Source organism: Acinonyx jubatus, chromosome E3 (genome assembly GCF_027475565.1).
Source record: "Acinonyx jubatus isolate Ajub_Pintada_27869175 chromosome E3, VMU_Ajub_asm_v1.0, whole genome shotgun sequence".
NCBI lineage: Eukaryota > Metazoa > Chordata > Mammalia > Carnivora > Felidae > Acinonyx > Acinonyx jubatus.
In genome coordinates this window covers 30,532,696-30,644,572 of record NC_069398.1, presented here as the reverse complement: position 1 = coordinate 30,644,572, position 111,877 = coordinate 30,532,696, and the positions used below count along the sequence as shown (strand labels likewise).

At 47.8% G+C, this 111,877-nt stretch overlaps 1 protein-coding gene and 2 long non-coding RNA genes across 3 annotated transcripts in view; 1 reads left to right on the top strand and 2 right to left on the bottom strand.

The window, feature by feature from the left end:
* Nucleotides 1-3,578, bottom strand: part of LOC128313678 (uncharacterized) — a 4,601-nt gene extending 1,023 nt beyond the window's left edge. The window contains exons 1-4 of the long non-coding RNA XR_008294692.1: nt 3,409-3,578; nt 2,515-2,617; nt 262-1,771; nt 1-14 (exon numbers count right to left, since the gene is read on the bottom strand). The exon at nt 1-14 is cut by the window's left edge and continues 1,023 nt beyond it. This is a non-coding gene — a long non-coding RNA (uncharacterized LOC128313678). The remainder of the gene's footprint in view (nt 15-261; nt 1,772-2,514; nt 2,618-3,408) is intronic.
* A 58,856-nt stretch (nt 3,579-62,434) lies between these two features.
* Nucleotides 62,435-95,231, bottom strand: LOC113594539 (uncharacterized). The gene is made up of 3 exons (XR_003414929.2): nt 94,624-95,231; nt 75,057-75,177; nt 62,435-63,664 (listed from the first exon to the last, which is right to left on the bottom strand). It is a non-coding gene; the product is annotated as an uncharacterized LOC113594539 (long non-coding RNA).
* An 895-nt stretch (nt 95,232-96,126) lies between these two features.
* On the top strand, nt 96,127-106,949 carry NPTX2 (neuronal pentraxin 2). The gene is made up of 5 exons (XM_027042230.2): nt 96,127-96,728; nt 98,303-98,519; nt 102,472-102,716; nt 104,387-104,566; nt 105,501-106,949. Exons 1-5 carry the CDS (start codon nt 96,303-96,305, stop codon nt 105,726-105,728), a joined length of 1,296 nt encoding a protein of 431 aa, XP_026898031.1. The 5' UTR covers nt 96,127-96,302; the 3' UTR covers nt 105,729-106,949.
* The last annotated feature ends 4,928 nt before the right edge of the window (nt 106,950-111,877 follow it).

Below are 111,877 nucleotides of genomic sequence, written 5' to 3'. Positions count from 1 at the left end.
GCTTTGTTTGGTTCCTGCATGATGTACCACACGGTTTTATTATTTTTTAAACACTGGAATGAACTGTCAACATTAAACACATAACAAATCTGCGAAAACATTAGCAGGCTGGCATTCCCCGCTGTGGCCACGTGAGCACGAGCCGGGGACTGCCCCTTTAAGCCAGGGCAGGTGGCCTGCCACACACCACCACCCCCCCCCCCACCCGGCACCCCACCCCACCCCACCCCTGCTTTCTTGCACCTGTTCATCTCCACTCACCTTTGCTAAATTCACATTTGTTCCTCCTTGAGATTTCATCTGAAAGGGGGGATCTCTGCATCTCCCACCCTTGGCACCCTAGCACAGGGACCTCACCCAAGCAGGGTGGGTCTTCCTACTATGAGTGAGCCACGGGGCCATGCCCTCTGTCCTTTGGCACTTGTCCTTGTGAAACTGTTCTGCCAGGGCTCCAGATCCAGCCATGAGAACACAAAGCCATTTCAGTTTCCTGGGAGACAGGGGTAGAGGATTCACAAAAAGGAGGAAAGCTAATATCAGTTTTGATGCACAAAATAGGATTTTTAAGTATGCAGCCAGATTAGGAAGCCAGGTTTGGTCAAGAGAGGTAAAGGTTCTTGAAATTACTTTAGTTCCCCCTTTAGTAGCTCAAGAAGCACTGAATCGGAGGGGATCTGTCTCTTTGAGCCCAGCGGCTCGTGCAGTAAGAGGGACATGGAGACAGGGACACTGAGCCTGTATCATAAACACCTCTCCCCAGGCAGGGGGTGCCCATGGGTGAGGCATTACATAGGGGCCTCTGTTACACCTCCTTTTTAGGAGTCTGGGTCGGGGCGGGGGCAGGTGGCCTCCCAGCCTGCCTTCCCCACCTGGTAGGAAAAGGGAAGCCCTGAATCTACTTCCTCCAAGTGCCCTTGTTTCCATGTGAGGTGGGCAGGACCGGAAGTATCCACATTCCTGGGAGAGCGAGGAGGTGAGTGGGCTTCTGGCTTGATTTGGGGTTGGGACCTTTGGGCAGGGACTTGTGGACTCCATATCAAAGGGCTATAGGGCTAACCTCCTGGGCCCTGGTGGGGGATGGGGCATAGCACCCCTCCCAGAGGCAAGAAAGGTCAGAGCCATCTTTGGATCTGACCAAGTCCCAGGAGCGCAGACTCCAATAGCCTTCACTCGGCCATAGACCTTAACAAGAGGGAGGTCTGCACATGAACACTGGGGGCCGGACCAACTTTGTGGGTATGTGGCTTGTGCAGTTCATGGGACTGTACCCAGAAGGGCCCACACTTGGCTTAATGTGCCCTGTCACCATCTTGAAATTCTTTTTTTTTTTTTTTTAAGTTTATTCATTTTTGAGAGAGAGACAGAGAGACAAAGAGACAGAGAGCAGGGGAAGGGCAGAGAGAGGGAGACACAGAATCCGAAGCAGGCTCCAGGCTCTGAGCTGTCAGCACAGAGCCTGACGCGGGGCTGGAACACACAAACTGCGAGATCATGACCTGAGCCGAAGTCGCTTAACTGACTGAGCCACCCAGGCGCCCCGAAATTCTTAACAATTTTTGCACAAAGCACCGCACGTTTTCCTTGGGCACAGAGGCCTGCAGGTTGTATATAGCCAGTTCTTCTCAGGAGGCACCAGCCACATGTTCATCCAAGCACAAGGGCCCCTTTGCCCTAGTGTCATGAGGTCACAAAACCAACCACATCCACATGGGCTGGAACACCATCTCAAGGGGGCTGGGGGTCCTCTTGGGGACCTGAGGGCAGAGAAACCCTGAAGGGAACAAAAAGACCACTAGATAATGAAAGGGCACGCTGTATTTACTGGATGGCACTAAATTTTGTTTTCTTCTCTCCCCTCCCCTTCCTCCAGCTACAAATGGGGTGTAGGCCTGGGGGGAAGATCGAATTATTTTATAGATATCATCTGTAGAGGAATAAAGAGACCACATTACGCACATCTGCACGCAGTGTGAATCTGTGTGATCCTGCCACAAATGGATGAGGTGTCTTTCTCATCCAGTTAGCAAGACTGAGAAGAAAGCAATGATAGCCTGATCTTAGAGGAATAAAAGTAGCAGTGCTTAAAAGAAAGGAAGAAAGGAAGGAAGGAAGGAAGGAAGGAAGGAAGGAAGGAAGGAGGGAGGGAGGGAGGGAGGGAGGGAGGGAAGGAAGGAAGGAAGGAAGGAAGGAAGGAAGGAAGGAAGGAAGAAAGAAAGAAAGAAAGAAAGAAAGAAATTGAAAAGAAGATGTAACGTTGCCTCTGGACTTGCGTGCCTCTGACCTGGGTGCTCTCTGGGGTTAGAAAAGTGCTCTGAACAGCTGGTTGCCTAGTAACGACTGATATCCCCCCCACAGTGAGTTGGAAGAGGGGATGACGGTGAGGGAGGTTTTGTTCTGTTTTAGGGACAGAGCATCTGATCAGGAAAGGAAGCCCCACACAACTTCCTGTGGGTAGGGGAGTCCCGGACCCAAGAACAGAGAATGTTCCAGCCAGGGCAGGAAGGAAGGACGCACCATTAGTCGCAACGGCTCCATTTGCCGGAACGCCTTCTTATCCTAAGTCTCAGAGAGTGTGCAGAAGACAAAGCTATTCATGAGAGGGAGGAACAGACTTTCCCTGAGAAGAGGAGCAGAAACCAAGGGTTAGCAAAGAAGAGATGAATCCTAGGAGAATCAGTCTAGGAGAGAGGGCACTCCATTAGTCCCAGAGTTATTTCTTTACATCTTGCTCCGTATTCCCTTTCCTCAAGCAATGGACAGAGGGATTTTAATGACAAAGAGCAGTTTTCATAGAAAAAGTTAGAGGCTCCAAGGGGCCACTGCAGGGGTCCTCTGGTCCTCCCCTTGCCTCTGCATGGAACCCTCTCATAACGATCCCAGACAGAAAGCCGTGCTGGTTTAAGGTTCTTCAGAGATACTGCTGCTGTCATCTCCCTTGAAGCTCATTCTAGTGCCTGCAAAGTACCCTTCATGTCGTACCTAAACGGCTGCTGTTGTAACATTTCCTCTTGTTTGAGGCTCACAAGAGAGAGGGTAAAACCAGACCCCGGCTGGGGTGGACCACCCTATGCTGGGGTGGGGGAGGGGGCGGCGGTGTGAAGCTTGCGTGAACCAGAGAAGGGACAGTAATATTCCTAGCCACCCGGAGACGGTGGGAGGGACCCTGCTCCTGCTGAGAGTGCAGGCATCGGACGGCCCTGCGTCATCTTGCTCCAGAGACCCAGAGAGAAGAGACATCCTACAGAGCCCAGCCTATCACACAGACCCCTGTGGCGTGGAGGAAGCCTGCCCGCTTTCTCCTAGACTCTAGTCTGGACTGCCAAGGTCTGAAGCTCTTTTTAGCAATGTGCCTTACCTTCCCCGAGCCTCAGTCTTACCGTCTGTAGAGTGGGGTATGAGGATACTTACCTCACATGGTCGTCATCAACACGAAATGGGATTGTGGACAGCACACTTAACATCATGCCTGGCACCTGTCAAGAACTTGGACAGAGTTAACTACGATTATTTTCTGGGAGAGATGACATATGCCACGTGAACAGACAAGCCCCCCACCCCCACCCCACCGTGGACCTGTTTCTCCAGTTGGTCACCACTACATACATGGGGATATTTAATTAAAAAAATTTTTTTAACATTTATTTATTATATAAATATATAATATTCTCTGTCTGAGAGACAGACACAGAGCATGAGTCGGGGAGGGACAGAGAGAGAGGGAGACACAGAATCTGAAGTGGGCTCCAGGCTCTGAGCTGTCAGCACAGAGCCTGATGCGGGGCTCGAACTCACAAACCTCAAGATCACGACTTGAGCCGAAGTTGGACACCCAACTGACTGAGCCACCCAGGCGCCCCAAGAGCTATTTAATTTTAACTTAAAGTTAAATAAGATTAAAAATGCATATATCAACTGCATGGGCCACATTTCAAGCGCTCAGCGGCCACCCATGGCCGGTGGCTACCTATTGGACAGTGCAGACAGAGACTATCTCTCTCACTGCAGAATGTGTTACCAGACGGCATGGCCTTAGACCAGTGAGTGCAGGCAGGTCCCTAAAAGGAACAGAAGGAGGGCAGGCAACTTTTGAGGGAGGGAAGGTTGGGGTCCACAGCAGGGGTCCCCCTGGGCAGTGAGTAGGAGGCAATGCGTGGGCAGGAACTGGGTGCATGAGCCAGTGGGGCCACAGCAGCAGTGACCGCAGGGGCGCCTGGGTGGCTCAGTCTGTTGAGCTTATGACTTCGGCTCAGATCATGATCTCAAGGTTCGTGAGTTCGAGCCATGCATCGGGCTCGCTGCCGTCAGCGCAGAGCCCGCTTCAGATCTTCTGTTCCCCCATCTCTCTGTCCCTCCCCCTGCTCCCAATCATGCTCTCTCTCAAAAAAAAAAAAGAAAAAAAAATGGAGTGACCGCAGAGGGTCTGAGGACTCACCGCCTCTCCCCTCGAGCTGAGCTGGCAGCCTGAGGGAATCCATGATATTGGCTCCAGTCTCCACCCTACTCAGGCATTCCATGGATGTGGCAGTCAGGGGGTCTCTGATGAGCCAGGGGACATCTCCGATGCCTCCCCGGAGGGACCGCAGTGGTGGCACCTTGAACTTCCTCTGTGGCGCAGTGAGAGCAGGCAGTTTCATCTTGTCCTTATGTGTGTCCTTCCTAAGTGTTAAGTGATCGGTGATACATCGAAGCCCTGATTGTTTCTGAAGGGCTCTTTTATGAGATCTCCAATAAAGTTCTAAATGATCATGCCTGTTTGGGGAAAGATAATGCCAGAGTGGGGCCAGGAGTTTGTCAGAAGAAATTCCAGCCGGTGAGCGTTTAGGGAGTGAGATGAAGTCAGCGCTTGGAGACCATGAATTAGATGGCTGAATATGTCACCGTAATAATGAAGAATAATAAATGACTGAGAAGCTGCTGTAACTCACAGGGCAGGAGTGGAGACTGGCAAGGGAAATTTATGCCCTTGTAGCGCTGGGGTAAGAGAACATGTCAGACGTGCCTCGGTCTTTGGAATAGAAACCTTCTAGAAGAGATGCTCCTCTGAAAAAAAGCCTCTTGTCAAAAAAATGCCTGCCTCTGTTTCTGTGAGAGGAGGGGCTCTGGCTGTAACAGACCATCTGTCCATCCAGCCCACTCCATCCCCACCCGACTCCCTGCACCCCACAAGCTCCCGCCAGCCAGAGTGAGGGCAGCTGTGGGGACAGGCCACTGCCCCACCCTCATAGGGTGTCTTTCCAACCCCCTTCTCTGTAAACGGGTAGCAGGACCCATGATCAGGGGTGCCGAGGCCGTGGCCAGGGTGGGACAAGCTACCAGCAGGAAGAGCATGCTGGGAACGCATTTTGCAGGTGCGGGGAGTCTGCTATTTTTATTAGGGAACAGGGGTTACTTTCTCAACATCCATTCAGAGCAATCACTAGAGAAGACAGGAGTCAGAAATAAAATGGGCCTCAGGTCTGTGGATCAATGTCAATCTGTAATCATTTATTCATGGTCTTCAGGGAAGCCACCGGCACAGCCCGTGTGGGAAGGCGCCCAACGGGACATGTGCAACCTGGCCCGCCCTCCCGGACCCTTCCCACCAGCCTGCAAATGTGCATGAGTCTTACATAACCTGCCTTGACCCCCCCCTCTCCTCCCAGCGCAGCTCTGTTCCTGGGTCCTGGGTCAGTGCCCAGAGGCTCAGTCCGCTCTGTGCACCTGTTGAATGCGTCCCCTCCATGCACGCCACCCACTGGCCTGCTGGCCCGCTGGCAGAGTCAGCTCGGGGCTCTGGGCAGGTCTGATGGGTGCGCCAGTCTGCTCCCTGGGCTCTGGCCAGCGTCCAGGATGCACGGACAGCCTTACCTCCTTTCTGAACAGTCTTTCTCTTCCTTCTTGTCTTCCGTGACCTCGCCTTCCCCTGGGTATGTGATCTGTAACCAAGTCTTAAATTATAAAGGTGACTGAGTGACAATGTGCGGAGGATAATGTCATTGAAAGAAAAGTTTAATGTTACAGTTCTCCCGGAAATGAGAGGCACACATCCAGGCAGGCCAGGTGGGCAGGCGCCAGAGTCAGGAGGCAGAGGCCAGAGGGAGTGGGCAACAGAAGCCAGAGGGAGGGGAGAGCAGAGGCCGAATCCTCTCTTGGGTTTCCCTGGAGAAAGTCAGGGCAGGCAAACAGCCAGGACTCGTTGGTTTGAATAGTCCGGGGTGGGGGGGGGGGGGGGGGCTCTGGGCTACAGGGTGGTCTCTGTCTGGTACTGGGCCCTGGGGTATTTAGGGAAGAGGAAAGATTGGCTTGGTGACTTATTAGCCACCTTCCCTCCTGTATTAGTTTGTTAGGGCTGCTGTGACAAAAAATGACAGACTGGGTGGCTTAAGCAACAAATATGTATCTTGTTACTGTTCTGGAGGCTGAAAGTCCAAGATGAAGGCATGTGCAGTGTTGATTCTTGGTGAGAGCTCTCCTTCTGGCTCCTTGTCACATCCACACCTGGCCTCTTCTCTGCTCACAGAGAGCCACAGAGGTAGAGACAGAGTGACAGACAGAATGAGTGCTCTGGTGTCTCTTCCTTTTCTTAGAAGGACATCAGTCCTATTCGAGCAGGGTCCACCCTTAGGAACCCCCTAAAGGCCCAGTCTCCAAATATAGCCACTCTGTGCGTTAGGACTGCAACATAAGAATTATGTGGGCAGGGGCCCCCTGGGTGGCTCAGTCAGTTAAGTGTCCGACTCTTGGTTTCAGCTCAGGTCATGATCTCGCAGTTTGTGAGTTCCAGCCCCCAGTCGGGGTCTCTGCTGACAATGAGGAACCTGCTTGGGATTCTCTCTCTGCCTCTCTCTTTCTCTGCCCCTCCCCTGCTCACTCTTACTCTAAATAAATAAATAGAATTTTGTGGGGACACAGTTCAATCTAAAACACCTGCCCTGCCTCTCGCAGTGCTTCCGGGGTCTGGGGGTCACCTCCCAGAGAAACTACTTGCCTCGAATCCTTATCTCGGGTCTGCTCTAGACTGGCGCATTCCGGTGCCTCTCGGGCTGTCCTCTCCAGACCACAGGCTCTGTGACCAAAATGGCAAGACTGTCCTTTTATCTCTCCTGCCAAGGTCTCGTTCCTGGTTTCCCTCGGGGGCTGGATTCCGCTGCTGTATTCCTGGCTTCTTTGTTGCTACCATAGAGGATTCAGACAATTCCAGCTGGCCGTTGTGCCCAGTGGGTGGGAAGACACCTTTGGGGCCAGTCGATGGACTCCCATCTCAGGCCAGATGAGGCCAGTGGGGACCCAGGGGAGTCGAGGCCACTCTGCTGCCCATGCCTGGAGGGCAGAGGTCTGTGCCGTGGCTGGGGTGAAGCCTGTCCTGGCGGTCCTTCTGTGCCCTGGCCTGGTCCGGCCCAGCCTGCGAGAGAAGGGAGGCATCCTTCTCCCCTGGGGCTCCGGGAACCTGGAGTGGGTGAGGCTTCTCAGGGCTGTGGCTGCTCCTTCATTACTGATGCAGCACTAGGCTGCCCTCTCTTGAGCGGCTCTCCTCCAGAGGTAAATTCCAAACTGGTTTCAGAGCTGCAGGGACCCAGTGCTGTGGCTGCCTAGACAGTAGTGGTTGGGGAGGAGGCAGATTTCAGTTAAGTGCCTGCAAGTCCCACCCCCGCCCCGACCACTCAAATCCCCCCGGCCTGCCTGGTCCTCCACATCCCCACTTTGAGGGTGGGTGTTAAGGCTGATGTAAAATGCCAGCCTGGTGTTTGTGCACAGCGCGGGATGGGAAGGAGGCGCAAGGGGCTAGTGCTGGTGACTATCCGCCAGCCACTGGCCACATGCAGCTATTTAGGTGAAAATTAAATAAAAGTCAAAATTCAGGTCCTCAGTTGCATGAGCCACATTCAAGTCCTCAATAGCCATGGCAACCAGTGGTTACAGCATTGGGCGAAGCAGATGTGGCACATTTCCATCATCAGTAGTAAGTTTTATTGGCCAGTGCATTCAGCCCTGATGGGCCCTTACGGGTGAGCACTTGGGGTTCCCAGCTTTTGTGGAACGCAAGCGTCCTCTGTTAAAAATGTAGCTTCCTGGGGCGTTCGGGTGGCTCAGTTGGTTAAGCTGCCGACTTCGGCTTGGGTCATGAGCTCATGGTCTGTGGGTTCAAGCCCCACGTCGGGCTCTGTGCTGACAACTCGGAGCCTGGAGCCTGTTTCAGACTCTGTGTCTCCCTCTCTCTCTGCCCCTCCCCCACTCACACTCTGTCTCTGTCTCTCAAAAATAAATAAATGTCAAAAAAAAATTAAAAAATGGAGCTCTCTGGAGCAAGCGGCATGTAGCCCCACACTCTGAGTGCCTATGGCCTCTCCATCCAGCCTCTCCCCACTTGGGCTCTGCCCCTGGCCCAGTGCTGTCCTTCCTGGGCTCCCAACGTAAGATTTACCAGCCACCCTCAGTCCTACCAGGGGAGATGGCAGGAGAGTGAGGGTGGGTGCTTTATGCGGCCTGGGGATGGTGCCACCCTGGGGCTGTGCCTGGAGCAGGACATGTATGTCCTGGAAGGACAGGCAGAGGCCAGAGGGAATCAGTATATTCAACCCTTAGGAGCTAAACTGTGTCCCCCGCCAAAGTCATCTGTCGGCAGTCCTAACCGCTAATACATCAGACTGCGAAGGCATTTGTAGATAGGGTCTGGAGAATACATAGCTGCCTGGGTCCCACCCACAGCGGCTCTGATTCCACAGAGTTGCATTGGGCCCAGGAATATATATTTTTAAGAAGTCACCAAATTAATTTTTAAAAACATTTCATTTTGAATTCATTTGAAACTCATAGGAACGCTGCAGAAATAGTACAGAGAGTTCCAATATACCCTCACCTGCCCGGCCCCCGCCCACCCCCCGCTGTAGTTAGCATCTTACATAATCGTTGTACAGTGGTGAAAACTCGGGACTAGCCTGGCTTCGAAGTCACCAGCTGTGTGTGCACGTGCATGTGCGTGTGTCTGTGTGCACGCTCGTAGGCATCTCTGTGTGTCCGTGTTTGTGTGCGTGTGTCTGTGGGCGTAAGCGTCCGTGTCGGGGTGCGGGTGTGCGTCCAGTCAGGGAGGTGATGGGCAGTCGGACCAGCGGGGCCTCAGGCTTTAGGGCTGCTGTTAATGCAGGGGAGCCCCCAGAGAAAATCCACAAATCTTTGCTTCCAAGTGAATATTGGCTGTAATAACAAAAGGCTAACGTTAAAGACGCTTAAAAACAAGATGCTAGTAAAATACCACACATCATGGAAAGTAGGGGAGGCACAAAAGGATGTGTAAGGTGCACTGAAGCCCGGTGATTCAGGGCGGCCTTTCATGATACAGGAGATCCCTGCTAAAAAATGTAAGAGCAACTGCTAAAATCCTAGAAATGGAGTATCTCTAGCTCCCAAAACAGTAGAGGGGGAAAAAGTGTAAGGACTGTAGCCCACGTTTACAGAGAGCTCTCGGTGAGCAGGCCCTGCTCTGAGGTCCCCCTCGGATCTTCCGCGTCGGAATTCTTTGTCATCTCCATTTCACAGATGGGAAAGCAGAGGCACGGAGAAACGGATCCTTGCCTGGGACCAGAGGGAGGCCCAGGCAGAGGCTAAGAAACAGTATGAAAACCACAAACATACAGGGCCAGGTCCGATCTCCAGGTTCCATCTGCCTGCTGCACAGAAGGGAGCCGGGGCTCTGAGCGGCATGGCTGAGGACATGTCCCCCATGTCAAGGGGGAGGGTGGGTGGGGCTGGGGGCCTGGTGTAGCCCCCAGCCCACTGCCCCGGAGAGGCAGTGGCGAAGGAGTAAAAATATAGGACTGTTGGTGTCCTTAATAATAGAAGAGACAAGTCCCTGCTCACGACAAACATCAGCTCACAAATCACAGAAAGTGAAACAGCACACACGCCAGGTGCTGCCACCAGAGCCGAGCACTGGGCTGCACCTGGGACACCTGCCTCTCCCCAGCTCACCCGGACAGCCACTCTGGGCACATTGGTTTCGAGATTCGTGTCAGCGATATTTCCTTCTCCACCACAAGAAACAAATCTAAAGCTTTTTTTGAGGGTAGGTCTGAGAGGGACATGTGTGCAGAAACAATATTTATTTGTTTCACAAACAAGCATGTTTCCTGTGTCACAGTGGAACAGCTCAGGTGTCTGTGGGCAAGTAGTTCATCATTTCCGATTGCAAGCGTAACATATATTTATTGTAAAAGCTTGGAGAATACAGAAAAGAACGAGAAGAAAATGAAAAGTTGCCCATAATTTGGAGACTACAATGGTCAGCACTTCTGTTTTTTTATTTATTTATTTAAAAAAATTTTTTTTTCAACGTTTATTTATTTTTGGGACAGAAAGAGACAGAGCATGAACGGGGGAGGGGCAGAAAGAGAGGGAGACACAGAATCGGAAACAGGCTCCAGGCTCTGAGCCATCCGCCCAGAGCCTGACGCGGGGCTCGAACCCATGGACCGCGAGATCGTGACCTGGCTGAAGTCGGATGCTTAACCGACTGTGCCACCCAGGCGCCCCAGCACTTCTGTTTTAAAACTTGTGAATGGGCAATATTTATCATATATATTATGTGGATGTAGAATATATGTGTTATATGTATTCAGGGATACATACAACTGGGGAAATAGCAGAGGAATGATTCACGCAAATGAAGGATAGAGATTAACTTGGAGGGTTGGGAGGGGGCTGTGATGGGGGACACACAGGAGCTCAAATGAACAGCCATATATATTTTTTCAAAATGTTTATTTTTAAGAGAGAGACAAAAAGAGAGAGGGAGAGCGTGAACCTGTGAGGGGCAGAGAGGAAGAAAGAGAGAATCCCAAGCAGGTTCTGTGCTGTCAGCACAGGGCTCGAACTCACAATTCGTGAGATCATCACCTGAGCTGAGATCAAGAATCTGCTGCTTCACCAACTGAGCCATCCAGGCGCTCCGAGCCATCTTTTTATTTTAAGCTGGGTGCTGGGTACTTGGGTGTGTATTGTTCTTTAAACTATATGTAAAGGTTATATACACCTTTTGGCATATGATACAGTTTACAGTTGAAGTGTTCTGTTTTTCTGGCTTCCTTTTCTCACTTCACTTCATTTATTCAACAAACACTGGCTGAGTGTCTCCTCTATTCTAGGCATTGGGATCTGTGGGCATGGACACAAAGATCCCCACTCTGGGAGTGTATGTTTGAGTGCAGGACAGTGGGGATCGGGAGGCCCAGGGGGCAGTTTGTAATCTTCACAGGATGGCCAGGGGGTCCTCACTGAGAATGCAGTGTTGGAGCAGAGACTTGGAGGGGGTGGGGGAGGGAGCCAATTGGGTATCTAGGGAAAGACCATTCCAGAAAGAGAGAACAGCCAGTGTAAAGGCCCAGTGTGGGGTGTGGGGAGTATGCTGGGGGCCGTTGAGAACTAGAAGGAGCCTATGTGGGGGCACCTGGGTGGCCCAGTTGGCTGAGCGTCCGACTTCGGCTCAGGTCATGATCTCACAGTTCGTGCGTTCGAGCCCCGCATCAGGCTCTGTGCTGACTGCTTGCTCAGAGCCTGGAGCCTGCTTCAGATTCGGTGTCTCCTTCTCTCTCTGCCCTTCCCCCCTCACGCTTTGTCTCACTCTGTTTCTCAAAAATAAATAAATGTAAAAAAAATTTTGTTTTAAAAAAAGAAGGAGGCTATATGGGGGTGGGGGTGGGGGTAGGGTAAAGCTCAGAAAAATAATCAGAGGCCCAATCCGGGAGGGATTGGTAGGTCTTACAAGGACTTGGCTCTCTCTAAGTGAAATGGGCACCATGGGAGCGTTTGAGTGGACAGCTGGCTTGAGTTGACATGTTTTCACAGGGTGACGCTGGCTGCTGTTGAGAATGGATTTGAGTGGGACAGAAAGAGGGACACCCCTCTGGAGGCTCATGCGGTGTCTGGGAGAGATGAAGGTCCCTGAGATCAGGGGGGTGGTGAGACTCGGTTGGATTTGGGGTCTTTTCTGAAGATGGTGCACACGGGACTTGCTGTGGGATCAGATGTGTAAGAGGGAGAGTGGCCGATGCCACCGCCATGATTTCTGACCTCAAGGACGAGGAGGATGGGGTGGCGACCCCCCCTGGATGAGGAAGCCCGTGGAGGAGGTGGGGGGAGGCAGGAGGAGAGCCATGGGGAGAGTGGGGTTCCGGGGGACCTGGGGACACCAGGAAAGATGAGATGTGGATGGACAGGCAACAGAAGTGACTTTGGATTCAGCAACTTCCCTGGTAACCTTGACGCCCCCAGTCTTTGTGGATGCGGTGGGCTGTATAATGACCTCCCCAGATAGACGTCCGAGTCCTAGCTCGCCGTGCCTGTGAGCACGACCTCACTCGGAAACACGGTCTTTGCAGACAGATAGATTTTATAACATTTTGGAATTTTAAATACAAACCGATGGATTATTGAAGACCATTTCATTATTCATCTGCTGAGACATTCTTACCTATTGGTAGCGAGCATAATTTTCCACCATTCCCTTGAAATTCCCTGGCTTCCTGGCACCCCCGCACACCCTTCTCTCCGGGAGCCAGGGGAGGAGCTCCTGGCCTTGCAGGCTCCGTGTTTGCAGTGTGGATGGGTGCCCAGGGCCTGGGGCCTGGAACAGCAAATCGATTCCTGGGGCGAATGAAGCTTACAGCTGTCCGGATTTCAAACGGCCAGCTCAGCCTTGCAATGGCCTCACGTAGTTGTTTAACATTCCAGAATTTAATCATCACGCTTGGCATAACTGTAAGAGGGGTGGGTGGTAGGACAGGAAAACACTGATGTAAACGCACAGGACCGTGGGCTCCAGCTTGAGGTGGGAAGTGCGTTTGTTCCCCAGGCTGGGCAGAGTGGATTCTGGCACACGAGCTGATTGCTTTGTGCAGCCAGGCACGGAACACCAGCCGGCCCACTGCTCCATCCACATGGGTGCAGCCAGGGACACGGGATTGTCCTGTGGGAAAGCTGGCCCTTCTGGGAAATGATGCAAATGCTCCCAATAGAGCCTGTTAACGTGGCCATGAATCCCTGCCAGGGTGTCACTCGTCCTGGCTGTCCCTGGCTCAGGTAAGGGTTTCTCCAAGGCAGTTTGACTATAAACACATTTTGTTGGGAGTGCTAACCCATCACCCCCGAGAAAACCGTGGCATCCCTGTATCTGTTAATTCACTCATTCTGCCATTCATTAAAAGCATTACCAAATGCCTGTCGCGCATCAGGCACCCTGCTTGTGCCAAATGAAACAACCGATTCCCAAATAATGTGTCTACCCAAGGCCAGGTTATCTGGGTAATTGACCGGAGGGCTTGGCGTCCCTGTGGATTAGAGAATTTTGTGCAGTGTAACATTTGGAGGAGTTCAGCCTCGAGTTGAAATAAGACTTCAATGTGGCTTCTTGTGAACACAGCAAAACATCCATCAATTTTGCACACTCCCAGGGCCACTCCCTGGGGGTGCTCCAGGACCCCCGTTTTGATCAGGGCTGCAAGCATTTTATTCTTCAAAGCCAGACAGTGTCCAACCTTTTCACCCCACCATTGCTCTGCGTGTTTGTATTGCTGGCCAGCCTTGCCAACAAATAAATTCATCAAGTTCCATATCCTAATCTTCACCGCTCTAGTCTCGTACTCCTTCCCTGGCTTGTACAGGAGGCATTCCTGATAAGGGGTTTGTCTGCCTGGAAGGCAAGGAGGCCAGCCCCAGCTCCATATCACCGGTGTGGGATTTTCACTTTTATTTATAGGGCAGGTTGTCAGGGACAAGCCGAGTGTGGATCTTCCAGAATATTACAGAGAAAACATCCCCACACGTTTCAAAAATCTTCTCTCTGAACAAGAGGTTGCCAAGGGAAAATTTACCAACCAGCTGCTTTTTTTATGATGATGAGAGGGAGTAGTGGCCAGGCTTATAGCTGGGCTGGAGCGCTGTCACGCGGCCCCAAGAACAGAGTTTGCAAGAGGCTCGTACGTGTTCAGAGTTCTGGCTCAGTACAGAAGCACTCTCCTTTCCCACCACCCCTTAAGCGCTACTGGGATTGACTCTGCTGCTAAAGCCACTTGTTTGGTGCCTCTCAATTCCTTTCAAAATTATAGTTGGTTCTGGTGAAAGGGTGGATGATGCAAAAACGGCAGAAGGAGTGTGTTGTCCATTTTAGGGGCACCTCATCTTTTGGACCTTGGCTAATGATAATGGGATTTCTACTCTCCCCCATTTACCCTCACTTAGGGACACGAGGCAAGATAGGGGGATCAGGACTGAATGAAGCAGCTTGCCCCAGATTCTGTGGGCAGGGGTGGGGCCCCTTAGAGAACAGTGCAGAGGGAGGCGCTGCCATTTCTGAACGTGCGAACGCCATATGGTTTCTAGCCACTTTCAACCAAACATCTGTTTTATTAATATTAAATGAAAGTGCTTTTGGCTGTTAAGAAAACATTACTATAAAATGTGTAAGTATAATGATCACATCCTCAATATAGAGTACAAGATCGCCTCTGTGGAAAACAGGCACTTGTACATTTGCTTTTTATCATATGTGAGTATGATAGGTAATGAGAACATCAATCTATGTGGAATGATAAAAATAAAATTTACTGCATCTTCCTGACATCAATAGTGTCTCAGAGTGCATCAGGCCCCTTTTCTCAGTGAGATTAATTTGGGCTTCTTTTAAACTTTGCTGTGTTCATCTGATATATCAGTTCAGCAGAGTCTAATTACCAGGGGCTGATGGAGTAGATTTGTATTAGTTCGTTGACTGGCAAGGGCAGAAGGACCCAGAAGCAGATTGCTGATTCTCAAGCATCATCCAGCTTCCTGGAGGAAAGGCACGTTGCTGAAGATCTTGCCTGAGTGGAGTGCGAAGATATTCGGTGTCTGCAAACGTCTGTCATACACTGAGGATGCAAGTTTTGGAGGGAATGAGGGCAAGTAAATAGAGTATTGTACATCTTCATTAAGTCAGGTGTTTGTGGGATGGAGGAAACTGTCCTCATCTGTATGTGTTACTTCTCCGGGTTGGCAAAGGGTGTAGATCATAAGAGATGGTCGATACAGCATTTTCGCCTACCAGAAATGTCTATTAACCAGCAGATCTGCACATTTACGGTACAAATAGAAACCGATACTCATAATTATGACTCTCAGGCAACAAAAAATCCTGGTGAGACTCTCTGTTTATCAGAGCCAGATTAAATTATGGTCACTGAGGTTTTAGTGCCAAATGCATTTTATTGTTTTATAATTCTTTGGGATAGGGAGATCCATGGAAGGTATAGAGGTAATGCTCCATTAACCAGGCTATCTGATTGAGACAGAAGGTCTCATCTGCCAGCTATGCTGGAGAACAGAGTTAACAGAAATGTGCTCATGAAATGTGCAAACGGCAGCCTAGCCAAGTGCGGCTTCCCTTGTCATGGCGGTGGTTGGAGATAGAGAGGTCAGGCTGTGGGTGCCCATGAGCCGGCCACAGGGTGCATTGCCTATAGCACGGGGAAGAGCTTGGGGGCAGTGGTCCTTGCTGAAGATGACATGCAGAAATGCGTCTGGGTCTCAAGGACTTTGTGTGTCCCATCCTTGTCAACCAACCAAACTGCCTGCATAGTGTGGAACTCTGGGGAGTCCTGAGGCCCGGTGACTGGGATAAATGGGTGGTGTCTACATAGGGCACTCCCTGTTTGGGCTGCATGAGGCTTGGTGGGGAAGGGGCTTGCCCGAACAGAGCACGATCTTGAACCCCAGCTTCCAGCCTTCTGGAGTCGGGCTTGTCTCCACACCTTGTAGAGTCCTCTCTGCCCTGACTGCAGCTCTGGTCCTCCCCTGTTCTCTAAGCATGCAAACTCACTCCTGCCTCAGGAGCTTTGCACAGGTTGTTTTCACTGCCTGGAATGTTTGTCTCCTTGATATTCACGTGCTTGGCTCCTTCAGACCAAGCGTGGGTGCCCTCTAAATGGTGAGCTTCTGTGACAGCCCATCTGAAGGGGACATCCGATCACTTTCCATGATGTCATCTTGTTGTAACACCTTGCACATACCTCACACCCGATATCTTCTCAGTTGCTTGTATGGAGTTTGTCGTTTGTCTCTCCATGAGGGCAGGGGACAGGCGGGGTCCTCTCAGTGTATCTCTAAGGCATAAAGCACATTGTGGGTGCTTGTTACAGTTTGGTGAAAGGAACGAAGCTATCAATTGTTTGGGGGCAATTGTGGTTTGACCACACATCCAAATCCACGCATCACATACTCCAAATCCTGGAGCAAGGCTTGGAGCTTCCTCCAGCCACAAGGATGGATGACATGGATGGGGAAATGCCCACAGTGTGGCCGGTGCTGTTTCAGGCCCGAGGGAGGCCATGCTTCCTGGTGAAGGTCACCCCCAAACCTGCCCAAGATCTCCCCAGGAAACATCTGCATTAAAAATGAAGGGGCTGTGGCAAAGATGTCCCCAGAGAGGGTTCCAGAATTCTCCCATGCAGGCATGGTGGGGTCGAAGGCAGAAGAGCCCAAGGTAAGAGCTTACAGGGATGGAACCAGACAGAGTCGGCTGGCGCCCTGGTCTGCTCAGCGCATGTGTGACCTCGGTGAAGTCCTCTCTGTGGCTTGTCTGCAAAATGACTGACAGCTGTCTTTCCAGCCCCCCTCCCGCAGATGCAGGAAAGGCTGCATGTGCCAGCAAGTGCAGGTGGATGTGTACACAGCACAAATGTCAAGCTGTCATTAGCGGACGCAAGCCAATAATCAAGACCCCCTTGCTCATAGCAACACTGGTCTAACCAGTGACTTACATTTCTGTTTCCAGGTTGGTCCTTGGGAGTCCAGAGGCTCCTGCATTTTAGACCAGCAAGTTATTGTTGTCTTGCCTGAAGAGCAGCAATTGTAATAACCGTGATGGCAAGATTGACGGTTTGCATTTCTGAAGAACAGTCCATGGGCTGGATGCTGTGCCAAACTCATTGCATGCACTGTGGTGTTCAATTGACAGCAGCCCCATGGGGCACATACCAGTGAAGAAATGGAAGGCTGGAAGAAGTTAAATTACTTGCCCACCCAAGCTCGCTCAGCTGGTAGACCGCAGAGCAGGGATGTGAAACCTGGAGTCTGTACCCAAGACTACCTCTGGGCCACCAGGACTCATGGTCCTCACTAGAGGTAACTGAGACCCAGGAGGGCCTGGTCACATGGGAGAAGTGATGGGCTGAGGTAGCTGGAGTGGGGGGAGGCATCTTGCTCCCCGAGAGGTGGTGACGTGGTTCATGGAAACACCATCACCTGTGGCCGATGGCTGGAAAGGTCCCAGCAGGGCCTTGATCTAGTGCTAATGAATCTGCAAAAAAAAATAAAAAAAAAGAGGGGGTGCCTGAAAGAGTTTAAATGCAAACTCCTCAAATTCAAGAGAAAGAATATTAAAACTCTGCTCTTCATGAAAATAACTTCGTGGGGAGGGCCCTTTTTCCCTCATGCTGATTGGACAAATTGCATGCGAAGCTTCTGGGTTCTCCTTGGCTCAAGATGAAGGTTATGTCCGTGAACTACTTATCTTAAGGTTGAACCCAGTGGTCTTGCAGTAAGCACTACAGGGTGGACCCAGAAGAACAGCTAGGTTGTGAGGCCCCCACGGGGCCCCCAGGGGTGGGGGGAGGAGCCAGGTGAAGCTGGTTCAAATCTGTCTGCATCTTCCTCAGAGCCTGTGACCTCTTCTGTTTAATGGGAGCAGTGTGTCCACCACAGAGCTTTCCCAGCAATAGGAACAGTCTATGTGACATGCCTGACAGTGAACTGGTTCTCAACACGGGGTAGCAACTCCAGTGATTAGGACTTTATGGATTTTGAACAAGGTGGCAAGTGGAAAAATATTCTCACGGATGTCTGTCCCTTCCATGGAGGGGAGCGCCGGGGACGATCTGCCCCAATAGAGGGGCCCCTGACTGCATCCTCTGATGGTGTCCATCTGCGGGGGGGACAGGGGCAGGGTCCCACCCTGCCTACTGTCTAGACCAAGGAATTCGCACCCTGTCTGAGCCCCTAATGGGCCGCTCCTCTTCTCTTGCACATCCAAGAAAGGCCTATGTGGGGGACAGTGAGGAGGTGTGAGCAGGCTCGGGGAGATGGTTTGCTGGGCTTCTGCAGTGCAGAGTGGTCCCCACCCAGGGGCAGACGGAGGCCCTGGCTGGGCTGTGAAGTTGGAGCTCCTGCTACAAACTGAGGAGCTGGGGAAGGTGGATGAATGTTGGAGATGCTGGGGGGTCCTGACAAGTGCATCCTATTGGGGATTGTACAGAGATGAAGGGCATCACCTCAAAATTCATGTCCTTCCCCCATCCTCAGAATGTGACCTTATTTGGGAATAGAGTCATTGCAGATGTAATTAGTTAAGATGAGGTCCTGCTGGAGTAGGTGGCCTTTCATCCAATGGGACTGGGGTCCTTATCAATCATAAGAGGAGAAAAGACACAGAGACGCCCAGTAGGAAGACAGCCATGAGATGATGGAGGCAGAGATTGGAGCAGTGCATCTACAAACCAAGGAATTCCAAAGACTGCCAGGAACCAGAAGCTAGTGGAGAAACATGGAGGCCCCAAGGAGAAACCAGTCCTGCAACACCTTGGTTTTGGACTCCTGGCCTCTAGAACAGTGAGACACTAAATTTATGTTGCTCTGAATCGTGGTGGCTTTCAGAGAGTGGGGACAGTATCTGAAGAGGTGGGCCCTTGGACAGAAGAGGAATGTTTGTTTCAGCAAACAGCGCCTATGTTTGGTGCATAGGCAAGCATCTGGCACTAAAGAAGCACACAGGCCATTCAGAAACAGCCCCACATGTGCATGGGAAGATGTATAACATTTCAGATCAGTGGGAAAATGTGAGATTATTCAATAAGCGGTATTGAAAGAGACTTGGAATAGTCTGGAAAAAATGAAGCTGGGGTCCCCTACATCACTGTTTATGTGAAAATGAATTCTAGATGGATCAGAGGGCTAAATGTATTATTGAGAAAGAAGGCCATGGCTTCTGAAGAGATGGAATAGGTATTTTTTTCTATTCTGCCTGCTAAGTATAGCTAATATCCCTGGACATTGTATGGAAAACAAACATAAGAAGTCTCTGAAAGGTGGGGAGAAGGCAGACGGGCCAGGGAGCTTAGGACCCAAGGAATGACATGGTAGTGAGTTCCTTGAAGTTTGATGTGTGTGTATGTGTAAGTGTGTGTGTGTACTTTATATATCTCAGACTGAGTATCAGAGAGGCTGGCAACCTAGAAATGCCAACAGGTACAGACAAAAAAAAGCCCTACGAAGAATCTGCTCTCTCTAGCCAAAGGACAAGGAAAGTGGGAGCCTAGTAAAGCAGGCAACTTTAGACAATGACCTCTGCACTTCTGCCAAGCACTACTGAAAACAGAGGCCCTACCCCTGCCAACAGAGGCTGAGTGAGGAGCCCAAACCTTCACCCCTGCCAGACTGTAATGAGGCACCCCAACCCACTCCCCCTCCCCTTTGACAAAATGGTGGCAGAGAAAGCCCTAATGGGGAGCCACAAATTTTATTCCTGCTGGTGGTAAGGAGACCCTCTTCCTCTGTGGATTTGGTGGAGGCTGTGTATGGAGCCTGGGGGTAAGCACCACCCAGTGGGAAGTAACAAGGGCCACTCCCCCTCCCTCCTGAGGTAGTGTCAGCTGAGGCCTAGAGGGGAGCCTCCACTTCTACCCCACCTATAGCAGCTAGGAGGAGGCCTTCCCCTTCTCCTGCCAGAGAGATGTCACAGGAGGCCTGGTAAAATAGGACATTTAAATAAGATCCAGATCCTCAAGATATAATACCAAAAATATCCAGGTTTCAGTAGAAAAATCACTCATCATACCCAAACTCAGGAATATCTCAACTTGAATGAGATAAGGCAATCAACAGAAACCAACACTGAGGTGGCACAGAGATCAGAATGATGTGACAGGTATGTTAAAGGAGCCATCATAGAAATGCTTCCACAGGAAATAACAAACATGCATGATACAAAAGACAGTGTAGAATATCTTAGCAAAGAAACATAAAGTTCCAGCAAAGTGATAGAAGCTATAAAGAAGAACCAAATGGAAATTTTAGAACTGAAAAATGAGAGAACCAAAATAAAAGCTCAATGGGTGGGTTTCACAGCACAATAATGGACAGAAGAAATAATCTGTAAACATGAAGCTAGAACAATAGAGAGAAAACAGACTAAAAGTCATCATCACACAAAAACAGAGAGACTCAGGGGCCTATGGGATGACAACAAAAGGTCTGACATTCATTCCATAGGAGTCCTGGAAGGAGAGGAGAAAGAGAGTGGGGCTAAAAATTATTCAGAGAAATAATGGCTGATAACTCCCCAAGTTTGGCAAAAGACATAAACCTACAGGTGCAAGAAGCTGAGTGAACCCCAAACAGGACAGACCTTAAGAAGTCCACGCTAAGACACACCATGTTCAAATTTTTGTAAGTCATGATCTCGTGGGTTGTGGGCTCGAGCCCTGTATTGGGCTCTGTGCTGACAGCTCAGAGCCTGGAGTCCATTTCAGATTCTGTGTCTCCCTCTCTCTGCCCCTCCCTACCTCTCCTCTTTCTCTCTCAAAATAAATAAACATTAAAAAAAAAAAACAACAACTGTGGAGGCCAGAAGGAAGCAGCACAATATTTTTCAAAAGCTTAAAGAAAGAAATACCAATTCTGTATCAAATTCTATATCAAATAAATTCTATATCAAATAAAAATATCCTTTGGGAATGAAGAGGAAATGAAGAACCTCTCAGAGGAAGGAAATCTAAGAGCATTTGTCACCAGCTCATCTACCCTAAAAGGATGGCTACAGAAAGTCCTCAAAACAGAAATAAAAATGATTAAAAACAGGAATCTTGAAACACCAGAAAAAGCAATAGCAAGAGTAAACATATGGGTAAACACAACAGACTTTCCTTTTATTCTTGAGTTCTCTAAATTATGTTTGATGGTTAAGCAAAAATTCTAGCATATTTGACAAGTCCTCCATATATGTAGAGGAAATATTTAAGACAATTATATTATAAATGGGAGAGTGTAATGGGGTGTAAGGGAAGTAAGGTTTCTATATTTCATTTGAACTGGTTAAACGCCAGTATCAGTAGACTATGATCTATTATGGATGTTTCATGAGATACCTAAAGTAATCATGACAAAGTATGCAAAGAGACATATTCCAAAACACTATTTATAAATCAAAATGGAATTCTAAACAATGTTCAAGTAACCCACAGGAAGGCAGAAAAAAGAAAACAAGAAATGAGAAACAGAGAGAAAGAATGGAAAACAAACCAACAAGCAAAAAAAGGTAGACTTAAGCCCTGACAGCAGTAATTACATTAAATATAAATAGTCTAAATATACCAATTAAAAGACAGAGATTGACAGGGTGAATTAGAAAAAACAGGTATGCAGGAAAATAATTTGGCGGTTTCTTAAAAAAATTAAACATATGCTTAATATACGGCCCAGCAATTACATTCCTGCATATCTATCACAGAGAAGGGAAAACTTATGTCCACAGAAAAGTCCAATTGTGCATAGAAACTTTATCTGAAATAGCCAAAAAACCCTAGAAAAAGTCAAAGTGCCCTGCACAGTTGAGTGGTTCAACAAATTATGGAATATCCATACTATGGAATACTTCTCAGCAGTAAAAAGGAATGAACTGTCAAAACAGGCAACAATTTGGATGATCTCAAGGGCATCATGACGAGTGAAAACAGTCAGTCTCAAATGGTCGTATGCTGTGTGATTCCACTTATGAAAAAATCATAGGAGCACCTGGGTGGCTCAGTCAGTTAAACGTCCAACTGTTGATTTCAGCTCAGGTCATGATTCCAGGGTTGTGCCATCAAGCTCTGGTCAGGCTCTGCACTTAATGTGGAAGACTGCTTAAGATTCTCTCTCCCACCCCCCCTTCCCCACTTGCATACTCTATTTAAAATTTAAAAAAAGAAAAAAGAAAAAAATCACAGGTATGGAAAATAGATTAGTACTTTCCAAGGGCTAGTGGTGGAGTAGGGGAAGGAGGACTGGTCTGACTAAGGGGCAGTGTGTGGGAGATCTCTGTGGAGATGAAACAGTTTTGTATCTTGGTTGTGGTGGTGGCCACACAAATCTACACAAGTGACAAAATGGCACAGAACTACACACACACATTGAACCAATGTCAGTTTCCTGGTTTTCAAGTTCAACTATAACCACAAAAGCTGTAACCACTGGAGGAAACTGGGTGAGGGTACAGGGACCCCTCTCTGTGCTATATTAGCAACTTCCTGCAAATCTATGATTGCTTCAGAATAAAAATTTAAAAACAATAAAGACATAAAAATTACAGAAGAGAGCATGAGTGAAATAAAATGCAAAGCCTAGAGCTCGGAGAGGAAATAATCAATAAATTTAGCTACATAAAAATCGGAGACTTTTGTTTGATAGAGTAGACCATAACGGAGTCAAGAGGGAGATGAAATTCTGGGAGAAACATATTTGCAATGTCTGTGGCAGACATATGTGGCAGGCTAATCTCCTTGCCTTACAGAGTTCACATAACTCAACAAGAAAAAATAACCCAATAGAAAAAATGGGCAAAGGATGTGAACGGGCGATTTATTGAAAAGTGAATACAAATGGCCAACAAATGTGGGAAAGATGCCCGGCCTCATTCTTAATGAAGGGCATGTAAAACAGACAATAGTGAAATTTGTTGTTCACTTATCAGATAACAAAAATGGAAAACCAGGATGCCCCAGGGCTGGTGAAGTAGACATTTTTCCTACACTGTTGGTGGGAGTATGAATCAGTGTCCTCGTACCAGAAGACAGTTAGGGAATAATTATGAAAATTAAAAATACTCCCTGCAACCCCACTACCATGAAGTTATCCTAAAAGCATACTCTCAAGTTTCTCAAGATACATGTGCCAAGAAATCAGTTTTTGTTTTGCACCAAGAAATCAGTCATATTTATAAAATGGTGCCTGGAACATAGCAAGTGCTATGTAAGCGTTTATTAAATGAATCAGTAGGGCTCAGCGTGGGCCCAGGAAGGCTGGGGCTTCAGGGACACTGGCACACAAGACCCTCAGCACAGACACCAGGGTCATGGTGCCCACTATTGGTGCTTACCTGTGATGGCTCATTCTATGTCTCAACTTGACCGGGACAACTGGGTGCTCAGATATTTGGTCAAAAATTATTTTGGATGCATCTGTGAAGGTGTTTTTGGATGATATTAGAATGTGACTCCGTAGGCTGAATAAAGCAGCTGGCCCTTAATATGGGTGGGCCTCATCCAATCAGTTGAAGGCCCCAATCTAATCAGTTGAATAGAACAAAAAGCCTAGGTAAAAGGGAATTCGTTTTGTCTGACCTTCTTTTAGGTGGGAGACATTAGTCTTCTCCTGCCTTTGGACTTGGGACTGAAATGTACACAACTGGCTCTTCTGTATAAAGAGAGTCTCACATTTAAAACTTGGTTCCTCTTGTTTCCCAACTTCCAGGGACGATGGTGATGATGTGTTTGGTGCAGTGTCTTTTCCTACACACACAAGTCTCTATTCATCTCAAACATGTCCCCGCACAGGGTATGAACACCCAGCAATTCAGATACCCAACCCTTGGGACCCATAACGTCTCTCTCTCCCCTGCCGCACTGACTCATCCGCGGTGTAGACACTGGCCTCGGCCTTAGGGGACACATCCCAATAGAGGTAGGCCCAGCTGGGTGTGTCTCATCTCTAGGGAACTCCAACCTCACAACGTGGGCTGGGCAGGTAAGAAAAGTGATGGTCTCACCTCTCTGGTCTCAAATTCCTGAGTCAGGAGCATTTTATGACTAGGGTCAATGTCACTAAAAGGCAAACCACAGGATGCAGGCCTGTGCAGGAAAGGCAGTTTGCAGAGATTTCTTGCCCCTCTGTTCTCACCTATCAATCTTTATCTAATTGAACAAGATTCTCCGCCTGCAGTAAAGACAGCCACACACACAGACCTGGCGGTTTGCTCAGCTGGGGTACTTTGTAGCTTTTGCTCACACATGTATTTGTGGTGAAAGTTCTTACTTTAGAAGAGAAATAGAACAGAGAACTTGGGCTTGTGAATTTGTATTTTTCCTCTTTTGCACTCTGAGCCCATGAGATGCAAAGAAAGTTCTAGAACACGGCTCAGAAGGACCTCTGGATTCCATCTGCATTCACTGAACTGTCATCTTTGGACACACACCATGTGAGCTCTTGGGTCTACTGTTATCAGCACTGCCTTTTAAATGAAAATAAATAAATAAATATATATATATATATATATATATATATATATATATATATATATATATATGAGGTGGGGCACCTGGGTGGCTCAGTTGGTTAAGTGTCCGACTCTAGGTTTTGGCTTAGGTCACGATCTTGTGGTTTACGAGTTTGAGCCCTGCATCAGACTCTGTGTTGGTAGTGCAGAGCCTGCTTGGGATTCTCTCTCTTCCTCTCTCTCTGCCCCGCCCTTGCTCTCTCAAAATAAATAAATAAACTTAAAAAAATATATTATGAAAACAAATATAAAGTGGATTGGATACTCCAAGTTCTAAACATTTTTTTCTGCTCCTCCCCTCAGTCTGCACCGTTTCTCCTTTTCTATCCAAATCGGCATATAAGCTCGTTTGCCCCAGATGCCTTGGGGACAGAGGAAGGGTAATGATTTCTGAGAAGATGTTCGCTAACAGTTCTGAAAATGGGGCAACCAGAAAGTTTCTCCATTGTGGTTGGTGCCCATGCCCTATCAGTCTTGTGAGAATGTTCTCGTGTGTCAAGAAAATTTACCAAGGCTGTTTACAATGATATAGATGCTCAGTTATAAATCAGACTGAATGGAAGAGCTTAGGGTGGCCCATCCCCGGTCCCCATCCCATTTACTCAGGACAACCTCCCCGTTTCTGCCTAGTGATGGTGGCTGGCATACGAGACAATCTGCCTCTTCCTCTGCTGCTTCACTTACCAAGTTTAGGGGGTAACTACCCATCCTGTTATGATCCATGATAATTTAGTTCATTTACACCATTCTCTTCCCTGCTTTCCTGCCTCTCCCAGTGGGTGATGGTTATATTCTTTTTTATTCTTGTGTTGGTTCCCTGAACGGGCTCTTTGAACCTCAGGTGGGTGTGCCAATGACTGGGCTCCCTTTGAGGGTAGAGGGAAGGTTGGCCCCAGAGTCCTGTTGGAGAAAGGCAGTTCTGGGCACAGAGTCCATCTCTCCTAATGGCCCCGTGGTCTGCCTTGGATTGAGTGATAGTTTTCTTGAGCTGTGAGGGGCAGGTGCTGGGAAGGGAGCTGGTGCTGGGAAGGGAGCACATAGAAGTAGGTGTTTCATAACCACCCCACTCTTGATTTCTCTCTTGCTCCCAGCCTCCATCAGGCCTGGAGTGTCCCCACACTGGATCCTGTGTCTGGGCTTCCCCCCCATTTCACCGTGCCACGTGGCCCCATTCATTTCCTTATCTTCCAGAAACCCGCTGACGTTTCTCATTCACCGATAGCCCTCCCTTGTGGGTACACTCCTATATTTCTCTCCTTTATTCAGTCTGTCTCGTCAACAGGAAAACCACATCAGCCTTTTTAACAGGTCTTGAGACACCAGATGGAGGCCTGAGCTCGGCGGCCAGAGCTGCCCTGGGCAGACAATCCACAGAGCCTGAGCATGATCGGCTGCCTGGGCTTTCTGGGTTCCCTTTATAGATGTTCCAGACAATTCCATCCATCCTCAACTTTGCCATGGTTTTAAGACAATTGCTCAACCCGGGGCAGTTTGTGGGGGTAAAATGGTGGAGATGAGCAGGCTGTTGGGTCAAATCAACCCACGCGTATCCTGTGAAGATGGTCCCTGTGCCCAGGAATGGACATATTTCTGCCGGCCTGGTCATTCCGGGGCGACCAGTTCCTGGGGAGCCGAGTGAGGGTTTTGAATGATTCCAAAAATCTCTGTAAACGCTTTCTATCTGTGAGTCCCATGAGAACCCCATGCAGTTTATTATCCCGAAGCTGACCCACGGATGTGGAGGGTGTCTGGACTCACTCAAGGGCTCCAGACTGACCTCCGGTGTTGAGGTCTGCCCTTCGAGCATATGCCTCGGCATCCCCCTCTTGTCCTTGTCCAAACTTGGGGGGTGGTCACAGACAGCAGATCATATTTGGGGTATAATTGGTTTGTCCATTTCATCTACCTTTTTTTCCCTCCCTCAGGTGTCATTATGGGTTGAATTGTGTCCCACGTGCCCCCACCCCCCAACCCCATTCCTCTGTTCTAACCTCTAAGAATTTCAGGATGTGACTATTTGGAAATAGGTTGTTTGTAGATGATTGATTTAAAATGAGATCATTAGGATGGGCCCTAATCCAATAGCACTTGTGTCCTTATGAAAAGGCGAAATTTGGACACAGAGGCACCCCCAGAAGGAAGACAATGGGAGGGGGAGGACACAGGAGAAAACTGCCCCTGTGAGCCAAGGAGAGAGGCCTCAGGAGAAGCTGGCCCTGCCGACCCCCTTGATCTGGGGCTTCTAGACTCCAGAACTCAAGGACGATAGATTTCAGCTGTGGGAGCCACCCAGCCTGTGGCTCTTGGTTACGGCAGCCCTAGGAAATGAGTGTGGATTCTAAGCAGGAAAATGGATTCTCCGCATTTGCTTGGTTTGAAAATTTTCAAGGGCCGTGCAGGAAGCTGCACTACAGTCTCTTTGTAAAAGCTGATTACCACAGAGGGTGCTTGGTGTTGCAGAGAGATATCTCTGCCTCCCAGATGGTCTCTGAGCCCCCATCAGGCTCCACACCCCCAGCCACAGACCCACCAGATAAGCTCTGAGTCCAGAGAGCAAGAAGGTGCCAGGGGCCGCCTGATGGGGGCAGAGAGGTGCCAGGAGGAACCGGCCATTTGGGACTGGCTGTAGTCTGTGGGATCTGAAAGCCAGGATTTTAAAATGAGGCTGTTTATATATTTCCTGACGACTTCCTCCCAGCTCTCCTGAATCACCTGGTAAACTCCTGTGAAAGGGTGAGCCTTCCTCTGTGGGCAGAAGGAAACCAGGTTTTCATCTGCACCTGCATTGTTCTGGGGAGCATTCACCCCCAGGAGTGCTCCCCAGGGGCCAGCAGGAGACAGCATCCCAGGGCACAGTACAGAGCTGGGAAAGGTCCAGGCCGGACTCCCCCCTCCCCAGTGCCCCCCACCCCGCAGCTCTCTAGCTCCCATAGTAACTAGAAATGGGCCCAAGGGACTCCTTGCCCAAACACCCTCGGGTCCTTCACTCGGGTCTGGCGCACGGCAGGACCCGTGTCTGTGTGTGGACTGGGTGGGGGTGTGCAGGCCGCTTCATCCATCCACATCTGAAGGCCGTTTTGCAAAACGCACAGTTTGGGCCTCTCATGGGGCAAATACTACCACCCAGGAGTGTTCACTTGGTTGCAGGTGTTCAATCAGCGCTCACTGGCATGGCCCTGTAGGTGCCTCCTTGTGCACCCAAGTGCCAGTAGGCCAACGGCAAGGAGCAGTTCTCAGCTGCATTAGGACATTTCTTCTTTCTCCCTTTTCCTTTCTCTGGATGGGATTACAGCCGCTTCTGCCAGCGTCCCCAGATCTCGTGCCAGGTGCTGCAGACTTCGAGGCTAATTGGGGCAGAGCCTTATCGGGTTGCACGCTGCCCGGACGTGGTCTTGGACAAGGGCACGCGCTCAGAGATTAAATTCTCCACGGCGACACAGCCTGTCTTTCCTGGGAGCGTACGAGATTCTGTCAACACTGGCGCCCTCTGATCGGATCACCAGGGCTCTGCTGCTGAGTCTGGGGGGACAAGGACAAGGAGGTGACACAGGGCAGACCTGACACACCCAACTCAGGTGCTGCCCTCCAAGGCCTGCCCACCTCTTGGGGAAAGACTGCAGGCTTGGGGTGAGAAAGTCTTGGGTTCGAATTCTTCTCGTCCTCCTGGCTTGGTGACCTTGGTTGGTGTGTCCTTTTACCTGCCGAGCCTCAGGGAGGGGAGGCACCGGGCTGTGGTACAGATGCGGCGTGCGGAGGCAAGGAAAACAAATGTTTTCTCATGTTGGAAAGAACACCGCATGAGACTGGTGAAGCAGCTGGGTGCCGGCTCTGTTCTATGTGCTTGGGAGACATTAGTGAACCAGACATCAGACATCCCTCACTCGTGAGTTTACATTCCAGCGGGAGAGAGACAGTAAACAAAAAGCAGAATACATATGGAGTTTCTGTATCCGGCTAGAGGAGTGAAGGGTTATGGAAAAAGGAAAAGCCCAGCCAGGTAAGGGCTGAGAGTGTGGCCAAGTCGTGTGGGCTGAGTACTAGGGAGGAGTTTCGATATGGAATAAGGCTGTTAGGGGAAGCCTCAGAGAGTGGGCAGCATTGGAGCAAAGACTTGAAGGACACCAGAGAAGTAGCCAAGTAGAGATCCAGGGGAAGAGCATCTGGGCAGAGAGATAGTCAGTGCAAAGGCCCTGTAGCAGGAGTGTGCCTGGTGTGTTTCCGGTACATGGTGGCAGCTGAGGGAAACCACTGAAGAATTTGAGTTTTTACTCTGAATGAGAGGGGGAGGCACTGCAGGGTTTTGATAAAAGGAATGGCATTATCTGCCGTAGGGGGAGGCAAGGACATAGCCGGTTGACCAGTTAGCAGAAGGCCATAGTAATCTAGGCATGAGATGATGGTGGCCTGGACCAGGGTGGTTACAGTGGAGTGGTGAGAAGTGATGCTTTCCAGATGTATTTTCAAGAGTATTTCCAGACAGATTGGATGTGGGTATGAGGGAAGGGAAGAGTCAGACGTGACTGAAGACCTTGGCTGCCACCAACAAGTGTGGGCAAGACCTTGTGAGGAGAGGTTTGGGATGGAAAGTCAGGGTTAGGGCTTTGGGAAGGTTGAGTTTAGATGTCCACTGGACAATTCCCAGCAGGCTGCTGGACAGGAGTCTGGACTTTGGGAGGAAGATCCAGACTGGGGATGTACAACTGGGAGTTGTCTGTCTATGGATGAAATTTAGAGCCAGGAGACTGAACGAGGTTAAGGGAGTAAGGACATATGAAGAGGAAAAGGGGGCTGAGCTCTGGGGCCCTTCAAAGTCAAAGAAGTCAAAGAGAAGAGAAGGAACAAGCCCATGGTGCAGAGAAGCCACCGGTGAGAGTTGGGACTGTGAGTAAAACGGGGGTCACTGTTGACCTTGACAATGGTGATGGGCTGGTGTGTCCTCCCCAAACTCATACAGGGAAGCCTTAACACCCTGGGATCTTGGACATGACTATTTGGGGGCCTTTAAAGGGGTGATTATGGTAGAATGAGAGGTGGGCCCTAATCCAGTAGCAGTGGTGTCCTTGTAGGGAGATGTGATTAGGACACAGATATGCATGGAGGGAGGAGCACGTGAGGACACAGAGAGGAGACTGCTGTCTACACCCCAAGAAAGAAAGGCCTCAGAAGGAGCCAACTCTGCTACACCTTGCTCTCAGACTTCCAGCCTCAAGAATCGCGAGAAATAAATGTCTGTTGGCCAAGCCCCCCATCTGTGGTACTTTGTCACCGTGGCACCAGCAGACAAATCCCAAGCACCTCGGGGGAGAGGCTAGCAAATTCTAGCCAGGTGGGCTTAAGAGAGCAGGGAAGAGGGAACCCTTCCAAGGGTTTTACCGCCAAAAAGAGCAAAGACAAGGACTGTAGCTTTCAGAGGAAGTGGGATCAAGGACTTTTTTTCTTTAAAGACATTTCTTTTATGATTTTAGGTGGGAGGCATAACAGCTTGTTTTTATGCTGCTGGGAGTGGTCCAGTAGACGTCACAATGTGATGACGATGCAGGACGGTCGTTGCTGGAGTGACGGCAAGGTTGGTGGAAGGGGGAGGGGAGTCTGTGCCCAGAGGGCGGTGGGACACAGAGAGGCCTCCTGGCAGTTTGTGGGGACAGCTCCTTAGGCAAGTGGGATGAGAGAGGGGCCTGTCTAGCTCCCCCTTCCTTGTCTCTGCCTTTCCTTGTTTCTGTGCTGTTTCACATCTGCAAGTTGTAGAAAGCTGATGATGATGCAGTTGATTCTTGTCCAGCGAAAAGCAAGCCAAGTGTGTCTACTGGAGGGCAGAGTATTGCTGCAGCCATTTTGCATCTGTTAGCAAATTCGTATCTGCCTTCCTTGTGTGATTCTTTCAGTTCTCTTTTAAACCACAGGTCCTATCTCACTGATTCCCTTATTAACTGATGAGTTCAGTAAGATCTTTGACACACGTTTATTTTATATTTGTATGAGAGTCAGTATTTTACCTCAACGATCCTTTCTCACAACACCGATAAGACAGTAGGTATCTTTGCATATTCTCTTCTGATGGGTTTGATTTTTCCCATGATAACCAGAGCTCTAAAGTGGGTCCCTTTCTAAAACCCTCATCTGGGAAGTGATGGGTGACAGGAGGGGGATACGGGCCACCTGGAGGGACCCTGTAGGTGTGCCAGCCAGGCAATGGCCTAGCCTTTCCAAGGGTGACAGCTCCCTGGACCTGTGTGGATTGCAGGGAGCTTCACTCCACCCCTGGCTGCAGGCCTACTTGGCAACACTGTCATTTTTCACCTGGAACCCCCCCTCCCCCCCCCCCCCACACACAGCAGTTTGCTCCCCCTTCACTCCCACCAGCCCAGAAATGGCCAAGTTGATTTATTCGTGTCTGCAGTTCTGATGGGGGAGGGGGGCTCGTGTGACCCCAAGGGAACAATGGCTCCCATTCGAAGGTCTGGCCTAAGGAGAAATGGCAGGGGAGGGGGCTGCTCCAGGACAGAGGAGCACTGAGCTCAGCTCCCAGCCCAATTCCCCTCCAGGACTCCCTCTGGGACCCACATCTGACTCAAGTCTGGGAGGGGAGTGATATGCTGAGCAGAGGGCCTGCTTGGCAAGGGCAGGGTTCTGACACCACCCCCCGGCCTCCTCCCGAAGCCTGGGGCCCCCTCACTCCCCTCTCAGTGGGCACCCCGCTCTGCCAACTATCCGGGTGTGCAAGGTCATAAATTTTGGTCTTGAGGTTCTGGGTTCTGGGTGCAAGTCCAAGCTCCTTCCTCCCCAGACGGACGGCCTTGGTGGACTGTCTTCATCTCTAAGCTTCCACTTTCTCTTCTGAAAGCCAGGAATGGAAGGAACCCGCCTGTCTGGCTGCCATGCAGATCAGGGCTCTGAAAGGGCCAAGCTCCCTCCTGCGCTGCCCCTGCCCCTCAGCCTGTTATGGGCCCCTTCTCCAGGGAACGACCCAGAGGCTCTGGTCTCGCTGTGTTCCCTGCCAGGGGAGAGGCAGCTAACTGCTCGCTGTGACGCCACACCAGTACAGGACCAGGAACTGGATTTTCCCCTTGGAGCCTAGGGCCAAATTCTGTCCCCCACCTCGACTTCCTCTGGGGATCTTGGTGTGACCCTTTTGCCACGTATAAAGATGCCTCAGTGTTCTAGAATCTGTATATATATGTACATATATATATATACACATATATATGTATGCATATATTTGTGAGATATATATATACATATATAACAGATATATGTGTATGTATGTATACATATATGTATGTATATACACACACACATATATTTGTGGCCTACTTTTCCAGTCTCCAAAACTCTATTCAATCTTGCAGGTTTAGACCAAATGCTGCCTGCCACAGGCAGCCTTACTGGGTTGCACACAGATTGAATTGATTATTCTCTCCTCTGCAGCTCAAATCCTGTTCCCCTCCTGACTGCATTCAGACGTTTAAATTGTTTCCCCTATTAGGCTTATTTATTCATTCAATCATGTTTCATTCATTCGTTCATTCATTCATTCGGCTGAGGTTTACTGAGCACCGTCCATGCACAATGCGTAGGCCCTGGCCTCAGCCTGGTGTCCAGGTGTAAACGCATCAAGTCTCTACCTTCAGGTGCCTGTATCCTCGGCAGGTTTCTGTTCCCGGCACTGAGGGCCTGCCTGCCAGGTAACAGGTGTTCGGTAAACAAAGGGACACCGTGAGCCCATTTGCCCAAACTTCCTGCACTTAGCACACCCTGTTTGTTTCGATTTTAACTGCACCTTTGCTAACGCACACTTTAATTAACATTCTTGGGCCCCCTGCACATTCTTCCTCCCTCTGTGGGACAGCTACGGCTTCGTGACAGGTTGCAAGTTATCATGTTCTTGGGAGACTCCCGCTGCTCCAGCCTGGGTCCCACACTGGCCTCAGGCTCTGGGCAAGCCCCCGCCCCTCCCTTCCCAGCCCTGCCATCCTTCTCTGTGACCTCTGAGCAGATGAGGGGAGTGGGCTTGCTGGAGCCTGTCCAAAGGGTGTGGCTGCCAAAGCCACCGCCAAAGTCCTGCCCCTCTCCCTGGTTTCACGCTCCCATCTCTGGAGCCAGCTGTGCCCTGCAGAAGCAGCGTGTGCCTGACAGGGTTAAACCAGGCAGCAGCATCCTGTGCTCTGCCCTGTGGGTGACGTTGTGTCCCCCAGGGGCCCAGACGCCCCACAGCGATCCCACACTCAGAAGAAGAGTGGCGGGGGCTGTAGACATAGGTGCCCATGGTGGCGAGCATGTCACACCTTCCTGTCCCCGCTTCTCAGGATCAAGCCAGGTGCAGGTCGGGCACCGGGTTCTGGCCCCTGGGGTCCATCACTTCACCCTCCCTGACCAGGCCTGCGGCTCCTCCTGGGGAATCCTCTCCCACCTTGCCCTACCGTACCATCTGGGTAGAAAGGCAGATCCGGGCAGTAGTTAAGGGGCGTGCAGTCCCCGCCCCCCCCCTTCTGGACTAGCCATTCACTTTCTGTGAGCTTTGCATCTGGAATGGAATGAGGAGGCACGAAGAGGTGTTGGGGGCGCTCACTAACCCACACCGGGCTCGCTCAGGGCAGATAGCTGACTAGTTTCTGCTGCTCAGAGGCCTGGCCCTTCCCGATTCCTCCTCCTCCAGACTTCCGGTGTGTTTTCTCATTCCTGCCAGCCATGCGTCCTGGTACGCTGGCTGGAGGCAATGGTCACTGGGTCAGCCGAGAGTGTCCATTCAGAGCATCTCGACGTGATCTCGGGAGAGACACGCTGCTCTGGGTCAGCCGGCGACCGTGGTTGAGCTTACTCTCATTCTTCCGGGGTCTTCCATGGGAGGGACACAGGAAGCCTTCCTAAGAAGAGACTTACTACCCCTGAACTTCCATTCCCACTATGCTGGCGAGTGTGTCGTGCCTGCTGGTCACCATTTAGCGAGAGTCCACTTTGTGGCAGGCCTTGAACATGAGCAGGCACTGAATGCCCGTTGAAGAGGGAGCAGACTGAGGTTTACGGCGGGGAGGGAGGCCACGGTTTGCCTGAGGTCACAAAGGAGAGATGGGCAGAGTGCCAGGGTGGCTCAGTCGGTTCGGCTCAGGTCATGATCTCACGGTTTGTGAGTTCGAGTTCTGAGTTGGGCTCTGTGCTGACAGCTCAGAGCCTGGAGCCTGCTTCAGATTCTGTGTCTCCCCCTCTCTCTGCCCCTCCCCCACTCATTCTCTCTCTCTCAAAAATAAATAAACATTAAACAAATTAGAAAACAAAAAAACAAAGGAGTAATCGGTCCCAGGTGACCCAGGGCACAGCAGTGGCTCTCTCTTCCTCACCACGTGAAAGGGTCCCTTTCACCAAGGGTTCCAAGGGTGTGTGAGGCCACTGATCTGAGGAAAAGTGTGGGGACAGGGACAGTTAGCGCTGTCCTATTCCTCCCTTCTCCCCGCCTCTGCCTCCTCTGAGTCCAGGGGAAGATCAGAGGCGCCAGTATGCTCTGGACCTACCGGCAAAGCAGCCTATGCTAGTGTCCTGGGGCTGCCCTAACAAAATTCCACAAACCGGTAGCTTAAAACAATAAAAATGTATTATCACATAGTTCTGGAGGCCAGAAGTCCAGAAATCCAGCTGTCTGCAGGGCCATGCTCCTCACCCCAGGCTCTAGGGGAGGGTCCTTCCTGCCTCTTCCAGCCATGGTGGCTCCTGGCAGTCCTGGGTGTCCCTTCACTGGTGGACACATCACGGCAGTCTCTGCCTCTCCTTTCATGGCCTTCTCTGCGTGTCTGTGTCTCTCTTCTTTTAAAGACACCATCCCGTTGGATTTAGGGCCCGTGCTAATCTAGTAAGACCTTAATTATACTGAAAAGACCCTGTTTTCAAACAAGGCCACATTCTGAGGTTCTGGGTGGGCATGAACTTCCAGGGTGGTGGTGGGGACATTCTTCAGCCACCACACGGCCCTTCTGAGCAGGAAGCCAGCACCATCAGGAGTGCACAGGGAGGGCCAGCCGGTTGCGTCCCTCTCATCACAGCCACCTGTCTGATCTGCCCAGGGCCCTGAAGCTCAGTGGCATGTGACACACCGGAGGCCCTGGGGTCTGGCCAAGGTCAACCCCAGAGTCCTGCTCAGGTCTGTCATTCCAGACCTCTGTCTCCCCATAAAATGATAGGCCTCTTCTGAAGCACGTGCCCTCATCTGGGTCCTCAGGCTGCCCTGCGTCCAGGCGAGCAAGGCTGCAGGCCCCTGGGGCCCGGCATGGCATTTCGTAAACAGAGCGTGACATTCGGAGGCAGCTCTGCAGCCTCTGGGGCGGTGGTTCTGTTTTCTGACGTACAAATTACCGTACTGTTGCAAATATGAGTTGTAAACACAAGTAAGCCCCGGATCACAAATCCATTTTTATTAAAAAATACAACTCTCAGTGTTGGGAGCCCATTTTTCACCAAATGAGGCATATGACCAATCCATTCGAGGGAGAAAAATCAAAGGCAACGCTTCGCTTCGCTGGTCAGGTAGGACCCCGAACACATGAGTGAAGGTCAAAATGGCCATTCAAGTATTTTATGTTAATTAAACCCTGTTCGTGGCTCAGCCTGGAGAGAAGTAAGTGAAACAATGGTTCCTCATACGGCTGTCCAGAGCACTGTCCTGCGGGAAAGAAGTGGGGCCAGTTGGGCCTTGTCGGTCTGCACTAATCGCTGTGAGCCATCTCTGCCCTGCGGCACTCAGGTGGGACCCAGGCTCACGGCAGAGATCTCTTCTTAACATGACACACAGCCGGTTCCTATGAGCTTCCGATGAAGGTTATGTGCCAGGGCTTAGGGTGGCCGGGGAGCCTGGAGGCCTGGGCTCTAAGCACACAGTGGGGCTTGGGAAGCATCGGCGAAGAACCTGGTGGGGACTCTGCCCTGTGCTTTCCAGCTCAGTGTCCTCCTCAGTGCCATGGGAACGATGCCCACAGCTACCTCCAAGGCTGCTGTAGGGACTAAGTGCCTACTTCCACAAACGCCAGCCACCGTCACCCACACTCCTTTGATGACTGCTGGGACAAGTTTGCAATTATCAGCAGTAGGGGGCGGGCCTTTGCTCCTCTTAGGCGCGTGGGGTGCCTTTTTCCCTCACCAGCTCCCGGAGGTGGGTTATCCAATATGATCCCAGAAGGCTCGTTCTGCTCTTGGCATTCAGCCCTCAGAGCCCACCACTATTACAATTCTTACTTTTTGTCTTCTCTTTACAGTAAACAACCAATTCACACCCTGAGAACTTACAGATTGGTAGGATATAAATACATCAATTTGTTTTAAGCCGTTGGAGAGCAAAATGACATTTTTAGCACTCAGAAGGGCTGAATCATGGTCTGGAGGTATGCAGTTGGATCAATTCCTTTGAGGGGTCAAGTGTAATTTTAGAGTAGAATTAGTATGATTCACGATGGAGCTGCTATACTTACAAAAAAAAAAAAATTCAGTTCCAAGCAAGGAGTATCGTTCTTTTTACTTAAGTATTTTCTAAAAAGTTTAAGAGGTGCTTTTGGAGGGAGGCGTTTATGACTCGTGAACAGTCTGAAACTGCCTCTTCCCACTGAGCACATCGTCGCTACAAATGGCTAAGTCACGGTCATGTGTCCCGATGACCTCTGTGTGATGGCCCAGGCCGGGCTAAGGTGACCCGCCCATTTCACATAACCCCCCAGGTTCCAATAAGTTCCTTTCATTATCCTGGCATTTCATAAAGGAATGGATTGGAAAAAGTCTAGTCGGGACAAATGGACCTCACAGGAAGCACCGAAGGAGGGGCCCCCGTGGAATATCTGAGGAACTTGAAAGCCACATGTGCCTTGTATAGTATTAGGAAGGAGGACAAGAATTCAAAAGTTGATCATCTTGGTCTCCTCCTCTGTCTGATGAGGACCGTGGTGACCTGGACACTTTTCTGATGGAGGTCTCGGGGGTAAACTGAGGGGAAGGTGCTGTGGGTGCCTGCCTCCACTGAGACTTCTGGCCTCTCTTCCTGTTTTTCTCTTCTGCTGCCCATAAGAGAGATTCATTTTGGAGTCTGAGGTCACCTCTATCGACAACGAATATTTTCAAAGAAAGCCCAGTGGAGTTCTGGCCGGGTGCCTCTCTCTTGGCTTGCGTTGGGGGAAGAAAAGTTTGGAATCAATAACCAGAAATTTGAATTAGTTCAACTCTTTTTCAGAATAACCAGGAGTAGGATGGACGCGTCCTCCCCACTACCTAAGGCCCAATCCTTACTCTTCCAATTCCAGCTCATCCTCTCCAGGCCTGTGCCTCCCAGGCCAGCTCCTGGGGCCTCCGTGGAGTGAATCCTCACCCCGAGATCACACGCCCAGATGCAGCCATCTCCAAGTAATGGGTTAGCTAGCAGCACATTATTTCTGGATGATCTTCAAAATATTCCGCTCAGATTTATTTCAAGTGTGGATTTAGTTTCTGTCCTGCAGTGTTACCAGTTGGTAAGGATGTGTTCTGCCAAGGTAATTTGTTCTACTGTGGCCCAGGTGAGATGTAGCAAGGAAAGACATGAAATCTTCAATTTCAGGAAGGAAAGAGCATAAATTCTGAAGTGTAGCACCCGCCAGTGCGGGAAGGTCCCAGGGGAAGGCTGTGAAAGAATTCTATAAAGTTTTAATAGCTCAAGACCCAAGGTAGCAGAATTAAATGCAAGCTTGGGGACCAACTCTTTTCTTGATCGTATAAAATGTGGGGGAAATCTCTCTCAACTCAGGCAGCGCCTTGGGTGTTTGGGCGGAAAGCGGACACATCAGAATTTCGAAGCACGTGCAAGTTTTTTCCAATCTCATCAGGAGAGGTGGAGCCCCCTCCCGGACGTGCGGAACAGTGAGGTTAGCCTGGAGCTGCAGGACACAGGTATCTTTATCCCTCATGACAGGTAACTCGGTAATACACTGAATACTGTGAGTCGTTTCAGAGAATTATCAAATTCAAGGGTGTTGTGGAAATCCCCAAATTTATAGCCAGTTGCTCAGAAGTGTGGGTGGCCTGGTGGTCCCTGAAGCGTGGCTGGTGTCTGAAATTCGGGTAGCCCTGGGGAGCCCTAGACTTACGGGGTTTGTGCTAACTCCCGGGGGCACAGAATTCTGGGGTAATCTGAACTGTAGTACAAAATTGTAGTACACCCAGTTGGTTTTCCCTTTTCATTCAACGGGGAAAATATTCCCACACATACTCCTAAAAGGAATCAGGAGTCCCCAGATCCTTCTCTGTCACAGGAGGCTGGTGTGGCCAAGAGGCTTTTCTTTTGCACAACTGGTTCCCACACTGGGGACAAGCAGGCTTTAGCATGAAACCTTGGCCTGAAAAAGCCAGTTACCCGCTCCTTCTTATGTCCTCAGCTCAAGGTGCCCCAAAGCCACCACGCCATCCGTTCAGAAACAAAGGCATAAATATACACAAAGACTACAGGTCCAGGTGCACATGCCAAAATCACCTTTCCCAAGTGGCAGAGGAGCCCCGAGCGAGTGCGTGTCCTGGGGACTCTGTTGTGACTCGGGGCGCCGTGTGGACACAGGCTGAGGGAAGTAAAGGCTCCCCCCACTTTCCTCGCATCGAAGCCTTCCCACATCCCCACTGTTGGGAGGAGTTCCTGGCAGTGATCTATTTGTAGCGTCGCTATTTAACCGGGTGACTTGCCTTGGCAGCCACTGAGATCTCGGATCTAACAGATTTGAAACTTAATCCCCGCAGCGCCAACAAAGCCCTGCTCTTTTCATGTGGCTAAAAACGTACGGCATCCAGACATGGCTCAGTTGTGCTGTCTACGTGGCATTTAAAACACCTCTGCCCACGTGGGGCATCCACATGAGCCAGGTTTCCTAGTAGGAGTGTGATCTTCAAAAACATAAAATAAAATAAGGCGTGGGGTAAAGGCTCAGAACTGGCTCTGGCAGCAGCATGCTTAGCTCACTGGAAGAGAGAGTGAAGCTCCCCCTTCCCCTCGTCAGTACGGCCCAGAATTGGGGGGAGAGGAAGCCGAGAGAGTGGGGTTGTGCAAATGGGCTGAAAGGGCTGCGTGCACGTTTCAGGAGAGTTCTGTGGCCCCAGGGCTTGACACATTCCGAAAGGGGACTGCACGGTTTAAGGAAAGGATCCAAAGCCCTTTGAACACCTTCATCTCACTCTGTTTACACCGTTGGCTGGAAGAGAGCCAACATCCACATGGCTGGCCCCTGCTTCCGGCTTCCTCTCCTCTTTGCTTATTTTCTTCATGATGTATCACAACATCTGTTTCCCTGATTATCATCCAAGATCGGAGCCCTGGGGAGGCAGGATCTGGTCCGTCTTCTCTCTGTCGCACCTCTGGACTCAGCATGTTGCCCGCACACAGTTGGAGCTGAATAAATGTTTCGTAAGGAAGCCTCCTAGCTGGCCTCCCTGCTTCTGGCCTCACCCGTTTCACCTGCCTACTCAGCCCACCACCTGAGACGCTGCTCAGGTAACAGGTGACAGGGGGAGGGCGTTTACTTCCGGACTGGCCTGCGTGAAGCCCCTGCCCTGGTGGTACAAGTCCCTAACCTGGCCAGGTCCTCTTGTGCCCTTCTCGGCCTGGGTCTTTGAGGCATCCTCAGCCTCGCATGCCCATGCCCTCCCCTTGCCTCTCAGTCTTCCTTCATCATGCATTTGCTGCTTCCTTTTCAGCGCAGGCCCCACGGCACCGTGCACAAAAAGGGGCTTGGTGACTACTGAACAAAAACGTCAGACACCCCGTGTCACCAAGCTGGGCCTCACACCAAGCAAGTCTCCTCTTTTAAAGACTTACCGTGTATATAATGTGCCATCATAAGTTCTTTTTGTCAGTACTTGAATGGAGCTGCAGCCAGTTGGGGGAAAAAAAGTCTGTTTTTCATCTAGTGGAAAAAACAACCCAATATCAGGGAACTCAGCCATTTGCACATCCGGATCCTCTTACCACAAATGGCTTAAGTGCCCAGATATGCCGCTGATCCCCTTCTAGATGGTTCTGGTGCCAGAGCCAAATGAAATTCCAGGCGGCAGGGGACAGAGCTCTCTGTGGCTTCCTGGAAGTATGGTCATTGATGAGACTTGATATTAGCGGCTTCTGCAAACAGCCAGGAACCTGGTAGTTGCTCCTCAGGGCTAGTGCCCAGAGGCTGGGCGGGCAGGTGCATGGAGTAATGGACCGGTACCCAGGGAAGGAAAGCATGGGTGTTGGGGAGGGTGGCCGCGCAATGAATGAGAGGAAAAAGACTTGTGAGTCTGACAGCCATTCAGAGAAACATTCTGAAACTCGTCTGCTCTTCTTTCCTTGGGTTTACGGCTTTTTGGCGGTGGGGGTGGGGGTGGGAGGGCAAATAAACTTTATGCTATTGAAAAGCCCTGCTGTAATGACCCCCAGAAGACGGAGGTCGAATACCGAAGGGTCCTAACGGAGACTCCTTCCTTACTCATGAACTTGTAAGCATGAGAGCAGTTTCTCTCCACGTACCCCGCCCCCCCCGCCCCGCCCCCTGACTCCAAGGGTGTCTGCATTCGGTAACGGGTCAGCTGTAGCCTCTGTTCACCTGGCCGGGTTTCCCCGGGTCTCAGTGACCAAAAGCAGCGATTAACTTTTTCTTGCAGCCATCTGCACCTATCCGGTACAAAACATGACTTTTGGTTAAATTAACAAGAAGAGTAATGACGACTGATGACTGCTTATATTGGCACAGTACGTCCGAAGGAACAATATGGTCAGGAAGGCTGAGGGAAGGGCAGATAGCGGAGGTGGGACTGGCCGCTCCTGAAGTTAACCCCCTGTTCGTTGTGCTGCCGTCTTCCTCGGTTCCCCCACCCACAGAAGCAGAAAATGACGGTGAGCGTTCTCTTGAGGTCCAAAGCTCGTGGAGGCCCCGGTTGTCAGCCACTGCAGCTTTCAGGTCAATCGTGACATACTGGGCCCCCCAAGAGCAGCAGGGCCCTCTGACTGACCTTTCTTTCAGGAGGGTCCTGTTTGTGCTGCCCAGGCCACAGCACTGAGAGTCTGGGGCAGGGGCGGGGGTTGGTGAGATTAGTTGGAGATTACCTAGGGTTGCTGTAGCTCCCCCTGTCTGTAAACTTCCAGGAAGTGTGCAAAGCTGGCCTCTGACCTGGAATCAGACCGTGTTCCACTTTTTTTTTTTCCCCAAGAAATAGAGTCACCTCTTCTTTGGAACATGACGAATATTTCAAACATGAGCACCCAATGGTGTCTCCCCAGCATTCTTCTGCCCCACAGTGCCTGGGTCCTCACGTTGCTTTCTGGCTGCTCAGAATCCCCACAGGGGAGTGCGGACATCTTCTCCCAGGAGGCTTTTTCTTTACACGCAGTGTGGCATGCTGAGTCTCATACCTCTTGCTGAGAGAGCTTGGGCTCTCCCACTGGCTAATCTGAAGGACTAGTTCATCAGTTACTAAAGACTGACAAGAATAGTTAGTGATGTGGTGCCTTGATGTCCCTAGATGATACATTTGAACAGGATTTTGACAAAAGCCGAGAGTAGAAATGGGGCACCAGCGGGCACTGGGGGAGATGTCTGGTATAGAAACTTAGCGACAGTTCACAGTGGCTCAGCTGTCAAGAGGCCTGACCACAGAGAGAGGAAGAGTGTGTCATTTATTTATTAAAAATTTTTTTCTAACATTTATTCATTTTGGAGAGACAGAGTGTGAGCGGGGGAGGGTCAGACAGAGAGGGAGACACAGAATCCGAAGTAGGCTCCAGGCTCTGAGCTGTCAGCACAGAGTCTAGAGCGAGGCTTGAACCCATGAACCGTGAGATCATGACCTGAGCTGAAGCTGGACACTTAACCTACTGAGCCACCCAGGCTCCCCAGAGTGTGTCATTTAATTGAGCCCCTGCTGGGCTGTCAGACCTCTCTGTGTCTCAATTTGCTTGTTTTCTTCTTCAGTTTGTTTTCTGTAACTCTCTGCATGCAACCTGTGTCTCCGGAAGTAAGCATCAAATTTCTTGTACACTCTGATTCCTCTCTGCCAGGGCTGCTGAGGGAGGGCAAGGTGGGGACATGGGGAGGGAAAGACAGGTGCCTGCCCGGCCATGTGGGACAGTCCTTAGGAGCTAAGCAGAGCTCCTGTTCTGGGGGTTCAGTGGACCCTTTCTGTCTGTCCAGACCCCCCACCCACTCCCTGGAATGGCCAGATCACCCTGAGGGGGCCATTCTAGTGGGAGCTGCCAACTATAGCACCTTAGCTCAGGGATTGGCCCAAGGGGAGGGCACATGATTTGAGCCAGGCCAATCAGAGTGCTTCCCTGGGATTTTAAAATTTGTATTCCCTCTTCTTGGGCTGCCAAGCTGTGAGGAGGTGAGTTCAGAGCTGCCATGGCTGAGCATCTTTTTTTCACAAGGAAAAAGGCCATCCACAGTGGGAAATAAAGGAGTTGACGTGTGGAGGGAAACGGAAGCAAGAGACAGGATGGAGAGGCCTGGCAGTGTCCAAAGTCCCCAGAGCCAGCTCAAGGTGGGGGTGTGGAGAGCAAGGGGCAAAACCAGAAGACGCAGTGGCAGAAATGGAGACATGGTGGGGGTTACTGAAAAGAAATGGGTGGACAACAGCAGAGAATGACAACGGAAAATCACCATGACCTTGACGGGGCAGCTGGGACAACTGTCTGCAGACCAGTGCCCACTGATCACCAGCTGCCTGGAGGGATGCTGTTTTCTAGTTTTCCCAAGGTGCCATTCACAGTGGCCTTGGGAGTCTCTCTCTCTTTGGAACCATTTAACGAGGGCCAGCCTCTGCCCCTGCCTGTGTACGAGATACAGGGCAAAGGAGACAAATGCAGACTTGTGCTCACAGTGTCTAGTCAATGTGCAGTTACTGTGCCTGTGAGGAGGGTCACGGGAGAACTTCAGGGGCTGAGAGCCCAGAGGAGGGAAGTGTCTGGGTGGGCTTCCCGGAGGAGGCAGCAGGGATAGCGAAGCCTAAGTGGATCACGGCCATCGGGCCCCTCTGAGTCTGCAGTATTCATGCCTTAACCAGGTGGAGGCTTTCGTATTGCTCAGTTTTTTCACATCTCTTTTATTTGACCCTAAAAGCAGCCGCTTCAGGAGAGGAAGGCAAATGTTATGACCGCCATTTTATAACGAAATCCTGGAGTATCGACTCTTGAAGTGGCCTAAGGCAAGGGGAGAAAACATCACTTATTGAGCACCTTTTATGTGCTGGGAACTCTGCAACAACCACGTTTACTCTCCCGGTCCACTGTGAGTTTGATGAACTAGCACTTTCACTGACAGAGAGACTGAGGCTCGGCTGATGCAGGTGAAGAGCTCCCAGCTCTGCGGGAAGCCGTTTTCCAGGCTGGAGCGAGGCTGTCAGGGCCGCCCGAAAAAGAAAACTCCTCTCCCACTAGCTCCACCACCAAAGGGGCCCGACTGGCTCACAGAATGGGAAGGTTCAACGATGAGGTGGATTGCAGGGTTGGTTTGATTCAGCAGCTCAATAAAGCCATCAAGCACCCGGTTTTCCTTCAGGCTCTGCCTTCCAGGATGGCAGCTTCGTCATCAAGCAGCCTCCCTCGCGGTGGCAAAAGGGCCTCCAGAGTTTCAACCTGGAGCAACCACTACCACACTTTCCTTTTGAGATATGGTAAAATCAGAAAAGCAAAGGTGTGTTTTTTTCCTAGGAGGTTCCTAGCAAATTTTCCTTACGTGTCATTCCCCCAAACTGGAACACAGGTCCGTCCCTGAGGTGGTGTCAGGAATGCTGTGGGCTGACTGGCTGAGCCCTGGGTCACCTGAAACAGTCACCCGTGGCAGCAGGGACGGGATCACCCTGTTTAGAGGGCCAGAGTTCGTCACATGCACAGGTGGACAGCTCACGGAAGCCCGATGTTTCACGGGACTCTGGCCCTGTTATGTGCTTGGGCGGGGGACGCTGGCAGGCAGTCGGTGGAGTCCCCAGTGTTGCTGGTGGCTTCCACGTTCACAGGACTGAACAAACAGCTTTGCATATTCATGGAAGCAGCAGAGCCTCGGACTGGATGCATGGGTGCATTTCTAGCCTCTCAGGGAAGGAAACAGCTAGATGAAGAGGCTCTCAAAGGATTTGGTGTTCTCGATGGTCTTCTGGAGGACATTTTTCGTGATCCCTGCAAACTTGTGCACAGTCAGAAACGGAGCCCACATCAGGGCTTGTTGTTGCCTAGTTGACTCAGGCACAGGAGCCCTTTGGCAGGTGGGAGGAGGGGAAGGTGGGTGCCTCTGCCTGGGTGCCCTAGGAGCTGATGGCACCGGGCCCCGGGCAGTCATGGTGGTAGGCCAACTCACCCAGGTGGAGAGACTCAGGCACCCAGAGTGTTTGATGAGGTGCTCAACCCCATCTCCCCCAACCCAGAGGGTACATCAACTCTGCTTCCACGAGGTGCGGATGAAGAGAAGGCTGTTAGTTAACTGTGGGCCCCAGGCTGTTTATGCATCCATCCTCTGTTACTGCCAGGAGCCGCTTCAAGTTCACATAGGTCCTGGCCCAGGCAGCGCCCACAGGCTCTTCCCTCTTGCCCCTGGTTTATTTGTCCAGCTCTCATTGTCTGAGCTGCACCAGGGAGTCAAGCCCGGAGCTGAGTGCTGACCGAGCAGAAATGGGTGGTAGCCCGTGCCCTTGAGCACACAGGACCGAGGGGGGCAGGAGGGAGATGCTCGGCGGGGCGAGTTGTGGAGCACCCAGGCAGAGAGGAACTTGAGAAGCACTGAGTACCCCTGGAGGTATGTGGGCACCAAGCCATGAAAGGCCGTGGTATGTTTGGGGAACAGAAGTAAAACAAGAGGGTACAGGGACTGGTTGTGTGCAGGGAGGGGTGGTGGCAGCAAATGAGGCTTTAGGGGTAAACTGAAGCTGGACAGTAATGGCCTCAGGAGAGACGTCTCAATGGAACAGAAAATGGAGACGCACGCCTGCAGGCAGATGGGTTCATGGGACCTAATGCGTCTGGCAGGCTGTGGCAGTGAGATGGAGGGGGTCGAGGAGGGGGGTGGTACAGGCATCAGGGGAGGAATGCTGGGTCAGGCAGAGAGGATTTCCCGTCGGGTGTAGCAGGTGGCAAGAGACAAGGTTACCTTCAATGTACTCGTATGGCTTAGAAAATCTGGTTAAAAGACACAGGCATGGGGGCCAGGCTCAAGTCGGGAGATGACGGTTCAGCACGCTGTGCACTTGGGATGTTCCGGGGTGTCCAGAGGGCACGGTACAGATGCAGGGCAAGGATGGGGGCGCAGGAGTTGGCACACCACCCTTTTTATTTTGCACATTCCCTTCCAGTGTTTGTTCCCGTGAGAGGCACACGCAGCTCCCCAAATGCAGACAACGTGGGCTGAAGTCCAGCTCCCATGACCACCAGGCATGAGGCAAGTCGCCAGACTGAGCCTTGTTTCCTGGTCTGCGATGCCGGGATAACAGTCTCTACCCCACAAGGCTGTCGCGGGCATTAGCTGAGATGATGAGGTCAGCTCTATGCCTGGCACAGGACGTGTGAGCAGGACACAGCGGCAGCCGCTGGGATGACGTACGTGTGTACGCACTTAGGAAGGCCAGGGCACAATTGCTTTCTGAACCACGCCACCTCCCCGGTCCCCGGACAGGAATGGCCCTGGTGGGCTGCCTCCACAGAAACCAAAGGAAGCGTTGCTCCTGCGTTCTCTGAGGGGGCGCCTAGGCTGTCAGGGGGTTCCGGTTTTCGGGGGGTTCCGGTTTTCAGGTGGTTCTCTCTGGGACAGATGTGGCTGGGCTGCTACACAGCAGGGCACGTGGAGAACACAATTCGGTCTCGTGCCTGCTCCTCCCCTCCACCTGCTCGAGGGAAGGACCACTGGATGCAGGGTCAGGTGGTTTTACCTGCTGTAATTAATTCACATACAGGATTGATACAGGATTGTTCCTGAAGAGCGTTTGGAGGGCCCACTGATAGCGGCACCAGGCATCAACACCCCGAACCGTCAGGGCCTCCAATGAGGGGCAGCTGCTGCCTGATCCTCGTGAATGACAAGCGCCGCTCAGACATTCGCTTTCCCATTTCTCGTACGTTGTGTTCTGGCTTTAGACAATGAGATGCATACGCGGAGCCCAGGAGAACAGCTGATCCACATCTCTGGCTCTGAAGACTCGTGATTTCAGTGGAAGTAATGAGCAGAGACAAATAGTGAAGGCCTTGCCCTCACCACCGGGCTGATGAAACTCCGGCTGCGGGGACCACCTGGGGTCCTCCTACCTCAGGGCCTCCGTGTGTCCAAAGCATCAGGATCTATTTGGCTCCAGCCTCAGTCAGACCTCAAAGGCTGTTCCCAAAAGATCATGCAAAATCCGAGGCACGAATTGGAGATCAGTGGCTAGAAGAAGTGGAATTTTTGCAGTGAAAATTCTGTTACATCTGGTTTGCTCCCATCAGTTATATTTCATACAGTTTCTCTGATACCCCATCAGAAGAATACTGAGTAGGGGGGCTGGTTGTACACCTTTAATCATGCCAACGAGAGAAGGGGAATGCATCTGAGAATCTATGAGACTCTGGCAGGCATGAAGCCCAGCCCATTTGGCAGTTTCTTAGTTTTGTAGAGTGATTGACCCCCCACCGCGGACTCAGCACTGTGCTGTGACAAGGCCTGACCAACAGGCTCCTATTGTGGACGATTGGATGGCTTGATGGACTGATGAGAGAAAGAAAAGAAAAATAAAGGAAGAAAAGAAGGAGGGAGGGAGGGAGAAAGAAAGAAAGAAAGAGAAAGAGAGAGAAAGGAAGGAAGGAAGGAAGAAAGGAAGGAGGAACTTGTTCTCGTCTTCACAGTGATTCCTTGGCATGCTGTAACTAACCTGTCTGGTCCTCATCATAAATCCTTAGGTAGAGTCTGTTACAGGGCGTGAGTGTCTGTCTGTCCTCCTGACACCCAGGCGTGAGGACTTCCTGGTTTCCCGTGAGCAGCCTTGAGTTCCTGCGTTTCAGTCTGGCTCCTCTGGCAGAAAGGACAGCACAAGTCTGGGGAGGACTCAGCCCCACGTAGACTTTCTGCCTCAGAGAACAGCAGAAGACTCCCTTTCACTTTTTAGTAGATTCTGCCTTAGGTGGAGGAGGGGGCTGCTCCCCACTCCTGGAGGGCGTGTGCCACACTTGAGGAAACCCCCAGGTGAACCTCGGGAAGGAAGCGCCGGTCAGAGCAGAGAGGCCAGGGGCATTCTTCATCCGAGGAGGGTGTGCGTCCTGGGAGAGCTATTTCCAAGGACCCTTGCTGAGATACGCCACCACCAACAGAACTGAAATCCAGGGCACCCAATTAATCCTGGCTCCCAGCACGTGAGCCCCACCTCCCCCCAGGCAGGGAAGGAGCTCTTCAACAGGCTGGGGGAGAGAAAGCTCAGGGCCTGGGGCAGCCAGCGCAAGGCTGATGCCAGTGGCTGCGGTCAGGGTCAGGACTGCAGAGAAGAGGGTGGGGTCCAATCTGCATTCCTTCCATCGCGTGATCCTGAATTCCTGAATCGAGAAAGGAAGACAGGGAGGTTCCCAGAGGAATCCACTAGGCCATGCCTATTCTGTTCCCACAGGGAGAGGGATGAACCCAGGCTGGGGATGAGGAACCCAGGCTGTGACAATCATATTTAAATAGTGGTAGTGGATTTCTGGATGTTTGGAGGTCACTCTGGCTTTCAAGAACGTGGCAGTTCCTGGGTCCTGAGTTCCAGAGTAACCACTGATGATGCGGGGCGGTGGTGGTGGGGGTGAGGGGAGTCTTAGCTTCAATCTAAATTTATATTTCTATTTAGGTTAGCTAATCTAAGAGCAGGCAAGACAAAGCTGTGTGTGTGTGTGTGTGTGTGTGTGTGTGTGTGTGTGTGTGTGTGTGTGTGTTGGGGGAACCCTTGATCCACAGCATTGGCCTTTGCTTTGAGACATTTCTGGCTCGGATTTGAAAGTCTGTGCTGACATTTGTCTTTTTTCTCCATGGAGGCTGCTCTCCCTGTGTCATTAGGACACTGGCACCACAACTATTTCTGATGCTGAGTTCCTTTCTGTCCGGGCCAGATGCTATGGCAATTATCATTAAAAAAAAACACACACAATCTGATAAAGAACTCGCTTCACAGGCTTAACTAAATTAATAGACTAAGTCTTGTGACCAGATAGACTTTCCTTTTATTGGCTGACACTGGAAAGTTCTCAGGCATCTGTCTGCAAAGAACAAAAGGAGCCTAGATCTCTTTATTTCTGTCCAGATTCTTTCCCCTGCCCCGAAACCCTGGCTCGGTGTAAGACAAGACACTCCACAGAAACAAAATGATTCCCCTGACAAAGGAAGCCTAGCGCCTGTAAGACGCATCTGAAAGGCCAGAGAGAACTGTTTTCTGATTCCATTAGGGGCACCATTGGTTGGGGGAGCAATTTTTTTTTTAAAAAAAGTTCCATCTTCACGCGGTATACGGTTTTGAAGTTTTTGCCCCCAATTACTGCAGTGGTGGCAGGATGTGGATTAATTTGGAAATAAGGCAAAACTTCAGGACAGGTGGAGGGGGCCACTCTGGTGGGAGCTGGGGTCTCACTTCCCAGGTAGCAAAGTTAATGGGTATTAGCGAGCTGCCAGGGTGGAATCATCAGCTATGCCCTTGGCAACCAGCCCAAACATGAACACAATTTTACAGAAGGCCAGGGGATCCCGTCCTGCCCGGAGAAGCTGATGCCTTAGTTCCCAAGCATCCCTTATCTTGGTTTGCTCCTCCCAGATGATGGCAGCATTGGTGGTGTGAGCCCAGAGCTCACAGCCAGGAGGAGCCTCCCCCACTTGGATGGGAACCAATAGTCTCAGGGTAATAGCATCACACCCCCTCCTTCTGTGTGGGGTCAAAGGAAATGATCCACATAGGATGGGCTGACCCCAGACAAAACTGGCCCCCTGCTTCATCACTCATTGGCTGGTGAGCCGTTGACAATTCCCAAGCCTTAGTTGTCTTGTCTATAAAATGGGCACAGCGACAACACCTATATAAAGGGCAGTGAGGAATAAATAAGAAAACAGTTGTGGGAAAAAATGGAAGCTGTAAAATGCTCTTGTGCTTGTGATGTTGTCGTTCTGGTTGCTGCCCACTGTGCTGTGTCAAGGGCACCTTTGGAGAAGAGAACGGAGTGGGAAGAGTCCAAGAGGAGCAGAGATTTCTTCTGATACCCCCAACACCACGTTCTCCCCCTACTCCAGTCACGAGGGGACTGAGGGTTCTCTGCCAGCCATTGTTGACCAGAAGTAGGACTCTTCTTCCTTCCTGAGAAAAGTGAGCCTGACAAGCAAAGGAATCCCCCTCTTCCTCTGGGGCTTCACCACTGCTCCCACCTGAGGCAGTTGTGTCCCTGTCCTGTCACGATCACGGACAGTGACCGACTTGATGGTAGGAACCAGGCCACTCAGCTGACGAGTAGTGACAACGTGGTCGCCTTGGCTGCCTTGCTGGAGGAGCAGCTGGGCCCCCAAGGGCCCCCCCGGAGATAAAAATTGTTTTTCATTTCTATCTGATTTCCTAGTATCAGTAAATGCCCCCTGGCCGCTACAATGCTGTTAAAAATGCACCAGCAGACCCTGGTGGACACCAATTAACCTCCGAAACAAGGAACAGGAAAGGAAACGTGCTGTGGCAGGAGGCCACCCCCACTCCTTCCCATCCTTGTCTGGAGATGGAGAGGGACACCTTTTTCTCACGTACTGAATGTGTACTAAAAATGAGTAAGAAACTGAACAGAACAGTCAGTAGAGATCCAGTGTTCGCTTCTGAATGGTTCTCCGGCAACAGGTAACTGAGCCTGCTCCCAGAAACGGTGCTCTGCACGGATGAGCAGGACACAGTGGCCTCCCTGAGATGCGTGCCCGGTCAGAGCCGCGCCCCGTGGCGGGGAGCAGGGGTCGTGGATGTGCCACGGGAAGAAGGCAGAGGCTCATCCGCACAATGACCTGCGGAAGGCTGGGGCCGGAATTCCGGCCCCCCAAGTGGCCAGAAGACCATTTCCTTGTTGGTCTCTGAGCATACACGGAGCAGTACCTTGTCAGTGGGTGTGATTCTTGTGACGTTGTGACGTCCAACAGCCCCCATTAATTCACACTCGGAGCCAGCATGACTCATGGCCTTGAATCAGCCATTGTTGAGTCTGAGGGAGGCAAATGCAAAAACCAGTGGGAAAAGGTGTTGAGAGGGAACGTTCTGTTCTGTCCTCCCGTGAGAAGTGCCTGTTTGGCAGAGCTGTGGCAGGGACAATGGTCTAGGAGATGTCCTTGACAATTCTCAGGCTGTCAGGCTGAGAGGCAGCGAAGATGGGGACGTCACTGGCAGCTCGTGATGAAAGGAGTAGAACAAGAATCCACTCATTTAGTCACAGCTATTTATTAGGCTTCTCCCTGTGACCAGCACCATTCCAGTCGCTGCAAATATGCCGATGATCAAGGGACCGTCCTTCTCATGGAGCTTAGTGGGGATACAGACAAGGAAAATGGGTGCTCTCCTATCAGTTTTCCGGAAGCTTCTGGGAGCCAACGCTCAATTCCGTGTAGGTGTGTTGAGATAGTTGGCGAAATTCTACCTTAGTCTGTTCCAGCCGCTACAATAAGAATACCACAGACTAGCTGGCTTACAAACAACACACCTTTATTTCTTGCAGTTCTGGAGGCTGGGAAGTCCAGGATCATGGCACTGGTGTTTAGTAAGAGCTGGCTCCTAGACTGTGTCTTCTTGCTGTGCCCTCACATGGTGAAAGGGGCTATGAGGCTCTATGGGGTCCCTTTTACTAGGGCACTAGTCCCATTCATGAGGACAGAACCCTTACACCCTCATGATTTAGTCACCTCCTAAGGGCCTCACTTTTTTTTTTTTTTTGCAAGTTAATTTATTTATTTTGAGAGAGGGAACGCAGCAGCAGAGGAGGGACAGAGAATCCCAAGCAGGCTCCACACTATCAGCACAGGGCCCCACCATGACCTCAGCTGAAATCAAGATTAGGACACTCAACTGACTGAGCCACCCAGGTGCCCCTGAAGAACCCACCTCCTAACACCATCACCTTTGGGGTCGGGTTTCAATATAGGAATTTGGGGGGACACAAACACGCAGATATGGTCCCTGCCCTCACAGAGTGGCCTTCTCGTGGAAGAGGTACCCGCGGGCAGTGGTGAGGCATCCTGAAAGATCGGGGAAGTAAGGGCGAGAAGGTTCACCTTGGAGAAGCTGAATTATGGACTCGAGACCTCCTACATCAGAGCTCAGTGCGCAAAGTCACCTTAAGAGAGAGTCAGTCAGCAGGGCTGTAATTGGATTTAATGCGGAACTTACATCAAGAAAGACCGTGCGGTGCAGAAAACAAATCACCGGAGAGGACCCCCTCCCCCGCCTGCCCAGCACAGCTGGGGATTTGGCGCCCTGGTCCCACCCTGCGGCAGGGGTGTCCTTGTGGCCCGGAGGCACTTCCCGGGCTGCTCGTGGGTGGCAGCTTGCACTATTTGTACCCAACTCTTCCTTCCCTCCCTGCCCTTGCTATGCTTTCCCTGAGGCGAGTCTATTCCCAGCCCCGTTGTCTTTGGCCTTGGCTTGCTTCAGCCAGTGGAATGTTCGTAGCCGTGATGTGAGCAGGGGCCTAAACGTGCCTGCGTGTTTGCCTGCTTCTTATGCTTCTGCCATTTGTCCTGAGAAGAGTTTGTCCCAGAAGCCCCTTCAGTCCGGGTCCCCAGAATGAGACACATGTGGAGCTGACCTGACCCCACACTGCAGCCCGAAATAGGGCCTCCATAGTCCACCTGCAAACTTGTGAATGGGGAATGAACACTGGTGGTTTAGGCCAGTGAGGTGTTGGGTTTGTTATGTGACATCATCATATAACACCTGACTGATACACAGAGCCCAATGCGGTGAACACGCCAATCACGAAGTGTCTTAATTGCTCACTGCTGCTCTGGTTCCCGGCTCTCTAAACCACCTTCTGTTTACAACTGGCTTCCTGTACAGGGTGCCTATAGGGAGAGGAGGAGCTGGTCAGACTTATGTTAATATCATTTGTTAGTCTGATCTCCTCATAAATTGTCAAGTTGGCCTTACACACCAGTCTCTTGTGAGTGGTTAAGAGGAGACAAGCCTGAGGCTGATGCTCTCAGAGACGCTGGCAAGGTTCACCACGTGGGGCCGGCGTGTGGCAGACGTCTGTGCCACGTGGCCTGACAGCCAGCCAGCCTTCCTTAAGCTACACTGCCATGCAGCCAGAAGAAACTCGTCAGAGCCAAGTTCACAGATCACTGCAACACCATGTAGCACCACCAAGATGGAACAGTCATGTCTGGTCACAGCGGTAGCTCTCAACTTGGTGAGGGGAAGCTATCATATGATATCAAGTATCGTGGTTTCCAGGGGCAGGATCACAGTGAAGGGGACTGGAGGGTGGGGTGTAATTATGGTAACGTTCCCTGGTCTCCCCCATCACGAGTTGGTGACCACTGAGTCAACAGGATCGGAAAAGCTTTGTGGGGGGATGCATCATCCAAGATAGGTTTTGGAGGATGGACAGAATTTTGTTAAGCAAAGATGGGAGTGCAGGCATTGCAGGTGCAGAGAATGACACAGGCAGGAGTGCGAGTGGGTCGGGGGGATGTACAGGATGCGCTGGGGGAAAGGCAAGGCGAGCTGATCCATGTGTCTAGAGCACAGGACGCAAGCTGACACCGTGGGAGATGTGGGGATGGGGAGTCAGGCCTGTGTGTCGCGGAGGGTCCAAATGCCTGGGTGCGGTATGAATATTCCGAGGGGCAGGCATGGACCTGGGATCACTGCACCACAGTTCAGGCCCCTTCCAGCCAGGCCAGGCAAGCAGACCAAGATCCCAGGGGCCTATTGTGACCCTGATGCCCTGAGAACCAGGGCCCACACCAGTGGCTGAAGCCCCAGCTGGAGGAACACCTGGTCTGGATCTTGGGGATGGGAGGGAGGCCAGGGACTGGCCTCACTCCATTCTACGAGCCATGATTGGCCTGGCCTGTCTCTGCTCGTCCCTGCATCTGACTTGGCTCTCGGTCTCAGCTCCGGGTGCACTGGTTGTGCTCCCAGTGATTATGGCAGGCTCCGAAGTGTGGCTTAGTGAGTGATGCTTGGGCCGCACCCTTGGCTGGCTGTGGCCCTACTGGACCGGGTTTCTGTTTTGTTCTTCCTTCTCTTTTCTTGGAACAGAGGAGAATGGGGCAGGGCTGAGGTCAGGGAAAACTCTCTCTGTGGTTGCTTCCCCCAACCTCCCTATAATGATAAAGACCCACGTGGCCCAAGAGAGGGGCTCTGGTTCCATGAGCCACGTTGGCCCCATGTAGGACTTGCAAAGAAGGGTCAGATCCTTCTGTGAGCCAAGGCCTCTGCCTGATGATACTTGGCCTCTAGACGTGCAGGCTGTTTCTAGAGAGGACTTTGTCCGGAGAAACCAATCCATTCATTCATGCCCTCATCAAGCATTTCCCGAGTATGGCCAGGCGTGTGTCATGTCTTGGCAGGATAGCGATGGCCAAGACAGACAAGGCCTCTGGAACTGACACTTCGGTGAGGCACATCCGGGCCTCCGAGGCAGGTCTGCACCAGCAATAGGGAAAGAAGTCTGGTGTCCCTTTTGGGGTGGGCTGTGGTTGGGCAAGTCTTTAGCTATGGCTGAGGAGGGCCTGGAGCCACTGAAAGGAGCTGCCTGGGTGCACTGCAAACAGTCCACTCTGCCTGACAAGGGCAGGGGGGGAAGTATGTGTTCCACGGCCCCCTCACTGTCACCCAGGCCTGTCCAGTGCTGGCCTGTGCCCCACCCCGTTTCCAATGCCTCCTTCTTTCCACTCTGCCCCTTCAAGACCTCGAATCCCATTTTAACCAAACTCCACATACATAAAAATGTTCCTATGCTGCACATGGGAGATGGAAGTTGCTTTGCCCTGGTTTACCCTTGTTTGTGAAGCCACTGAGAGGGCTCCACCTCTGATCCATTGGCAGAGCCGCTGTCCAGTCAGTCCTGCAAGGAGACTGTGTCCCTCCCACTAGTGTGTCCCTCCCACTAGCCCCTCCACTAGGGGCTTGGTGGGATAAGCCCTTTGTAAGTTTTTGCATGGATGACAATCTGCGGTGAGTTCAGATAAGAGCAAAGAGGCACTGAATAAACAGAAGTCAATTTCCCCATACACTGTCTTGACCTGGTCTTATCAGTAGCAGGTATTTGATACATTCTGGTTGGATTGTTTTTAGGCCTTTCCTGTCCAGAATGCTGCAGTGTCGATGCAGGGAAGACTTGGGAGCCATTATACCACACAGCCCAGCAGCTTCTCAACAGTATGACCCCAAGACAGAAGCTAAGAGCACCTGGTCTGTCCATTTTTCTAATTAAGGTACCTTTTACACAGAGCAAGATGCACCCTTTTTAGCATATGGTTGGTTCTATGAGTTGCAACAAAGGCCCAGAGTTGTGCAACCATATCATCACCCCAGAAAGTTCCCTCACGCCTCTCACATAGTCAACTCGTCTACCCATTTCCTGCCTCTGGCATCCCAGATCTGTGTTCTGTTTCTATAATTTTGCCTTTCCGGAATATCGTATACATAGAGTCATACGGTATGTGGCCTTCTTTTTTTTTTTTTTTAATGTTTATTTATTTTTGACAGAGAGAGAGAGAGAGAGAGAGAGAGACAGAGCATGAGCGGGGGAGGGGCAGAGAGAGAGGGAGACACAGAATATGAAACAGGCTCCAGGCTCTGAGCTGTCAGCACAGAGCCCGACGCGGGGCTCGAACTCACAGACCACGAGATCCTGACCTGAGCCGAAGTCGGACACTCAACCGACTGAGCCACCCAGGCGCCCCAAGTACGTGGCCTTCTGAGTCTGGCTTCTGTCAGTTAGGAATGCATTTGCGATTGAGCCTTGTTATTGGGTGTATCAGTCATTCGTTCCTTTTTATTGCTCGGTAGTATTCCATGGTGTGGATGGACCACAGTTCATTCATCCCTTTCCTTCTTGAAGGCATTTGGAAGGTTTCCAGTATTTTTTGGTGATTATGAATCAAGATACTTTAAGTGTTCATTTTCAAGTTTTATGTGAACATAAGTTTTCATTTCTCTCAGGTAAATATCCAGACGTGAGATGTGCTGGTCTTATCCTAAGTGCATGTTTAACTTCGTAAGAAACTGCCAAACTGCTTTCCAAAATGGCTATACGGTTTGGTATTCCTGTCAGCAATGTGTTATGCTAAGTGAAATAAGTCAGGCTGAGAAAGACAAATACCATATGATTTCACTCACACGTGAGATCTAAAAAAACCCAAGAACCAAATGAATAAACAAACAAACAAACAGAATCAGGCCTGTAAACACAGAGAACAACCTGATCGTTGCCAGCGGGGAGGGGTTCCGGGGGGTGGACAAAATGGGTGAAGAAGGGCAGTGGGAGATACAGGTTTCCGATTATGGAATGAGGAAGTCAGAGGGATAAAAGGCACACATAAGGAGTACAGTCAATGATACTGGAATAGTCTTGTATGGTGACAGATGATAGGGATACTTGCGAGCAGAGCTTAAGGCTTAAATGTGTGGAATCACTATGTTGTACACCTGAAACTAATGGAACATTGTGTGTCAACCACACTCAAATAAATTTAAAAAAATAGAAAGAACAATGTTAACTAAAAAGTTCTTGTTTAATGTCTCCCCAGAATATGAGCCAAGAACACTCACTTAATCTTAGGATATTTGTTGTGGAAAATTTTAATTTCTATATTTAAACTATAAACAAACTCCTTTTATAAATTAAAAACAAAACAAAACAAAACAAAAGCAAAAACACCCCAGACCCCCACAGTGCATGAGAGCGTCAGCTGCCCGATCCTTACAGGCATTCAGTGATGCCAGATTTTTGTTGGTTTGAAGCCACTCCAATAGGTAATCAGTGGTATCCTGCTGTGGTTTGAATTTGCATTTCCCTGTTGACTAATGATGTTGAGTATCTTTTCATATACTTATTTGCCATGTGTATATTTTCTTTGGTAAATTGTCTGCTCAAAACTTTAGCCCATTAAAAAAATTAGATTGTGTTTTGAGGTTTTTTTTTTTTTTTTAGAGTTCTTTATACCTTCGACACACAAATCCTTTGTCATAATATATTGCAATTATTTTTGCTTTGGATACTCAGGTTTATCTCTTAGGACAGTTTGAAATAAGAAAAAAAGTTTTAAAAATCTTTACCTTCTTTTAAACTGTTCTTGGAGATCTTAATTTCTTCGTGTAGATCGATTTCTATCTAGTACCATATTCTTTTTCCTGAAGAATTTTCTTACACTATACATCTGCAGATAATGAATTCTTTCTGCTTTTTTTTAAAGGTGTTTATTTTATGTTTATTTTTTGAGAGAGAGAATTCTAGGGTGACAGGTCTTTTTCTTCCAATACTTTAAAGATGTTAATCTGTTATCTTCTGGCTTCCATAGTTTCTGATGAAAAATCTTCTACAATCACACCTCTGTATATAACATGTCTGTTTTCTAGTTGCCCTCAAGATATTGTCCTTATCATTGGTTTTCGGAAGTTTGAGTAAGACTTGTCTGAGTTTTTTGTTTGCATTGTGGGGAATAGGCTATTTATTCTGGTGTGGCCCTCTGACCTTCTTGGGTTTGTAATTTGATGTTATTTTATTTTTGGAAAATTATTGGCCATTATCTCTTCAAATATTTATTCTGCCTTATTGCCTCTCTCTTTACCTTCTGGGATTTCAACTACACTTGTTAGACCATTCATTATTGTCCAATATCTACTGGATGCTCTATCCTTTACAATGGTTTTTTGCTCTTTTTAAAACTCTTCTTTGTGTTTTAGTTTGGGTAATTTCCATTGACCTCCCTTAAAAGTTCACTTTTCTTTTCTCAGTAGTGTGAAGTATTCTGATAAGCTCTTTGAAGGCATTTCTCTTCTCTTTATTACTATTTTTAAAAATTCTGACACAGTTGATTTTCTAATAGTTTTCATCTCTCTGCTAAAATTTCTCAGCTGTTCATGAATGTTGTTCATCTTTCTCACCAGATCATTCAACATATTATTCATATTTATTTATTTGATATTTTAAAGTTTATTTATTTTTTGAGAGAGAAAGAACACACGTGGGGGAGGGGCAGAGAGCAAGCACATGAGAGAATCCCAAGCAGGCTCTGCACTGACAGCTTCCCGTGGGGCTTGAACCCACAAACCCCTCAGGGATGATGACCTGAGTGGAAATTAAGAGCTGGGTGCTTAACTGATGGAGACACCCAGGCACCCTTATTTATAGTTATTTTAAAAATCTCTGTCTCCTAGTTCTAACATCTGGGTCGTCTCTGAGTCTGGTTCTTTTTATTATTATATCTCTTCGCAGGGAGTTTTCACTTGCTTTGTTGAATGTCTTATAATTTCTGGTTGAATGCCAGACACGGTATGTAGAACAGCAGAGACTGAAATACTTATGCCTGCAAATGGGCAAGCCTTTTCTTCTGCTTGGCTGCTAGTGTGGGGGGTGGGTCAAACTAGTCAGGAATAAAACTGGGTTTGGGTTTTGTTGATGTAGTTACCTTCAGTGCACCACCAGCTTCAAATTTTTCTAGAGATGCTTTGTGTTTAGGGTGGTGGCTGGGGTGCAGAGAGTTTTTATCATTTCTGTTACATTCTCAGCTTTCAGTCTTCTCTGCATGTCTGCACCTCAAAGAGGGTGTCCATGGTCACGTGCCTCCCCCTTGGTGCTAGTCTGGGGCTGGTGGACAAAAATATTCTGTTTCCTGACCCAGCTTTGATCTGAGGCAGGTCCTGTGTCCTTGGGTCTTGGGGGTGGGGCTTTCTCCGTGATCCAGCCCACCTTCCTGTGGCAGCCAAACTCTGTCTTGTAACTGGTGGGTCTTGTGAAGGAGAGAGTTTCCTATTCCTCTACCAGCAGAAGACCTCTAAGGGTATTAGTATAGGATTCTGGGCTCAGAATGGTTTCCTCCTGACCCCACTTCAGGGTAGACTTTTATTTTTTTTACCCTTTTTTACGCCACCTGCAATAGGTCTTTACCTGTGTTCTGGGGGTGATAGAGTTTTCTGTCCCTCCCCTCTTAGGATGTTAGGGCTTTATTCCAAAGGAGGCAGGAGTCCGGTATGCTGAGCTTTGTGCCCCTGCCACAGATGATTCAGTGATGTGTCTCATTTTTCCTTAAAAGGGCCCATCTTTACTTAGTTTTCAGACTACTTGGTTGTCCTGCAACCTCAGCTTTCTGATGGGTTCAATAAAAGTTATGTTTTCTTGTTGTTAGGGTAGGAGTGACATTCTTTCTACCTTTGTTCATCCAAACCAGAGACAGAATTATCCATTTTGAATGGGAAGGAACAAGAAAAATGGAGGATAAACCACCGTGGAAAAAGAAAGGAGACTTTTCACTAATGGAGAAGAAGGATGTACCAGCAGACCAAGGACACGGTATCCCAAGACAAGGATGGGGGAGGTTTGCTAAATCACAAGAAGCGGAAAGGTGTGGCTCAATTAGCAGTTAAAATGTGCAGTTGTTCACTGAGACAGACACAGCCATTCACTGGGGCTGAGTCTGTGTGTGTGTCAGCCATGCAGGGCGAGCCCGTTGGAGGTGACACGGTGAAAACACGCCCCATAAGGTTAAGGAGGCTAAAACCCACAAGCAAGAGTCCCACTGACCCCTATTCTTCACAGAAACAGTAACCTTAACCTTTAGGAGCAAACGACAGGAAGACTCTAGCCGGCCCAGGCCAGTTTGAACCTGACCACTGACTCACACCTGCATAGATGGACCACGGAGTGTCCACAGTTACCTCTACCTCTTTACAATGCTAAAATCTCCACCCAAAGAGGAGCACCAACCTCATTAACATAACACAGGGTGCACGTATAGGCATGTTTTCGAAGCATGCCTGTGTAACAACATTAGGCCCCCCCTTTATGTGTGATCACAAAACTCCTCTTTCCGAATATTCATCCTAACTCTAAATAAAAGAAACCCATTCATCCCCCAGTCAGGGAGTCATAGCTTTGGAAGTTATTCCCCATGATCCCCATTTGTTGCAAATCATTTCCTTTGTGTGACAACTCACAACTCAGAACTCTGGGTACAATGGCCGGAGCCTATTCCCCTGATACGCCTGAGGGACGAGAAAGAGGGAGCGGGCAAGTACTGACCTTTGCACAATGAAGGGTGGCTGGCATACAGCACCACGTCCCCAAGTGCCCAGCAAACGAACCCTGCAGTGTCTTCTCCCCGGCAACTCTGAGACTGCTTTGTGCATGGGGAAATTTCCATCTCCTGATTTCAGTCACCTCTGGATTCCTGCCTATTCTTTCCCCACAATATTTTTCTTTCCACCCTCATTCTGGACTCCTATTTGTCTCTCTGTTTATAATCTCCTCTCTCCCCTTCAGTCCATCCTATGATTCAGCATCATAAAACATAAAGCATCAATGTCTCTCTTTATTCTCACAAAATGTCAACAACTCTCTCTTGCCTGGGCGACAGTCACAGACTCCAATGCCTATGGGGACCAGGCAGGAAGCATGACTAAGTGAGGAAGGCAGGACTGAGTAGGAGCACATACATGCCTGGTCACAGCGAACAAGTGCTTCTCAACTCCAGGTTACCCTTGTCAAGTGAGAATACAGGCCATGTGGACAGGTTTTCTGATTTTCCCCGGGTAAGCCAGAAATCTGGCTTTTTGCATGAATTTTCCTATTTGTAATGTTGGCAACTAATTTAAAAATTTGTCAAAATAGTGTGTGGGCCAGAGAAAACAATCTGTGGCCGGATATGCCATGACAGCTGCCGGTCTGCACCCCTGGTGTGGAAAATCAGCTCCACGCTTCTCAGCCGGATATGAGAGGCATTGCTCAGTCCACCACCCAGCCTTTTCTTCAAGGATTCATGACCTGAGCCCATACACCAGAGAATTCTCCTTCTATTCCACGGTACACATTACACAGCAGTCTTCCCGCTCATCCAGTTGAAGAATGCATATTGGCCCCGACCTGCCCTGCATTTCTTATCATTCAACCCTCCCTGATTTCCAGAGGCTGTGTGCCTCCTCTCCAAGTACAAGGTCTTTGACAGCTTCACAACCCCTCGCCTGGCTTTTCTTTGTATCTCTAAACTTCCTTAATGAATGTACTCATTTTAAAAATGAGTTATATTTAAAATGTAACTTAGTTGAGTTATACAGACCAGACAATTCACTACTGAAGGGTACAATTCCACAATGTTTAGCACATTCCCATTAACTAATTTGCTATTTGTGTCCTACTGACTTCCAAATAGGATTTGGGGTTGCTTACAAAATTAAACACAATACAAACAGGACAACTAATAAGAACAATACACCTCCCCAATTATCAACAGACTTTGCCAGGCATCCAAATGAGTTACTCCACTTGAGCATTTATTTTAGCCTGAGTTCCCTGGCAGAGAAGAAAAAAGAGAAATGAGTTGTCTGATAAAACAACACAGACAAATTTCTCAAGAGAGATGCTCTTTCCTGGCTAAGCGTCCAAGGAGGATGTTTGCATAAAGAGCCATTATTTGTGACTTTTATTGATAGGCAAATGACTTTCGTTCAGAACAATATTGACACTTCTCCACTTAAATAAATTATTGACACAACAGACTTGTTGGCAGGAATAAAATGTTCAGTATAACATTGCAATTAAGAACACAGGCTTTGGGATCAGAAAAACTTCAATTATTAGGTGTGTAACCTTGTGCAAGTTACTTTGTCTCTACAGGCCTTAGGTGCCTCATCTGTAGAATGGGGTTAAAGGCAGGGTGTCTTTCAATGAATTTTGGCAGGAGGATTAAATGAGAAAGTAAGGTTAAGGTGGTGCCTACAGCATTTCTCCACTGCAAAGATATTATTTCATCTTCCCCTTGATTAATAAGCATCTTTTGAGGAGATACTTTGAGAGTATGTAAATATCTTGTTACCTCTCAAACTTCAATCCACTCGTTTTAGTATTCATTGATGCTTCTCACCCAAATCAGTCATTACTGCCAAAGGATGACTGCCAAATGATGATCTTTTAATATCATCATTCCTTCTGCAATTATAAGTTGACTTTCAACAGTAAAAAAAAAAAAAGCTTTCTGAAATTAAAGATTGTCTAAATAAATAAAAAGATATCCCATGTTCATGAACCAGAAAACTTAGCATTCTAAAGATGGTAATGCTCCCCCAAATTGATCTATAGAGTCAACACAATTCCTATCAGAATCCTAGCTGGCTTTTTTTTTTTTTTTTTTGCAGAAATTAACAAGAATTAAGAAGCTGACTCTAAAATTGATACTAGAAATGCCAGAGTCCCAGGGCAACCAAAACAATCTTGAAAAAGAAGAACAATGTTGGAGAACTAACACTTTCTAATTTTAAAACTTACTTCAAAGCTACACTAATCAAAACAGTGTGGTACTGGCATTAAAGGATAAATGTACAGATGAGTAGTACAGAATTGAAAGTCCAGAGATAAACTTTTAAATTTATGGTCACTTGGTTTTCGGCAAGAGTGCCAAGACAATTCAGTGGGAAAGATGAGTCTTTTCCAAAATGGTGTTGAACAATTGGATATCCATAAGCAGAAGAATTAAGTTGGATGCCTTATATTATACGATGCTCAAAAAAAAAAAAAAAATAAATAAATAAAAAGGACCAAAGTCCCAAATTTAGGAGTTAAAAATAAAACTATTAGAAGAAAACATTAGAGTAGATCTTCAAGACCTTGGGTTAGGCAATGCCTTCTTAGGTAAGGCACAAAAACTACAAATGACAAAAGAAAATATAGATAATTGGACTTCATCAAAATTAAAAACATTGGGGCACCTAGGTGGCTTAGTTAGTTAAGTGTCCAACTTTGGCTCAGGTCATGATCTCATAGTTTGTGAGTTTGAGCCCAATGTCAAGTTCTCTGTTTTCAGCACAAGGCACACTTTGGATCCTCTGTCCCCCCTCTCTCTGTACCTCTTATTTGTTCTCTCTCAAATAAATAAATATTTTTTTAATTAAAAACATTTGTGTTGCAAATAATGCAACCAAGAAAGTGAAAAGACCACTCACCCACAGAATGGAAAAAAATATTTTCAAATCATATACCTGATAAGTGACTTGTATCTAGAGTACACAAAGAGCTGCTACAACTCAATAATAAAAAGATCAATAACCCAATAAAAAATGGGAAAGGATCTGGATAGGCTTTTCTCCAAAGAGGACCTACAAATGGACAATAAATGTATGAAAAGATGCTCAGCATCATTAGTCATTAGTGAAACGAAATTCAAAACCACAACGAGATACCTTTTCACACTCAGCAGGACAGCTATCATCAAAGAGACAGATAATAATGGGATAAGGAGAAACTGGAACACTAATCTTTTGCTAGTGGAAATATAAAATGCAAAATGTGAAAGGAGTGAAGCTGCTGTGGAAAACAGCTTGGCAGTTCTTCAAAATGTTAAACACAGAGTTACCATATGCCAGCAAAATCACTCTTAGAGAAATCTACCAAGGAGAAATGAAAACATAGATCCACATAAAAATATGTACATGAATTTTCATGAATCTGTACACATAAAAACTTGTACACATAGTTCATATATTTATTCATACTAGCTAAATAGTGGAAATAATCCATATGTCCACCAACTGATGAATGGATAAACAAAATATGGTATGTCTATACAGTGGAATATTATTTGGCAATAAAAAAGGGTAAAGTAATGAATACATGCTACAACATGGATTAACTTTGAAGACACAAATGAGAGAAGCCAGTGACAAATGACCACATATTGTGTGAATCCATTCACATGAGATGTTCAGAGTAGAAAAATCTACAAAGATAGAGAATAGACCAGCCTAGGGCCGAGGATGGGGTCAGAAGGGAAGAGTGACTGCTGATGGGGACAGGGTTTCTTTCTAGGGTGATAAAGATACTCTAAAATTAGATGTGGTCATGGCTGCACAACTCTGTGAGTATACTAAAACCACTTAACTGTATACTTTATTTTAAGTATATATATAATATATATAAGTATAAAATATATATATAACATATTATATACACATTTATTTATTTATTTTGAGGCAGGGAGGAACAGAGAGACAGGAAGAGAGAGAATCCGTGAAATCCAAGCAAGATCCGTGCAGAGCTCATCTTGGAGCTCGATCCCACAAACCGCAAGATCATGACCTGAGCTGAAATCAAGAGTTGGCTGCTTAACCGACTAAGCCACCCAGGTGTCCCTCAACTATATACTTTAAATGGGTGAATTGTACAGTATATTAATTCTGTCTCCATAAAACTACTGAAAAAATCAGTACAGAAACAAAAAATATTAGATTTATAAAAAGGGAGAACTTTTCTTCCCCCTATTATTTATTTATATCAATATGGATTCATGGATTCAATAGGTTATAATCCTTTGCCATTACCATTTATTTTGATGCTCAACTTGCCCCCTATTTTGCCACCAGGAACACCTTCAAGCTGGCTACTGTGTCCTTTTGACGTATATTGATAATTCCTGGAGCATTTCTTTACTATTGTTTTCTTTCCTTCTTGGCACACGATAGCCCAGGCTTATCTTACATTTTCCTTTCCAGACTGGGGCCAGACATTGTTCCAAAGAGCCCTGGTTTCTTGGTGGAGAATAGTACTTAGAAACCAAGATCTGGGCATGAGGTGTGTTCATTGTTGGTGGGGTGTTAGTGCTTCTCTCAGCAAACAGAACTGAGATTTACAGAAATCTGAATCATCATATGTATGTACATACATGCATGCATACACATACATGCCCTCACAATCTATATCCATTTCTATATTTAACTGGACTAAAACCTGCAAGTTTACACCAATACCTCCCATTTCAACATAATGCTAGAGGGTCCATTCTATGATTCTCTCTTTCCATATTTGTAACTCCTTTTTCTGATGGTAATAAACCTGATATCCATTATCCACAATAAATGTACTTATTAGCTCAATCCTAGAATATTCAGAAAGTAATTGCAGAATTGCTAGCTCATGCCTCTGAGAAAATGAAGCCTACTAATATTTATTTAGTGGGTTTTGTTTTTGTTTTTGTTTTTAGCCCAAGAGTATTGAGTCCAAATACTGTGTTCAAAAGTTAATTGGGTTGGTTCTTTTTCCTCCATTTCAGTGTGGTCACGTTATTCATTTGAATTATGGTTCAGTTTGTTTTTGTTTGTGTTCAGTTTTGAAATTCCTCCCCCATCCTTGCGGATTTTCTTCCTTCCTTCCTTGCTTTCTTCGTTTTTAAATTCTTTCTTTCTGTGTGAAATATTAAGGTGGTTCCAAAGCTAGGGATTGAACAAAAAGTTATATTTGAAAAAGTGTCATTCTCCCTCTCATTCCCTCTACCCTTTTCTCTCCATTTCCAATCATATCCTGTAGGTAACCAATCTCATTAGTTTCTAGTTTATAGTATTTCTCTTTGGTCAAATGAGTAGATAGAAAGAAACATATTTCCTAATTTCCTCTGTTCTTTTCACAAAAGACAGCATACTGTAGATGATTTTACATGCTTTACTTTTTTTTTCACTTAACCTACATCCTAGAAATCATGCTCAATCAATGATTAGAGATCTTCTTCATTTTTTACAGTTGCATAGTACTCCATTGTGTGACTGTACCAGTTTATTCCATCACTCTGCTGAGTGTGTATAACTAGGTTGTTTCTAGTATTTTCTATCGTTGGAGTGTATCTCCAGAGAAAATCCTCAGAAGTGGAATTGCTGGGTCAAAAGGTAAAAGCATATGTGGTTTTGTTAGCTAGACAAATTCCCTTTATGAGGGTTGTAACGATTTGCACTCACATCAGTAATCTGTAAGAGAGCCTATTTCCCTGCAGTCACACCAACACTGTGTGTTGTAATGCTTCCTAATTTCTGTCAATCCAATGATGAGAAATGGTATCTCTATGTAGTTTTCATTTGCATTTCTCTCATCATGAATAAGGCTGAACATATCTTTATACATATAAGGACCATTTTTGTATATTTTTCTGTGAATTGTTGATTCATGCTTTTGCCCATTTTTATTTCATGGTTTTTAAATATTCCCCCATTTAAAAATAGTTGTTTATATAATACATATATTAACTCATTACCTGTGATGTATGTTGAAATGATTTTCCAAGGTTGTTAGCTGCCTTTTAACTTTATATATATGAGGAAGTCCTCTTTAATGCAATTTAATTTATTAATTTTTCTTTTATCGCATTGAGGTTCTGAGTCACAGTTAAAAGCCTTTCCCTACCTCCAGGTTCAAGAGGAGTCCATCCATGTTTTTTTTTTAATTTTAATTTTTACAATTTAATACATGTTTATTTATATAATTACTAATTTACTGGATACTTATGCATGTTTTATTTTAGCCCTTGTAGGATTTTATTTACATAAATTTAGATTTATATAGCTTTTTAATTTTTTTAAAAAATTGAATTTTAATTACAGTACAGTTAGCTAACGTACAGTGTTGTTAGTTTCAGGTGTACAATATAGTGATTCAGCACTTGTATACATTAGTCAGTGCTCATCATAATAAGTGTACCTTAATCTCCTTCACTCACTACCCCCCCCCCCCACCTACTTCCCTCTGGTAAACCAGCAGTTTGTTCTTCACAGTCTCTTTCTTGGCTTGTCTATTTTTTTCTTTGTTCATTCATTTTGTTTCTTAAATTCCACATATGAATGAAATCATATGGTACTTATCTTTCTCTGACTAACTTATTTCACTTAGCATTACATTCTCTAGCTCCATCCATGTTGTTGCAAATGGCAAGATTTCATTCTTTTTTATGGTCAAGTAATATTCCATTTTAATATATATATCATATAATATAATCATATCATATAATACACATACACACACACACACCACATATTCTTTACCCATTTGTCAATTGATGGACATTTGGGCTGCTTCCATAATTTGGTTACTGTAAATAATGCTTCAATTTACATAGGGGTGCATATATCTTTTCAAATTAGTGCTTTTGTAATTTGGGGGGTAAATACCCAGGAGTGGAATTATTGGATCCTATGGTAGCTCTATTTTTAATTTTTTGAGGAATCTCCATACTGTTTTCCACAGTGGCTGCACTGTTTGCATTCCTACCAACAGTGCACAAGGGTTCCTTTCTCTTTCTCTAAATCCTTTCCAACATTTGTTGTTTCTTGAGGTGTAGATAGCTTTTTAGATAGTCGATCCAGTGGGAGTTTATTCTTGTATATGATACGAAGTAGGAGGGATCTACTTTTATTTTTATCTTTAAAAACATTTATTTTTAATATTTTTTAAACATTTATTAATGTTTATTTTGAGAGAGTGAGAGAGAGAGTGCGCATGGACACAAGTCTGAGACAGGAAGAGAGAGAGGGAGAGAATCCTAAGCAGGCTCCACGCTATAAGCACAGAGCTCCACTCAGGGCTCGGTCTCACCAACCATGAGATCGTGACCTGAGCTGAAATCAAGAGTTGGATGCTCAACTGACTGAGACACCCAGGCACGCCATCTATTTTTTCAAAACAGGCATGTGAACTGTATCCTCGAGGACACCCGTAACTTGCTTACTCGGGTGCATCCTGCATTTAAGTCCAATGTCAAAGTCCATGCCGGGGGTGGCAGCTGCTCCCTTGCTTCATTAAAGATTCTGTCTCCTCTCCCTCATGTTTTGTTATTCTTGTTTTTTGTGGGTTTTAAGTAAAAAGGGTAGGGTAAAACTTATCTTGACTCTGCTATCTTTAACTGGAAGTCTGCTAAAATATATTTTTTATTTTTATTTATTTAAAAAATTTTTTTAACGTTTATTTATTTTTGAGACAGAGAGAGACAGAGCATGAACAGGGGAGGGGCAGAGAGAGAGGGAGACACAGAATCTGAAGCAGGCTTCAGGTTCCAAGCTGTCAGCACAAAGCCCGACGCGGGGCTCGAACTCACGGACCGTGAGATCATGACCTGAGCCAAAGTCGGAGGCTTAACCGACCAAGCCACCCAGGCGCCCCTATTTTTTAAAAATTTTACTTGTTAAAGTAATCTCTATACCCAATGTGGGGCTCGAACCTACAACCGTGAGATCAAGAGTCACATGATCCAACAACTGAGCCAGCCAGGCGCCCCTGTTAAAATGTATTTTTAACTATGACATTTTAGCTTTACTAAAAATAATTAAAAGTACAGTTTGAATTTTTATAAAGAGTAGTTCAGTTGACTGGGAGTGGGAAAGATGCCTCCTGGATTAACAGGGAGAGTGTTAAGTATAAATGAAAGCATTAGGGTTGGGTAAGGCAGCTAAATTTATAGTAAAAACAGGTTTCAGGGAGTTCAAAACCTATGAAAGTATGGAAAATTGTAGGTTTCCTCCTACAATCCTCCAACTGGCTGAGTTAGATTGTGCCATTCTTCTCAAATTTGCAATATAACCAGACGGCGGGGACAGCAAATCGTCACTGAGCAAAGTATGTGCATTTTCTTAAATTATGCTCCGAATTATAGATCATCCTTCCAAAGGCAAACCATACAATTATTAGCAAGATTCCTATTATCTAATTGACTATTTTAATAAAGCCTTTTGTTTTAACAGAAATAACATAATTAAGTGGCAAAGCATCCTAAACTTTTGCTCATTATTTGTATACTTCTTATTCAGAAAGTCTGGCCACTGGGACCATCTCTCTAGCTTAAGTGCCATTATTAACCTGCTGCAAGTTACTCAAATTTCAGCTAGGAAACCTAGAAAGAAAGAAATAGCTTCTATGTGTAAATTCTGTCAAACCTAACCTATAGCATGGCCAGTATCAGTCACTAAATCTTAATCTCTAAGACTTTACTGAGGATTATTTTGTCAGATCAGATGTGCGGTGAGGCAGCCAGGTAACTTGGGAGTGGTTGGCACATGTGGGCTAGGAAGAAGTCACACTGAAAACAAGCAAATCCTTCTTTATAATTTTGCTCAGTGCAGGCCTTCTCCCAATATCCAAAGGGACTGCAATTTGTAACCAAAGAACTGGCCATGCATCTTCTTCAAGAAGGGGTTGCCATGAACATTGGGTCAAGAGTGCGGGTGAACTTGGCTTGTCATCCTGCCTTTACTCTTCAGCTAAAGAAGGAAGTAGGTCAGGGAAGAGCATGTGGAAAAAAAGATCAAGTGTTCTCATTTTTATTTTCAAGTTCAAGCTGTTTTAGGGTCATCATCCAACCTTTGCAGAGTCTTCCCATAAAGTAGAGAGGCCCTAGATTAGCTGAGCAACTGCAGTTTCCAGATAGAGGAGAGGTCATCACCTGGTAACTGGTCCCATCTCCCAGCCCACTGCATGACCTCATGGACCAGGGGTCCCCTGAGTTGTCTCTTTACCACTCACTTGGCAAATGCCTATTGTCTACTCCGTGTACTTTGCAATGTATTAAGTGCCACGAGCCTGCGAAAACAGTTGAGGGGATTTTTGCAATGTTTCTGTAGTAGTCTGCTCTAGCTACCATAACAAAACAGTACAAACTAAGTGGCTTAAATGACAGAAAATTGTTTTCTGACAGTTCCAGAAGCTGAGTCTAAGATCAAGGTGCTTAGTTTCTGGTTAGAGCTAGTTAGAGTTAGCTTAGAGCTAGTTTCTGGTTGAGGCCTTTCCTTCCTTGCTTGTAGACTGTTACCTTCTTCCTGTGTCCCCACATGCCCTATTTTCTGTGCCCATGTGGAAAGAGAAAGATCTATGGTGTCTCTTCCTCTTCTTATAAAGATATCAGTCCCATCAGATGAAGGTCCTACCCTTATGACCTCATTTAACCTTAATTACCTCCCTCAAGGCCCAATCTCCAAATGGTCACATTTGGGGGTTAGGGCTTCAGCAAATGAATTTGGGGGGACACAATTCAATCCCTAACAGTTTATTTCTGGAATTTTTAGATTTTTTTTTTAAGTTTGAATCACAGATACTTTTGGTCTATGGGAGATTTTACCTAACGTATTATATACATTCACCCTTACCTGAAGTATGTGGGTTGACTGGGAAAACTGGATCAAGGACTCTTACTCCCAAATACCTGGGTGTTAACAATGAGATGGAACACAGTAATCACATCTACAGGGCCGCTCGTAAACTTGTAGGGTGGAGAGTCATCTCAACAGTCCTGCCAGAGATCACCCATATGCTCCTAGCATGGTGCCTTGCACACAGTGGTCACTCCATCCAAACGGGCCGAGTGAATAAATGAACAAATGAGTGAGTGACCCATGATGACTTCCACCGAATCTTGGAAATGTCAAATATATGAGATTTTAATAAAAGGAGGCCTGCTCTTTCCCTTCTGTCATTCACACCGTTCTGAGTTTGAACCTTGAACATCTTATCTTTAGCTCTGGGTTTACTTCATGTGCTTTAGGAAGGGTAGGGCTCCCTCCAAGTCTTTGTGAAGTGAGCCTTGGATAAACGGTAGAGGTGTGAAAAGCACCTGTCTAAGAAGATCTGTAAGACGTCTCCTATGGGTCTTTAATCTGTTTCTTCCAGGGAGTGTGGCACTGGCAGTTCACAGAGGTTCAATCAAATGCAGACAGGTGGGAATGGATTTCCTTCTCCACACAGCTGGCTAGATGGTGAGTTTCTTTTCTTTTCTTTTCTTTTCTTTTCTTTTTTCTTTTCTTTTCTTTTCTTTTCTTTTCTTTTCTTTTCTTTTCTTTTCTTTTCTTTTCCTTTCTTCCCTTCCTTCCCTTCCTTCCCTTCCCTTCCCTTCCCTTCCCCTTCCCTTCCCCTTCCCTTCCCCTTCCCTTCCCTTCCCTTCCCCTTCCCTTCCCCTTCCTTTCCTTTCCTTTCCTTTTTTCTTTTCCTTTTGCTTTGCAGTGCTCACAAACTTATTTTGAGCTCTAAGATGACTGGGACTCCAAAGGATAAGACTAATGCTGTTTGATAATCAAGGGGAAGACTATTTTAAAAATCTTTTTAAGGATTCTGCCAGCTTAACTTTAAACTACATATGAGCTGCACTGCACAGGGAAAATATTCAGCCTAGGTCTACTTCACGATGATTATGTTAACGATAAAGTATTTCATAATTTTTTATCTATTTGGGATAAATTAAGCAAATTAAGTCTACCTTGCAAAACCTGAATTGGAATAAAGCTATTAGAGTAGGATTCCTACTCTAGCAAAACTATATAATTAAATGTAGAAGACTTAATAAATATTTGATAAACTCAATTCGACTTAACATCCACTGAGTGCCTACTATATATGTATGAGGCATAATGCTCAATGCTATAAGGTTTGCAAGAAAAAAATAATTTCTCAAGTAGCCTTGGTTTCCTAAGTATTTTATGTCACAATAATGTGACAACATATAGTGTCTTTTTACAAATCAGCTTATGCATTGCATCTTTAAGCACTCAGCTTCCCCTATTACACAATTTTAATCCTACTTTACCTCAGAGGAGTTCTGTGAAAATGAACAATTATAAAAAGTTCTGACCTTAAGAATCCCTTGTAAAACGCTACAGCTTAAATAATCCTGTTAAAAACATTAATTTAAACAGAGTATTCTCGCTGAGAGCCAAAACAAAGGAAAGAAATTCATTTACGGACTTCTCTGCCAGGGGTACACAGACACACTGTCATTTGCTGATCTAATTCTCTCTTCAGCTTGCAATGTTTTCCCTAAGCTCACACGAAGAAATCTACCAAGAGAGAAGAGAGTTCTCTCACCTACAAAACTCAATCTGGATTCAAGAGCCGATGGATAACACTAGTTCCTCTCAAAAAGGCTCTTATTACTGAATGGATTTTTTTCCCCACCCCCTTCATGCACTCACCAGAAGACTCCATAGAAAGTCTCCATAATTTGCTCCTTTGTGTTTCTCATTAGGGCCTGAGAGGAACCCTATTGAGCTTCCCTGACATTATCTCGGTCCACCTGATGCCTGGGTGTTTTAAAATGTCATATTGTTTGAGGGATAATACCAGCCCTGATTGTGTCAGTCACAGAGCTGGCATGGAATAAGTAAGTGAAGGGGGACCACAAGGAAGAAAGTCAAGGTCATTCACACATGTCGAAGGAACTGGGCCCTCCTTACCCTCTGGGACATTTGGGAGCCAAACTGGCACTGGCCGCGCAATCCCAGGGTGAACTCCATGTATGCACCTGGCAGCTGGCTTCTTGGTCCCAGTAAGAAGTAAGTTTGAGCCCCTTCATCACAAAGAGGGGGAATCAGGGGCAGTGAAGCCTTGTAACTATGACAACCACAGACAGCGAAAGAGAGCAGTGAGCTGGATCTGTCAAGGTAGACGCTTAGCGCAGTCAAGGCTGATCTGCTCCCAGGGGAACAGGTTTGCAGCCACAGGCAAGTCCCACTTGCCCCAGTGTGGGTAACTGCAATGGTAGACCCTGCCAAAAAGTACAGGTCCTTGTTTCTGCTGGCTGCTGATGTTTCCCTCCCCTCACAGGCGTGCCGACCATCCCTCCCAGTCTGTGAATGCGAGCGGAACATGGCACCCGCTTCCTCCTTCCCTGAGAAAACGCATCAGTGCTGCACCCTCCTTGGCTCTGTGGGGTGGGCGGTAGTGGGCAAGGCCAGCCAAGTGTCTATGATCCCAGGGCACTAAGAACACGCAGGGCCAGCAAACCACTCTGGTTGCCTCGCTTACTCTGCCCTCCTAGGCCCTCGAATCTCCTTAGGGAGTTCCTGGGGGGAAATAAACACAATTGGCATGGGCCTCAGAGATAATTTCATCCCAGATCGGCAATCTCAACAGCCTGCTGAGATATGTGCCAGGTGGGTGTGTAAACATGTAAATCAGGCTTAAGACAATAAGGAGTTGTGGGGCCAGTGTCTCAACTGGCCACCTTAAAGGAATGCAAATTTAATACAATGAAAAACCAAATCGAAACGAAACGGAACATGCAGCCTAAATAAAACACATCTGTGGGCTTCAAGGGTCCCACAGGCCACTAATGTGCAATTCCTGATCTGGTCTATGCCCTCTTTTTATGGATGCAGAGACCGACCGAGTCCCAGGGGGGAAAAGTTACTTGTTCCTGAGCAGGGCTAGAACCCAAGTTAACCTAAATTTCCACCTATGGCTGGTGACCTCATAAAGCCTGCCTCATTATGTGTTGGGGGCTCAGCAATGGAAATTGCTAGACTTCTAAGTCCCAAACCTTTGGATGTATGGACACCAAGCCCCACCTGACCAGGACTGCCTGGGGAAGGCTGAGCCGCCCATTGTGGACAGGGTTCCCAGACAGACCTCATGGCCTCTGTGGCTCAGTTTCTATATCTAAAACCTGGAGACGAGCTTCCCAATTTGTCCACCTTTTATCACGAGAGGTTCCTTAACCATTGAGCTTCCTTGTCTGGGGCATGGTGGTTCTACAGAAAAGGGTGCTGTGAGGAAGTAATGAGCTGCTCATGGAAAGCCCTGAGGAGAGCGCCTGATGCAGAGTAATTGCTCTTTAAGTGTCTGTTAACATTGTGGGGTTGTTGTATAGGGGTTATTACTGTTTGATGTAGCCTACAACACCGTTGGCAGATGAGTGAATGAAGATGTGGTGTCTCTCTCTCTACACACACACACACACACACACACGCACGCACGCACGCACGCATGCAATGGAATATTATCCAGCCATAAAAAGGAATGAAATCTTGCCATTTGCAACATCATGGATGGATCTAGAGAGTACAATGCTGGGTGAAATAAATCAGAGAAAGACAAATACCATATGATTTTGCTCACATGTGGAATTAACAAACAAAATAAATGAGCAAAGGAAAAGAGAGAGAGAGAGAGACCAACCAAGAAATAGATTCTTAACTCTGGAGGACAAACTGGTGGTTACCAGAGGGGAGGTGGGTGAGTGAAATACGTGACGGGGATTAAGTGTATAAGAGGACACTTATCACGATGAGCACTGAGGAATATATAGAATTGTTAAATTGCTATATTGTACACCTGAAACTAATATAACACTGTACATTAATTATGGTGGAGTTAACATTAAAAAACTAAAAAAAAAAATAAAATGCCATTGGTAAAATTAAATGTTACCCAAAAGCCTAACTAATAGGAAATGACTCAATAGAAGTTTAGTATGTGATTCACACAGCACACCAAGGACAATTACAAGGAGAGAAATTACACGGCCCAGCCTGGAAAATAGAATAATGAAAACCAAGCAGCGATGCTATCCAGGGTAAACCTTTTCACCAGCCAGGAAGATAAGAATTAAGCAAATTTGTTCTCAAGAAAGATATGGCAGAGAGCTTTCTCTGAAAAAGAAAAATGGAACAATCTGCTTACTAAGTTCTCTCAGGAAAGAAAATTTCCTAAGTAAATACTTCGTATTCAGAATGATCATGAGCCACAAAAGGCATTTTCCTCAAGCGAACTGAGATAGAGTTTCTTGTAAATTAAAAACTTTCCAAAAAAACAAAAAAAGGGGAGAGTGGAGGCCAACTCATCAGGAGCTATTCAAATGAGCACACCTTCCCAGCCACCTGAAGCTGGTGGCCTTCAGCAGAGTTTCTGCGTGCGGGAAGCAAACTGAGGAGTGTCCCCTTTGGAGCCTTTCCTCCTCACCCACCTCAGCCCCGCAGACATTTCTGCCTCACTTGATGTGCAACACTGCTTTCTCCAAGCTTCTGAGATCAGCCCTCGTGGCACGTTGTCACCTTCCCCAGGGGTCAAATGCAGTGTATGGATATAGAAGCACTTCCACATCAACAAACTCTCTCGTGTGCAATCTTGGGCTCCTCTCCCTGGGTGGTCCAGGGCCCCGGAATCCAGTCCCTATGTACCTTCTCCTGAGGACAGTCACCTTCAGTCATCAGCAGGCCTTGCTCTTCCCCAGCTGGACTGTGTTAAGACTCGACCCCTGGTTTTGGTCTGGTGTAGGGAGGGGAGGCAGGGGCACATCCTGAGAGGGGTACACATTCATTGCCTCGAGAGGCAACAATACCTGCATGGTCTTCCAGTCCTCTTCTAGCTGGGGGAGGGAGGGCACCACGGCAGGGTCTCGAGGTTTCAAGAGATCTGGGGCTTCAAGGTTCTCAACTGCATCTCCCAGAATGACCCCATCTCCATCCTCAGGGTGCCTCCTTCCCAACGCAGGTCCTGAGTGGACCTGGCAGACTTGCTGGGGTTGAGAATGCAATGCTTTCTGGGGTACTGGAGGCTTCATGCCCTGCGTGGGGCTCAAACTCATGGCCCTGGGATCAAGACCCGAGCCGAGATCAAGAGTTGGACACTCAACTGACTGAGCCACCCAGGCGCGCCCCCCCCCCCCCCGCACCACTCTGCTTTTCATAGTCTTTTGCCAAGGTGTCAACGGAACTCATTAAAAAGCATCTCACCTCATTGGAAACATTCATTTCATTATAATATTACTTTAGGCCCTTAACCTCTCAAGGGCTGGAGACATTGGCTTTGCCGGGACTCCTCCCCCAATCCCAGCCCCACTCTCCTTCATGAAAGTCTTCCAGTTTTACCACTCTGTGTGGAGGGACGCAGGAGGAAGGAGCTGAGCCGCAATATGGTTGAAACAGAGGCCTCAGCATGTTCCACAGGAGCTCTGGAGCTGGACCGCCCTGCCTGGAGACAACAAGGCCTGAACCCTGAAACTGTCCCATTGCCCAATCATTGGATGTGGCTGCCCTGGTGAGCAGTGGGCCATGGACAGTTCCCAGGGAGGGACTCAGCTGAGAACAGGGATGGTCGCCTGCCCAAGCAGCTGAGGGACAAGTGCCCTGGCCCAGGGGGGGCCGAGAGGTACATACGTTGGAGGTACACACGTGGCACACCCTTCTTTTGTTCATGCAGATGACGTTGCCTCATCACCTCCTTCCTCCCTGGGCCCCTCCACCTGCAGCCAGGGATCTCTCCAAAATGCAAATCCAATCACACGATGGCTGACCTGCCTAAAACCCTATCGTGGTCTCCCGATGCCCTGAGAATAACATTCAGTTGCCTTAACATGGCTCATAAAATTTTGCATGGTCTGACCTCTGCTTATCTTTGTGGTCTCATTTTTCAACACTTCTCTTGAATGTCTCGCTTCTGACCACAGGAAGACCATTTAATTTCATCGCCGTGCCAGGCCTGTGCACGTGTGCGTGCACGCCCGGGGTGGGGCAAGTGAGGGGTGTCTGGAGGGTACTCTTTCTGCCCTCGCCCCCTTCCTTCCCGTGACCACTCCCTCAAGCACCTCCGACTTGCTCATTCCTCCTTATCCTTCACTCCTTACCACTCAGCTCCTCTGAGAAGCCTTCCCGGATCCCCCAGTGTAAGGAAGGTGTTTCTCCTCTGTGTTTCTCATACTTCCTGTACTTCTCCTGCAACCATGCTGTTCGTCCTATGTTTTAATTGTTTGCTATTCAGTCTCCCGGAAACAACGACTGTGGCTATCTTATTCACTGTTGTATTTCTAGCTCCTTGCAGGGTGCCTGGTGCACAGTCTCCTAAACGAATGAATAAATATATGGTGGCTGGAGAGGGGAGCAGAAAGAGGCATAGTCTGACCATTCAACAGAAAGAAAAGACGGAAATTAACCACTGAAGGTAATTATTACCACTTTTGGTCAAACAGCCTCAGAAAGAGAACGGAACTAGTTCTTAGTGCAGATTCTCTCTGAGCACAAAAGCCAGTGGTATCCATCAAGCAGGTGAGGAAGGTGAACTCACCCAGTGAAAACGGGATTCAACACTGACCTTTACAGAAGAGCCTGGTGCCATTCTGGATGCAGGAACCCGGGGCGGGAGCAGGAAGGCCAGAGATCTGGAGGGAATCTCAAAGAAAGCCAACTAAGCAGTCAGGGAGTCAAAGTGATTCCTGCAGAAAGACAGAGGCACCGGACAGGTTAGGACCCTGGCTTAGAAGGTTTAGGCCAAACGGCACAGGCTGAAGTCTCCAAAATAATACAGGATATGAACACAGACTAATGTGTGGAGGCTGAAACACTGGAATCAGAGGCATCCTGGTACATGACATCAACATAAGGAATGTAAAAATACTTTCTGTGGCAGGAAGCAGATATACAGACTCCACTTCCAAGAAGTAACGGAGGCAAAAATGGGCATATCCCTCACTTGGAGAAGGCCTGGATAGAGACATCACTGCCTCACTTCTCCAACAAAGTGGGAGGCATGGGCCCGAAGGATTGCCCTTCTCTCACTGGATCTGTTCCTCATGATGCCCCACACAGTCAGGGTTGCATCCACAGTAGGCATCTCACTGGTGGTTGTTAACAAGTCCTTCGGTTATGAAAAATACATAAATAATTTGGCAACGCACCTTGGCTTTTAGTAGAAAAAAAAAAAAGAAACTCAAAGTACAGTCCTTTAGAGCACAGAACCTCTCCTGAATGTAACACAGCCTCTCTAGACAGCCATTTATCGTTTTGTGCCCCAGTTTCCTTCTCTGTAAAGCTGGATTGTTACAAGGATTAAATAACTGAATACATGTAATAATGCAATCTTGGCTGGCCATTTACCTCTCTGGCTTCTTCATTGGTAAGAAAGAAAATGTAATACCCCACACAGGGTTGTTATGGATATCAGATGACAAAGCACCTAAGAAATCTCTGCATGTGTTCAAAAAAATTTTTTAGCGTTCATTTATTTTTGGGGGATGGGGAGTGTGAGTGGGGGAGGGGTAGAGACAGAGGGAGACACAGAATCCGAAGCAGGCTCCAGCCTCTGAGCTGTCAGCACAGAGCCCAGTAAGGGGCTGAAACCCACAAGCTGTGAAATTATGACCTGAGCCGAAGTCAGACGCTTACCAGACTGAGCCACCCAGGTGTCCCTCTCTGCATATGTTTTAAAGTGCTGCCTGTGAGTTAGAAGGTCAGTGTGTGTGTGTGTGTGTGTGTGTGTGTGTGTGTGTGTGTGTGTGTTCGTTCCTTTAAGCAGTTTCTGTTGTATGTGTCTTTTAAGAATAATCTCTTATCGCTTCTCAGCCTTTTGGCTAAGATCAAGTGTAGAATAATCTCTTGATGCTGGGAGTGTGCCCGGTATGTTTCCTGAGAGGCCATGAATGGATGGTGGACAAGCCCATGCACAGACCCCAGGGGAAAGCATTTCGCCCCCTCTGTGGAGCAAAGGTACAGAAATCTATCCAAAGGGAGGGATATCACCGCTCCTGTCTGTGGCCATTCCCAGCCTCTCAGGCCCTCACTGATCCCCATCCAAGGACAACAGCTACGCCCTGCCACAGCCATCTCAGAATGTGCCTCTGCTCTGGCTGACCTGGAATCCTCTCTTCTTACACCAGGGTGCCATATGCTAAGCAAACAGAAAACCACATGCTTAGATGCGCTCGCTCTTTTTTGGGGTGTTTTTGTTACCTCTTGACGACAGACGTTTGTATCTGAATTGCTTCCACAACATTAACCTGGTATTTTGCCTGAGAGGTTTTCAGTGTTGCGATGCAGTAAAGGACAAACCCCAAAGCCATGAATTGCTATGACTGTATACGGTCATCTCCTAACTCACGCTCCCTCTCTGCTCCTCTCTTAATATATATGCCTGCTATCGACAAATCACACCTTGTATAAACTGTGTGCTTGAATCTTTTCCAGACGCCGGAAGTATGATGTTAACAATGAGAAAAAGGGAAGGGAAGGCTTTCAAACCTTGAAGCTGTGTTTCAGAAATAGTTACAGATAGAGATACAAGCTATTAGGCCTTTTCCCAGAAGAACACGAGTAGAATGAAAAATCTATCTCAGTATGGGCGAAAAAACACATACAGTTTGTTTTTGTTTTTGTTTGAAAGAATATCGGTATAATAAGGGGCAAACCGAACTCTGAGCATGTACAAGTCTTTGGCACTTATGTGCTATCAAATCCAAACTGTTCAATTACATCACGTTATTAGACCTGCTCTTTTTATTGCTATCACTACCAATACTAGTCTTACTATTACTACTACTACTAATTAACGAGTATCGCTCTATACCAGGCACAATGCCCTCTACTTGACAGACAACATTTCCCCAAAGCCTCACAACAATCCCATGAGCAGATAGCATCAGTCCTATTTTACAGGAGAGGAAGTGAAATCTCAGTGGTTAATTAGGTAACTGGCCCCAAGTCACAAGAAGGTAGTGATGCCAACAGGATTTGAACCCAGGCTATTTAATCTAAAGCCGGATTCTTAAACTCTATGCCACCGCTGGCTGTGGGCTTTCTTTTTTCAGGATCGTGTTCACAATTTAACCCCAGCTATTTTTCACATTACGAGAGGCCCTGGATTCATGGAGATGGAAAACAACAGATCCTCCCTGAGAAGTGGAGGTGGGCCACTGGCTGGTCTCTCCAGCTAGCAGACCAGCAGCGTCTGCACATCAGCTTCAACGGGAGCATGAGTCACGCTTTTGCCTTAACAAAATGAGATGTATAGCATTATGGACTTTCAGAATAAAGTTTGCGTGTCCTCATTCATTTGGGCATTAGCCAATGGATTTCAACCATTCTTTATCCTTACGCTAGGTCGAGTTCCAAGCTGGTGATGATGTTTTTCTCAGAAATCTGAAGGCGATGCTGTACTGCCTTGTAGAGTTAAGTGTCGCTACTGAGAAATAGGATGCCATTCTAATTCCTGATCCTTTCTTTGTGAATTGTTTCCTCGGGAGCTTTGCTTTTAGGGATTTCTCTTCGTCTCCGGTATTTTGAAAGTACACGATTACGTGCCTTAGTGTGGGTCTATTTTTGCAGTGGGCTCTTGGTTGTCCCCTCAATCTGAGCACTGGGATTTCTGGGGGACATTTAGAAAAACAGCTTTATTGACATATAATCCACATTCCATAAAATTTGCCCACTTAAAGAAAGGAGTCAATTCAATAGTTTTTAGTATATTTACAGAGTTGTGCAGCTATCACTGTAATCTAATTTTGGGACATTTCCATCACCTCCAAGACAAACCTTGTACCCACTCGTCATCGTCCCCTATTTGCTCCCACCAGCTCTAAATAATCACCCATCTACTTTGGGGGCCATTCTTTTGAATTATTACTTTAATAATCCTCCTCAATTTTCTTGGTTCTCTCTTTCTGGAATGTCTTTTATTCAGGTATTGGGTCCCTCAGACTAATGTTTTAGTTTTCTTACCCTTCCTATTTCCATCTCCCTTCTTCTGTTCTGTGTAAGGGATATTTCCCCCACTAAAGCTCCACACCTCTTATTGAAAGTTGTATTTCCAGCAGAATATTTTTAATTTGCAAGAGGCCCTTTTTCCCCCCTCTGAACATTCTTTTTGTAACATTCTGTTCTTTTTTTCATGAATGTAATGTCTTTTATCTCTGAAGATATCACTTATAGCTTTTTTTGGAGTTTTTTTCTGCTTTTTGTATTACTTATTTCTTCTGAGTTTTTTTTTTCTTCTTCTTCTGTTGTTTTGGTCTCTGAGTTTCATAGTAGACCTTCCTCAAACATTTGGTGACTGCCGATTCATACTTAAGAGTGAAGCACTCAAAAGTATTTCTGTGTGTGTAGTTATAAGTTTATTGCATGGTGATCACCCCTGCTCCTGTGTGTTCATCACTTAGGGGCCTTTAAAACCAACACAAATGCCAAAGCCCACCCCTGGAGTATCTGATTTAATTGGCTGGAATCTTGTCATTCATATTAAAAAAAATTTTTTTTAATGTTTATTTATTTTTGAGAGAGAGACAGAGACAGAGCATGAGCGGGGGAAGGGCAGAGAGAAAGGGAGATACAGAATCTGAAGCAGGCTCCAGGCTCTGAGCTGTCGGCACAAAGCCCAACACAGGGCTGGAATTCGTGAGATGTGAGATCACGACCTCACTTAACTGACTGAGCCACCCAGGCACCCCCGCCTCGTCATTCGTATTTTTTAAAACTCCCCAGATGATTCTGTTGTACAGGGGAAGGAATCCCTGTGGGGGCCCGAGGCGGGGCGGGTCCTTAACTACCAATATAGGATATATTTTTTCCCCCAGAGTAATCAGATCCCTCAGAAAAGAAACTTTCCATCTCTTACCTTGGCATCTGACTGCTGACATCCTGAGACCCTCCTGGAAGAAGGGGCTGAGGGTCTCCCAGTCAGCACATAGGTGCTCACTCAACCTGGTGTTCTGCAGAGTGGTTGCACCCTTGACTTTGCCCTGTGTGCGCAGGTCTGGAATCAGAGAGGAAGTCTTTGGTCCAGTGGTTCTCATTGCTTAGTGTCCAGCATCAGCAACACCTAGAAATTTGTTAGAAGTGCCAATTCCCAGGCCCCATCCTGACTTGCTGCATCAGAAACTCTGGTGGGGGGGGGGGGGCATCTGGGTGGCTCAGTCAGTTGAGCGTCTGACTTCAGCTCAGGTCATGATCTCACGGTTCAAGGGTTCAAGCCCTGTGTCAGGCTCTGTGCTGACAGCCCCGACCCTAGAGCCTGTCTCTGATTCCCTGTCCTTCTCTCTCTGCCCCTCTCCCACTCGTGTTCTCGCTCTCTCTCTCAAAAAGAAACCAAAAACAAAACAAAAAAACCTCTGGGAGTGGGGCCCAGCAACCTCCAGGGAATTCTGATGCCTGCTCACGCTTGGGGACTACTCCTCTGGGCTTCTGTCGGGGAGCAGGGACTGCGTGGGTGCTCAGAGTGTGGGAGGGGACCTGAGGATCCAGGAGCTCTGGAGCAGACCTTCGTCCGGTCTCCAGCATCTCCAGAAGTCCCTGGGCCCCTCTCTCCACAGCCTGAGATTTTGTATTGGAAAGCAGTAATTTGGGGTCTTTCTTTCATGTCCAGTTTTCACTCCTCTGGTTTCCTAAGACAGTTTTAGCTCCTCCATTTGCTTTCCAGTCCCTGGATTTTATTGTTCTCTCCTCCTTTGCGGTGCTGTTTCTCCTTGCAGCGCATGTCCTTTTTAGTCCCTTGGCTGCCATTTTAAGTGAGGTTGCAGGAGGGTATTTAATCCGCCAGGCTTAACTGAAGTCTCATGATATAGATTAAGTGAATAAAGCACATTGCAGGTGAAAAAAAAAAACCCCAAACTAGATTCTATATTAACAAAGAAAGAAATAAAAAGCACAAAACCACGATATATGATTTCTATATTTGTATGTGCCTGTACGTGTATTTTAATACATGGTATGGATGGATATACTCTCAACTCCTAATGTTACCTCACGGTAATTGTCTTAGGGAGGTGGGGACGGGGGGAGAGGGAGGAACACTATTACTTTTTAAATTTATTTACTCCTGAATTATTTGAATTACTACAAAGAACAAGTATTACTTGTAAAAAATTTTTTAATGTTGAAAATCTATTTGCTTTGCACGAACTGACCTTATTTATTTAACTCATTTAAGTTTATTTATGTATTCTGAGAGAGAGCAACTGGGGTAGGGGCAGAGAGAGGGAGGGGAGAGTGCGAATCCCAAGCAGGTTCCCCACCATCAACACAAAGCCCCATGTGGGGCTCAAACTCATGAATTGTGAGGTCATGACTTGACCCGAAACCAGGAGCTGGGCGCCCAACCAACCAAGCCACCCGGGCACCCCTATTTATTTTTTAAACATGTTTATTTACTTTTGAGAGACAGAGAAAGAGAGTGCAAGCAGGGGAGGGGCAGAGAGAAAAGGAGACAGAGGGTCTGAAGCAGGCTCTGTGCTGACAGCAAATAGCCTGATGTGGGACTCAAACTCACCAACCGAGAGATTGTGACCTGAGCTGAAAGTGGGCGCTCAAATGACTGAGCCACCCAGGCCACCCTGAACTGACCTTTTTAAATTTACACAGTGGCCTGTGTGACCCATCCAGGGGTGGGAGGGTCTGGGGTTTCAGGGAAGAAATAGCCCTAAGTCCCAGATGTTGTCTCAGATTTAGGCTGGGCCCAAACAAAGTCAGAAAGATCCAAATATTCAAGTAGCCAAAGTACCTGCTTCTATCCATATATTTGGTATAGAATAAAAGAAGTGTTCTCGGGGCGCCTGGGTGGCTCAGTCGGTTGAGCGTCCGACTTCAGCTCAGGTCATGATCTCGCAGTTCGTGAGTTCAGGCCCCACGTCAGGCTTTGTGCTGACAGCTCAGAGCCTGGAGCCTGCTTTGGATTCTGTGTCTCCCTCTCTCTGTCCCTTCCCTGCTCATGCTCTGTCTCTCTCTGTCTCTAAAGATGAATGAATGTTAAAAAAAAAAAAAAAAAAAAAAAAAGAAGTGTTCTCATCCCTAGCTGGAGATTAGACTTGCCCTGAAGTACAGAAGAATGTGAGCAGCCACAGAAACAACAAAACACCTCACTGTCCCACCCATGGACTAATTAAATCCCAGGCAATTCTAATGTGCAGCAAGAGTTGACACTCATTTATGCAGATGTTATTTTAATCCCTTAAAAAAAATTTTTTTTAACATTTATTTATTTTTTGAGAGACAGAGACAAAGCATGAGCAGGGGAGGGGCAGAGAGAGAGGGAGTCACAGAATCCGAAGCAGGCTCCAGGCTCTGAGCTGTCAGCACAGAGCCCGCCGTGAGCCTTAAACTCATGAAGTGTGAGATCATGACCTGAGCCAAAGTCAGACACTTAACTGACTGAGCCCTTAACTGATTTAATCTCTTTTTAAAATCAGAAAGATCAGCTCTCTGATGTCACTCGGATCTTAAAAACAGATCGCTTTGCTAGATTTTTAAATTCTTCAACTTTCTGACATCACATAGCACAATACTGGGGAAGTTTTTAGTCTGTCTTAAAATACTACCTAGATTTGGCTTTGCAAGAACCACAGTGATCAACTGTGCACTATATCTCATAGCATTTGCAATCTGAATGCTCTCTCATGGGCCTCAGAGATAATGCGACTCTTCATTTTACAGATGAGGAAATGTCGCCCAGAGGTATTCTCTCACAGATTTACTACACTGGGGGGGGGGGGGGGGAGGGTGGAGAAAGAGTGTGTGTGTGTATGTGTGTGTGTGTGTGTGTGTGTGTGTGTGAGAGAGAGAGAGAGAGAGAGAGAGAGAGAATGAGAGAGGAAGAGAGAGAGAGAGAAAGTGAATATTGTAAAATACTTCTATTACTTTTACAAGTGTATGTAACTGGTTTATTCTATATTATGACAGAAACATTCTCTAAAGATCAGTTTTACTTAACCTTGAAAAAAAAATCAGTCAAGGTCCAAATGAATTGAGAATTGCTCATCTATTCTTCCTTGTGGATTTGTACTAACTCAAGTCCTGGCCTTGGCCTCTTGCAGAAAACAAAGAATAATTTTCTTAAAAAAAAAATTCTGTATCTTTATCCAATGTGCTTCGCTAAGCTTCTTCTTTGCAGCTTTACTGAAAGTATTTTGTTTCAGAGAGAAATCCTCTCGGCTTAACCTGCAATGTCCCAGAACAAATGGTGTGCTGTGTGAGCCAGGCACTAGATTGCCAGCTTCTGTGTCTGAGAGCCACGGAAGGCTTGAGGTCAACGTGTTTTCCTTATTGAGGTCAAAGTGAGTAACAAGAGAAGGTAGTTCACAGCAGGAAACAGGTCACTCATGTAATGAGCTAGGACTTGTAAGTTCAGGAGGGAGGAAGGAAATTAATGCTCATTGGGTGAAAATTTATTCTTGGGTTTTCCTCTATTAAAATCACATTACATTTCCAATCTATGCCATTACAAACAACATAACATGTGCTATGTTATCTCAAATGTACATTTATGGCTTCTTAGGCATATCTGTTAACCTACATGTATATTTACATCCCATGCCTGCATTATTTAGATGTACGTATTCCCATATGTACAAAAGTATGTCCTCATGTACGTGGTCTCATGTGTACTTTTGTGTTGCATCACGTGTATACTCGATCATTGGCATATTTTTTCCTATTTTTATTAAGATTTATTGAGGTATAATTTACATGAAATAAACACATATTTGAACTGTACAATTTATAAGTTTTTATATAGGTATACACCCATGAAACCATTACCACAATCAAGATAATGAATACATCCACCTTCCCAAGTTTCTTTTTGGCCATCGTAATCCTTCTCAGTCCCTCTCCACTCTCCTATTCCCCCTGCTGATCTGTTTTAATTTTGCATTTTGTAAAATTTTATACAAATGGAGTCATGAGTATTACTCTTCTTTCTCTGGCCCCTTTCAGTCAGCATAATTATTTTCAGATTCATCCATATTGTTACATATATTGGTGGCTCGTTCTATCTTGTTGCTGAGTATTTACCACAATTTATTTATTCATCCACTTATTGATGAACATTTGGATTATTTCCACTTTCTGGCTATTATGAATAAAGCTGCAATAAACATTCATGTACAAGTCTTTGTATGAACACAGCTTCCTTTCTCTTTGGTAAATACCTTGAAGTAGAGGGGATGGTTCATAAGTTAGGCGTATGTTTAACTTTTTAAGAAACTGTCAAACTTTCCCATAGTAGTTGTACCATTTTCTACTCCTACAGTAGTATATAAGAGATCACCCTGGCCAACACTTGGTGTGGTCAGACTTTTTATTTTAGACATGTTAGTGGGTGTGTAGAGGCATCCTGTGGTTTAAATTTGCATTTATTCAATGACTAATGATGTTGTATATCTTTTCATGTGCTCATTACCCATCTGTATATCATCTTTGGTGAAGCATCTGTTCAAATCCTTTGCCACTTATTTATTAGGTTGTCTCTTTTCTTATGATTAAGTTTTAAGACTTTTTATGAATTCTGGATACAAGGACTTGGTCAGCCCTGTAATTTGAAAATATTTTCTCCAATTCTATGGCATTTAAAAAAATTTAACAGTGTCTTTCAAAGAGCACAAGTTCCTAATTTTTGTGAAATCCAATGTATTACTCTTAGAAATGGATTGTTCTGTTGGCTAAGAAATCTTTGCCTATTCCAAGGTCACAAAGATTCTCCCCTATGTTTCTTTTTTTAATTTTTTAATTTTTTAATGTTTATTCATTTTTCGAGAGACAGAGCGCGAGCAGGGGAGGGGCAGAGAGAGAGGGAGACACAGAATCCAAAGCAGGCTCCAGGCTCTGAGCTGTCAGCACAAAGCACAACATAGGACTCAAACTCACGAACCATGAGGTCATGACCCGAGCCGAAGTCGGATGCCTCCCCGACTGAGCCACCCAGGCGTCCCATCTCCTTTGTTTCTTCTAGAAGTTTTATAGCTTTAGGCTTTATATTTAGATCTATGATCCATTTTGGATTACTTTTTAATATCACGTGAGATATAAGTCAAACTTCATTTGTTTTTGGTATAGATACAAAATATTTTTTACAAGATGTTCCTTGGGGCACCTGGGTGGCTCAGTCGGTAAGCGTCCGACTTCGGCTCAGGTCATTATCTCCTGGTTTGTGAGCTCAAGCTCCGCATTGGGCTCTGTGCTGACAGCTCAGAGCCTAGAGCCTGCTTTAGATTCTGTGTTTCCCTCTCTCTCTGCCTCTCCCCTGCTCACATTGTGTCTCTCTCTCATAACTAAATAAACATTAAAAAAAATTTTTTTTTTAATTCTAAAAGATGTTCCTTTCTCCACTGTACTTTTACACCTTTGTCAAAAATCAATTGACTATATATGTGGGGTCGATTTCTGGACTCTCTAATCTGTTCCATTGATCTATTTGCTTATCATTCCTCCAAAACCACATTATCCTCATAATTGCAGCTTTAAAACAAGACTTAAAATCACATAATGTAAATCCTCCAAATTTCTTTTTTTTCAAAAGTGTTTTGGCCATTCTAAGTCCTTTGAATTTCCATATAAAATTTAGAAGTAGACTATCAATTTCTATTAAAATAGCATGGTAGAGTTTTTATTAGGACTGCACCAAATCTATAGGTCATTTTGGAAGAAGTGACAATGGTGAGTCTTCTAATCCACAAACGCGGCATATCTCTCCATTTATTTACATTTTAATTTTTCTCAGCAGTATTTTGTATTTTTAATGTACTAGTCTTGCACATCTTTTGACATTTATTTCTTTTTTTAAGTTTATTTATTTTTGAGAGAGAAAGAGAGCAAGTGGGGGAAACGCAGAAAGAGAGGGAGAGAGAGAAAATCCGAAGCAGGCTCCACACTGTCAGCATGGAGCCTGATGCAGGGCTCAAACTCACGAACCTTGAGATTATGACCTGAGCCAAACTTAACCAACTGAGCCACCCAGGTGCCACAATATATATATTTCTAAGCATTTCATAGTTTTGTTGCTATCATATATTTTTAAATTTCAATTTCTAATTGCTGCTAGTATATAAAAATGCCACAGATTTGTGTCTGTTGACCTTGAATCCTGAAATCTTCTTAAACTCACTTATTAGTTCTGGTAGCTTTTTTTTGGAGATTCCACAGGATTTTCAGTGTAGATAATCATAGAGTCTCCATAGTTATTATTTCTGGTGTTTATTAATCCTTCACAGACCCATATTACTACCACTTGGTATACTTTTTCTTATGCCTGAAAATTACCTTTAATATTTCTCACACCATGGATGTTCTGGTGACAATTTTTCTTTCCTTTTCTTTTCTTCTTTTCTTTTCTTTCTTTCTTTCTCTCTCTCTCTCTCTCTCTCTCTCTCTCTCTCTCTCTCTCTCTTTCCTGTATGTCTGAAATGTCATATTTTGCTTTTGTTTTTGAAAGATATTTTCATTGGGTTATGGAATTCTACATTCACAGATTTTCTTTCAGTAATTTAAAGATGTTCTGACTGCTTGTAAGATTTTTCTCTTTATCAGTGGTTTTAAGAAATTTAATTATGATGTGCCTTAGTGTAGTTTCATTTATGTTTATTGTGCTTGGGGTTCACTGAGCTTCCTAAATCTATGAGTTTACAGTTTTCATCAATTTTGGAAAATTTTAGAACACTATTTCTGCAAGCATTTTTTCTGTTCTCTTTCTCTATCTTCTCCTTCAAACTCCAATGACCTCATTGGCTTATTTTAGATTACCTAAAAAATAAATAACTGTAGCCCATAGATGGATGGGACACAGAGAAGGTAATACAACTGGTCTTTGATTTATCATAGCAAATGAGATGGAGAAAGAGATAATCAAGGCGAGATGGGTAATGTGCTGGGTGAGAAGTCAGAAGTTCCTTGTTTGAACTGCACCAAAGTTAACTATGCAACTTGACATTCGCCTCTTTATCTTTTTGGATCTCAATATTCTCAACTGTGAGATCTGGGAGTTGTTCTAGGTGACACTTGAAGTTCTCATCAACTTATATAGTTTTTGATGCTGGGTGAATTTTGTTGAGAGGAAAGGGGAAAGAAAGGACTGCATTCATTCTCATATCTTCACATGTGTCTAGTATCCATTCATCTTCTCCCTTCTTAGCGTAACGAGTTTGAGCAATCTGAGCTCAACAGAGTTAGGGAACTTGGTTGTTTGGACCAATCCTCTCTTTGAAAACAACTAAAAGCTGAATTTTTAAAAATTCCTTAAAAACACCGAAGAGCCTGACAAGGTTGTGTGAAATTACTAGGCAAATCGGGAACTGAGAGAAATAAGCAGAATACTGAAGCCACGCTTGCCTGTCCAGGGAATTGATTTATTATTGGCCTAGATCCCTAAAGATAAGGATGTTCCCAGTGACTGAGAATTTGATGACATAATTTATCTTCATCCAATGGATGGGACCGTGACCTTAAGAACACGGTCCATCTCTACAGTGAATCCCTTATTTAATATTAGTTGTGTTCAAGGATTGGATGTTCTGTCTGGAACAAAAACTGTCATTATGTAAGAGAGCTCAAGCTGAGCTTTTAGATCATTAAACTACTTGACATGACTCTAAGTTCTTATTTCACAGCCAGAAATTCTTAAACCATATTCCTAGGCCTTCCATAGGTTCTGGAAAAGATGTGCAATTTCGCTGGGCAGGACCTCCCCCTCATTCTGCCACTTACTTTCCCAGTTGCTTTCATTTCTCCCAACTGTCAGGCATGTTGTGAAATTGAGTTTCAGTATCATTCTATTCCAATCCATCAGCTCAGATACTAATCATGAAACAGGTCAATGTGTTAGCTCCCAACAAAGCATTTCTGTTTTAGATTTGCCAAAATAGACTTCCAAAGGCATGTGCTTATAAGGATGATTGATGAGTCAACAAAACTTCAGTGGGGTCACTTTTAATTTGGGCCTGGGAAAACTAACAAGCCCTTTGTACCTCCCGGTTGTCAACAGTGGCCCACGTGAGTAGGAGGCATCACAGAAATAACTCCTGTTCAATCCAGGCCAACTCAAAGATTCCCCAGGTGTCGTGCTTATAGCTTGAGAATTATGGCAACCAGGATATAAGCAGTGCTGGAGGTATATGTTCTCATTCTTTTGCTTTGTATTTCCAAAGTTCCATTCACAACGTCCGTTACACGTGTGTCTGTGTGGCTTGGATGGTGACTGAGGCTCCATAAGGAGTGTTAATTGCAATGATGTAGAGAGAATAGTTGAGGCTTATGTATCCTAGTGGAAAAGCCTTTTCAGGCCTGTTCTCTGTTTTCTGCTCCTTCTCCTCAAAGGATGCCCTTTTAAGGTTTGTATTCTCTGGAGTGAGGCTGTTATTCCATTCTCTAATTCCCCAAGAGGCAGTCAAAATTAGGAGGGCTTCTGTCTCTATTGCTTTTCCTGGACTTACACATCTCCAATGTATAATTACAATTGCAACATAGTAGTAGTCTTTCCTGTAGTTTTCAGAAGCAAATTAAGCTATCAATAAACCTTCTAGATCAAGAAGTTAGGAATGCATCTTTTACTCTAAATCAGTATACCGCATATTCACGGGAATGATGTTTTGGGAAGCATACAGCTCCTCTATCACAACACACCTTTCACAACGAATATTGAGCTTTTACAACGAGCCAGGCATTATTCTAAGCCAGAGACACAGAAGTTAATAAAAACAAAGTATTTATCCCTTATCATTATCCAGTTGAGATAACACTCCCTGGCCAGTTTACTCTGTGAGCATGATCTTCAGCAAGACTCAAAGCACTGTGAATTACATTTATGTAGTAATTGGAGGATTTACATCAATTTCAACTGCAAAGGAAATGGCAATGTCCCTACCTTGCTACCCACCCGCCATGACACCTAGCAAACACATACATCCTTTATACTACGTGGCTTAGGTGCTTTTCAAACCAGGACTCATGATACTGCTTATTTGTTTAAAAATAAACACTAAACATCAAAACATTAGCCACAGTTTCAAGTAGCATACTCAATGCATATTTATTTTGTTACAGCGTTTGGAAAGTGAGAGAATTCTTTTTTGTGCCAAAATAGCAAAGAAAAATATGAAACACAATAAAGAGACTGGAGTCTAAGCTTTGACCTAAAGTGCTACACATTGACTCTGATTCTTTTTGCTTTCATATGCCACGAGAGGTTCTTTTTTTTTTCTTTTCCTTTTGGCATTAAATTGACCTTATCTGTCAAACCCAAAGACTCAAGGCTGCAATACAGCATTATGCCTTTGTTCTCATAACCCTTTACTATCTTGTGTAGTTTTCAGGAAGCTAGACTTAAAAAACCAATCATAACACAGTGTCTCTTTCCACCAAAGATTTTTTTCCTTCATTTTAAGAGTTTTTAAATATTTTGTAATGAATTCCAACTGGGATGCACGTGGGTTGGGCAGTGGAACAAGGATCATTTAACTGGCTCTTGCTGAAGAGGAAGGAAAATCTTAATAGGAGAACGTATTTATTTAGGTTGCTTGCATTTAAGAGAAATGTCCTTTCCCCCCTTCCACTCAGATGGGCTGTTCATTAGCTAGGCTGAATCACAAAGCAGCAGCAGAAAGAGTCTGGTTGGAAGCTGCCACCTCTTCAACAAAAGCAGCCACGTACATGAAGGGTTTAATTTGCTTCATGTGGTCCAGGGCTGAGTGGAGAAGGCAATGGGACATCTGGAACATAGATGAACATATTCCCTGATGGAGGCTGGGAGCAGTGCAATTCCTCTCTGATTAGCAATCTAAAACATGCACTCTCTTTGCACCTTTCATTCAGCCAGAGAGAGGCTGTTCCAGGTATGAACATCAAGATTCCACGGGGAATAAATAATTCAGCTGAGATGAAAGAGCCAATAAGAATTTCAGCTCAGAGCTCAAGGAAACTCCGAACCTAATATGTTGAGAATAAACATCTCCTATTATGGAGAACTTGTTTTGGTGCTAACCCTCTATTACCAACTGCTCTGAGGGCTCGGAACCTCTGATAGTGCTGGGAGAGAGGTTCATTCTTTTAAATTTCACCTTAACCCCTGCCAAGTGGTGTTATAGAACAAGCAGGAAAAAATGCTAACCCTTCCTCCACCATTTCTGTAACACTTCCATCTGGGTATCCATCTGGGAGAATTTCAGAAAGTCTGGAATGTGTAGACATTTCAGACACAAATTCCCACTTTCCTTTGCTCAATTAAAACTGAACATTGTTACTACTTACACTTTGTTCATTCTTGCAAGTAGCTTACTATGGTCACCTGGCCAAAATAATGACCCTGTCTTTCCTTACGCAGACTAGGCGAGTGACATCTACTGGAAATGAGATAAATTTATCCTAAGGTATCCTTGGAAACAACAGATTTGGAACAGAGGACTAAAAGTCAGAGATTGCTAACTGCATATCTTGTTTTCCTCCAAGGGCTTCAACTTTTTCTTCTCTTGCCTGCTCCTTAGGATACCCAACATTCCTATCAAGTATACCTTCCACTATCTTTTTAAAGGGCTAATTCCCAACTTTTCCATGAAAAAGTCCCTTGCCAATCTAACATAGTGACTTTCCTCCTGCCAAACCACCAAACAAATCATACATTGAACAAAATCTTCTTTGTTTCTCTCTCAAAGTACTATCATATCACTATTGTGCACATCCAATGAGATATTTATTGAAAGGAGAATGTACATCAGACCTAGATGTTGCCCTTAAGGAGCTTGTAGTCCAGTGGAGAAGATAGCTATATAACAAGCTGAAAGTAGTAAGGAAAATAAAGAATGCAAAGATAAACTACTGTCCTTTACAGTGTCACTTTGGAGTGAGCAAAATCAGGGTAAACTTTGGGAAGAAGGTAAGGTGTGTGGAGAGCTGTGACGGATGAATGGCTTATGTGGCTCTAGAATTGGCAGAAAGGTCATTCCAGACATAGGAAACAATGCGGGCTCCAAATCTGAAGGAAGGAAAGTATGGATCATGTGTGAAAAGCATCAAATAGTTTCCTTTGATTACAGGGAAGTGATCAAGGAATATTTTATAAAATGGGGTTAAATAGGAAACTGGGGGGGGGCACATAATGGAGACCAAAGAGTTTACAAATTTGCATCGGGAAACACGGGAGGTTTCTGAGAAATTATATGCTTTCAGGAAACTGACCTGGGAACAGCATGGATGCTGAAATGGAGATGGTGGAGTTAGAGAATCCAGTTAGGAAGCAGTTGTATAGTTTAGAACAGAAGTAATGAGGTTGTGGCAGTGAATGGAGAGTTGACAGATTGTAAAAGTACAACTGGAACTCAGAAACTGATGAGAATTTGAACGAACCTGGAGGGCGGGAGAGGAGACACTGATAACTCCAAAGTGTTCAATATGGAGGACTTGGAAAGCATTAACACATCGCAGTAGGGAATACAGGAGGAAGGAAAGAGAAATGAAGAAAAGAACAATGAATTTCGTTGAGAACATGTTGAGTTAGAAGTGGAGGTGGTATATCATTGACATGTCCAGCATGCAATTGGTTTATGATGTTCCCGAGCTCTGTGTAGATCAGGGGCAGAGTCACTAATGTAGAGATCATTGCTAAAAGCATAAAACTTGTTAAGGTAGAGACCACTGTGAGAGAAAGGAGAGAGATAAGACAACTCAACTTTGGACACATTTACTGAAAAAAGACCCAGGGAACAAACAGAAAAAAAAAATGCTCTGAAAGCAAGGAAGAAAGCCAGAAGAATACGCTATTATAGAAACTAACAATGGAAAAGTTTTGTTTGTTTGCTTGCTTGTTGTGGAAAAGTTTTAATAATAATAATAATAAAAGACTTAGCTAACAATGTTGAATGCTGTAATGAGTTCTAGGAGAATTACAAAAAGTGGTCTTTGGATCTGGTGTGGCAAATTACTGATTTTTAAGAAAGCCGTTTTTGAGGAAGCCAAGCATTTTAAAGGGTTAATGAGTAAGTTAGGGAGTGGGACAGAGAAAAGAACCCTTGACTGGGAACCAGAGACCCTGAGTTCCAGCTTGGCCTTGCTGTTAAGCTGCTGTATGACCTCTTAACCTCTCTTGAGCTGTTTCTCAGTCTTCAAAATTCTATAAAATCTCTCCTGACTATCATTTCCAAAGATTCAAGTAAGCTAACTGTGGACCTAAACTCTACGGAGATCCTGAGCTACCGATTTTTATCGGGTATATGCCAATTTCAATACTTGTAACTTGTGTAAAAGTGAGGCTCTAAGTGTTTCCTAATACAAAATAATTCAGACCATATTCTTCAAGTATCTGCTTCAAGAAAACCTTCCTCCAGCCTCCTCCCATCCCCAGTCCTTTACTTTTAAAAACTAAGCTAAGATAGTGTCTCTAGTTTATCCAGCAACTTGTCCTATTGCCTAAAATCAGGGAGTGCCCCCAAAAGCCTTTCTTGTTTGTTGAAGTCTATTGGGTAGTATTAACAATCAATCCCCAAATCATGGCTTTCCAGCCATGTGTGATCATATACTTGTACAAGGGCATTTTCTGAAACTCAATGTCTCATATCACAAAATCAAACCAGAAATGTTATTCAAGAAGAACCCAGATGCACTGAAGAAAGAACATTTGCTTTATCTGGGGGCTTTTAATCTATCAGGATTCTATAGCAATACAAACTCAGAATCACTGAAATGTTAAGTACTATAAAACTTTTAGTTGGGTTCAAGCACATAGTTTCGTAATATATTTGAAGTTAGTGTAGGTGTGAAGTAGTTCGATTGAATCTTGCAATTAAAGTTAAAAAACAATGCTTCGTTTTAACACACACACACACACACACACACACACACACACATGCGAGGATAGGATAACTTTCTCTTGTTGAGACACCAGTAAATTTTCCTGGAGTTCTCATCCCTTGCCTTTCTTTCCTCCAGAGAGGTTGGCCTGTTCTTTCTCAAGAATTCTTGTTTTAATTCCAAATGGATATTGTAGAAAATAAAGGGGTAAAAATTTAAGTTGTTTTTGAAAGAACATATAACTCAGCTCCAAATTCAGTGGAGAAAAGGAGAAAAAAAAAGGACAGTTAGCATCTTTTGTACACCTGTTATATGCCCTACATGTTCATGTACATTATCTTACTCAAGCCTGACAATAAGACTTTGCAGTAAATTTAGCTTTGGTGTTAGAGATAAGAAAAATGAGGCTCAGGGAGGTTAAGCTATCCTCTCAAGGTCAAATGGCAAGTTATAAAACTAGGATCGAAACAAGAGCTGAAACAAGACTCCAAAGCTCAAGCATGTTCTACTTTACCATGCAGTTCAGTCTAGTGAAAAATTCACTCTTGAAAAGGTCTTAGCATTTGAGGCATAAAAGCCTCCAAATTCTGTTGTATCTGCACTGAGTCTGATCGAAAAAAAATTAAACAAAACAAAAACATCCCAAAACATCACACACACTCTTAGTTCCCCTCCCAACTGAAATTCAGTAGGGAGGACAGTTCCTGAGTCATGTTCACAGAAAGCTGTCCTTGGATTCTGTTATTGAGCTCACACCCCCATTCCTGACTTTCCAAGTGGCACCGAGAAAGAGAAGAGGAAATGTAAGAAAAGTATAAGATGGGATCCTCTGACACCGTGGTGGAAATTAGCACATTTCCCAGAAGACCAAGATAAAAATGCATGTGAGAAGAACAAGGGAAGCAAACAGATGGGGCAATAAAATGGAGGCGGAATGAGCTCATCAGGATTTCCAGCACACGGTTTAAGTCCATACTGGGCTCTCAGCTGACCTGGGAGCCAGGAGACATAGTGAATGAGTGGGTGGTTACTATGCTGCAGCATCAGTTACACGAAGAGATTAGGTGGAGCTGATTCACTGCGGCAGGATCGGCACGACTTTTCAAGTGGAGGAAAATCTGTGGGCCCTGGTCTCAGCCACTCGCATAACCATCCTTATGGACAGCATGAGTCACATGTGTGGGATCCTGCAGGTAGACAGTATTGTGCCGTGAGTAAACCAAGGGCAAGCTTTCACATTGCCGAGAGCAGGTCTCAACCACAGCTACGGCACATCTTTGTGTGAAGGTTTATCCGCCGGATACGCAAACACCCCGCCTTCCCATACTCCTCCTAGGCTACAGGTGGTTCGTAACACAAACAGAAAGGACAAGGCTCCGGAACGTTCGTCACACCGAACAGTGATTCTTTTCCAAACTATCAGACCCCAGAAGGGTCTTTGGAAGAGTCTAGTCTAAGCCCCTTACCTGATACACAGCAAACTGAGGTCCAGGGAAGAGGAATGACTTGCCCCAAACCACTCAGCTAGTGACAGAGTGGGCATGAGGACTCAGTTCCCCTGTTCCTAAGCCAGCAGACTCTGCTGCACCAGCAAGCCAAAGTCAAACCCTAAATAGCATATACCCTGTGAACTAAGCCCTCTAATTATACTGCCTCCAAAGGAAATAACATCTTAAATGCCTGGGTCTCTCTCTCCGGGCTTTGGCAATTTCACTGACAATTTCCCGTACTGGAATCTCTTTTGAGAACTTTAAGAGTAATTATTTTCGGATATATGCTTTGTTATTTTTATGACTTCTTACACACTGCTTTCTTTGTTCATGAGAAAATTAGGATTCTGGAAATACACTTGACTTTATTTAATTATTAAAGGAACAGGCATCCATTTCAAGTAGTTGCGAACGTAAATGTCATCGGTGTGCGTCGAGAATGGATGTATGGGAACAATATAGGCTAATTACTCTATTTTGACATCCAATTAAGATCCACTTTGGTCTCAGGAAAAATCATCAAACCTATGGAGTGAAAACTGAAGAGCGAAATCCTTACCTGGATCATTCTGAACATGTCTGGATTTGGTGCCTTTATGGCATCATCTAAAACGTAACATTTTTTAACATGTTTTGCAACTTGACTGCCTTCATTACTGCAGCCTGTGTATATGTGGGCTCGCTGGAACTTTGGGGGTTTTCAAGGAGCTTAAGTAAGGATGTAGAAGGAATGAGCCTGTTCAAGGTCATGCTTACTAGGTGAAGCTGATGCCTCCTGGTGACCCCTACCAGCAGCAGCATAAGCCCATTACCCAGTCTCCCTCCTCCCCACCTCATACCTTTTTTACAAACTTATATTCTTACCTGAGCCATCATCACTTCCATTGTCCTCTGCTTTGGGTGTTGTGGAGAACAGATTTTCTGGCTCTAATGTTTATCCATGAAGAGATTTCCACGAATAGAACTTTCCTCGTAATTTAGTAACATTGTCCTTGAAAACCCCACGACTATTTACATAACAGAAGCTATTGTTTGAAGTGCAAAGCAGGTCAAAATTTGGTTTCTGAAGATTAATCACTGCGGTCTGTTTTATATTATCATAATAATTTCATTTATTTTGATACAATTTGTTTTCAGCATCAACCTCAGCTTCTGTGCACAAGTGACAAATCCATTTGTTTCTGGTATAATGGATAATGTGATTAATGACCTTGCAACAGGATTTCTTAAAAACACGGAGGAAAAAAAAAGTTTCCATTTATAATGTGCAGTAAACCAGCTCAGTCTGTAGCTGTGCCTCAAAAATCCCTCTGAACTTGTTTGCACGCCACAGCCAAGATTTTCAAACAAATTTGCTCCTGCCTTTTGGGGTTTCTGTCCAAAGCTGTTCTCTCCAAGAATGAGCGGACAGCGGCGTCAAATTGGGAAAGTGGATCTACGGGCAGCCGGCTCGCAAGGGTGGGGCCCCGGTATACTACGCGGTGCCATCTCCGTGGCCGCGCTCCGACGAAGCCAAGGAGCCCAGGCCTCGCTGAGTAAGGTCACACCACCTGCTGGGCTGTCGCCAGGCCCGCACGCGACGTCTCTGCGGGCGGCCTCGTGACTCCGGCCCCGCGCCGGGCCCCCCGGTGGGGGCCGCGCGCGCGCGCGAGGGTGTGCGGGCGCCCCCTCCGCGCAGTCGGCATCCGGCGCGCGTTTCCGGTGCCCGCGGACCTGAGAAGTCTTCCGCAGGCGGCGGGTGGGAGTGGGGACCGGGAGGGTGGACGTGCACGGGGGCGACCGTCGTGCGTCTCCTTCCCGCCTTCGGGTGACGCGGGCGCGGCGGCCCGCACCGGGAAGCCCACGAGGCCCGCGGGGGAGGAGGGGTCTCTCGACGGCAGCCTTGGGTTCGAGTTCCTCCTGGGGCTCCTCCTCACTGTCCTCACTTGGGGGGCGGGGGTCCCTCCCCACAGGGGCGGCGGTGGCCGCTGAGCGAGGCCTCGCGCCGCGCCGGAAGCCCAGAAGGCGCCCCGGGGAAGCTCCCGGCTTCTCTTCAGCCCGCGACGCCTGCGTCCTCGGGTGGGTCCTCGGGGCGCCTGGACACGCCGGCCAAGGCTCGCGAAGGCACTCGAGAGTGTTTTTCCCCCCTTTTTCCTCAGTTCTTCCTTGCTGGAGGCCCCGGGACCCCGCGCTCGCGCCCCCGGTTCGGCCCCACAGGCCCGCCCGCCAGCCGCGAGAAGGCGCCCCCGCCCCGCCCCCTCGCTGACGTGCGCCCAGCCGGGCCAATCAGAGCTCGCGGCGCTGCGCCCCACGCGCCGGGGCCTTCTCCCACCCCCTCCCCCCCCCAGCTTAAGAAAGGGCGCGCGGGCCGGGTAAGAGCAGAACGCTGCGCCGGGCGGAGCGAGTGCGGTGTGTTAGGCGGACGGTTCCACCGGCTCCCGCGCTCTAGCTGCCCTCGAGCGGCGTGCCCGGCCGCAGTCCGCCGCGGAGGCGCCTCCGCCGCGCGCCCCGACGGCGCCCTCCCGCTCGCCCGCAGATGCTGGAGTGAGCGTTGTGGCGGCGGGATGCTGGCGCTGCTGGCCGCCGGCGTGGCGCTCGCCGTGGCCGCCGGCGCCCAGGACGGCCCGGCGCCCGGCAGCCGATTCGTGTGCACCGCGCTGCCCCCGGAAGCGGCGCGCGCCGGCTGCCCGCTGCCCGCGATGCCCATGCAGGGCGGCGCGCTGAGCCCCGAGGAGGAGCTGCGGTCCGCGGTGCTGCAGCTGCGCGAGACCGTCGTGCAGCAGAAGGAGACGCTGGGCGCGCAGCGCGAGGCCATCCGCGAGCTCACGGGCAAGCTGGCGCGCTGCGAGGGGCTGGCGGGCGGCAAGGCGCCGGGCCGGGCGGCTGCGGGCAAGGACACCATGGGCGATCTACCGCGGGACCCCGGCCACGTCGTGGAGCAGCTCAGCCGCTCGCTGCAGACCCTGAAGGACCGCCTGGAGAGCCTCGAGGTAGCCGGGTGCGGGGGTTCTGGTGGGGGGAGGATCCGAGGAGAGGGGCAGAGGCGGGGCGCAGGGTCCTGCCTGCCAGCCTGGGCGGGCCCGGACGCAGGGCGAGCTGCGCTTGGGGTCAGGGGAGGGCTTCTCGGTCCTGCTCGCCAACTTACTTGGGTGGCTCGCAGTCCGCCCCCACCCCGCTTCCTGCTGGAAGGAAGGGGTTAACTCCCTCCCCGTGCGCCGGGACTGTCCGCCGTGTGGACAGTCACTTACCGAGGTTCCAGCGAGCGAACCTCTAACCTCTTGTGGATCTCCGAGTCCCCCGGAGCCGGACGCGCTCCCAAAAGCTGTGCCCGGTGACATGAGGCTGCCGCATGAGGTCAGCTGCCCTGGGCGTCCCGTGTTCTCCTTTTATAAATCAGCTCGGGCTGGACCCGAGCGGGCGGAGACCTGAGGGTCTTGCCGGGGGCGATCGCGGGCGGGTCACGGGCCACACCAGTTCGCGCCTTGGAGGAAACCCCGTTAACTTCAAAGACACTGTCCACAAATTGCGACCTTCTGAGGTGCCCTTCCAAAGGAGAAGGAACCTCACTCCGTGCTTTCTTGGAAGGCGTATGCAGTTTGGAACTTTGAAAGAAATTCTCATGTAACTTCATCTTCACTTTCAAATCCTATTTAAGAAGCGTGGATGTTTCTGCTGGAAACGTTTACCAGAATACTTACTAGGGAAACTAGGTTTCAATTACAGGTGGTAATTATTGCAAAATTATTTGAGGATTTCCCGCGGCATGATGGCTAAATACAGTATTTTCAGCATCTGTATATTCCCTGATTCATGATGATTAACAACAGCGAACGTTTCTGGTCACTAAATATGCACCAGTCGTGCTGTCTAATTTTAACCCTTACAACAGTCCTTTGAGGCAGATCCTACTGACTGCATTTTACAATTCGGAATGCTTTAGAGAGAGGGTACATAGCTTGCCAAGGATTCATGGCTAGGCAGTGGCAGTGTGCCTCCAGAGCCAACATGATGGTAGAGGAGTAAAATAAAGAGGAAGTGAGGATTTAGAAACAGCATTAAAAGCAGAGATTCCTGGAATTCAGAAGTGTCATGTTTTAGAGCTCTCGTTTTCCAGTAACATCTCTGGCAAGCATGGTTATTCACCTTTTTGCCACACGGGAATTTGGAAGCTGTTTTCATTTCTAGATGAAGGCTCATCAGCTTTGAGTACCATTTGATAAGCAATTTTTTTTTAGTCGTAGCTCTGTTGCAGTCTTAACCCAAGAATGGTGGATAGTGATTAAAATTTTGACTTTTTAGCAAGAGGAGAAAACCAGCTTTCTGAGAGAGAAAAATGAAATTCCTAAGTTTCAGATATTGCAGCAAGGTAATTCTTGTTTGACTTTGAAATCCTTTCCATACAAAAGAAGAAAAGAAGCATCAGTGAAGTGCGCCCCTTGGCACGGTTTAACACTCCCGTTTGGGAAGCTTCTCCCTGTGTGGTTGGGCTTTTAGAGCTGCGTTTCACAATTTCTGTCTAAATGGCCTTAATACTTCCTCACGCGTCCCTCTCCCCAACTGGAAGCACCAGCTCCGAGTGAACGTGTCCACCGCGGTGCTGCCCGGCGACTTCCGAGAGGTCCTCCAGCGGCGACTGGGGGAGCTGGAGAGTCAGCTGCTGCGCAAGGTGGCCGAGCTGGAGGACGAGAAGTCCCTGCTTCACAATGAGACCTCCGCTCACCGGCAGAAGACTGAGAGTGCGCTGAACGCTCTGCTGCTGAGGGTGACTGAGCTGGAGCGAGGTGAGTTCTTGGCCGGCTCCTCTGTCGCCCTCTGGCTGACGTCCCTCCCAGCCCTCCACCCCACCGCCTTGGTGTTTGGCTGCAGGGTAAGGGCGGCTGGGCTCCAAGCGGGGCAGAGAGGCTGGCCCCGCAGCGGTCTTCCCCATTTACACATCAGGCCACTAGGGCCCTTGAGGGAGTGGTGGCTTCCAGACCCCTCTGCCTGCTGACTCTTTTTGCGCTTGGTTCTGCGGCTGCTCCTCCCACATCGTCCCCGAACCTGCCCGTCCTATGTGCGGAAAACCACGGGATTCTTTACCATTCCAGCAGCCCTCCACTTTGCCTTCTCCGTTTCTCAAATGAAACGGGGTCTCTTTCAACTTGAGGCGTCTCTCCTGGTGCACGGGGGTTTAGGGTTTCTGCCTGAAGGTTGCCCGGCTTCACAGCCTCGTTGACACGTCTTCCGACTTGGTGGGGACTGAAGGTGCCGATGGCTCCTGGGAGCAGCCTGGTTTCCATCCCTTGCAGTTGGACCCGGAGTGTCTGCAGTGATGGGGCACTGCGTGGGGATGGCCTGTGGCTGGCTGAGCAAATAATACGTGTGATTGAGGATGGTCCTGCCAGGAATCAGCCCCAACCCTGGCCCACTGGCGTTGTGCGCGGATATGCTGTGTAGCTTGCCAGGCACGGTGGCCAAGTTGCTACAAGGATGTAGGTCAATAGAAGGCTGCCGAGTTAGTGTGGAGTAGTGCCAGGCAGTGTGCTGCACACGTCACACCGGTGAGACGGGACTTCTCTTACACCCGTGACCCCAGTGAGAAAAATGCTCCAAAGCTTTCAGCCAGAGGTGTGTTGTGGCGGGGAGGGGGTGGGGAGGGGGCCGAGGTGGGGCCTGGGCCTTGGCCACACGGGAGCTGCCGCTTTGTCACCGTCCCTCCCATCCCCAGCCTCGTTCCAGCACCCACACTCTCGGTACGTAAGTTCTGCAGAAGCCCTCGGAGCTCTTCTGGCACAGAAAGGAGGGCCATGTCCTAGCTGGAGCCCAGTTCTGCAGGCCAGGGTCCCTGACTGGCCTTCCTGTAGGGCCCCCAGGACCTAGACTCTAGAATTCTTCTGTGTGCTCCACCCCGTTTGGGGATGAGTCTTTCGAGGAAAGTGGTCATTTGCTGACCAGTTTGTCTCCTGGGTAACTTTGAGTTTGTATCTGTCCTGTTTGTGGTCAGTCTAAAGGGGTAGATAAACTCCCAGTCCCCAGATAGACCGCGAGTGGAAAATATAACATGTTCTTCAGAGCATCCTGCTGAGCCCCGAGGAAATGGACCTCAAGGATGTGCAAAGTAGGGGGCTTAGGGGGTCTCTGGCCCTTGGTCCATCATCTCCTGCCCATTAAGTGCCTGTTCTGGGCCAGACACTAGGCTGTGACTTCCACATTCTGTGACCCTTGCAACAACCCTATGAGGTAGGTATTAGTGATGGATGAGGGACCGAATCAGATGCCTGCATCCACGTGTCCAGCAGATTGCAGAGCTGGGGTTGAACTTGGTGGTGACCCCCGCAGATGAGAGGCTTGGAGGCTGTAGCCTAGAGTAGTGTGTGGGCTCTAGCCCTGTTGAGCAGCAGGCTCCCCAGAGCCCAGTGGTGAGCATCCAACCCTGAGTGCCCCCTGGACCCACGGATGCTCATTTTCTTTGTTGTGGGACCTGCTCGTCTGCAGGGGCCTCCAGAGTGGGGACCAGCCAGCCAGGCACAGCCCGCCTCAGAGTCTGAGTAAACCTTGCCACTGGGAAGAACACTTCTCTCTTTGGCCCCCACTGCCCCCACCCGTTTTCACTTGTCTGCCACCTGCAGCCTCTGATTTATTGGTCAGGCCTTTTAATGCCTTAATTGGTTTTAACTAAGTTTCCTCTGAACCTCCAAGCTGTTTGATATAAATAGAGGGCACCAGCTTTCAGGGTGTGGGCCCCCTCCTCTGCCCCTCGGCTCTCCCAGGTCTAATTAAACCTATCTGTTGTCACCTAGCTAACGATATTACCGACACTGAGCCTTATTAAATCAGCAAGCCTGCCCACCTGCCGGGATAGAAGCTATTTCTCTTTATTAGATAACCATGCCTTCGTGAAGAATACGGCCGTTTGCAGACTAAATACTAGGGGCTGCACGTAGTTGAGGACTGCCACTCCCTGCTCTGTCATTCATTAGCTGTGTGACTGAGGGGTAAGTCACCTCGCTCCTCTGAGCCTCGGTGTCTCGGCTGCACAACCTGCAAAATCAGGAGTTGGGGCTTTGTAGTCTCTTGATTTTGCTTCAGCCTAACACGGGGTGAGCCCCGGCCTATGCCCTGCTGGGGGCCCCCTCGCCTTCCCCAGGTGACCAGGTCTTGCCAGCCCTCACCAGGTGCTTAGCAGCCCCGAGGCCTGGGAGGTCAGGACGGATGAGGCAAGACTACACAATCAGCCGATCCGAGTAAATAGTACCCATGACACCCAGAGTCTAGTGTTTCTCTGCCACCTGTTCCAGAGAGGTTGAAAGGGCGATGCTGAGCCCTGTTGCCTTTCTGTTCAGGTCTTCCTTGGTTCTATGGTTCACACCATGGCAACAAAGAGCTTCTTATGTGTTATATACTATGAACACAAATGAATTGGGGGCATTGTAGTGGAGAAGGGCTCATCCATTCTGGCTTGCGTTCTACAGAAGGGACTGATTCATCCACCAGAGACACAGGCAGTTTGGCTCCGTCGATTTTGGGTCCAGAGAGCCTGGCTGTTTCTCATGGTGACAGAGTCCTTCTGGCCCCTTGCGGATATCTAATGAATACTTGTCAAATGAGTGAAGGGTATTCAGGCTCCTTCCCTGGCAGCATCTAGTGCCCAAATAAGAGGGAAGCTTTTGCCCTGACAACTCACAGGGTTGGGTGGTACCCCACAAACTTCAGAATCTGTGATAACCAGAGACCGGGTCTTGCCTTCCATGTATTTATTTTTGTTGTTAATTTTGAGATTAAATAAAAACTATTGGAAATTACTTAGACCCCGTGAAGAGTACCAGTTGCTTTCAAAGATTTTGGAAACCCCGTTTATGTGGGGACAGTCAGGGGGTCCTCATCAGTCCCAGGTGGGCCCCAAAGTCTCCAGGCTCTGGCGAGGTGTGCCTAACCTCAGCGGGGAGGTAAACCTCCGTATTTCTCTGCCTCCCACTGGTTCCAAACCGCAGGAAATGGTCAACAGATGCAGTATTCTCTTGAGGAAAGGGCAAATCATGAGCAAGGTGGTCCGTGTCAGGGATTTAGTCCAAAAAGCCACTTCTCAATTAAGTTGTAATGTCCAAACATGGCCGTGGACTCCTTTGCCTGGGTGGCAGTGATTCTTTAGGGTAAGAAGTGACAGGGACTTGACAAGTGTCTACTGAGTGCCCAGGTCCCTGTTAAGACTTCCTGCCTCCAAGTCCATCAGGGTTCCAACCCCGCCCTTGCTGAAGGAGCCAGGATTTCAAGAAAATAGCTGAGGTAGGGTTTTCTGGCTTAATTTAACCAGAAAATTATTTTTGTTAAATGTTTGTTTTTTCGAGAGAGACAGATAGAGCATGAGCGGGGGAGGGGCAGAGAGAGTGGGAGACGGAATCTGAAGGAGGCTCCAGGCTCCAAGCTCTCAGCACAGAGCCCGATGTGGGGTTTGAACCCATGAACTGTGAGATCATGACCTGGGCCAAGGTCTGACGCTCAACCAACTGAGCCACCCAGGCGCCTCTAACCAGAAAATTAAATCCAGCTTTCCTCCTTCCTCCAGCTTTTAGGAGCAGGGAGGTTCTTGTTTACTCCTGGGTTGTAGAACTTTGAACAGCGGCTTCCCAGTAGCAGGTGCTCTGGGGCTCAAGGGACCAGTCTGGGGTAAGTGGGGGTCCAGGAGAGCAGTCGCTCTGGGCTGCACCAGCGGGGAGCAGGCTAACGCCCCGCGGCCTCTCTTCTCCACCCCCCTAGGCAACAGTGCGTTCAAGTCTCCTGATGCGTTCAAAGTGTCCCTCCCCCTCCGCACAAACTACCTGTACGGCAAGATCAAGAAGACGCTGCCTGAACTGTATGCCTTCACCATCTGCCTGTGGCTGCGATCTAGCGCCTTGCCGGGCATCGGCACCCCGTTTTCTTACGCGGTGCCTGGGCAGGCCAATGAGATTGTGCTGATCGAGTGGGGTAACAACCCCATTGAGCTGCTCATCAACGACAAGGTGAGGCCTGCTTAGACTGCCACCTTCCCCCATCACGGCAACAGTCAGGGTGCTACAGAGTCTGACAGCCAGCTGCTGTAGGGCTGCCCTCCTTGGAATGGTGACAGACTCAGCCCGGCCTAGGGCAGCAGGGGTGGGCGGCTATGGCTGGTGGAGATCCAAGGTGGGAGTCTGGCCTAGAAGCATCTCAGGGTCCAGGCCAGAGGTCATCGAAGGAACAGAGCTGAGGTCTCTGTGGGCCAGCCTGAATCGTCACTGGCCCTTGGGCCAGTCAGTGAGGGCTGTTCTCCAGGGCCATGCTGATTAGGGGAGGGGGAGTGTGTGTGTGTCTTTCTCTGTGGAGGATACTTCTCAGCATATCTTTTGGGGGTGGTTTATTGAGATATAATTTACATACAGTAAGACCGAGAGTTTTTAGCATGCAGTTCGACCACTTTCGACAAATGCATGCAGTTGTGTGACCACAAGTAAAATATGAAAGCGTTCCATCAGTCCCCCCCTCCACACACAATTTCCTCATTCCCCTGCGTAGTTAGCTTCTGCCTCTACCCCAGCCCATGGCAACCACTGATCTGTTCTCTGCCCCTATAGTATTGCCTTTTGTAGAGTAAATATCCTTTTTTAACAGACGGGCTGGTTTCATCGTTCAAGAGCATGATCTCCTCGAGAACTTGGCTCTGGGCATCTGTGAGACCTCTAGGAGCCCCACTTAAACTTCCATTCTGAAGGCAGACTCGACATAGCCAAAAATGTGTCCTCACATCCTTGCTGGAGCTGAGCACTTGAATGGCCTCTCCGGCTCCCTGCTGCCTCTACCCTGGCCCCTTACCCTGCTTTTATTACTGAACTGCCCTGGGTGGGGTTTGTGTAAGTGGGAAATGGCGTGGAATCTCCCTGCCAGGCTCTGTCTCACGGTGACCATGTTCCTGAGCCAGGGATTAATTGTTCTAAATAACTGTCTTGGACACAGGAGGGCCCAGAACCTTGTTTTCCTTTTGGGTTCGGTGGCATGTAAACAGCCAATTCCCAGGAGGAAGCGCCAGGTTGCTAGGATACCAGCAGTAACAACAGGACAGTTTGTGGTTGGGCTGCTCTGTGGTGCTCACAGGATGCTCGCAGGCGACCACGTGGGTCAGAAATGCCCTTCCCCTGGTTCTGTATGGGGGTCTGAATGTGCAACCTCCCCCCCCCGCCCAGCACACTCTCCCACGTAATTGTAGGCCTTTGGTTTTCTGCACAGGAGGACACACACAGTCCCCAAGTGCCGTGATAGAATTTGAGACCCTGCCTCGAGTGTAGATGTCTAGTCTGATTGTTTTCCAAAGATTCCTTCAGGTTCTTCAGCACGAGGCATTCGGGCCGAGTGTGGCCAGGCGGGGGCTCATTCTTCACATCTGCTTGGTCTGCACAGTGTCCCAGATTCTCAGCCAAGCCACGGACTGAGGGTGTCCAGTTGCAAGCCGAGCCACCGTGGGGTTAGGGGCATGTCGCCAGGCTGTCTCTTTCCTCTTGAGTGTCTGTGTTTTGCGCACACACACAGACCGAGGCCCTGTTTCCCACATAGCAGAGAAGGGGTAACCAGCTGGGAGCAGCACGATCTCTGGTCCCTGTGCGCATCAGACTCCTGGGAGCCCCATGGGGGGCCCTCACCTGCATGTTGCTGCCTACAGGTTGCACAGCTGCCCCTGTTCGTCAGTGACGGCAAGTGGCACCACATCTGTATCACTTGGACAACACGGGATGGCATGTGGGAAGCTTTCCAGGATGGAGAGAAACTCGGCACGGGGGAGAACCTGGCCCCCTGGCACCCTATCAAGCCAGGGGGGGTGCTGATCCTTGGGCAAGAACAGGTAGGTGCAGGGGATGCAGGATGGGGTGTGCTGGCCAGCCACGCGTCACGAGGCCACGCCTGTAGGCTGCCCCCTACCCCTACAGCCCGCCCAGCTGTCAGCCTGCCACACCTGGCCACTGTGGTGTGATGGCCACCTGGGTCCATTCTGTCTTGTGGCCTGAGGGGCCGGGGGCGGGGGGACCTGGTTGTGGTATGATGGGTCCAGATAGATTCCAGAATGGAGTCCACCGTAGGTGGGCAGGAGTGTCCCTGAGCTCATGCTGCCATGGAGTGACCATGGGTTCTCTCTCTAGGCGTTTGACCTCTGCTGGGCACAGCACTGATTCAGGGTGCCCGGGGCTGATATGGCATCTTCCGGGAGCTGCTGGCTCAATGTCGTGGGGCATGCCTGTGTGATGCTCAGCCCCTCGGGGGAGCTAGGGGTGGGAACGTGACCGTAGAGGCTGTCCTCACTCCCTGAGACAGAGGAAATCTAAGTTGCTTGTCTGCTCTTGGGCAGATAAGAGTTGACGTTTGGGTCTGTGTTTGAGGTTTGCTGAAAGCCAGGGAGTAGAGACCAGTTCCTTTGAGAGCTTTGAGTCTGGGCCCATCCTTGGCCCACTCCCTGACTCACTACCCTGTGACTTCCCCGCTGGGAAGGGCTGGGAGTCTGGAGACCCAGGTCTAGTGTTAGCTTTGGGACTTTGGGCCAGTGTCTTTCCACTGTAGCCTTGGGGTAGTTTGGCATGTCCTAGAGGTCTGGAACGTGCAGGAATCGGGTCAGGGAAGGAGTGAGGTCAGAGTTGGGGGAATCAGGAAAATGTTTCAGTCTCCCCCTCTCCCTCCTCACTGTGCACCCCTTCCCAAGGCCATTACATCCCTGGAGATTTAGTGGGCACGTTTGCTTTCTGAACCTGTGCCGATGTGGTTCTGTTCCCCGCCCCCCTTCCCAGGACACTGTTGGGGGCAGGTTCGACGCCACACAGGCATTTGTGGGGGAGCTCAGCCAGTTCAACATATGGGACCGCGTCCTTCGTGCACAAGAAATTGTCAACATCGCCAACTGCTCCACAAACATGCCAGGCAACATCATACCCTGGGTGGACAACAACGTTGATGTGTTTGGAGGGGCTTCAAAGTGGCCCGTGGAGACCTGTGAGGAGCGTCTCCTTGACTTGTAGCTACCTTCTCCTCTGTCTAGGGGCCTGGGGCTGGTGTCTCCTGTCGGAAGTGCAAGGCCACCTCCTCCCCCAGTTAAACTGTGTATAGAGCCCCTGCCACAGTGGCCTGGGGCCCCCAAAGCTTGTTCCCAGGGAATCTCTAAGACTGAGGCTCTGTGGCAGCACCTGTCACTGGATTCTTTGTTCCTTCCCAAGATTTTGTTGTGTCGAGTAGGGAAGAGGCCCCGAGTTGCAGGTGGGAAGATACCTGACTTCCTGCTGGGGGTGGGGGGATCAAGGTCTTCGGGGCCCTGTTCAGAGCCCCTACAGTTGCTAGTGAATCACAGCCTTGCCCACCCTCCCGGATCCTTGGTGTCTCACGTGCGCCTCTTGTCTGTCCCCTTTCGAGGCCGTGTGGCCATCCCACCCGAGTATCTGTGTCCCTTATGTATCGAGTGTATCCTGCTGTCCGCTGAGCACGCAGCAAAGCAGCCCCCACCACCCGCGGAAGGGCTTTCTCTTGGTGTTCTTTCCGCTGTAAGGAACCCTTGAGCTTGAGGAAGGCAGGCTGCGCAGACAATGCCCTGCCTTCTCCAAGGTGGAGGGGGTGTCACTGCCTCTAGAGGGGGCTGGGAGCTGGAACTCAGAAGGGCGTTCTAGAGAAGGGCCGCGGCAGCCTTCCATCCCCCTCTGTCACCTCTCCCTCCGACGATGCTTTGATGAGATCATCGCTGGGAATGGCTTCTCTGAAAAGCCTCTTCACTCCTCTGGTGCCAAACGTTCAGTTGCAGCTTCTACAACCATCGGTGTGGTCAGGGGGATTTCATTTTTTTTCCTAACAGAAAAGAACAGCCATTATTAGCAGGCTCCCATTTTTGATGTTTCGCCCCACTGTGAGGAATGTGCTAGTTTTCATTCACGTTGATTGCTATAAGCTGTGGACTGTCTCAAGGATTTCCCCCAGAACTTCTTCAGGAAAAGGAAGTCATTCGGCCGATAGTTGCTTAGTGACTCCAGGCTGCTTAATTTATTGGACAGAGGATAGTAATTTATTTTAAGGACAAAGTGGTAAAGTGGGGGAAATTTATAAAGTTAAATATTATATATTTTATTTTTCATACATGTTTCAAGTGCGAATTGTGGAAATTCCATTTGTAGGACCAAGCTGACATGCCCATCCCAACATTGTATGCTATGAGAACTCTTCGGATGATGGAATTCTGATTAAAGTGCACTGGAAGAGATGCCTCTGTGTCTGTTTGCTCCAGGTCTGGGGCTGAGGGTGGGGGTGGGGCTTTGCCACAGTCGGCACGTCCGGGGCCTGTGTGTCTGTCGGACCTGGGGGCGCCGAGGTGCAGCACTGACCCCTTCCCTCCTCGGTGCCAGGCGCGGACTGCAGACACCCCACGGGCTCTGCCCTGCCTCCCCGCCTCCAGCCAGCCCCCGTTCTCTCAACCAGGAATCGAGCTTACCTAGAGGTCACTGAGCAGCCCGTCCCAGGCATGACCCCTGCTCACCACCCACTCTGTGTGTGTTCCCAGATGTCTCGCTTACCCCTCCTAACGACCCCCTGAAAGTGAATCCCGATCGTAGGTGACTACGTGGAACAGTTGAACGGTGACTTGGGTCACACGGCTGGTTAAGGGCAGAGCTGGGGGTCAAGCAGTCCTGAGACCCTGGAGGCCCTGCCCCTGCCATGATTACCCTCGCGATGGCGTGGCTGACCGGGAGCCATGGCTCGCCCAGCCACCCAGCATCACGAGTATCGTGTACTGCTTATCGCTCGCCCAGGAAGAATCAAATATCAAAACTCGAAACCGTTTCTACTGAACGTGTGTTGCTTTCATGCCATTGTGAAGTCAAAAACTTGTGAGTCAGGGACCATCTGTACACTGAAAAACTACAGAACATGATTATTTTTTTCTTTTTTTTTGATAGAAAATTATAGAGGGAAATCAAAGAGAATCTAAATACATGAAAATGTATCTGTGTTTATAGATCAGAACTAATATTGTCAAGATTGCCATTGTGGACACGTGGTGGGAAAAATTTGGTTCAGATGTCAAGTCCGATGACACTCACATACCCCTGAGAGGGCACGAAAAGGTTTATTAGATCATGAGACTAATAACCAAATGGGGGGGATCATGGTGATACCCACATGGGTCCGAAAATGGCTTGAGAGAACAGAGAAAAAAACTGGCTTGGTTTTTTCATGGTGATTAGTGGGTAGCGCCGGCGCGATGATTCTTCCGTGTAGTTCACACACCTCACTGGTGTCAAAGGAGGAGGAATGTAGGCTCTCCTGTTACTTGTCCAGATGTGGGGAAAGAGGGAGAAGTGAGGCTTAAGCGCGGTCAGCAGTCAGACATCAAAAAGTGTAGACAGACACGTGATTACAGCACACCTCAGATGTTCGATGCCTGAAATGCACCATGTTGCATTTAATTAGATTTGAACTTCTGTAAGTCGTTGTGAGGTCTGTAGCTTGAGGCTGGTAAGAATTCTGGAGGTAAGAGTCCTGTCGAATGCCTGTTTGGGGGCCCAGAATTGTGTATCTTGAGAGGTACGGTGAGTATCTCGACCCCTGTCAATAATATCTAGAACTGTGTAGGAGAGCAGTATCTTGGTGAGGTCTTGCATTGTGGCTTTCATAAGTAGAGAGACTCGTGTGATCTTGATTTATATTTTGGGTGTCTGTGGGACAGGACATTCCCAGAGTCCTTTACCCCCAAAGGGGCAACCTGGTTCAAGAATCTAAAGACGTACAGATGGGTCAGTTGTTGGCCAGGGCTGCTAGTGCTAAGATTACTCTCTGAAGTTTGGCCAGTTGTGCTGAACCTTGGGTCCTACTATCCTTCAGGAACATCCTGGGTGAGGGATAAAAAACATTAACTCCCCGAGGAACACTAGCAGGTGTCATGGTGGTAATGCCATCTGAAAAATGTGAGGACTCCCTTTGCTGTTTCCTTAGCTGATGGCAAGGGGCTCCTCAGATAGCCAAGGGGTCTGGAAGCAGGGTGACGTCCTCCAGTACCAAGGCATCTGGCAGGGGACTGAGGACAAGGAAGGCCACCCTCTGCTGCAGATGAGCTATGCCAGAGGGTCCAAGATTAGCTCTGTTATGTAGCAAAAAGGCCTTGGTGACTGTGCTGAGCTTGCTGCTGGGATGTTGGCTTTCATGGCCCAAGACATATGGACAGCTGGGCATGGGAGGCCTCAGGCCAGGGCCTGTGACAGTGACTGTTTCCAGAATCACATAGTATGCAACTAGCAATTGCTGCTCTAATGGCATGTAGCATGAGGCCAAGGAATCTCTTGTATTAGAAGCCCATGAGTAACTTAGAGTGGTCCACAGGCTCTGGGAGGCGTGAGAGGGGATTGCTGAAGCCTCTGTAGTGAAGCACCCTCTGGGGGCACTGTTGGGAATGCTCTTTGCATTGCAATCTGGACAGATTCTAGAGCCTTTTATTGTGGGGGCCCCACTTGAGGTGGGCGATTTGCAAGTAACAGCACAAGTGAGCTTAATAAAGTCTGTAAATGCAGATTGCACTGCTTCCAGAACCCAAGAAAGTCCTAGAAGAGGTTAGGCTTGTTTTAACGTTGAGGATACAGAGAGACAATAGCCATTTTTTGGCAATGTCCGAGATGGGATGGCCTTCAGTTTACCAAACAGTTATTAGGAATTTAACCGAGGTTTAGGGGTCTTGCAGTGAGAGCAGGACAATGATCTGCTGTAATTGCATCAAGATACAGGATTCAGTCTGAGACACACAGATAAGTGTGGGCCAAGGCATATGACCCAGGGCCACTTTAAGGAGAAAACCAACCCCACGTTCCTGTCTAAAATGCCACTTACCTAAACTTCTGATGCAAGTCAGTTAAATCCGTAACAGTGACTCCCAAGCTGGTGTGCAGTTGGCTTGAGGACAGGGAAAGGACACTGGCTTGGGGTTTTTACAATGGTTAGAGGGTGGGACTGGGGTGAGGTGTCCATGTATAGTTTGAACTTCTCACCTGCACCAAGGGAGAGAGCACCTGGGCTCTCTCATCAGTTTGCCCAGGTGTGGGGCAGAGAGGAAGAGGGAGGGAAAGGCAGACATCAAAAAATGGAGTCAGAGGATTTCCTTGCAATGACAGTACCTGCCAACTGGATGGGCAGATTTAACACCATCCCCATTAAAAACCAACTTGACTTTTTCCAGAAATTGGCAGGCCAATCCCAATCCCAGTCCCAATCCCAGGTGTCTCAGTCAGTTAAGCGTCTGACTTCAACTCAGGTCATGATCTCATGGTTCGTGAGTTTGAGCCCTGAGTCGGGCTCTGTGCTGACAGCTCAGAGCCTGGAGCCTGCTTCTGACTCTGTGTCTCCCTGTCTCTCTCTCTACCCCCGCTCACACTCTGTCTCTCTCTCTCTCTCTCTCTCAAAAATACATAAACGTTAAAAAAAATGCAAGAGACCCAGAATAGCCAAAACAATATTGAAAAGAAAGAACAAAAGTTGGAAGACTCCTACTTGATTTCAAAACTGACTACAAAGCTATAGTAACAAGACTGTATGGTCCTGGCTTAGGGACAGATGTATGGTTTAATGGAAGGGTTTCAGACTCCAGAAATAAACCTATACTTTTATGGTCAGTTGATTTTTGACAGAAATGCCACGACCAGTCAGTGGGGGAAGAAGAGTCTTTTCAACAAATCCTGCTGGGATAGCTAGATATCCACATGGGGGGAAAAATGAAGCTGGATTTCTGCCTCACGCCATAATATAAAAATTAATTCAAAATAGATGAAAGACCCTACATTTAAGAATTAGAACTATAGGGGTGCCTGGGTGGCTCAGTCGGTTGGGCGTCCACCTTTGGCTCAGGTCATGATCTGGTGGTTTGTGAGTTAGAGCCCCACGTCGGGCTCTGTGCTAACAGCTCAGAGCCTGGGGTCTGCTTCAGATTCTGTGTCTTATACGCTCTCTGCCCCTCCCCCACTTGTGCTCTCTCAAAAATAAGTGTGAAAAGAGAAGATTTAGAACTATAAGCTCACAGAAGAAAACATAGGTGTAAATATTTGTGACCTTGGATGAGGTACTGATTTCTTAGAGGTGATGCCAAAAACACAAGCAACCAAAGGAAAAAGTAATAAATTGAATTTCATCAAAAGTAAAATATTTTGTTTCAAAGAACACTGTTAATGTGAAAAGGCTACCCAGAGAATGATAGAAAATATTTGCAGCTATATATCTGATTTTAAAAAGCCTAGTATCCAGAATATGTAAAAAACTCTTAACAACCCAGTAACAAAAATGGACAAATAATACATATAAAAGTGAGCAAAAGATTTGACTAGGTCCTGCTCCAAACAAGATATACAAATGACAAATACCACATGCAAAAATACTTAATATCATCAGTCATCAGGGAAATGCAAATTGAAACCACAATGAGATACTATGTCACATCCACTGGGGACAGCTGCAATTAAAAAATAAGTAAATAACACATGTTGGAGAAAATGCAGAGAAACTGGAACCTTGTACATTGCTGGTGGGAATGTAAAATGGTGCATACACCTTTGGAGAAAGCGTTTTGTCAGTTCCTCAAAAAATTAAACGGTTACCGTATGACCCAACAATTCCACTCCTGACTATATATCCAAGAGAACTGATAACATATACCCACACAAAATGAGTACACAAATGTTCACCGCAGTGTTATTCATAATAGCCAAAAAGTAGAAACAACCCAAATGCCTAGCTACTGATGAATGGATTAAAAAATTGTGATACTTACATACGATGGAATACTATTCTTTAATACAAAGGAATGATATAGTGATATACACTCTAATATGGATAAATCTTGAAGACACTATGCTGTGAGTGAAAGAAACCAGTCCCAAAGGACCACATCTTATGTCATTGATATAAAATTTCCAGACCAGGCAAATTTACAGAGACAGAAAGTATATTAGTGGTTGACGGGGGCTGGGTGTAGGTGTGGGGATAGAGGGAAATGGGAAGTGACTGCTAACGGGTATAGAGTTTCTTTCCAGGGTGATAAAAATGTTCCCAAATTGGGGCGCCTGGATGGCTCTGTTGGTTGAACATCTGAATCTAGATTTTGGTTCAGCTCATGATCTCATGCTTCATGAGATTGAGCCCCGCATTGGGCTCT

Coding starts and splice junctions, on each gene's coding strand:
- NPTX2 (XM_027042230.2), top strand. CDS start 96,303: ATGCTGGCGCTGCTGGCCGCCGGCGTGGCGCTCGCCGTGGCCGCCGGC. Junction 96,729..98,302: donor ACCGCCTGGAGAGCCTCGAG/GTAGCCGGGTGC, acceptor CCCAACTGGAAG/CACCAGCTCCGAGTGAACGT. Junction 102,717..104,386: donor AGCTGCTCATCAACGACAAG/GTGAGGCCTGCT, acceptor TGCTGCCTACAG/GTTGCACAGCTGCCCCTGTT.